At 43.2% G+C, this 142,892-nt stretch overlaps 5 protein-coding genes across 10 annotated transcripts in view; 2 read left to right on the top strand and 3 right to left on the bottom strand.

The window, feature by feature from the left end:
- The window catches only part of KHSRP (KH-type splicing regulatory protein), a 29,646-nt gene extending 11,408 nt beyond the window's left edge, over positions 1-18,238 (top strand). For 3 of the 4 annotated variants that reach the window (XM_087710989.1, XM_087710987.1, XM_087710990.1), the window contains 14 exons: positions 3,527-3,584; positions 4,534-4,705; positions 4,866-4,964; positions 5,544-5,642; positions 6,091-6,193; positions 7,074-7,174; positions 10,019-10,160; positions 10,244-10,404; positions 10,490-10,605; positions 12,624-12,712; positions 12,856-13,053; positions 15,229-15,306; positions 15,967-16,127; positions 17,473-18,238. In XM_087710989.1, coding sequence (XP_087567115.1) covers positions 3,527-3,584; positions 4,534-4,705; positions 4,866-4,964; positions 5,544-5,642; positions 6,091-6,193; positions 7,074-7,174; positions 10,019-10,160; positions 10,244-10,404; positions 10,490-10,605; positions 12,624-12,712; positions 12,856-13,053; positions 15,229-15,306; positions 15,967-16,127; positions 17,473-17,481 — 1,586 coding nt within the window. In that variant the 3' untranslated portion in view covers positions 17,482-18,238. The remainder of the gene's footprint in view (positions 1-3,526; positions 3,585-4,533; positions 4,706-4,865; positions 4,965-5,543; positions 5,643-6,090; positions 6,194-7,073; positions 7,175-10,018; positions 10,161-10,243; positions 10,405-10,489; positions 10,606-12,623; positions 12,713-12,855; positions 13,054-15,228; positions 15,307-15,966; positions 16,128-17,472) is intronic. The other variant, XM_087710988.1, reaches the window with a different exon arrangement.
- A 2,700-nt stretch (positions 18,239-20,938) lies between these two features.
- LOC106542100 (adenylate kinase isoenzyme 1) lies at positions 20,939-28,102 on the bottom strand. The gene is made up of 5 exons (XM_087710997.1): positions 27,690-28,102; positions 26,826-27,025; positions 23,916-24,029; positions 22,605-22,799; positions 20,939-21,108 (listed from the first exon to the last, which is right to left on the bottom strand). Exons 1-5 carry the CDS (start codon positions 27,748-27,750, stop codon positions 21,019-21,021), a joined length of 660 nt encoding a protein of 219 aa, XP_087567123.1. The 5' UTR covers positions 27,751-28,102; the 3' UTR covers positions 20,939-21,018.
- Positions 28,103-30,900: 2,798 nt separating this feature from the next.
- On the top strand, positions 30,901-63,154 carry GTF2F1 (general transcription factor IIF subunit 1). Of its 2 annotated transcripts, none has more exons than XM_087710991.1 (14): positions 30,901-30,976; positions 34,604-34,668; positions 36,702-36,748; positions 37,596-37,668; positions 41,972-42,165; positions 43,138-43,308; positions 45,969-46,150; positions 49,971-50,115; positions 52,313-52,371; positions 54,110-54,229; positions 56,187-56,260; positions 58,015-58,153; positions 60,938-61,058; positions 62,648-63,154. In XM_087710991.1, the coding sequence occupies exons 2-14, from the start codon at positions 34,657-34,659 to the stop codon at positions 62,850-62,852; spliced, it is 1,542 nt and encodes a 513-aa protein (XP_087567117.1). In that variant the 5' UTR covers positions 30,901-30,976; positions 34,604-34,656; the 3' UTR covers positions 62,853-63,154. The 2 variants fall into 2 exon arrangements, with proteins under 2 accessions (XP_087567117.1, XP_087567118.1); XM_087710992.1 differs by lacking the exon at positions 30,901-30,976 and adding an exon at positions 31,013-31,133.
- Positions 63,155-87,784: 24,630 nt separating this feature from the next.
- ALKBH7 (alkB homolog 7, RNA demethylase) lies at positions 87,785-97,023 on the bottom strand. Of its 2 annotated transcripts, XM_087710995.1 has the most exons (5): positions 96,704-97,023; positions 93,913-94,086; positions 92,198-92,322; positions 88,982-89,126; positions 87,785-88,557 (listed from the first exon to the last, which is right to left on the bottom strand). In XM_087710995.1, the coding sequence occupies exons 1-4, from the start codon at positions 97,001-97,003 to the stop codon at positions 88,991-88,993; spliced, it is 735 nt and encodes a 244-aa protein (XP_087567121.1). In that variant the 5' UTR covers positions 97,004-97,023; the 3' UTR covers positions 87,785-88,557; positions 88,982-88,990. The 2 variants fall into 2 exon arrangements, with proteins under 2 accessions (XP_087567121.1, XP_087567120.1); XM_087710994.1 differs by having other exon boundaries at positions 87,785-89,126.
- Positions 97,024-98,698: 1,675 nt separating this feature from the next.
- Positions 98,699-137,965, bottom strand: LOC148048402 (afadin- and alpha-actinin-binding protein-like). Its single transcript, XM_087710993.1, has 13 exons — positions 137,905-137,965; positions 135,249-135,424; positions 129,702-129,917; positions 123,210-123,320; positions 120,017-120,152; positions 119,036-119,111; positions 116,829-116,979; positions 116,089-116,173; positions 112,138-112,277; positions 109,330-109,503; positions 108,213-108,339; positions 102,118-102,292; positions 98,699-99,294 (listed from the first exon to the last, which is right to left on the bottom strand). Exons 1-13 carry the CDS (start codon positions 137,951-137,953, stop codon positions 99,168-99,170), a joined length of 1,743 nt encoding a protein of 580 aa, XP_087567119.1. The 5' UTR covers positions 137,954-137,965; the 3' UTR covers positions 98,699-99,167.
- Positions 137,966-142,892: the final 4,927 nt, after the last annotated feature.

Genomic DNA, 142,892 nt, shown 5'->3' with positions numbered 1-142,892 from the left:
CATCAAGTCTAATGTGGAGCAAAGTAAATCTTCCTCAATACACAGAGCGTTCTAGAATGAAAAACTAGAAGTCCATCAAGACTAGTTTGTGGCAGATGTTAAGCATTGCTATGCACGATCTGGCAACATTCTATATCGTAGCAAGGTTAGTATCTGAGAGAGTATCTGTCAGGAGATAAGAGAATTGTTCTATGAGGAATGGACTTCGATGCCATAACAGAGAGATGAGGCTGTGGAAATATTTTTGTAGAAGTACATTCGGTGTGGAGTTCCAAGCATCGTATTTCTGGATAGAGAATCTTCCTGTATCGGCCTTCATGACAGCTTACGGGTGGGAATGACATCATGCCAGAATAAACACCCTCCAGTGATTAGGTTCTTTAAGATTAGTTAAGTATGTCATAGGGTAGGTAGAGTAGCTCTGGGATTCATTGGCAATAAAGGTTGGAAGCCTGGCTAGATCCAGTTGCTACGTGTTGTTTAATGGCTGCTTTAGCCCGATCATGTCCCATGCGGAGTAGAAGACCTGGAGAGAAGGCCACGGGTGGGATTTTAGTTACCACTATCTTTTTCCATGTGGACTGAAAGTCATCCCTCATTAATGAGACGGGGGGGGGGGGGAGGTGAGCCAATAGTTGAGTATAGTTACCCACACTCTAGCCTCCACTTTCATGAGACCTGTCTCCAGTCTCAGGATAGTGTTAGAGAGACACATTTTTGGATTTGAAGAGTCATCCTTAGACGTTTGAATTAAGCAAGTCGTAATGGTGAAAAATTGGAAAGGGGCCCAGCTGGACACCATAAAAAAGTTGCACTCTTCACTTTGGCTTCGCATATTGCGGGGAGTATAGTGTCCAACTCTTGTCTTGAGGGATTTGAGGATGACAGGTGAGCTTCTCTGCATCTTCAGAAATGTGATGTTCATTGAGCTTTCTTCTGTTGGCAAAATGAAGGAGTACTCTTAGATATTTGAAACACAACACCTGTTTCAATCTTGTGACTATCTGTCTTCCAGGAATGGTTCTTGGGCCTTTTGGCAAATGCCATTGGGTTTTCTAGTTCGTCTTTCTTAAAATACAGTATTAGTACTCTCAGTGCTCATTGAAGACCAGAAACAGCAGCCCTTGCCTGCTATTTAAACTCGTTGTGGGTTTTCTCAGAATTATACAGCTGTTGTGTTATTCTGAGAAAAGATATTGTCGCTTTGAAAAACTGCAGAAATGTGCAATTTTTGTGCATTCTCTCACTATTCCCACTTCAAAGCAATTTTGGGGAATCAAATTGGAAGCATTGCCGTTCTAATAAATAGCAACATAGCTTGTAAAAAACCCACAATGAACCCTTAGTTTGTTCTTGAAGTTTTGAGTAGTAACATTAAGCAGTCATTCTATTGTCTCTTTGATTTTCATGAGAAAATACAATATTTTCATCTGAGTTTTGAGACGTCTCAAAAGCTTGTTTCTTAGCATTTGTCCTTTTTTTTGTTAAACTGCATAGAGAATAAGTCACTATATGGTTAAACATAATGTAACACACTAATACATTTGTTCCTTTCCAAGCCTGTACTTAAAGGTAGATGTAACAAGCGTAGCTGTTGTTTGAGACCATGATGAGCAATCATTCACTGGATTGAGGTCCTTTGGACTGCCAGAGGAGTGTTGGTGTGTAGAGCAATGATCTAATAGCATCTCTGACTGGAACTCAGCCATGAGTTTGGATCAGGAAATAAATATAAACAGTGGGGCCAGATGATGTGGTGGATTTTTGCATCATGGGAGAGCGTCAGATAAGTGGGGAATTACACCTAACTAAACATAACTGGTGCAGTTTCAGGGACCTGCAACAGTGTTCAGAGGCTGTGGGATGTCCTTGTTTGAAAGATTGAGTAAGCGTTGCTATTTGCCAGTCTCGTCTGGGCTGGGAAGCTGGGCAATCCTTCAATGGAAGACAGCAGGGAATTCCAGTGTTAGTAATATAACTGGTACTCTGATATTCTTGATGATTACATGTTTACATACTACCAGGAGCAGGACATCTTTGCATAGAATAGAATAGAATTTTATTATTTGTATGCCGCCCTTCTCCGGGAGGACTCAGAGCGGCGAACAATTCAAGGGGGAAAAAAGGGGAACATAAAAAAACAAAATACAAATAATAAAAGTAAACAACAGTCGCACAACCATACATGTCGAGAGGGAAGGGAACTCATCACCCCCAGGCCTGCCGGCAAAGCCAGGTTTTGACGGCTTTTCGGAAGGCCTGGAGAGAGGTGAGAGTCCGAATCCCTGCGGGGAGTTCATTCCAGAGGGCCGGAGCTGCCACAGAGAAGGCCCTCCCCCGGATAATAGCCAGGTGGCATTGGCTGGTAGATGGCACCCGGAGGAGGCCAACCCTGTGAGATCTAATGGGCCTGTGGGAGGTAATTGGCAGCAGGCGGTCTCTCAAGTACCCAGATCCAATACCATGAAGGGCTTTATAAGTTACGGCTAGCACCTTGAAGCGTATCCGGAGACTGATCGGTAACCAGTGCAGCTCGCGGAGGATAGGTGTAACGTGGGTGTACCGAGGTGCACCCACAATCGCTCGCGCGGCTGCGTTCTGGACGAGTTGAAGTCTCCGAATACTCTTCAAGGGCTGCCCCATGTAGAGTGCATGGCGGAAAGTTGTACTTAAAAGGAACTGAGGTCTCCAAAACAGGAGGAGCCCCATCACAGATGTGGGAATGGGTTTTGGAGGTCATGATTAATTGTGATAAGCCTATTTTTATTTCTCAAGGATCACTTGGGTCTTTGGAGCCATAGAAATTGCCTTGCCTTGTGCTAATTTAGGTTTGCTCAAAACCCAAATTAGCCTAAGCTACGTTGGTTGCCTAAGCTATTTGAAATATTTATGCTGAGTCTTAAACCATGATTTACAAACCATGATAATGAACCATGATAATCTGTTTCCACATCATTGCTAAACCAAAATCAAATCAGTTACATTATGGCTTACCATGCTGTATAAACCCATAGAGAAAAATAAATGGAAACACACTTGCAGTATTCTTACACAGCACAGCTAAAAAGCTTTTTTTTTAAAAGAAGAAGTGAGGATTGACTTAATGCAGCCTTAAATACCGTTCTGTTCTTGTCAAGTTGACTTTTATGTAGGTTGGCTGTCAGGTTGACGCATATGTAAACATAGGAACCACTATGTCTTCTCTTCCTTTCATCCAATCAAATTCACAGAAGTCTGGTCTTGTGTAACCTGTGAACTGCCTGTAATTATGCGGTAGATTTTTCAGCTGTTAAGAATCCTACTTTTTCTCTCTGATTGCTGTTTCCTTTTAATACCAAGCTAGTCAAGTACATCCAGAACCCTGTTTGTAGAGAGTGCAAGCTGTGTTTTGTAGACCCACCCAACTATCCTAGCTCCTTTAGATGTTACATGATTGGTGGAAGGCTCAAATTCTTTGGGAAAATGTCTTGCTGTAGAAAGAAGTTGACAACTGTCTTCTGATGGCTTTCCTTTCCTTTCCTTACAGACAGTGGAGGACTACCAGAACGGAGTGTCTCTCTGACAGGATCGCCAGAATCTGTGCAGTGAGTAGTTTTTAGTCTTTGTCAGTGTTTTCAAGAAGATCAGAGGCATCCAGAGGTGGTATTAAGCACCAGTTCTGAAGAACCAGTAGCGGAAATTTTGAGTACTTCAGAGAACCGGTAAATACCACCTCTGAATGGCCTCGCCCCCATCTATTTGCCTCCTGAGTCCCAGCTGATTGGGAGGAAATGGGGATTTTGCACTAACCTTCCCCTGGAGTGTGGAGGGAATGGAGATTTTTACAGTATCCTTCCCCTGCCACACCCACCAAGCCACGCCCACAGAACGGGTAATAAAATAATTTGAATCCCACCTCTGGAGGCATCGCTTTTATTGCAAAAGTTTGGTTTGTTTCATGCTGTTGGAGGTTGGGGCGGGGAGAGAGAGTTATGCCAACTTCTATTTGAACTGACCAAGTTTTATTTTCCCTTTGCTTTTTTAACAATTCAGGAATTTGTTTTGTAAAGAGATGCTGGGTTTTTAATTAAGATGGTTGCCTTTCAGGACAAAGACACAGTAATAATTTGGGCATGCAATACCTAAAAGGCACAACTGGCTGCTGACTTTGGTCTTGCATATACATAAGCATTTTACTTAACACAAAATGTTTTGCTAGGCTAGCATGGGACTAAAATCTTCATTGAACATTGCAGTTATAGCACATCTGCACTTACGAAAGAAGCACAGATAAAACTGAAATAAATGCAGTATGTAAATTCAAAAATACAAATGATTGCAAAAATAAAGCGATTGGTTTTGCAACTGGAATAAATTCTATTAACCATTATGCAGGAAGCCGTGGAACAAACATGGAACATGCTGATTTGTAGATTTTTTCAGGCTCGAAAGCACTGCTGGGAATTCCATTTCAAATCTTTGTCATCAGAGAGGAAATGTTGAGAATCTTGTAACTTGTCCTCATTCAGAGTTGATTCTTTCTCCTCTTTGTAGGAAGGCAAAGATGATGCTTGATGATATTGTGTCTCGAGGGCGTGGTGGGCCACCCGGTCAGTTCCACGATAATGCCAACGGGCAGAATGGTACAGTCCAGGAAATCATGATCCCAGCCGGGAAAGCGGGCCTGGTGATCGGCAAAGGAGGAGAGACCATTAAACAGTTACAGGTGAGCGTGAAGTATTAACGATCATCCATATCACCATCAAAATCATTTTCTCCTCTGCTTCCCCTTCTACTATTGGCTTGGTTTAAGTTACATACAAGGAGGAAGAACGTACCGGAATTTTTGACAGTTATGCAACCCTTTTCATTTCTTGTTAATGTAGGAGCGGGCTGGAGTGAAAATGATTCTAATTCAGGACGGTTCACAAAACACAAATGTAGACAAGCCTCTTCGAATAATTGGGGACCCATACAAAGTGCAGGTAAGGCCGACTCTTCGTTTTGCTTATTGATTTCATCGTTTTGCATTTGGGTGGGCTCGAGAGCAATTTAATTTTCCCTTTTACTGTGATGGATTTTCAGTAGCTCCCTGTATCACTATCCTTTTTTTATTAAAAGGCCGCAATTCAACCCTGCCAGTTAGAGTTTTCGATTATATTTGATTTAGAAAAGTATGATTATTCCGTTCAGATATACTGGAAAGCTATAGCTCTCTAGCCAGAAAGTGCGCTGAAGAAGGAAGAAGGTATTTGGTTCATAAACATCTTTGTTTTACTTCCTCAATATATGACAACTTGTTTTCTTTTAATTTCATTTCATTAAGATGTAGTTTATTAGCGGGAATGAGAACAATTTACCCTCCAGTTCTGAGCCTTTGAAGAGCAAATCTTCTGCCAGTGTTATCTGCAGCTTTACTCTACCAGTGATCTGGAATTGCTCAGCTTCCTTGATAACACTCAGAGAAAGGCTTTCTTCGTTGGAAATTCTAACATTTCTTAGGTGAAATGTTCTATGGCATGTTTCAAATCATTCCAAAAATTAATGCTGAGTTTTCTTTGCAGCAAGCCTGTGAAATGGTAATGGACATCTTAAGAGAGAGAGACCAGGGAGGCTTCGGTGATCGGAATGAATATGGTTCAAGGATTGGTGGAGGAATAGATGTGAGAACATTTTTGGTACTTTGCTGTGGTAATGGAAAAAACAGCTTCAGTTGGACATTAATCCCCCTATTTCATTTATTTACTGGTTCTTTTATTGTGGTATTTATACTTTGTAACAGCTCTCTTAGAAACCAGTCCTTCCATTAGCTTTCCCCTTGGTCATTGATAGGTTATCGGCTGTGTTTATTGCTTTCATTGGATAATGTTCTGGGTACCTTTTGTATATAAAAAGCATAATTGTAGTTCATTTTATATATATATATATATATATATATATATATATATATATATATATATATATATATATATATATATATATATATATATATATATATATATATATATATATATATATATATATATATATAAACACTGTGTGTATATACACATATGCACACATTTTTAATTGAATTTTATTATAAAATAAGATGTTTATTCATTTGCTTAGGTCCCAGTCCCCCGGCATTCTGTTGGTGTGGTCATTGGGCGGAGTGGAGAGATGATTAAGAAAATACAGAATGATGCTGGAGTTCGAATCCAGTTCAAGCAAGGTGAGAACCCCCAAATCTCTCCTCTCACCTTCAGAGCCTGTATTCATATCGCAGGGTAAAAGGCTTATGCCGACATCTGCTTTTGTTCCTTTGTGTAAAATTATTTTCCCCAGCGCTCTTTTCTGAAATTGGGGTGTGTGTGTGTGTGTGTGTGTGCAGCTTTCTCAGTTGTGGTCTAAGGCAAAATCTCTAAGAAACATTTTAGATAATTGAAAATCTGTAGAACATTTTATTCTTTGTTCAAACTTGGCACAATCCAGGTTTTTCAGGCAGTTGTGACCGAAACTTGGCAAGTTCCCCTATAAAAACCTGGGTCTATCAAGTTTGTTGTAGTTCCACTGCCTTGGAATGGGCCTTCTGAATTTTGGACAGAAGTTTTTCCTCTCCTGGAATTGTATGCATCCCGTATCTACTTTTAGCAATAGCAATAGCATTTAGACTTATATATCACTTCATAGGGCTTTCAGCCCTCTCTAAGCGGTTTACAGAGTCAGCATATTGCCCCCAACAACAATCCGGGTCCTCATTTTACCCACCTCGGAAGGATAGAAGGCTGAGTCAACCCTGAGCCGGTGAGATTTGAACAGCCGAACTGCCGAACTAGCAGTCAGCTGAAGTAGCCTGCAGTACTACACTCTAACCACTGCGCCACCTCGGCTCTTGTGTGTGTTTGTGTGTACACTATACATGTCCTCCCATGAAATCTGAGGGCCTTTTTGCTGCTGAGGAGGAAATCATTAATTGGATGGATGATTGTTGAATGTGAATGCTATTTGGTGTACACAAACACACACACACACACACACACACCAGTTCACAGATAAGGGTCCTAAGTTTTAAACTCCAGTTGACTGTAGAACTTGTTTGGCTGTCATTTCAGATGACGGGACAGGTCCTGAAAAAATTGCCCATATCATGGGCCCTCCTGATAGATGTGAACATGCTGCCAGGATCATCAATGACCTTCTCCAGAGTCTTCGGGTATGACCTTCCTTGGGAGTTTATCTCATCCATCAGAGTGCTGAAATCGCCATTTAGTTGAGTTGATCTAATCTTGGAAACAAAAAAAAATTGCAAAGAATTAATTAATCAACTCTTATAGTTTTTTTGTAGATTGCTATATAAATTGTTTGTTTGTTTGTTTGTTTGTATGTATGTATGTATGTATGTATGTATGTATGTATGTATGAACTACCGTGATTTTCAGAAAATAAGACCAAGTCTTATTTTCTTTTAGACTTGAAAATAAACACTTGGGCTTATTTTCAAGGCAGTCTTACTTTTTTTGAGGTGCAGCAGGCCAGGCTTGGTGACCTGGACAGACCATTGCCTCCATTCCGAACCCTCAGCATTCAGAATGGAAGCTTTCTGGCGAACGGGAGGAAAATGGAGAGGGGGATTTTCCTGCCTGCCATTCTTCCCTCAGTCTGTGGAGCTTGAAGAATATAGCAATAGCAGCTAGACTTATATACCGCTTCATGGGGCTTTCAGCCCTCTCTAAGTGGTTTACAGAGTCAGCATATTGCCCCCACAGTCTGGGTCCTCATTTCACCCACCTCGGAAGGATGGAAGGCTGAGTCAACCTTGAGCCGGTGAGATTTGAGCCGCTGAACTGCAGATAACAGTCAGCTGAAGCGGCCTGCAGTACTGCACCCTAACCACTGCGCCACCTCGGCTCTTCAAGGAATGGATGACAGGCAGAAAAATCCCCCTTCCCATTTTCCTCCCATTCGCCAAAAAGCCTCCATTTCAAACGCTGAAGGTTCAGAATGGAGGCGATGGTGCGTCCGGTTCACCGAGTTCACCAAAAAGCCTCCCGCGAGCCTCCCAAAAAGAGGGGGGGGGGAAGCAGCGGGCTGCGGAGCTGCTGGCTTCGAGGAAGTGGCCCAATGAGCAGAAGCGCTGCGCCCAGAAAGAGCAAAAGCGGTATTTGCGTTGCCCCAAGGGCCTAGCAGGCTGCAGTTGCAGCCAGACAGTTAGCCACCCCCATGCCGCCACTTGTGCTGACCACCCACCCCCGGCTTATTTTTGGGGTAGGGGTAATATTAGGCCCACCCCCAAAAAAATTAGGGTTGGGCTTATTGGAGTGGGTCATGTTTTCAGAGAAACATGGTATATAATGTTTGTATTGTTTAAAATATGTAAGTTATATACAGGTAGTTCTCGACTTGCATCCTTTTGTGTAGTGGCCATCCAAAGTTATAATGGCACTGAAAAAAGTAACTTAAGACCATTTCCCACACTTAACAGCCATGGCAGCATCTCCATTATATCTGATCAAATTTGGGCACTTGACAAACTGGCTCCTATTTATGGTGGTTGCAGTGTCTTTAAGGTCACATCATCTTTTGAAACCTTCTGTCAAGCAAAGTCAGTAGAAAAGCCAGATTCACTTTACAACCTCATTACTAACTTAACAATTGCAATGATTCACTTAGCAGCGGTGATAAGAAAGATCATAAAATGGAGCAAAACTCAATTAACGACTATCTCATTTAGCAACAGAAATTTTGGGCTCTGTTTTGGTCATAAGTAGAGGACTACCTGTATATAATTTAATATTACTGGGGGGGGGGTTGGTTTTAAGTTTTGTGCAGTCAACTCAGTGAAATGGATGACTTTATAAGTTTAAAAAACAATTTTAAGGTATTGTCACTCACGTTTGACGAAAGAGATATTAAAACATCCTAATAAGCATAATCAGAACCTTAATAGTACATTTGATAACCTCTGGAATTTAATTTGAACTTGGTTATTAACATTTCCCCCCCATTATATTTCAATTCTGTCATATATGACTGAGAAAGCTATAATACCTCGTCAGATTTTCAAATATAATCCCTTCAAGGATTTTCATTTTTCGGTGGTTTAGAATTTCTGCCCCGTTGCATTTTCATTTGATTCAGCATAACAAGCAGCTTTTGTTGTCGAACAAACTAACAGTGCACCATAGAACAAGCCTGGGCAATATTTCTTAGTGGAAATGTATTGAATCAGTTTGGAGACCTTGCTGTCAGTGAGGCTTAACTGCAAAGTGGGTGGAGTTGTGTTGTTACAAATATAAATAGAATTATATTCTTTCAAATGGAAGCCCAAGTGAACCTACCGTTATCATTACTGAAATTGCATCAGAAGATGAAATTTATTATTGCCAAGATAATGCAAAGCATACTGATTTAAAACCACTGTTCAAAAAAACAAGGTAGATGTAGATTTGGCTGTGATTTTTGAGAGAAAGCATGTTGATTTTTGCTCTGCTTTTCGAAGACAAGACTTTTGGACATTCTGAGTGTTGCGATTGTTGTGTTGCCAGTTGTAATTGTGTTGTTTTTTAAAGTTTTCAGCTTAAGCAGTACAGCAGTGGGGATCAGGGCAGAGAGCAGAAACAAGGGGATGTCTTGTTCCAAGCTATGTGTGCATACCTGCTTATTTTCATCATTTGGTAGCATTGTTATTTTAAGTGAACCCTACTTTAAATTAAAGGCTGGCACTGCCAGAGTAGTTTAGGAAAGAGCATTGGGGGTTCCACCAAGTTTTTGGTTAACACCACGCAGTCCATGGAACTTGTGTCACGGTCCATCCTTGTCCTAGAATGTGCTCAGGATCCTTTTGCAGAACACACTGCAGGAGAAATATCAAGCTGCCTTTCAGGACAGTCTGAGCACTCTGGTGATCTCATTCAGGGAAATAACATCGTTACTGTAATTCTTAAATGCACCATTTGACAGCATAATGAGAGAGCTCTCCCTTCTGCAAATGTCTGGTACAATATTTTATCCTGCTTTCCCCAATATCGTTCCAGTTAATTGTATTCTTGTCTTGTAGAGTGGCCCACCAGGCCCTCCAGGTTCGGGAATGCCTCCCGGAGGCAGAGGTAGGGGCAGAGGGCAGGGCAACTGGGGGCCTCCAGGAGGAGAGATGACCTTTTCTATACCTACGCACAAATGTGGTCTGGTCATTGGCAGAGGTGAGCATCTCCTGTTTCCTTGAGCCGTCCCAAGCGGGGGTTGCATCAAGCCTTCTGTTGCTACCTTTCCTTCATTTTTTTAGGTGGGGAAAATGTAAAGGCCATAAACCAGCAGACAGGAGCCTTCGTAGAAATATCTCGGCAGCTACCACCCAACGGAGACCCCAATTTTAAATTATTCATTATCCGTGGCTCACCTCAGCAGATTGATCATGCCAAGCAACTGATTGAGGAGAAGATTGAGGTAAACTACCCACCTCTAGTTGCACAAGAAATCTCCAGGTTTGATATGGCAGTTGTCACTCACAGATTACATGTTTCTTTCTTAGGGTCCCCTCTGCCCAGTTGGGCCAGGGCCTGGGCCTGGTGGGCCTCCTGGACCAGCACCCATGGGTCCCTTCAATCCTGGGCCGTTCAATCAAGGACCACCCAGTGCACCCCCTCAGTAAGTACCACTGCCTTCTATCTGGGGAGTCTCTTAGCTGCAGCCAAGATGCTGACCTCAGAAAAGCATCTGCTGAGCTGAACCAGGAAGCCCCTTTTGACAAAACCTTCATGAAAAGGTCTTCCCCCTGTTTGAGGGGTTTTTCAAGGATTAGGTGAATGGAGAAAAAAAGAATTGCATCCAAAGAGTTATGTAATAATGCTGTTGAGGGAAAGAAACATGGTTTATGCTGTGCATCCTAGTTTTATTGCTTTGTTATCTGTACAAACGTTTTCGAAAGGGATTTGGGCTTTTGGCTGATTGTGCCAGCAACCATTCTGGCCATGACCTATTCTAGACAGAAATAGAAAGAACCATTGATATGGAAACATAAAAACAAAGATTCCACCACAAAACCACGGTAGACTAAAGCGCGCTCGACAAAAGCGCGTACGTGACGTCATCACAGCGCGACGAAAACAGCACGCTGTGAGCGGGAAACTTAAAAATAACGCGAAAACCTTACCCTAACCCCCCTAAGCCTAACCCTTAACCTAACTCTAAACCTAACCCTATACCTAACGCTAAACCTAACGCTAACCCTTAACCTAAACCTAACGCTTAACGTAACCCTAAACCTAACCCTAAACCTAACCCTTACCTTTATGTGAATCGGCTTGCTGTAAAAGCGCTTTTTAAAGCGCCCTTTTTTTCTCTGCAGTCGTATTTGTCGCGCTGCTGATGACGTCAGGTACGCGCTTTAATCGGGCACGCTTTAGTGGACCGCGGTTTTGACGGGTCACGAAAAACAAACTGCCATTTCATATGGCTTTTTTTTTTTGTTATGGTCTATTGTTGGTAGCTTGCAAGTTCAAAGTTCTTAAAAAGTAAGTTCCCGGCTTCCTTCTAGAAACTTACTTATCTTTAATGTTTATAAATTGCTAGATTTCTATCCTAACTTTTATTTTGTACAATTCAAGCTGCCATGCACGATGCTTCTACCTATTTTCCTTACAAAAGGAAGGGAAATTGGGCTGAGAGAGAGGGATTTAGCCAGAGTCTCCCCAGTCAGCTTTCATGTCTAAGGGAGGACTAGAACTCTCAGTCTCTAGCCTAGAAGCTTTATCACTACACCAAACTGTCTCTCTTGGCCACTGGCAATTTATTTTAATCCATGATAGCAAATTGGATTAATGACAGTCCAGCCCCCTCTTCAGCAAGGGAAGCTGGCTTGAAATCCTGTGCTATATGGGGCAAGAAGGAGAGCTCTCCAGTTTCTCCAAGCAGTAGTACTAGCAGTTAGCAGTTAGACTTATATACCGCTTCATAGGGCTTTCAGCCCTCTCTAAGCGGTTTACAGAGTCAGCATATCGCCCTCACAGTCTGGGTCCTCATTTCACCCACCTCGGAAGGATGGAAGGCTGAGTCAACCTTGAGCCGGTGAGATTTGAACCGCCGAACTGCAGATAGCAGTCAGCTGAAGTGGCCTGCAGTACTGCACCCTAACCACTGCGCCACCTCGGCTCGTACTATTTCTCTAGAGCAGTGTTTCTCAACCTTGGTCACTTGAAGATGTCTGGACTTCAACTCCCAGAATTCCCCAGCCAGCATTCGAACATAAAGGCCATGTTCCAAGTCAACCCTGACTCTCCACTTACAGTAGTTTTCTTGGCAACAAAAGGGAAGTGGTTTCGTCAAGTGCCGATGCATTCTGGGGCTTTTGCTCCTTCAGCCCCAGCCTACAGCAGTCCTGGCATGGTTGAATGGTCTTGGCATGGTTTAATGGCCTTCTATTCAACCAGTGTTTCTCAACCTTGGCCACTTGAAGATGTCCGGACTTCAACTCCCAGAATTCCCCAGCCAGCGAATGCTGGCTGGGGAATTCTGGGAGTTGAAGTCCAGACATCTTCAAGTGGCCAAGGTTGAGAAACACTGCTCTAGAGTAACATCTTGGGCCATTTGCTACTTAGAAATCCCTATTGTACATCCTTACCTTTGATTATGCCAATTTCTCCCCCCCACCCCCTTTCTTCTTTCAGCCCGGGAGGACCACCACCACCTCAATATCCACCTCAAGGCTGGGGAAATGCCTACCCACAATGGCAACCTCCAGCTCCTCATGATCCAAGTAAGGCCTTGTTAGAATTTGTTGCTTTCTTTTTAAAAAAAAAAAAACAACCCACTGCTAGTCCTCATCAGAGTGGATTACAAATTACAGTCGTGGATTCAGAGATGGCCAGGTTTGTATTCAGACTCTCATCTGATTTCCAGGTAAAGCAGCAGCAGCAGCAGACCCCAACGCTGCCTGGGCAGCTTACTACTCGCACTACTACCAGCAGCCTCCTGGCCCAGTACCAGGGGCACCCCCGGCCCCCACTGCCCCGCCAGTGCAAGGAGAGCCCCCGCAGCCGCCCCCCACCGGACAGTCGGACTACACGAAAGCGTGGGAGGAGTACTACAAAAAGCTAGGTACCTCTACAGGTGGCTCCTTCTCTTTCACTGGAAGAGGGCATTAACGGAATGCTGTGACCAGGGGGGCATTTGCCCAGGTTCGCCTGGTGCGCCAGTTGCGTCCCTACCTGAACCGGGAGGCCCTCACAACAGTCACTCGTGCCCTTGTGACCTCTAGGCTGGAATACTGCAATGTGCTCTACATGGGGCTGCCCTTGAAGAGCATTCGGCGACTTCAGCTAGTCCAGAATGCGGCCGCGCGAGCGATCGTGGGTGCACCTCGCTTCACCCACGTAACACCTATCCTCCGCGAGCTGCACTGGCTGCCTGTCGGTCTCCGGGTGCGCTTCAAGGTGCTACTTATCACCTATAAAGCCCTTCATGGTAGTGGGCCTGGGTACTTGAGAGACCGCCTACTGCCAATTACCTCCACTAGACCGATACGATCGCATAGATTAGGCCTCCTCCGAATCCCATCATCCAGCCAGTGTAGACTGGCAACTACCCGGAGGAGAGCCTTCTCGGTGGCTGCTCCGACCCTCTGGAACGAACTCCCCGTGGAGATTCGGACCCTCACCACCCTCCAGTCCTTCCGCGCCGCCCTTAAAATCTGGCTGTCCCGGCTGGCCTGGGGTTAAGATTCTAACCCCACTCGAATTGTGTGACTGTTGCGTTTTTAATAATGATGTTTTTTCTGTATGCTAGAAATTGTTTGTCCTTCCCCCCCCCTTTTTTTTTTTTGAACTGTGAGCCGCCCTGAGTCCCCCCAGGGAAAAGGGCGGCATACAAATAAAGGGAAATACAAATGATTGCCAGGGTTATTATAGGTGACGGACCTGATTCATAACACTCCAGCACTTTTTTCTCTACCTGTTAATCTTTTCGCTTTCTTTATTGGTATTCTGGATATTGGGTGCTTTGGATTTAAGCTGAAAGAACTGGATTAATTTACATGTTTGCCTTAAACGCCAAGGCCCTGTTTTCAAGCAAGCAAAGTTTCGATCAATAGCAATAGCAATAGCAATAGCAGTAGACTTATATACCGCTTCATAGGCCTTTCAGGCCTCTCTAAGCGGTTTACAGAGAGTCAGCATATTGCCCCCACAATCTGGGTCCTCATTTTACCCACCTCAGAAGGATGGAAGGCTGAGTCAACCCTGAGCCGGTGAGATTTGAACCGCTGACCTGCTGATCTAGCAGTAGCCTGCAGTGCTGCATTTAACCACTGCGCCACCTTGGCTCTTACACATTAGAAAACAAAGCAGAATAATTTGGTCCTAATAACTGGGTATCTTGACCATGTTTTTTTATTTTATTTTAAATGGAGCATCGTAGTTGATTTTGTTCCCAAATGTTTATTATTTATTCCATATTTGTTGGAATATCTTTTCAGGATAATTCTGTCTTGCCTGATGATTTCCCCAATATTTTTTTTGCCTTAAGCTGGGCAGAGGATGATTGCATGCGGAAAACCTCTGCTTATATGAGTTTATAAACGATGAGCATCTCTCCCACAGTTCCAAAACTAGGATAAAATATAGCTGTCTTGCATTATTTTAAAAAAAAAATACTGAACACAAAACAAAATTATTCAAAGTCTTCAGCCTTTACTGTTTGGTTCTTCCACCTATTGTCAGCACTCCTCCATTAGATAATTAGGAAAGGAAAACCACGAGACTCCATTGATAGAAATCAAGTGTACTTTTACTAATTATAAATGATCAGAAGCATAGCAAAGCGAAGTCTGATTATTTAGGCGCGAAAGCGAGTGATATATAGAATAAACCATTCCCCACCCCTTGGCATCCCAGTTACAGTCCAATCATAATTCTCCCAAGTGTCAGGTGTGAGATAACTTCGAAAGGCATCGCCAAGGTGGAATGTCGTTGCCGTTGGCCTTGGCGGGAAACCTCCGCATAAGACAGGCAGCAGAAACTCCAGAATCTTCCTCCAGCACAGTATTCCCCTCCCAAATCCCATGCCTCCCCCTCCCCGTTTCAATGGCAGCCGAAGCAGCAGCAAAGCAGAGGCTGACACCTGTGCTTTTTGGCTGGCTGCTGGTATAATAATGCCGTTGGTAATTGAGACCCCTTCCTTTTAAAGTTCCGGATCCTGTAAGACGATTATGTCTCTTGGGTGGTCGAAATGCTCCTCGGGTGCAACCAAGTCCTCTTGCTCTTTGTTGTCCTACAGGCCAGCAGCCGCAGCAGCCCGGGGCTCCTCCCCAGCAGGACTACACAAAAGCCTGGGAGGAGTATTATAAGAAGCAAGGTGAGCTCAAATACCACTGGGTGGCTTTGGAATGCCAAAGGTGTTTTGTTGCCCTGTGGATTCTTACAGAGGAGTACATTGCCCTGAATCAAGGGGGCGGGGTGTGCACACGGGCATCTGAGTAGGCGTGGATGGGATAGACTAGAGCAGTGTTTCTCAACCTTGGGGACTTTAAGTCCCGTGGACTTCAACTCCCAGAATCCCCCAGCCAGCTATGCTGCCAATTACCTCCCAAAGACCCATTAGATCACACAGATTAGGCCTCCTCCGGGTTCCGTCTACCAGCCAATGTCATCTGGCTACTACCCGGGGGAGGGCCTTCTCTGTGGCGGCTCCGGCCCTTTGGAATGAGCTCCCCGCAGAGATCCGGACCCTCACCTCTCTCCAGGCCTTCCAAAAAGCCGTTAAAACCTTGCTGTGTCGGCAGACCTGGGGTCGATGAGTTCCCTTCCCCTCTCGAATCGTGTGGCTGTTGGTTGTTTTAAATTCCCTTGTACTTTTTGTTGTAGTTCTTGTGTTTCCCTTCCCCTCCTTTGGGTTTGTGCGCCGCCCTGAGTCCCGCCGGGAATAGGGCGGCATATAAATAAAATGAACCTCGAACTTAAAGTCGCCAAGGTTAAGAAACACTGGACTAGAGAGAGACTCTTTTCTGTTTGAAAGCAGCTCAAGTAGCGACCGGTGCAGGGCCCGCAGCGCCACCAGGACCTCAACCCGACTATAGCGCAGCATGGGCAGAATACTACAGACAACAAGCTGCCTATTACGGACAGACACCTGGTGCTGGCGGACCAGTGCCACCCCCCACACAGCAGGGACAGCAGGTGAGTGAAGGAGGGGATTGACTTAGCCACCGATTCCTGTGATGTAATCTCTGCTCTCTGGTGGGTTTGTTATGCATATGCTTTTAAGTTTAGCTTTAAAGCAGTGTTTCTCAACCTTGGCCACTTGAAGATGTCCGGACTTCAACTCCCAGAATTCCCCAGCCAGCGAATGCTGGCTGGGGAATTCTGGGAGTTGAAGTCCGGACATCTTCAAGTGGCCAAGGTTGAGAAACACTGCTTTAAAGTCTTATGTATTTGGGCACTCTTGCTTCATCTGTGATAACAAGACACCCAGTTTTCTATCTGTTAGCACCAGCAACCATCCATTGACAAGAAGGACAGGTATCTAAACTTAAATGAAGGTATCACCGGAGTTCACATTGAGACAGTAGGATGTAAACATTCCTGCCATCGGACTAAGTTGCCAGTGTAGATTGCACCAGAAAAAGAGTGACCGTATGCATCATTTCTAACATTTCCCTCATGGCTGAAATTACTGAGAAGGAGCCAGTTTGGTCGAATGTTTAAGGCTCCAGGCTAGAAACCACTTGATTTCCAAGCACACCTTAGGAATGAAAGCCTGCTGTGTTGGACGGGTGATGAACAGGAAGTTCTGTCGGACACCAGTTTCATTTTGTTCCCATGCTATTGAACTGCTTGCTAAATGGAATGCTGGTGACATGAGGGGTGAGACCAAACGATGAGCAAGAAGTAGGCTAGAAGGACAGAATCCCATGTATATTACGTGACCCGTCAAAACCGCGGTCCACAAAAGCGCGATCGACGAAAGCGCGCATTTGACGTCATCACAGCGCGACGAAAAAAATTAAAAATTGAAATAAAATTAAAATTAAAGCAAGCCGATTCACATAAAGGTAAGGGTTAGGGTTAGGTTAGGGTTAGGTTTAGAGCGTTAGGGTTACGTTTAGCGTTAGGTTAAGGGTTACGTTTAGGGTTAGATTTAGGCTTAGGTTAAGGGTTAGGTTTAGGGTTAGGTTTAGGGTTAGGTTTGGGGGGGTTAGGGTAAGGTTTTCGCTTTATTTTTACATTTTTCGATCACAGCGCGATGTTTTCGTCGCGCTGTGATGACGTCAAATGCGCGCTTTCGTCGAGCGCGATTTTGTCCTCCGCGGTTTTGTGGTGGAGCCGTATATTAAGCATATATTGCCTGTTTTATTGTCTGTTTTTATTTCTCTTTCGTATTACTGTGCCTGGAAAAACAGTCGCGTTCAAGGGTGCTCTGAGCTTTAGCAAATGAGCTTCCCTTCCTAAAACCACGGGGTGAACACCTTCTCTTGTTTCCCTTCTCAATGACGGACTCCTTCGTGTTTTCTCCTTTCCACAGGCTCAGTGAGCTGAATGGGACCCTCCCCATCTCCGAGAACCTTTTGTTTTGGAGAGAGAGGCGGCTGCTGCTGCCACTGGAGGAAGTGGCAGAGTGGGAAGGGAGCCGGCCCGTTGCTCTGATTGCTGGGTTTCTTCTGGGAATCTTGGCCATGCCCACCTTCGCATCTCTCTCGAAATAAATCCAGATCTCCAAACCTAATGTTGAGCCAGCAGCCGTAGAAGATAGCCGACTAAAAACCGCCTCCAGACCCCCATCCTGCCTGACACGCACCTCAGTTTTCAGGGTAACACTTCTTCTTTTTTCTTTTCTGTTTTGTTTTACAAATAAACTCTACAAGGAAAAGTCGCTCTGCTTTTTAGTTAGAGTTGGAACATTCCTCGGACAAAGGTGTTGGTGTTTCAGACAACCCCATCCCTGCCCTCTTCCATTTTCTCCACTGCTGGGACTGATCGTGTTTTTGTCTGTTCAAGAGGAAATTGGAACAAACAATTATATGCTCAAAATTTTTACTTTTTACCGCTCGTTTTTAACTTCACAAATAAATGATAACAAAACATCCCCCCGTGTCTGCTGGGTGGTGTCTGTCTTTCTCTCTCTCTCTCTCTCTCTCTGTCTATAGGGTTTTTTGAAGCTGATGTTTGTTCACAATATAGCTGTTGTAAAAGCCTGGTAAAACGGTCATGAATTAAGAGCTTCCTGTGTTTTTATAGTTTGAGCAGGCATTTGTGCATTTTTGTTGAATAAAATGCTTTTTTGTTTTAAAGTCTCTGATGCAAATGTGTATGTTTCCAAAACAAAACAGGTCTCAGAAGGTTTGAATATTGCCCGGAGAGCGGGAACAGATACTTGATGTGAGCCAGGGGGCAGGTTGTTTCTCAGCGATGTCCCATAGACTGAATTGTGCTTTAGCTTGTGATGATCTTGAAATTCCATGTATGTAAAGTTTTAAAACAGCTTCATTCCTCAGTATCCGCATATGGGAAGGGTACATTATGAGCCGAGGTGGCGCAGTGGTTAAATGCAGCACTGCAGGCTACTTCAGCTGACTGCAGTTCTGCAGTTCGGCGGTTCAAATCTCACCGGCTCAAGGTTGACTCAGCCTTCCATCCTTCCGAGGTGGGTGAAATGAGGACCCGAATTGTTGTTGGGGGCGATATGCTGACTCTGTAAACCGCTTAGAGAGGGGCTGAAAGCCCTATGAAGCGGTATATAAGTCTAACTGCTATTGCTATTACATTATAAAAGTGGACTTTCCAGCTTCTTGCACCAAAGGCTGGAACCCTCTACCAGATTATTCATCATTAAATCTACTTAGATTTCCAATTTAATAAAATTTGTATGCCGCCCACTCCCTTGGGACTGTGGGCGGCTTACAGGCAAGATAAAAGAAGCATTTAAAATTTAAAATAAAGATACAATTATTAAAATTACACCATCCATTCTGTCTAAGTGGGGCTGGATATTGATCAACAGCCCCAGGCCTGCCGGAACAGGTGGCTTTACGGAAGGCCGGGAGAGTGGTAAGGGTCGGGATCTCTATGGGTAGATCGTTCCACAGGGCCAGCGCAGTTACAGAGAAGGCTCTCCCCCTGGGAGTCGCCAGCCGGCATTGTCCGGTCGACGGCACCCGGAGGAGGCCCAACCTGTGAGATCTTGTTGGTCGTTGGGAGGTAAGTGGCAGGAGGCAGTCTCTCAGGTAGCCAGGTCCTAAACCATGTAGGGCTTTAAAAGTAACGACTAGCACCTTGGAGCGCGTTCGGAGACCAATAGGGAGCCAGTGCAGCTCGCGGAGGATGGGTGTAACATGGGTGTATCTAGGTACACCCAGTATCGCTCGCGCGGCTGCGTTCTGGACCAACTGCAGTCTCCGAACACTCTTCAGGGGCAGCCTGATAATTTGGTCTAAAATGCTTTGCAGGATCTGAGAAGGTACTTGGAATGAGGGGACTCATTCCACTAAAGAATAATTTTCTTCAGCGTTTGGCCTCCTTCCCTGCTCCCCATCTCCCCATCCTGTCATGATGGGCTGGGATAAATTAAATAAAGTCTCCGTTGGTATTACAGAGGGATTTTAAAACAAACCAAGGACTGTATATGACTAAAGACTGAGGTTTTTTTTATTTTGATTTGAAAGGGAAAGAAGTGTGACGTGTCCTCTAACGCAAGGCATTCACATACCTCCTGACGTGGGCAATACAGGTAGCCCCCCACAATTGGGTCCAGAATTTCAGTCACTGAGAGAGGCAGTCATTAAAACGAACCATCACGTGACCCGACTTGATTTTACAACTATTTTTACTGCTGTCTTTAAGCAAATCCATTTTCCCCAGTTGAGGTTGTTTGCTGGAAACCTATCAAACTGGCTTGAAAGGTCACGAATAGCAATCGCATGACCCGTGACCCGTCAAAAGCGCGGAGGACAAAATCACGCTCGACGAAAGCGCGCATGTGACGTCATCACAGCGCAACGAAAAAAATTAAAAATTGAAATAAAATTAAAATTAAAGCAAGCCGATTCACATAAAGGTAAGGGTTAGGTTTAGGGTTAGGTTAAGGGTTAGGGTTAGGTTTAGAGCGTTAGCGTTAGGTTTAGCGTTAGGTTAAGGGTTAGCGTTAGGTTTAGCGTTACGTTAACGGTTAGGTTTAGGGTTAGGTTTAGGGTTAGGTTTAGGGTTAGGTTTGGGGGGGTTAGGGTAAGGTTTTAGCTTTATTTTTACATTTTTCGATCACAGCGCGATGTTTCCGTCGCGCTGTGATGACGTCAAATGCGCGCTTTCATCGAGTGCGATTTTGTCCTCCGCGATTTTGTGGTGGAACCGCATGACCCCCCCCCCAGGATGTTGCAACAGGTAAATGTGAGCCATTTCCTAAGTGCCTGATTTGCGATCAGGTGACTTGGGGGCGGGGGCAATCGGAACTTTGAGGACATGTCACAAGTCACTCTTGAGACTGTCGTAGCTTTGAACCATTTTAACTGAACAGTTTCTAATCAAGGACTACCTGTAGTCATAACTTAAATGGAAATAATGGGTTACTATGCAGTTGTTTTTCAAATGTCGCTGGCTGGGGAATTCTGGGAGTTGAAGTCCAGACATCTTCAAGTGACCAAGGTTGAGAAACACTGTTCTAGATATAAATTAAACAAGGGGAGATGTACCCTTGATTAAAGAATTCCAGAAAGAGCATCCCAGATAAGGGAATGAACTAAAACTACTGTTGCAGCATACATTCCCCCTTTATTCTGTGATTATTTTTTCCACTCGGAAAGTGATCTTTCACTCTTACGTTTTGGCCAGCAGTAAATTTTGCTCACAGAGAGAACCATTTGCAATCGTGGCTTCCCTTGGGGGATTGCAGGATGTAGTTTAACCTAGATTTCTGAATACATCGTCATAGACTACGCTTCAGATTATTAGGTGAGGTTGATGCAGTTGTGAACTAAAATGGAGTTTTTTTTAATTTAAAAAAAAGAGTTCTGAGGAAGGCATGGTAATAGACCAGAGCTTAATTTTTTTATTATTATTTTTCTGTAGAACTAAATAGCTATACCACAGAGGTAGCTGCTTTTATCACATCATCAACAACACTGCAGCACTTGGCAAAGACTATTTCTGGGGGTTCCTCTCCAAGGATCTGCAAATATAAAAACAGGGATGGGGTTCTTAGATGCCTCTTCTAGAATGCTCCAGCCTCTCTAAGCTCTATTGAATAACACCCAGGTTTAGAAACAGGATTGCCTTAGCTCCTAGAGTTATAGTTACGGGGATATGTCTAAACAAGTCTAAATACAGCAAAATGTTCTTAAATAAACTACTGCTATCTATTCAGATGCTGCTGGGAAGGATTGAAATAAGCCCTTTCCCATTATGGGAGAACTGACAAATATGTTCCTCTGAATACTGAAATTTTCCCAAGATGTTATAGCCAAACTTTAAAAAAAAAAAACCTAAATATGTAGTCTTTTTTTCATCTTATGACAGTTAATTTACTATGCAAAATGTGATTTCAGTGAAGAAATGTGTTATGCACTTTATTTATTGTGAAGTTATTTTCTGTCAATTTTGTTGGGTGACAGAGGAATAAAAAAACATAATATGAAAATTGTAAGAGCTAGTTAGCCTGCAATATCAATGCATTCTTCCATATTTCATTTCATGCTAAAATAGCCTTGTAGGGTGTACTGTGATAATTTTTTGTTTAAGAAATGATGAAATTAACTGATTTGGGGATATATTCATGTGGAATGCTATGCTCTCAAGACAGCAACATTATGAGACTGGATAGATTATTTTAGCTATTCTAAGGGAAAAAAATAAACACTCTTTTCATACTTTTAAGAATTCTACATAGCTCTTTTCCTTTATTGGATCAAAAGCAACGTGCTTAAAAAAAACAGAACGTGATTTGAACATTTAGGATTCATGCTGCCGGTGAATAGAGGGAGCCAAAATACAAGTTAAATATTTGCAACACTACCACAAATTTACTCTATATACACAGTATTAGGAAAAGTAAATTAGGCATTGCTTCTAATACAATATCCTTAATGAAGCAAATTTAAATTTTCCCTTAGGAGGGATTTTTTTTTGTGTGCACTTTATCCAAACCAAATATAAATTTGTGCACCTTAATGTGAGTATAAGAGTAACTTGTATATGGATGTGATAGCAACCATTGTCTTGGTATACGTTCTACTTTTTAACTATGTCACATACTCCTCCCCCCCCCTTACCACTATCATTATATATCATTTATATTTATCATTGCTTCATAAGTGAAGCTTAATGGGAAAGAGTTGGAAATTTTAGTTGGAAGTTGGAATCTTAGTTGGAAAGATTGGAAATCTTTCCAATCTTAGTTGGAAAGTGTTGCTTTTGTCCAGTGGTTCCCAAACTTGGCAACTTTAAGACTTGTGGACTTCAACTCCCAGAATTCAGCTCTGATGGCTCTGATGGCTGGAGAATTCTGGGAGTTGAAGTCCACAAGTCTTAAAGTTGCCAAGTTTCGGAACCACTGCTTTAGTCCAAAACAGAATCAAACTGGACATAGTTCCCCCATCCCAAGCAGCTATGATTTCTTTGCCCAGGATGGAGAGTGGGGGGGGGGAGGGCAAACGATAAGAGACCTACATTCCGGAGTATGCTTTTCTGCAGGTAGTAGGTGAGGACAGGGTCACACAGTGTATAGTAAGTGTCAAGCTGCTGCCGTATCATTCTCTCGTGGTCATTCACACTCTGGCCCAGCTGGCTTCTGATCATCAGCCGCTGGATCATAGTCTCTGTAGAACAGTCAAACACGATAACGATGTTGGGCAAACGTCCCACCTGCAATGGGAATGGCATAAGTTGGTCAGTTCATTGCTTGGCCTGAAAGTTGTCTAGTTGGGAATGGAGAAGCTCAGAGGTCAATGCTTAAAAATATCAGAGCATACTTATATTTCAGGAGGAAGTTACTAAGTGTGGCAAAAGGGTATTGAAAAGCAAGCCACTTGAAGAAAAGCTAACTCAAAACTCTGCAAAAAGACTGTTGGTATTGGGGAAAACTCGCCTAATGGGAATATCGTGTTTAAAAATGCAGATCTGGGCAGTATGAAGAAAACGGACCACCTTTAGCTCATACATAGCTTAATAACTGAAAAATTGCGTTAAATATCCAGATGTTTGTGAACAAACCAAAATATTACTGTAAGTAAAAGTTTTCAGAAGATTTGTGTCTCACAGTTTAAAAATTGAGATGGTATTCTCTTTCTAACCTAGAAATGGCAATACGGAAAGAAGATATTAGTAAGGGAGAGGAATGCGATAATTAATTGAACTGAACAGAACTACATCTCTTACTCTATAGCAGTGTTTCTCAACCTTGGCAACTTGAAGATGTCCGGATTTCAACTCCCAGAATTCCCCTCTGGGAGTTGAAGTCCGGACATCTTCAAGTGGCCAAGGTTGAGAAACACTGCTTTATAGACTTTCACACATCTGGGAGTTGAAGTCCAGACATCTTCAAGTTGCCAAGGTTGAGAAACACTGATCTGTAGACTTTCACACATCTTCTGAAGCAGGATCAGCATCTCTTAACATCCTTGCTTCACCCTTAGCTTTTCATTAATATCTAATATAGGTTTAATTTGGTCTAAACTAGCCATTTCTAGTTCTGTCCTCGAGTTAAAACAGAACAGTCCTATGTTTAGCCAACCGATATACCTCCCAGTATTTACTTCCATATTCTTCAATGTCTCCTGTTCCAATTCAACAACACCCTATGGCGAGTATAGGCAAGACAGTGTCAATTTCTCAATCTACAAACTTTGACTAACAGCTAGGAATGATGCAGACTGACGTCTGAACATTGAAAAGCAAAGGCTACAGATTGCCTGCATCTTCTGTAAGCTAAACCATCCTTACACACACAAACACACACACACACATACGGAGTATACTTACAACTTCCTCAAACAGCCTGGCTTGATTGATTTCTCGGGGGAAGCCTTCAATAAAGAATCCTTTGAAATTTTCAGCTTTTAACATCTTGTCGGTCAGCAGTTCCAAGATGTAACCCTAGAGAGAAAAGTGCAATGAATCTCTTTAAGACCCTAATTTTGCAAGTCATCCTGCTCCGTCTTTCCATTTCAGGATATGGGCGGCTGTTTTAACCATCTTGATATCCAAAATGTTTATGGTAGCAAAGTCAAGAGAAAAAGTTCATCCCCTTTATTCAAAATGATAAAAACAGAGTTCAGCTTTCTTGGACTTTGAGAAACAGCGAAAGGGGATTGAAAAGAAAAGCTGAGAAATGGCTGTCATTGCCTCTAAAGGCTGCTATTGCCTCAAAAATGCAACGTTCATATCATTTCCCCCCCCCCCAGCAGTCCTAGAAAACCAGAATCAGAAAGTGGCTGTACAGGATCACAGAAACAGATCCTTATCTTAGAGGGTGCCTACTTGCATGATACCCCATCCCCCAAAAGCCCTAGAACTGGCTTATACATCTCTGTTCTGTCCCCCCCTTCCTCGCTCGTTAACAGACGACAGGCAGACAAACTTAAAAGGAACTCACTTTATCAGTTCTCGGCTCAGACTGGCTGCGAGCCCCAAAATAAACATAAACAAAGTCTCTGAGGAGAAGATACAGAATACAAAACAAAACTCTTACAAAACAATTCACTTCTCCAAGTGTCTCCTCAAATCAGGGTTACAGAAAGCAAATCACTTCTCCAAGTGTCTCTCACAAACAAACCAGGACCGATGAATGCTGAACGAATGAATGAACGTTGACTCCTGCAACCAGGGCGTGGCATCACCCGTCCTTTTATCACCAGAAGACACCACTAACGAGCCCCAGCTGCACTGTTAAACTTGCATCCCGAAAAGAGTCACAGGGGACGTCTGCTGAGTCACAACACATCTCTAGTTAGCCTTTTGGAAAAGTAGAAATTTAATGGGAAAATTGAAAGTTTTAAACTTTTATTTTCAGCAATATTCCCATTGTAAGCAGCCAAATCTTTCCAGGAAATTCACAATCTGGGTATGCAAAGTATTTCCAGTATTGCTCCTTAATGGCTCTATGCTCAGCCATGTATTTTTGATTCTAGAAGTTCCATTTGCCTATCGTCTTTCTGAAAAGCTGTGAGAGATGGAACTATTTCTTAAAACCTGTTTTGATTTTTGACTGAAGTCAACGAGATCTCAAATACATCATGATTGTGTTGTGTTTTGCACTTCTAGTTTGGTGATTATTACAGCAAGAATGGGCAGTGCTGGGTTCACATCTCCCTTTTTGTACCATTCCTCCAATGTTCGCAACCTCTTAAATCCGGTAAAGAGGTAGCCGATCACAGAGCACAATTTTTTAAAAGCCTTTAAAAACCCCTCTGGTGTTATAACCCATTTGCCACTGTGTGACATCATTGTCTCTGTCCCAGTCACGGTCTTTATTTAAGCCTGGAATGTTAAATGCTTCCATTTAATAACAAAACTTCTGCTATATCCTAATTAAGAAAAGAGAGCACATGACTGCAAAGAAATTTATTATTGACAACTATTGCTGGGCTGATAAAAAAAAATAAAGAAAATTATAATCGGCCATCCTTTGCTAACCCAAATTCTGCCACGGAATATGCTGAATTATTTCAAAGGTTTTATCTAATTCAAAATCTGACAGGTCAAACATGGTAAATGATTCTAAATAATCTCAGTTAACATCCAAATAAAAAGTAAATTCTCAATGGCAACAACTGAATTTAAAATAGTAGAAAAAGTAAACTCAATGGCAATAATAGAACTGAAGAAGCTTCTTGGGTGAGAAACAAAATTGACTTCAAAGAAAAACAAAGTCCAATTGCCTTTTGGGAAAAAAAAAAGCATCTTTGGGACAACCAAATTGATTGAATGAGAATCTCCAGACTCTCAATGGCGATAAGCATGTTGACTGACAGTGAAATGAACACATGTGGATAGCTTCACTGAACACATCAAAACACCCCTCCATCTTCAGGATGAGAATGAAAGGGATGAACTGAATATTAGCTCAGATATATTGCTTATGTAATTATAATCATGCTGTCATTTACTATTTCAGAAATCCTTTTCTTCCTCTGAAAATAGGTTCCACCACAAATGCACGAACGACAAAAGCGCGCCTGACTAAACCGCGGTGACAAAACCGCGGTGACGAATGAGCGCTGAAGCACGCCGACAACAGCGCGCTGACAGAAGCGCGCTGTAACCCTAACCCTAAACCAAACCCTAAACCTAATCCTAAACCTTACCTTAACTTAAATCGCGCTTCTGTCGGCGCGCTTTTGTCGGCGCGCTGTTGTCGGCACGCTTTTGACATCGCGGTTTTAGCGCCGCGGTTTTGTCGGCGCGCTTTTGACGTTCGCGCATTTGTCGGGTCACGTGAAAATAAGGAACTGCTTTAAAATGCAACTAACAGAGTGGATTAAACCCACGTTATACCAGTCTCATTAAAATAAATAGTCCTTAATTTAATAATAAGTAATTTGTATTCATTTCCGTAGGAAGAAAGCGCGGCCTTCATCTAGTCCAGGGTTTTAAAATATTCTTAATACCCTGAAAATAAGATCTCTCTGGATAATAAGCCCAATTGGGATTTTGAGCGCATGCGCTAAAATAAACCCTCCCCCCAAAATAAGCCCTCCCCAAAAATATTGCAACACAGCAGCAGCCGTGAGGTGACCACGCTTGCCACCTCCTGCACCTCAAAAATAATAAGACCTCACCAAAAAATAAGGCCACGTGCTTATTTAGGGGGATCAAAACAAAATAAGACCCGGTCTTGTTTTCAGGGAAACACAGTAAAAAATAGATTCTGCCCAGAATAGATCTACTTACCGAGGGCACCAGAGCCCCTTTCAGCAGGATCTCCCTAATGGCTTTGCCTTTGCTAGTATTTTTACTGGCTTCTTCCCGCAGCATCTCTCCAATAGCCACGTGGGAGAAATCGTATTTACTAGCTAGCCGGATACTCTGCACGTCTTTCCCGGAGCCGGGGCCTCCTATCATAAAGATGATGACCGAGTCTTTCAACTTTTCTGCAGCAAAAGAAGAGACAGTCACATGGAAGGATGTGTTCCTCAGGCAGTTATTATTAAACTTTACACTTTATAAAGTGGGACCCTTAATAGCTTGCAAAGGACAGAGTCTTACAGATTTTCAGTACAATTAAATGTAGATAACAGCTGCTAAGCTGAGTGAGCAATCAGATGGAATGCCCTTTTTTTTGCACATAAAGCTACCTTAAAGTGAGGCAATCTGTCAATCACTCTCATCCAGTAATTTATATTCCCACAATACCAATTCTTCAAGGTTTGGGGTGTAGCTGCTGATACTGGGGGGGGTGCAAGCCATGTGTTACACCACGAATGTCCTGAGCAAGAGCCGAGGTGGTGCAGTTTACAGAGTCAGCATATCGCCCCCACAGTCTAGGTCCTCATTTCACCCACCTCGGAAGGATGGAAGGCTGAGTCAACCTTGAGCCGGTGAGATTAGAACCGCCGAACTGCAGATAGCAGTCAGCTGAAGTGGCCTGCAGTACTGCACCCTAACCACTGCGCCACCTCGGGGAAGGTTTCAAGCTAACAGCCGTCCCCATCCCGAAACCAGGAGATGGAATCAAAGGGAGCCCGATGACTAAGAAGTTTTCTGAGATACGAATCTAAATATTACGGCGTCTGCAGAAAGGAAGAAAGTGGGTACCTTTTAGTTCATGCTTCAAGGGCTTGGTGGATTTTGGAAGGCTGCCCTGGCAAATCCCCATTCTGAAGACTCATCCCAGGATCACAAGGCCCAAGACTGCGAACCGATGTACAAAACTATTTTGGCCATTTCAGCTTAGCTGACAGGTGACTCCCCTGGGATCTCTTTCTGATGTCACAGACATCTGATGTCATGGCTAAGCAAAGCTTTCCTGGTTGATAATCTGTTGCAACTAAACCTCTCTCCTTGGCTCAACTCTCAAGAAAACAAAGGATGCGAACTACGGTCGTTCAATTTTCTATTTGCCGGTCTTTTGTTATTTTGTGATTTTCGCCATTTCCTTCTCTTCTGCTGTCTCCAGGTAGTGCCACACCAACTAGGCCAGTGTTTCTCAACCTTGGCCACTTGAAGATGTCCGGACTTCAACTCCCAGAATTCCCCAGCCAGCATTCGCTGGCTGGGGAATTCTGGGAGTTGAAGTCCGGACATCTTCAAGTGGCCAAGGTTGAGAAATACTGTACTAGCCACTTTTTTTTTTGCTTTAAACAGTTAAGTGTGTGAGATATTATGTGTGTGCTTGTCTGTTTGAAGCCACAGAGCCCTTCAGTTTCGTTTTCGATTGCTTTGTCTATTTTTCCCAGTTCCACCAGCTCTTATATGAGAACTGTTTTGTATAGGTCTGTAAATGATTAGGAGATCTACCTAGAAACCTGCATAGTTAAAATATAAGTCCTGAGTTCCAATTCTCTACTGCAGAGGTCTCCAAACCTGGCAACTTTTAAGACTTGTGGACTTCAACTCCCAGAATTCCTCAGCCAGCAGTCTCCAACCTTGGCGACTTTAAGACTTGTGGACTTCAACTCCCAGAATTCCTCAGCCAGCAGTCTCCAACCTTGGCAATTTTAAGACTTGTGGACTTCAACTCCCAGAATCCCTCAGCCAGCAGTCTCCAACCTTGGCAATTTTAAGACTTGTGGACTTCAACTCCCAGAGTTCCTCAGCCAGCAGTCTCCAACCTTGGCAACTTTATGATTTGTGGACTTCAACTCCCAGAATTCCTCAGCCAGCAGTCTCTAATCTTGCAACTTTAAGACTTATGGACTTCATCTCCCAGAATCCCTCAGCCAGCAGTCTCCAACCTTGGCAACTTTAAGACTTGTGGACTTCAACTCCCAGAATTCCTCAGCCAGCAGTCTCCAACCTTGGCAACTTTAAGACTTGTGGACTTCAACTCCCAGAATTCCTCAGCCAGCAGTCTCTAATCTTGCAACTTTAAGACTTATGGACTTCATCTCCCAGAATCCCTCAGCCAGCAGTCTCCAACCTTGGCAACTTTAAGACTTGTGGACTTCAACTCCCAGAATTCCTCAGCCAGCAGTCTCCAACCTTGGCAACTTTAAGACTTGTGGACTTCAACTCCCAGAATTCCTCAGCCAGCAGTCTCTAACCTTGGCAACTTTAAGACTTGTGGACTTCAACTCCCAGAATTCCTCAGCCAGCAAAGCTGGCTGAGGAATTCTGGGAGTTGGAGTCCACAAGTCTTAAAGTTGCCAAGGTTGGAGACCCCTGCTTTACTGGCTAGGGGATTACACTCAGCGGAGTCTAAAAATGTCCTTTGAAAGGAAGCTATTCTTGACCTATATATATAGCATGAATAAGTTGTTCCCATCTCCCCATCTTGCTTGCCACCCGAGCCTACCGCCCGCTAACTCAAAAAGCGCTCCTAAGACCCACCCCGCAACTTCCGCTGAGAGGGTCAGGCGCTTCCGGGCTCGTCCTCCCGACCATAGGTGGAAACCAAAGAGGCTTTCCGGTTCAAACGGGAGAAAACCGCAACTTCAGGCTGCAAAACCTCCACGGAAGAAGAGCAAGAGTTGATGCACGAATCAATCAGAAGGAAGGGCGCGTTTGCGCGGAACGGGCAAAACTGCCGCTTCTCGTTCTCTTAAAGCGAGCCGTACATACCCCGTGTGGCTGATCGGAAAACCGTTGTGTCCTCGGAGATACGACCGGCAGCTGCGGCAAGACCGGGGCTTCTCCCTGACCTTGTCGGTCGTATCTCCGAGGACGACCGGCAGCTGCAGCAAGATCAAGGCTTCTCCCTGACCTTGCCGGTCGTATCTCCGAGGACGACCGGCAGCTGCGGCAAGATCAGGGCTTCTCCCTGATCTTGCCGGTCGTATCTCCGAGGACGACCGGTAGCTGCAGCAAGATCAGGGCTTCTCCCTGATCTTGCCGGTCGTATCTCCGAGGACGACCGGCAGCTGCAGCAAGATCAAGGCTTCTCCCTGATCTTGCCGGTCGTATCTCTGAGGACATCCGGCAGCTGCGGCAAGATCAGGGCTTCTCCCTGATCTTGCCGGTCGTATCTCCGAGGACGACCGGCAGCTGCAGCAAGATCAAGGCTTCTCCCTGATCTTGCCGGTCGTATCTCCGAGGACATCCGGCAGCTGCAGCAAGATCAAGGCTTCTCCCTGATCTTGCCGGTCGTATCTCCGAGGACATAACACGTTGCCTAGAATCTCGATTAGGCTTGCAAGAAAAAGACCAGGTTAACCTTGTGTTATAAAGCAAGGGTTGAACTCCACCCCGCCAAGGGGTATTTATTTATCTATTTGTTTAAGCCCACCACCACCACCACCTCTTACACCGAGTTGTAAAAGAAGCCGTGAGTGATGCTTTGGGCATAAAGCTAAACTGGGCGGCTCCTGGGAGAGTCACACTCAGCTTTAGGAAGAAGGCAAAGGCAGAAACCAGTGCGAACTGGGAAGATTGTCTCCGGGAATCAACACTGAAGCCCCTTAAACCCAGATTGCATTCCTGGGGAGGCTGTATAGCGTCCATCTGACATGAAAGTGTTTTTTTTTTTAGGAAGTTCTGAAGGCTCAACTCAGTATTTATTTATTTTGAAATATTTTTTTATTAGTTTTATTACAGAAAAAGCACCCCAAAAAAAAAGAACCATCTTTCATTACATCTTGTAGAAAGCGTACCCATTGGTCACAAGTACATTTCGTGCGTTCCGTCCACAATCACATATATATTCCATTCGGTTCGAGTTGTATATGTTAAAAATTTATATATTTTAGCTGATGAAAGAAATGTTTCAAAACGAAAGCAAACACTCAGCGCAGCCTGCTGGGCTCCTTATAGGGAGGTTTGCCCCGCAACCGCGATGCGATGCGATGCCGGAAGTTTGTTTCGCAACCAAAGCGCCTACTTCCCCCTCTTAGCCGCTGCCAGGGTTTGCGCATGCGGGTTTTGAGGATCTGCCGGACGCTGCTTAGGTAAGAACCGGGGCTCCGCGGAGAAGGGAAGGGAGCGGGGGGAACCCGGTCGATCCCGCTCTCGCCTGCGGTCGATGGAGACCTTCTGAATCCTGGATCTCTTTTCCTCTCCGCGATGGATCCCGACATCCTTCCAGCGCCTGCTTTCTGTCTCTAGGCGCTCCGGGCCAGGAAGGAGGAGGGTCCCCGAGCTGGGTTTGGCTCGTATAGACCAACCTTGGCAACTTTAAGACCTGTGGACTTCAACTCCCAGAGTTCCTCAGCCAGCTTTGCTGTGTGCTCTGGTGCTTTGCTGGCTGAGGAACTCTGGGAGTTGAAGTCCACAGGTCTTAAAGTTCCCAAGGTTGGAGACCATTGGTATTAGACCTATTTTAAGTTATCTGCTTCTTAAGGGAAATGCTCCCTAAAGAGCGAAGGAGAAGGAGAGGAGGGTGGAAGGGAGAGAAAGAGAAGGAGAGAAGGCAGGAAGGGGAAGAGAGAGGGTAGGAGTAGGGGAGATGTGGTTAACAGATCTGCCTAAGATGCAATACAGCACAGGTTCGAATCCCAGTAAGGGTATGGCTAGCTGATGAGAGCTAAATAGCTTGAAATAGATCTATACTAGTCTCCCTTTATTTATTCATCAGCACAAATGCAACACAAATGTAACAAAGGCAACAGTAAAAATATTGGCTTTCTGCCTGGATGGTCTCTTGTGATGAGCCGATAGACAGAGATAGGAAGTAGTAAGCTTCCTCCCATATTTGGGCATACCAGAGGTTGTGACACTAAATACATACATATATATGTATGTATGTATATATATAACGGTCAAAGACCAGCGATACCCATTAGTTTCTACGCTATATTAAAAAAAATACTAACCATTAAAATATAATTTAAAAGTATTGACATTAAAAGTGGATAATAACTCTTGTTAGGTATAATCATAGAACTCTGGGAGTTGAAGTCCATAGGTCTTAAAGTTGCCAAGGTTGGAGACCACTGGTATTAGACCTATTTTTAAGTTATTTGCTTCTTAACGAAAATGCTCCCTAAAGAGAGAAAGAGAAGGAGAGGAGGGTGGAAGGGAGAGAAAGAGAAGGAGAGAAGGCAGGAAGGGGAAGAGAGAGGGTAGGAGTAGGGGAGATGTGGTTAACAGATCTGCCTAAGATGTAATACAGCCCAGGTTCGAATCCCAGTAAGGGTATGGCTAGCTGATGAGAGCTAAATAGCTTGAAATAGATCTATACTAGTCTCCCTTTATTTATTCATCAGCACAAATGCAACACAAATGTAACAAAGGCAACAGTAAAAATATTGGGTTTCTGTCTGGAGCATCTCTTGTGACAAGCCCATAAGCTTCCTCCCATATTTGGACATACCAGAGGTTGTGACACTAAATACATATATATATAAAGAAAATGCTCCCTAAAGTAAGTAAAATCTTCATTACGGTCAAAGACCAGCAATACCCATTAGTTTTTACACTATATTAAAAAATACTAATATTAAAATATAATTAAAAAGTATCGACATTAAAAGTGGATAATAACTCTTGTTAGGTAAGTAAGTAAGTAACTAAAATCTTTATTACAGTCAAAGACCAGCAATACCCATTAGTTTCTACGCTATATTAAAAAAACTACTAATACTAACCATTAAAATATAATTTAAAAGTATTGACATTAAAAGTGGATAATAACTCTTGTTGGGTATAATCGTAGAACTCTGGGAGTTGAAGTCCACAAGTCTTAAAGTTGCCAAGGTTGGAGACCACTGGTATTAGACCTATTTTAAGTTATTTGCTTCTTAACGGAAATGCTCCTTAAAGAGAGAAAGAGAAGGAGAGGAGGGTGGAAGGGAGAGAAAGAGAAGGAAAGAGGGCAGGAAGGGGAAGAGAGAGGGTAGGAGTAGGGGAGAGGTAAGGGAAGAAAGAAGGGGAAGGAGAGGAGGAAGGAAGGAAGGAGAGAAGGAAGGGAGGGAGAAAAGAAAAAGGGAAAATAAGGTGGTGTTACAACAGGCGCTAAGGATGGTAAACAAAGCAACCCAAACTGTATATTATAACCTTTTAAATGGAATAACAAAAGTATAAGAATGGCAAAGAAAAAGAATAACTATGTGAATGTATACCTATAATTGTATGTAAGAGAATAAATGAGAGTAAGAATATAAAACACAATATAGGTAGACAATATTTTGTTATAAATAGCTAAGTATAAATAAATATAGAATTGTACATAAAAATGGATAACGAATAAGGAGACCATGAATGCAAGATAGAAAGGTATAGAAGGGAAAACATTAACTGCAAAGAAACTGATACGGAACTGCTATATGATATACGATGGAACTTCTTGTTCCTATGTTGTTTTAAGTCATGTGTTTGTTTTTGTTGATGTGTTTATGTGTTTAAAATAAAAAAAATTATATATGTATATGTATATATATACATATATATCTATTAGATTTCTTTTACAACCCCCGGTATGCCCAAATATGGGAGGAAGGTCACACTTCCACTCTCTGTCCTTCGGCTCGTCACAAGAGACCATCCAGGCAGAAACCCAATATTTTTACTGTTGCCTTTTTGTTACATTTTGTTGTATTGGTGCTGATAAATAAATAAAGGGAGACTAGTATAGATCTATTTCAAGCTATTTAGCTCTCATCAGCTAGCCATACCCTTACTGGGATTTGAACCTGGGCTATATTGCATACTAGGCAAACTTCTTAGCCATTAGGCCACAGGCTCTTATCCGTTATCAGCGAAGCCAGGGTGAAAGGTATCTATTAGATTTCTCGCCTAATATGTGTATATGCATATATATACATATATATACATATATACATATATACATATATACATATACATATACATATATATACATACACACACACACACACACATATACATATACACATGCACATACACATATATATAAATGCTCCCTAAAGTAAGTAAAATCTTCATTACGGTCAAAGACCAGCGATACCCATTAGTTTCTACACTATATAAAAAAAATACTAACCATTAAAATATAATTAAAAAGTATTGACATTAAAAGTGGATAATAACATAATGGTCCAAAGATTGTTAGAGGTGTGTCCAGATAATTGGTACAAGATGACAACTATACTTCTGTAGCCAATTTTTTTCTTATGGACATTGCAGCCGCACAGAACTTTGCCACTGCAAACGTGGTAACCGGGTTAGTGTCCTGGAGGAGGAAGCCTAGATAAAAATGGCCTCCCCTCCCTGGCAATCTCTCTAATAAGGGGAGAATATGTGCAGACCCACAAGCTTTGTATAGCTCGCAGTGTTTTCTTTTCCCTAAAAGGAAAAATGGAAATCTTACCTTTCGGTGCAAGAAGCTTCCTACACACCATCACCGTCCATCTGCGGTGTGTAACCTTAGAGGAAAAGAGAAAAGAAAAACCAGAAGCTCTCTGCTGCTTTGCTGCTTTTTCAGAATTTTTTTCTGATCGCACCCAGCCTCTATTTAAAGGCAATTTAGAGGCAATCCCAGCTAAAGCCTCCCTCTGCTTTTCTCTGCTCACTTGGCATTTGAGACTTTTTCTGCTACTGCAGCTAACTTGTTCTCCCAGGCTTTTCATAAAACTGACTGTTGCCTCTTTCTTCTATAGAATCCGCCGTTGAAAAAGAAACTCTGGTTGAATAACCAGTCCCAACATCAGAAATGACTTCTTTGGTAAGTTCTTATTATCAAGAGCCAGATATGGCTAGAAAAAGAAAGGGAGGGAAGAAGGAAGGAGAGAGGAGAGGAGGAAGGAAGTAGAGAAAGGAGGGAAGAGGGAAGGGAAAGGAGAGGAGGATGGGAGAGAAAGAGAAGGAGAGATAGTAGGAAAGGAAGAGGAAGAGTGGAGGAGAGGTAAGAAGAAAGAGATTAGGAAAGGTGGGTGGAAGGGAGAAAGAGAAGGAGAGGAGGGAGGAAGGGAGAAAAAGAGAAGGAGAGAGGGTAGGAAGGGGAAGAGAGAGAGTAAGAGTAGGGGAGAGGTAAGGGAAGAAAAAAGGGGAAGGAAGGAAGGAAGTAGAGGAGGAAGGGAGAGAGAAAAGAAAAAGGGAAAATAAGGTGGTGTTACAACAGGCGCTAAGGATGGTAAACAAAGCAACTCAAACTGTATATTATAACCTTTTAAATGGAATAACAAAAGTAGAAGAATGGCAAAGAAAAAGAATAACTATGTGAATGTATACCTATAATTGTATGTCAGAGAATAAATGATAGTAAGAATGTAAAGCACAATATAGGTAGACAATATTTGGTTATAAATAGATTAAGTATAAATAAATATAGAATAGTACATAAAAATGGGTAACGAATAAGGAGACCATGAATGCAAGATAGAAATGTATAGAAGGGAAAACACTAACTGCAAAGAAACCGATTCGGAACTGCTGTATGATATACGATGGAACTTCTTGTTCCTATGTTGTTTTAAGTCATGTGTTTGTTTTGGTTGATGTATTTATGTGTGTAAAATAAAAACTTTTTAAAAAAGAGTCAGATATGGCTAAACTATATTTGAGGCTAGGACTATCTTGATTCCTTCTTACCTTATTTTTGAGTAAGCCTTGGATGGGAAGGAGGTTGGAATCCTTGAATGGATTCCTGAATACTGTAAAGCCACGAAGGCTATTTCATAATTAGAATTTCGCTCTCCGAAATCCCACTCGGAACTTCATCTGGTTTAGCCTTCCCAACCAGGTGTTTTACTGCAGTGCCATGATCCGCAGCCCTTGGCCATTTCATTGAAAAAGTATGGGGGGAACATTGCTCAAAGTATCTGGAGGATACTAGGTCAGGGAAACTGAACAAATCTTTTGCTCGCCTCTCTGATGTGTCCTGGCCAGGTAACTCAAGGTAAGAAGTAGCTGTATTTGTTATTTGTTGTTTTGATTTCTTGATTTGATGCCAGCCTTTTACATTGTTGATGTGGGGAAAATGGAAAGATGTGTTGGATATGTTCACCACTTTGAGTTATTTGTAAAAATAATAAAGGGATACAAATAAATAAATGATATTTCATGGTGAATCCATATCTGTTTGTCTATGGGCCACCGACCTTCCTCGGCACAAATCTGTTTCTCTTTCCATGCATTTCTGAGATTGTTAAAAACAGCCATCAGGTCAATCTTAGTCTTTGATAAGTGGGTGGGCTTCAGGGGTGGGTTTCAACTGGTTCGCGGTGGTCCCCGCGATCCAGTTGGTCGCCGAACCCGGAAGTAAGTAACTTCCGGGAATGGCGAAGGCCCGCCCGCGCCCGCTCCTTACCCGGTTTTGCCGAATTCTGCGCTTCCACGCATGCGCAGGACGCATACAGCGCCTGCGCGATCCTCCAGGAGCAGCTGGAGCATCGCACAGACGCTAGTACGCATGCGCTGCGCGCATGCGCGAGGACGCCACCGGCCTCGTTCCAACCGAACCGGTTGGAACGGGGCGAGAAACCCACCCCTGGTGGACTTGTTGTTGGGATGGGAATATATTGTCTTAATCCTTGGACATTTTATATTATTTTTGAATTGTGTGACCTTCCATACTGCTGTTTACTTTCTATAGGACGGAATATATTGGGTAAATAACCACATATTTTGTATTCACAATGCTAAACTCTGTGCCTTTAATACCCAGGTATCAGTCCTACGGACATTCATTGACGTAACTTGGCCTCTTTTCTCTACTCCCTCTTGTATTTATGTAGTTTCTTTTCTTTCTCTTTCCAGGGAACCAGTAACCAGGGAGTAACTGAATATGTTGTCCGAGTTCCCAAGTCAGTACACATTTTTATCTCTCAGCATTTCATTTCATTTCTATTCTTTTAACTTTTTAAATATAATTTTAATGTTTTGTAATAATCCAGTCAGGTGTAACTTAACATTAAACAAGACTGTAAGTAATAGAAAGGTTGCTTGGTACTTTCGCCATTTCAAGTATAAATGTGTTGTCCACACTGGCCAATTAATTAAGCAACCTTGAACAAAATGCTACTTACAGCTCTGGTTTTGAAATGATGAGGGGTTGGGGCAGTGGTGGGTTTCAAAAATTGTTGGAACCTACTCTGTGGGTGTGGCCTCCTTTGTGGGAGTGGCTTGCCGCCCATGTGACCGGATGGGAGTGGCTTGCCGCCCATGTGACCGGATATGAAATTATGGCTTATCGCCATATTATGGCCACGGCTTATCTGTGCCGGTTTGCTGCCAAGGACCTGTCTGTCTGTTAATAAATTCCGTAAAGTATCTTTGGCTCGGCGTGCTTTGGTGTGGGACGAGTGGGTTCAGAATATATAACTATCAAAACTAACCATAGCCCTTAGTAGTCTCATTGTTTATTGATTTAAATCTTGGCTCATTACTCAACCCCTACAACCTGTTGGAGGAAACATATCAATTCTATGCTCTGTATTTAAACTGAAAGAGTTTCTTCCTTGCAAAAGGTCAGGGAAAATTACGTAGCATTTCCTTCTACGGTTTCTGTCCCCGTAACAATTTTGTTAGATGGGCTGAGCTAAAAAGATGATTATTGGCCCAATGTCATCATCACGGGAATTCATGTGGCTGAATGAAGGAGTTGCCACCAATCTTAAATCTAACCTTCATTTCCCTTTTCTGTTTCCAAAGAACCACCTCTAAGAAATATAATATTATGGCCTTCAATGCTGCCGACAAGGTCAACTTCGCCACCTGGCACCAGGTAGGAACCTGTATTCAGTGCATAAAGTTTTTACAGTAAGAAATGACATCTTGTATGCTATAAATCCAGCATTAAGGTTTTGGCCACAATGACCTGTCTTTAGTATCTCCTGCATGCTTCTACATCATTATGGCTTGCAGCCTCAGAAACTTTGCTGGTTGAAAAGATCAGACGCTACTATAGAAGACACTCTTTCAATAGTGGCTCTCTCTTCCTGTGATCATTTTAATAGAATAGAATAGAATAGAATTTTATTATTTGTATGCCGCCCTTCTCCGGGAGGACTCAGGGCGGCGAACAATTCAAGGGGGAAAAATAGGGGAACATAAAAAACAAAATACAAATAATAAAAGTAAACAACAGTCGCACAACCATACATGTCGAGAGGGAAGGGAACTCATCACCCCCAGGCCTGCCGGCAAAGCCAGGTTTTGACGGCTTTTCGGAAGGCCTGAAGAGAGGTGAGGGTCCGAATCCCTGCGGGGAGTTCATTCCAGAGGGCCGGAGCTGCCACAGAGAAGGCCCTCCCCCGGGTAATAGCCAGGTGGCATTGGCTGGTAGATGGCACCCAGAGGAGGCCAACCCTGTGTGATCTAATGGGTCTGTGGGAGGTAATTGGCAGCAGGCGGTCTCTCAAGTACCCAGATCCAATACCATGAAGGGCTTTATAAGTAACGACTAGCACTTTGAAGTGTATCCGGAGACTGATCGGTAACCAGTGCAGCTCGCGGAGGATAGGTGTAACGTGGGTGTACCGAGGTGCACCCACAATCGCTCGCACGGTATGAAGTGCAGGCTTCATATCAGTGGTGAGTTCCATATCTGGTTGCAACTGGTACGCTGCAACGGAGCCGGGTGCCCAGGCACTGTACGCTCTGGGCGCGTGAGCAAATGCCCCGATTGGCTCAAATAGCAGTAAGGGGAGCAGGCAGGCGGGTGGGCCCTCCGGAGCACCGTACCGGAACAGTACCTAGTGTTCCCAGTAGGCACTGGTATGCCCGTACTGGGGCGTATCCCACCACTGCTTCATATATTTTAATAATTACAAATAATACAGGTGAAACTCGAAAAATTAGAATATCGTGCAAAAGTTCATTTATTTCAGTAATGCAACTTAAAAGATGAAACTAATATATGAGATAAGACTCATTACACGCAAAGCAAGATAGTTCAAGCCGTGATTTGTCATAATTGTGGTGATTGTGGCTTACAGCTCATGAAAACCCCAAATCAACAATCTCAGAAAATTAGAATATTACATACAATCAATGAAACAAGGATTGTACATAGAACAATATCGGACCTCTGAAAAGTATAAGCATGCATAGGTACTCAGTCCTTGGTTTGGGCCCCTTTTGCAGCAATTACTGCCTCAATGCAGCATGGCATGGAAGCTATCAGCCTGTGGCACTGCTGAGGTGTTATGGAAGACCAGGATGCTTCAATGGCGGCTTTCAGCTCTTCTGCATTGTTCGGTCTCATGTCTCTCATCTTTCTCTTGGCAATGCCCCATAGATTCTCTATGGGGTTCAGGTCAGGCGAGTTTGCTGGCCAATCAAGCACAGTAATCCCACGGTCATTGAACCAGGTTTTGGTGCTTTTGGCAGTGTGGGCAGGTGCCAAGTCCTGCTGGAAAATGAAGTCAGCATCCCCATAAAGCTCATCTGCGGAAGGAAGCATGAAGTGCTCCAAAATCTCCTGGTAGACGGCTGTGTTGACCCTGGACTTAATGAAGCACAGTGGACCAACACCAGCAGATGACATGGCTCCCCAAATCAACACAGACTGTGGAAACTTCACACTGGACTTCCAGCATCTTGCAGTGTGTGCCTCTCCATTCTTCCTCCATACTCTGGGTCCTTGGTTTCCAAACGAGATGCAAAAATTGCTCTCATCAGAAAAGAGGACTTTGGACCACTGAGCAACAGACCAGGTCTGTTTTTCTTTAGCCCAGGTAAGACGTTTCTGACGTTGTTTGTTGTTCAGAAGTGGCTTGACAAGAGGAATACGACATTTGAAGCCCATATCCAGGATCCGTCTGTGTGTGGTGGCTCTTGATGCACTGACTCCAGCCTCAGTCCACTCCTTGTGAAAGTCCCCAACACTTTTGATTGGCCTTTTCCTGACAATCCTCTCCAGGCTGCGGTCATCCCTGCTGCTTGTGCACTTTTTTCTTCCACACTTTTCCCTTTCCACATAATTTTCGATTAACGTGCTTTGATACAGCACTTTGGGAACATCCAAGTTCTTTTGCAATTACCTTTTGAGGCTTTCCCTCCTTATGGAGGGTGTCAATGATGGTTTTCTGCACAACTGTCAGGTCAGCAATCTTTCCCATCATTGTGATTCCTACCGAACCAGACTGAGAGACCATTTAAAAGCTCAGGAACCCTTTGCAAATATTATGGCTTCATTAGCTGATTAGAGTGGGACACTTTGAGCCTAGAATATTGCACCTTTTCACAATATTCTAATTTTCTGAGCTGGTGGATTTGGGGTTTTCATGAGCTGTAAGCCATAATCATCACAATTAGGTTTATTAGATTTAGTTTTATTAGATTTAATTATGACAAATCACGGCTTGAACTATCTTGCTTTGCATGTAATGAGTCTTATCTCATATATTACTTTCACCTTTTAAGTTGCACTACTGAAATAAATGAACTTTTGCACGATATTCTAATTTTTCGAGTTTCACCTGTAGATGCATGACAACCTATTATTTGACCTCGAGAGGCAGTTTGGGGTAATGACGCAGTGGTTAAATGCAGCACTGCAGGCTACTGCTAGATCAGCAGGTCAGCGGTTCAAATCTCACCGGCTCAGGGTTGACTCAGCCTTCCATCCTTCCGAGGTGGGTAAAATGAGGACCCAGACTGTTGTTGGGGGCAATATGCTGACTCTCTGTAAACCGCTTAGAGAGGCCTGAAAGGCCTATGAAGCGGTATATAAGTCTACTGCTATTGCTATTAAGGCAGTGCTTCCCAAACCTAGGCAAATTACCCAAAATTAGGAAAAAGTGCTTTTTCTTTGGATAACGACATGCAATCACAACAGACATTTAAATAAGGACTTTCTGATAAGAGCTAAAAAGAACTTTCTGGTGCAGAGTTTTGGGTAATGGAAGAAGAAATTTGGGAAGCACTGAGTTAGGACATCTTGCTAGAAACCAGAAGAGTGGAGAGTTCTGATCCTGCCTAGGGAACAAATCAAATTGGGTGATCTTGAGCCAGCCACTTCCTCTTAACCATAGGAAGAAGGCCCAGGAAAACCACTTCTGAAAATCTTGCCAAGAAAACGGCGCAGACTAATCCGAGCAGCCCCCCAAAACAAAAAAACTTCCATTTGCATATCTTATTTGGCAAGTTTGGCAAGTCTCCTGTGGAAGAATGACAGAGACTTATGAAAGGCTACAATTAAAAAAGAATCTCGTGCTGCTGCATTATGCATTTATTAAATGTGTGCATTTAGGAATCTTTGCTATAATCAAGATTACAGATTGTGATGGATGTGTGTGAAAAAGGCATTTGGAAGCCACATAAGTCTTAAATTGGGGGAACAGGAGAAAACATGTTAGATTTGTTAGCAAACATCTCATTAGCCCAGGTCCTTGGCCTTCATATCGATGGAGATTCCTGTTGCACATACATGTTCCTTCAGTAGAATGCTTTTCATCATTTTTCAGAATTAACTGATCGCAGCCGAATTCTTTAAAGTACATATATATTTCAGGGAACTAGGATTAGGATTAGGATTTATTTCATTTATATGCAGCCCTTTTCCCCGAAGGGGACTCAGGGCGGCTCACAACTCAGTCAGGGAAAGGAGGTACAAACAGGAGATAAAAAGACAAACAACAATACACAATTTAAAAACACACAACAACCATACCATTCGAGAAGGGGGGCAAAAGCTCTTTAGCCCCAGGCCTGTCGGAACAGCCAGGTTTTAAGGGCTTTGCGGAAGGCCTGGAGGGTGGTGAGGGTCCGAATCTCCACGGGGAGTTCGTTCCAGAGGGCCGGAGCAGCCACCGAGAAGGCTCTCCTCCGGGTAGTCGCCAGTCGGCATTGGCCGGCGGATGGAATTCGGAGGAGGCCTAATCTGTGGGATCTGATCGGTCTATTGGAGGTGATTGGCAGCAGGCGGTCTCTCAAGTACCCAGGTCCAATACCATGAAGGGCTAAAAGTTTTTTGGAATCCATACTTCATGGGAAAATGGTATTAATGTGCTGAGAAATAGTTTTATCCTTCCATTTGAGGAAATGCTACTTTCCTGGTCCCTTTACTTCCTGATCTTCCTCAGGCAAAGATGGAGCGAGATCTCAGTAATAAGAAGATCTATCAGGAGGAAGAGATGCCGGAATCTGGAGCCGGCAGCGAATTCAACCGCAAGCTGCGTGAGGAAGCCAGGCGCAAGAAATACGGCATTGTTCTGAAGGAATTCAAACTTGAGGATCAGCCTTGGATCCTGAAAGTCAATGGGAAGGCTGGACGGAAGTGAGTGGTTGATACTACAAAGATTCTGTTAGACTACCATTAACTATAATTTGTGCTGTTTGTTTCTGGTACATTGCCTTAATAGAGTGTGTAAAATACTCTCCAAACTGCATCTTTTGTATTATTTTCATTAGAAATTGCCAATTCACTCGGTCAAATGCTTTCTCCGCATCCAAGAATATAAGCACCAAATCTAGTGCTGCTGCATTATGCAATTTATTAAATGTGTGCATTTAAGAATCTTCGTTGTAATCAAGATTACAGATTGTGATGGATGTGTGTGAAAAAGGCATTTGGAAGCCACCTTTGCTTTAGAATGTGGGCTATTTTTTTCCCCCTCTACTCCTTGCTGGGAAAAGGGTTAGGACCACTCCAGATTATGAATAGGGAAATTACTCAGAGAAGATGGAAGAATGCATGAAGGAGCCAAGGTGGCGCAGTGGTTAGAGTGCAGTACTGCAGGCCACTTCAGCTGACTGCTATCTGCAGTTCAGCGGTTCAAATCTCACCGGCTCAAGGTTGACTCAGCCTTCCATCCTTCCGAGGTGGGTGAAATGAGGACCCAGACTGTGGGGGCGATATGCTGACTCTGTAAATAGCAGTAGACTTATATACCGCTTCATAGGCCTTTCAGGCCTCTCTAAGCGGTTTACAGAGAGTCAGCATATTGCCCCCAACAATCTGGGTCCTCATTTTACCCACCTCAGAAGGATGGAAGGCTGAGTCAACCCTGAGCCGGTGAGATTTGAACCGCTGACCTGCTGATCTAGCAGTAGCCTGCAGTGCTGCTTTTTAACCACTGCGCCACCTTGGCTGAAAGCCCTATGAAGCGGTATAGAAGTCTAACTGCTATTGCTATTGCTAAGTTGTTTGTGCAAAACAATTGTCTGCCCCTCTTCCTGGCCTTCTCATACAGTTTCAGCTTTAGATCCTGAAGTTACCGCGTGTGGATTTTTTTCCCCCCCCACTCAGGTTCAAAGGTGTGAAAAAGGGCGGTGTGACTGAAAACACATCCTACTACATCTTTACTCAGTGTCCAGATGGTGCTTTTGAAGCCTTCCCAGTCAACAATTGGTATAATTTTACACCTGTAGCCAAGCATCGCACCTTGACTGCAGAGGAAGCGGAGGAGGAATGGGAAAGGTGAGAGAGTTGAAAGGTAATATTCCTGCCTAGTTTCTTCCATCAGGAACTAATTCCACAAGGCTAGTACTGCCTTCCTCAACCCGATCCCCACCTGTAAAATAGACCTTCCTGTTTCTAGCAAGGAATTGCAATGAGAAACCTTACTTCAAGGACTGTGATTGTGGCAGGTAAATTTAAATCAGAGCTTTTGCTTTTAGCTGCAATGCAAACACCAGCTCTTTCTAATTCTTCTTTTTGATTTGTAGTCATATTTTTAACTATCATCTTCGTTTTCCCTAGATTTATTTTAAACCCAGATACTTGACCATATTGATTAATTATGTTCATTAAGCCTATAGCTGATTTCCCCGGTTGGGTTAAAGTCATCCGCAAATGCTCGTATTCTGTATTCATAATGCCTAATCTTAATTCCCTGTACATCATCTGAATCACGTATTCTCTTCAGCAATAATTCCAAAGTTAAAATAAACAATAATGGAGACAGGGGACACCCCTGTCTTGTTCCTTTTTCGATTTTAAAAGATTCTGTTAAGGGAAGGAAGGAGGGAGGGAAGCAAGGAGAGAAGGAGAGAAGAAAGGAGGGAAGAAAGGAGCGAAGGAGGGAAGGAAGGAGAGAAGGAAGGGGGGAAGGAAGGAGGGAACGAAGGAGAGAAGAAAGGAGGGAAGGAAGGAGGGAAGTAAGGAGAGAAGAAAGGAGGGAAAGAAGGAGGGAAGGAAGGAGAGAAGAAAGGAGGGAGGGAAGGGGGAAGGAGGGAGGGAAGGAAGGAGGGAAGGAAGGAGAGAAGGAAGGGGGGAAGGAAGGAGGGAAGGAAGAAGAAGTAGGATTGTTGTAAAATAAGATGGGTTTATGGGATGGTAAGAAAGCAATTTCAATTATATTGTCAACTGTAGGGGAGAAAAATTGTTACAAATGCATATTATTAATAACAGTTATGAGATCATATAATTGTGAATGTATATATGAGAAATAAAAAATTTAATATTTTTTTAAAAAAAGATTCTGTTAGACTACCATTAACTATAATTTGCGCTGTTTGTTTCTGGTACATTGCCTTAATAGATTGTGTAAACTACTCTCCAAACTGCATCTTTTGTATTATTTTCATTAGAAATTGCCAATTCACTCGGTCAAATGCTTTCTCCGCATCCAAGAATATAAGCACTGCGGGGACTTGGTTATTCTTCCCCAAATGCTCCACTATATTAACTATTTGTCTTACGTTACTTTTCATTTGTCTCCCATGTATAAAACCAGATTGATCATTGGGAATCATTTGTTGCATAACTGACATCAACCTAGTATTTTAGCAAAAAAATTATAATCTGTATTAAGTAGTGATATAGGCCTATAGTTTTTTGGCTGAAGCTCTTCGCAATGCAGATTCTTTTAGAGAATCACCCTTACTGGCCTGGAATGCTGGGAGTTGCATTTTCAGAATATCTGGAGAGCAGCACGTAGAGAAAGGCTACTTGTAAACAAATCGGTAATATACTCAAAACACCAAGGATAGATAGGACACTTTTGTATAGATTTTATGGTTCATACAGTATTTGTAAACCAATCAGAGTCACTTAAATGGTAAGATGGGAAATGTATACACTTGATTAACAAATTTTTAACACAATAAACGCTACTAAAGATCCTTCTTCTATGGCGTGGAGTAAAATCAAGGTGTTTGAGGATGCCAGTTTCATCCTTCATCTTCTACAAGTTTATTATTCTTATTATTCTTATTATTGTAATGCGCTCTACATGGGGCTGCCCTTGAAGAGTGTTCGAAGACTCCAATTAGTCCAGAATGCAGCCGTGCGAGCGATTGTGGGTGCACCAAGGTACACCCACGTTACACCTATCCCCCGCGAGCTGCACTGGCTTCCTATTAGTCTCTGAATCCGCTTCAAGGTGCTGGTCGCTACCTGTAAAGCCCTACATGGCATCGGACCTGGGTACCTGAGAGACCGCCTCCTGCCGATTACCTCCCAAAGACCCATTAGATCCCACAGGTTGGGTCTCCTCCAGATTCCATCTGCCAGACAATGTCGGTTAGCGACTCCCCGGGGGAGGGCCTTCTCTGTTGCAGCTCCGGCCCTCTGGAACGAGCTCCCCATGGAGATCCGGACCCTTACTACCCTCCCGGCCTTCCGCAAAGCCACCAAGTCCTGGCTGTTCCAGCAGGCCGGGGGGTCTGAGAAACATCTACCTCCACAGAAATTGTGAATGTTGGTCTTGTTTTTAATATGTTGTCTTTGTCTCGTTTCCCCCCTTTCCCTTGTCTTTTGTGAGCCGCCCGGAGCCCAAGACAAATAGATAGATAGATAGATAGATAGATAGATAGATAGATAGATAGATAGATAGATAGATAGATAGATAGATAGATAGATAGATAGATAGATAGATAGATATAGATAGATAGATAGATAGATAGATAGATAGATGATAGATAGATAGATAGATAGATAGATAGATAGATAGATAGATAGATAGATAGATAGATAAATAAATAAAAAAGCCAAAACAGAACCAGTTCCCGCACATCTAGGCCGCCGTATCAGTATGGTAGCTGGAAACAAGTTTTTTTTGCAAGAGCTTTTGCAAGTGGTTCTTCTCTCCCGAGTAGATTTTAACAGACCATCTGGTTGACCCTCCTCCTCTGCAGGAGAAACAAAGTCCTAAACCACTTCAGCATCATGCAGCAACGCCGACTGAAAGATCAGGGGGAGGAAGAAGAGGAGGAGAAAGAGAAGAAAGGCAAAAAGAAAGGCAGCGACCTGAAAATCCATGACCTGGAAGATGAACTGGAGATGAGTTCGGATGACAGCGAGTTCAGCGATACTGATGGTGCGGCATGTGGGAGGGGAGGGGGGGGAGAGATTGGGATCGAAAAAAGTAGTTCCTATAATCCAGATGAGTGGATTATTTCCCTGAATTCATAGACAGTGCAGCCAAAATATATTGGGAAGAGGCGTGGCACGACAAAACCGCGGTCCACTAAAGCGCGCCCGATTAAAGCGCATCGCTGACGTCATCAGCAACGCGACAACAGCGACCGCGGAGAAAAAAGGGCGCTTTAAAAAGCGCTTTGAAAGCAAGCCGATTCACGTTAAGGTAAGGGTTAGGGTTAGGTTAAGGGTTAGGGTTAGGGTTAGGTTAAGCGTTAGGGTTAGGTTTAGGGTTAGGGTTAGGTTAAAGGTTAGCGTTAGGTTTAGCGTTAGGTTAAGGGTTAGGTTTAGGGTTAGGTTTCGGGGGGCTAGGTTTAGGGATTAATTTTAGCTTTAGCGCTCACAGCGTGCTTTTTTCGTCGCGCTGTGATGACGTCAGGTACGCGGTTTCGTCGAGCGCGCTTTAGTCGACCGCGGTTTTGTGGTGGAACCGGGAAGAGGCCCATTCTCGATTGCGGTTGAGATCCAGGAGCTGGTGGTCCTGGTTTGCATAAAGATAGGTTTATCTTTTGTGCCATTTTATTTTATAACAATTTTTTTATTGTTTTTATTACGCACACAAAAAAAGAAAAAAAAATCTTTCGTTACACCTTGTAGAAAGCGTGTCCATTGGTTACGGATACATTTCGTGCGTTTCTTCCACAATCATTACCTATACTTCCTTCAAATTAAGTTGTACATTTAAAAATTTACGTATTCTTGCTCTCACTGTATTTAATTACAGTTACTTAAACTTGTTTTTTTTCCTAAGATCATTTATATTTAAAGACACAACCACCTACTGGCATACTTGCAGAATCTCAATGAGCCTACCATAACTTTACATCTTTATAACATATTATAAAAAAGATTCAATGAGTAGGATATCTAACATTCCCTCCCCTTTCCCCCCCCCAACCAGGGGTGGGTTTCAACCGGTTCGCGGCGGTCCCCGCGATCCGGTTGGTCGCTGAACCTGGAAGTAAGTAACTTCCGGGAACAGCGAAGCCCCCCCCCCCCGCGCTCGAGCGCGCCCGCTCCTTACCCGGTTTTGCCGAATTCTGCGCTTCCACGCATGCGCAGGATGCATACAGCGCCTGCGCGATCCTCCAGGAGCAGCTGGAGCATCGCACAGACGCTAGTACGCATGCGTGCGGGGCAAGAAACCCACCCCTGCCCCCAACTCACAAAATAGCGCTTGTGTCCGAATTACTTTTAGTAGTACAACACACCTGTATATATTATTAAATATTATCCATCAACATTTCCTTATTATTATTATTTTTTTCAGGTTCCTGAAGGAGCAGATTTTTTTTTTAATGAAAATTTTAAAAAACAAACTTTTACAAATATTTACTTCCCTCCCCCCACCCTCCCCCCAACCTCCCCCCCCCCGACTTCCCAGAACCAATACAAGGTATAAATCTTTAACAAAAACATTCTAAAATAAACTTAAAAAGAAAAAAAAGTTAATAACATCTTTCACTTGAGCTTTAACTCCTCCTTGCTAGGCTAGCTTTAAACAATTTATATAATTCCTGGTTTCTTTAGTCATAAGCTATCTGGAATTTCTTAGTCCCGTATTTATTTTGAGTATAATCAATCCATCTTTTCCACTCCAGTTTATATCTCTCGTTTGAATGGTCCTTGAGATAAGCTGATATTTTAGCCATCTCTGCTAGGTTTGTTACTTTCAGTGTCCATTCTTGAACAGTAGGCAAATCTTCCTTCTTCCAGTATTGCGCCACCAACAGTCTAGCTGCGGTTATTAAATGCAAAATCAGAACATTTCCTTATTATTATTGTAGTTAACTAAAAATTGTTTACTATTTATCTCACCTCTCCTCAGGCCCAAAGGAGATTATACCTTTATAACCAGCTCTCAACAGAAATTTATTAATAAGATTTATAGGTCTTTTCCCTAACCCCCAAATTGCAATTTTCATCCAGTTTATTTTACTAATTAAGGTTATCATTTCATTGCTATTATCTTGAATAATTAGATGTTAACAAACTAAACAGTTAGAATTTAGAATTTAGAATTTTATTAGAATTTGTAGGCCGCCCTTTTCCCTGAGGGGACTCAGGGCGGCTCACACAAAAACTGGGAAGGGGGAATACAGACATTAGGACAAAACATGTAATAAAATAGCAAGCAACATACATTCATCATTCGGGAGGGGTAACTATCCTATCCCCAGGCCTGACGGGCGAGCCAGTTCTTCAAGGCTATGCGGAAGGCTTGGACGGTGGAGAGGGTACGAATCTCCACGGGGAGCTCGTTCCAAAGGGTCGGGGCTACTGCTGAGAAGGCCCTCCTCCTTGTAGTTGCCAGCCGACACTGGCTGGCCGATGGAATACGGAGGAGGCCTAATCTATGGGATCTTATCGGTCGCAGGGATGTAATTGGCAGAAGGCGGTCTCTCAAGTATCCAGATCCACTGCCATGTAGGGCTTTATGGGTGATTAATAGCACCTTGAAGCGCATCCGGAGATCAACAGGTAGCCAGCGCAGCTCGCGGAGGATAGGTGTTATGCGGGTGAATCGGGGTGCACCCGCAATCACTCGCGCGGCTGCATTCTGCACTAGCTGAAGTCGCCGGATGCTCCTCAAGGGCAGCCCCATGTAGAGCACATTGCAGTATTCCAGCCTAGAGGTCACAAGGGCCCGAGTGACTGTTGTGAGAGCCTCCCGATTCAGGTAGGGTCGCAACTGGCGCACCAGGCGAACCTGGGCGAATGCCCCCCTGGTCACAGCCGTTAAGTGGTGGTCAAATGACAGCTGTGGATCCAGGAGGACTCCCAAGTTGCGAACCCTCTCTGAGGGGTATAAAATTTGACCCCCCAGCCTGAGTGGTGGAATAGTAGCCAAATCTTTGGGAGGGAAACACAACAGCCACTCGGTCTTTTCTGGGTTGAGCACAAGCTTGTTAACCCTCATCCAGTCCATAACGGCCTCAAGGCCCCGGCTCATCACGTCTACCGCTTCATTGAGTTGGCACGGGGCGGACAGATACAATTGAGTATCGTCCGCATATTGATGGTATCTAATCCCGTGCCTGCGGATGATCTCTCCCAGCGGTTTCATGTAGATGTTGAATAGTAGGGGGGATAAGACCGAGCCCTGAGGCACCCCATAATTTAGGGGCCTAGGGGACGATCTCTGCCCCCCCACTAACACCGACTGTGACCTGTCCGAGAGGTAGGAGGAGAACCACCGTAGCACGGTGCCTCCCACTCCCACCTCCCGCAGTCGTCGCAGAAGGATACCATGGTCGATGGTATCGAAAGCCGCTGAGAGGTCAAGGAGGACCAGGATGGAGGAACGTCCTTCATCTCTGGCTCTCCAGAGATCATCCATCAATGCGACCAAAGCGGTTTCTGTACTCTAGAAGTCTCTAAAAAATGTTAACATTTCTGCTTAATAATCACCAAAAGTATCCATTAACATTTCCTTATTGTTATAGTTGGGAAAAAAATGAATTGTTTACTATTTGTATCACATCTCCTCTCTTCTGACCCAGATTAGTTTACCTTCATAACAAGAACTAGATAAAGGTTTGTTAGTAATAATTATAAGTCTTTTATCTCGTGCCATTTTTGACCACCTCTTCTACAATAGCTTGGAATTTGGGTTTGCTGCCGTTTTCCCCTTGGGCAAAGTGGTTTAATAGATTTTGGCTTTGAAGTGGTTTTTTTTCATAAGAAAATAAATCGGTCCTGTGGGCATCCTTCCCTAGGTGAAAAGCCTGCCAAAACCAAGAAAAAAACACCGCTCACCAAGAAAAAGAAAAAGAAGAAAGGATCGGATGACGAAGCCTTTGAAGACAGTGATGATGGAGATTTTGAGGGCCAGGAAGTGGATTACATGTCGGATGGATCGAGGTATGTTCCCCTAAGAGGGCAGATAATTTCTGCCCAATTGCACGGTTACTCTTAGCAGTAGCAATAGAAATAGCAGTTAGACTTATATACCGCTTCATAGGGCTTTCAGCCCTCTCTAAGCGGTTTACAGAGTCAGCATATCGCCCCCAACAACAATCCGGGTCCTCATTTCACCCACCTCGGAAGGATGGAAGGCTGAGTCAACCTTGAGCCGGTGAGATTAGAACCGCTGAACTGCAGATAACAGTCAGCTGAAGTGGCCTGCAGTACTGCACCCTAACCACTGCGCCACCTCAGCTCGAGATAGATAGATAAATAAGAGATATGGATGGATGGATGGATGGATGGATGGATGGATGGATAGATGATAGATAGATAGATAGATAGATAGATAGATAGATAGATAGATAGATAGATAGATAGATAGATAGATAGACAGACAGACAGACAGACAGACAGACGCATAGAGATATAGAGATATATACACACATGATAGATAGATAGATAGATAGATAGATGGATAGATAGATAGATAGATAGATAGATAGATAGATAGATAGATAGATAGATAGCAATAGCAGTTAGACTTATATACCGCTTCATAGGACTTTCAGCCCTCTCTAAGCGGCTTACAAAGTCAGCATATCGCCCCCAACAATCTGGGTCCTCATTTCACCCATCTCGGAAGGATGGAAGGCTGAGTCAACCTTGAGCCGGTGAGATTAGAACCACTGAACTGCAGATAGCAGTCAGCTGAAGTGGCCTGCAGTACTGCACCCTAACCACTGCGCCACCTCAGCTCGAGATAGATAGATAAATAAGAGATATGGATGGATGGATGGATGGATGGATGGATGGATGGATGGATGGATGGATAGATGATAGATAGATAGATAGATAGATAGATAGATAGATAGATAGATAGATAGATAGATAGACAGACAGACAGACAGACAGACAGACAGACAGACGCATAGAGATATAGAGATATAGAGATATATACACACATGATAGATAGATAGATAGATAGATAGATAGATAGATAGATAGATAGATAGATAGATAGATAGATAGATAGATAGCAATAGCAGTTAGACTTATATACCGCTTCATAGGACTTTCAGCCCTCTCTAAGCAGCTTACAAAGTCAGCATATCGCCCCCAACAATCTGGGTCCTCATTTCACCCACCTCGGAAGGATGGGAGGCTGAGTCAACCTTGAGCCGGTGAGATTAGAACCGCTGAACTGCAGATAGCAGTCAGCTGAAGTGGCCTGCAGTACTGCACTCTAACCGCTGCGCCACCTTGGCTCTTCACGTGGCTTAGCTGCTGCTCCTCCAGCATCTGTTTTTGCGGTGTTGGTCTGGAGGATGCCTTATTACCAGGGGTAGCCAACTGTTTTATACCTACCGCCCACTTTTGTATCTCTTGTTAGTAGTAAGATTTTCTAACCGCCCACCGGTTCCACAGTAACGGTGACTTTATGAAAACCTAATGAAAATGTTTTTAAATAATGCTATGATTTTTTTTTTTAAAAAGTCAATTAAATTTTAAAAAAGGAAAGTGCTTCACAATCGGACAAAACCCCTACCGCCCACCATGAAAGCTGGAAAGCCCGGTTCACCGACAAAAGGGTGAACGACAAAACCATGCCCGACTAAACCGCGGTGACAAAACCGCGTGTTCTAAAGCACTCCGACGAATGAGCGCTGAATCGCGGCGACAACAGCGCGGCGACAGAAGCGCGCTGTAAAACTAAACCTAACCCTTAACCTAACCCCTAACCCTAAAGGTAACGCTAAAGGTAATGCTAAACCTAACCCTAAACCTAGCCCTAAAACTAACCCTAAACCTAACCCTTACCTTAAGTTAAATCGGCTTTCTGTCAACGCGCTGTTGTAATGCGCCCTTCTGTCTCCGCGCTGTTGTCGCCGCGCTGTTGTCGGCGCGTTGATGACGTCACAGTTTTAGCGACGTGGTTTAGTCTGGCGCGGTTTTGTCGTTCGCCCTTTTGTCGGGTCACGGGAACGCCCACTAGTGGGCGGTAGGGACCAGGTTGACTACCACTGCCTTATTCGGTATGCTGCTAATTCATGGTGGTTTTTTTTCTGGGAATAGATTGGGTTCCCTACAGCCAATTTATAGGGTGTATTGTCTTGTTTTGCTTAGAGTTGGATTTTCTTCTGTCATTTTACAGCAGCTCAGCAGAGGAAACCGTCGGCAAGCCAAAAGTCGCCAAAGAAGACACCCCGAAAGGTACGTGGCTGAACCAGACCAGCAGCAGTTATACAAATAGCCGAGGTGGCGCAGTGGTTAGGGTGCAGTACTGCAGGCCAGTTCAGCTGACTGTTATCTGCAGTTCAGCGGTTCAAATCTCACCGGCTCAAGGTTGACTCAGCCTTCCATCCTTCCGAGGTGGGTGAAATGAGGACCCAGACTGTGGGGGGTGATATGCTGACTCTGTAAACCGCTTAGAGAGGGCTGGAAGCCCTATGAAGCGGTATATAAGTCTAACTGCTATTGCTATTGCTAAATGAGCAAAATTATTGACATAGTCTCCTATTTCCAAGGCATTATATCTTGGGAATCATTCTGTGGGTGCGATGTTACATCTGACCTGTTAGCCCTTTGGAGTTATTGTGCAGTTTTGCATATATGTGTCTGTCATACACATTAGGTTAGCTGATGAGTCACTTTTATTTTTTTCTGGGAAAGATCTTGAGGATTGAATAAAATCCTGCCTAGGATCCTTTATTTAAAGATCCTTATATCTCTACTTCTATGCCTTAACTTACGTTTCCCTAGAAAATCTCAGGGAAGTAGCAGCATCCCTATTAGATCGTTGTTGACCTGTAAGGCTTATGTTTAGAGCGAATGTTGGCCAGATGTGTGGTTGAGAGCTACTCTATTGCCAAAAGAAGCCACAGGTCAGTGGTGGGATTCAGCCGGTTTGCACCTATTCGGGAGAACCGGTTGGTAACTTTCTAAGCAGTTCGGAGAACCGACTGTTGGAAGAAATCTCCTTTTGTTTTTCCCCATTTTACAGGGCTAATCCTGTAAGGAAGGCAGGAAGGAAACATTCTGGTGTTGTTTCTAGCCTAATCTTTATTGCCCTGCTTACAGAAACTGCCTCTCCGCTTGACCCTCATTACCATTGTAACAACTCAGGCGAAGCGCCCATTGACCTGAGTGACATTGACTTGGCCACACCCACATGATCACATGACCACCGAGCCCCACCTACCCACCTGGTCATTAGGACAGAGAACCGGTTGTTAAATTATTTGAGACCCACCACTGCCACAGATGCTAATGAATTGTTTTGTTTTTATAAATTTTTATTTTAAGCACATAAGCACATCAACAGAAACAAACACATGACTTAAAAACAACATAGGAACAATAAGTTCCATCGTATATCATACAGCAGTTCCGAATCGGTTTCTTTTCTTTTCTCCCACCCTTCCTTCTCTACTTCCTTCCTTCCTCCTCTCCATCCCCTTCTTCCTTCCCTTACTTCTCCCCTACTCCTACCCTCTTTCTTCTCCTTCCTTCCCTCTCTCCTTCTCTTTCTTTCTCTTCCTCCCTCCTTTCCTTCTTTTTCTCTCCCTTCCGCCCACCTCTCCTTACCTCTTTCTTCTTCCCCTACCTCTCCTCCACACTTCTTCTTCCTCTCCTACTATCTCTCCTTCTCTTTCTCTTCCACCCTCCACTCCTTTCCATTCCTTCGTCCCTCCATTCTCTACTCCCTTCCTCCCCTCCTTTTCCTTCCTTCTTCCCTTCCTTTCTTTTTCTATTGTTATAGGTGTCTCTTTCAAATCCCAATTTATGTTTTCTTGGGGATGGTATTTCCACAAAGAAGCGCATTCTTCATCCTGGGCAAAGGAAACCAATGGAGGGGGGGATGCGCTCTTAAGTTTAATGAAAAGAAATGAAAAGCTGAAGCCAAGAAAAGCCTTGATTCCTCCGTGATCCAAGCCATGCTGTTTTCCAGGTATCGACGAAGCGAGTGATAGCAGTGAAGAGAGTGAGGAGGAGAAGGCTGCAGAGGAGAAAGAAGAAGAGGAGGAGGAGAAGAAGGTCCCTACTCCACAGGACAAAAAGAAAAAGAAAGGTGATGAAGCCTGAAGCTGGATGGGGAAGGAGCTCGGGAAAGGGACGCATAAATCGAGCTCGGGAAAGGGAAAATGCAACCGTCTCTCTCCGGTATGACTTGATGGAAATCCAGAACAAGCAAACAATTCAGCTTTCCAAAAGCCTTACGCTTTGACAAGAAACAGAAGTATTTATTTATTTATTTATTTATTATTTATTTATTTATTTATTATTTATTTATTATATATTTTTATTTATTTATTATTTATTATTTGTTTATTATTTGTTTATTATTTGTTTATTGTTTATTATGTATTTATTATTTGTTTATTATTTATTTATTGTTTGTTTGTTTATTATTTGTTTTGTTTATTATTTGTTTATTATTTATTTATTGTTTGTTTGTTTATTATTTATTTATTATTTATTTGTTTATTATTTATTTATTGTTTGTTTGTTTATTATTTATTTATTATTGTTTATTTATTTATTTACTTATTTATTTACTTACTTATTTATTTACTTACTTATTTATTTACTTACTTATTTATTATTTATTTATTATTTATTATTATTTTATTATTTGTTTGTTTATTTATTATTTATTTATTATTTATTATTATTATTATTTACTTACTTATTTATTTATTTACTTATTTACTTACTTGCTTATTTACTTACTTATTTATTTACTTACTTACTTATTTGTTTACTTATTTACTTATTTATTTATTTGTTTGTTTGCAAAATTTATAGGCCGCCCAATCCCGAAGGACTCTGGGCGGCTTACAAAGAAAAAAGAAAAAAAGAAATAATAAGAAATAAAGGAAAGACAAATTTAAAAGCATCACTCATGCACTCGATCTGATCGGGGCTGGACCTCAACAATGAGGTCAAGAGCCCCAGGCCTGCCGGAATAGCCAGGTTTTAACAGCTTTTCCGAAGGCCGTGAGAGTGGGTGAGGTCCGGATCTCTGGGGGTAGCTCATTCCAAAGGGTAGAGCAAATTGTGGCAGTCAGTTTTTTTTTAATTGCCTGATTTTTATATCAGCTGCCAAATCCTGTTTTTTTTCTTGTGGAATTCAACTCCTCTTACCACACAGGGCCACGGAAATTAATCTCCAGCGACCTTTGATTTGGGAGTTGGGAGCAGAAACTGGATGCTTTCCCTGTTCTTGTGAGCTTGAGGAAAAGTTGGAATATTTTGGAGCACGGCAGTTTTGCAGCCGCTATGAGAGTTTCTTGAGACGGGATTGAAGAGCCACCAGCAGCCCAGCACCCTCATGTCAATGTGGCTGGTGGCCTTGAAGATAGGAGAGAAAGCTCCCGCTGGATTACTGCAACGCGCTCTACATGGGGCTACCCCTGAAAAGCGTTCGGAGACTACAGCTAGTTCAGAACGCGGCCGCGCGAGCGATATTGGGTGTACCGAGGTACACCCACGTTACACCTGTCCTCCGCGAGCTGCACTGGCTACCGATTAGTTTCTGGACGCAATTCAAGGTGTTGGTTATTACCTTTAAAGCCCTTCATGGCTTAGGGCCAGCATACCTGCGAGACCGCCTACTGCCACATACCTCCCAACGGCCGGTAAGATCCCACAGATTGGGCCTCCTTCGGATGCCGTCAACCAGACAAGGTTGGCTGGCGGGCCCCCGGAGGAGAGCCTTCTCTGTGGCTACTCAGACTCTCTGGAATCAGCTACCCCCAGAGATCCGGACCTTACCCACACTCATGGCCTTCAGGAAAGCTGTTAAAACCTGGCTGTTCCGGCAGGCCTGGGGCTGTTGACCTCATTGTTTGAGGTCCAGCCCCGATTAGACTGAATGCATGTGCTCTGTAATTTTTATATTGTCCTTTTATTTTCTTTTTCTCTCTTTTTACTTCTGTAAGCTGTCCGGAGTCCTTCGGGATTGGGTGGCCTATAAATTTTAATAATAAATAAATAAAATAAAATTTCTTGACTCTGCTTTGCAGACAGCAGTGATGAGTCGGAGACATCAGAGGATAGCGACATTGACAGCGAAGCATCTTCAGCTCTCTTCATGACGGTAATTCCAGAGGCAGCTTCTTTCGCCCAGAGAAGAGGAGGTACCGGATTTTTCAGAGTATAAGATGCACCTTCCCCCACTAAAAGAACACGGAAATGTTGGTGCGTCTTATACACAGAATACAGCCATTTTGGGCCTCTCAAAGCCCCGCCCTCACATCCCATTTTTGTGAAAAAGGGGCCATTTTTTTTTTGCAAAAACAGAGGCTTTTTTGCCTTGCCCCAGCCCTGCTGAAGCCTGCAGAGGGCTGCTGGGGGCTGAGGGAAGGCAAAAAATTTTTTTCTTACTTACCTCTTCGAAATCTTGGTGCGTCGTATACACTGGTGTGTCTTAATAGTCCGAAAAATACGGTAGCTAGCATCGAACTTTCCTCCTGCAGGAAGGCTAGCTACTGTCCCTGGCATCTCCAGGAACCCATCCCATCTCTTCTCTGCTTCCCTTACTTGGTTTGTGAACCCCAGAACGCTTCCGGTGTGCTTGTATTTAGAACAGAGCTTTTGTCAAGGGCAAAGGCCGGAGTGAAAGTCCCCTTTCTGTTTCTACCACTGCAGCTCAGCCAGATGGGCAACTATATTTGCATATTGTGAACCAGGAGCCAAGGTGGCGCAGTGGTTAGGGTGCAGTACTGCAGGCCACTTCAGCTGACTGCTATCTGCAGTTCGGCGGTTCTAATCTCACCGGCTCAAGGTTGACTCAGCCTTCCATCCTTCCGAGGTGGGTGAAATGAGGAGCCGGATTGTTGTTGGGGGCGATATGCTGACTCTGTAAACCGCTTAGAGAGGGCTGAAAGCCCTATGAAGCGGTATATAAGTGTAATTGCTACTGCTATTGCTAACCCTAACTTCACGGAATAGTTGGTGACCCTACAAATCGTTTTCCCAGCTCTATACTTCTGCTCGTCTGTTTGGTTTGCTTGACAGCTTTGCAAATCAATGGAGAGAAGCAACTCCTCTATAAAACGTTTTGCCCAGCTTATGTTTTTGGCGTTGAGGTTTTAAAAATGCGTCCTAGTAGAAGCTGTTTGACTAACATAAATTGGCCCTCTGGATTCCACAGCGCAAAGTTATTTTGCTGCTGCTTCCCTCCTTGTCCGAGGTGAAGGTCCTCTCCCAGCATCAGCTTCGTTTGGCTCCTCACAGAGTAGTCCTTGCTGATGTTCTGCCTACTCAAGAGGCTTTTTAGCACAGTATGGGGCTCAGGCTCAGGCATGTTTGTGTAGAACAAGGGGGTTCACCAACAAAAGGGTGAACGACAAAACCGCGCCCGACTAAACCGCGTCGCTGATGTCATCAACAGGGCGACAACAGCAAGGAGACAGAAGCGCGCTGTAAAAGTAACCCTAACCCTAAACCTAACCCTTAACCTAATCCTAACCCTTAACCTAAACCTAAACCTAACCCTTACCTTAACCCTAACCCTAAACCTAACCCTTAACCTAATCCTAATCCTTAACCTAAATCTAAACCTAACCCTTACCTTAACCCTTAACCTAATCCTAATCCTAATCCTAACCCTTAACCTAACCCTAAACCTAACCCTTACCTTAACCCTAACCCTAAACCTAACCCTTACCTTAAGTTAAATCGGCTTTCTTTCGACGCGCTATTGTAAAGCGCCCTTCTTTCTACGCGCTGGCTGTTGTCGCCGCGTTGATGACATCAGCAACATGGTTTAGTCAGGCGTGGTTTTGACCCTTTTGTCGGGTCACGGAACAAGGGAGCATAACTGAGCCCATCCTCCTGACACCTTCACAGAAAAAGAAGACTCCTCCCAAAAAGGAACGAAAGGGCTCAGCCAGCAGCTCACAAGGGAACAGCCGTCCAGGGACCCCCTTGGTGGATGCCAGCAGCACCTCGTCCATGCTGCGGGCTGCAGCCAACAAGCTGGAACAAGGTAGGGCCATGTGTGGGAATCTCACCTTGTCTGTCTCTTTGCTGGTCTCTGTACCCTCTAAACTCAGCGTATTTTTGGGAAGCCTTGGTGAAAACCCCAGGGGGGCTTTTTACCAGGTTCGCCTGATACGTCAGTTGCGTCCCTTTCTGGATCGGGATGCTCTGTGCACAGTCACCCATGTCCTCATCCTTTTTCGCCTGGACTACTGTAACGCTCTCTACATGGGGCTGCCCTTGAAGAGCACCCGGAAGCTTCAACTGGTCCAGAATGCGGCTGCGCGGGTTGCCATGGGGGCACCTAGGTGCTCCCATGTTACACCCCTTTTAGGCGGCCTGCACTGGTTGCCGGTTGTCTTCCGGGTGCGATTCAAGGTACTAATTATGACCTTTGAAGCGCTTAGGCCCAGGGTACCTGCGAGACCATCTACTGCCACCGGTAGCCTCCCACCGTCCAGTGCGATCCCACAGAGTTGGCCTCCTCAGGGTGCCGTCGGCCAGACAGTGTCGGCTAGCCACCCCCAGGGGGGGAGCCTTCTCTGTGGGAGCGCCTTCCCTCTGGAATGAGCTGCCCCCCGGAGCTTCGCATAATCCCCGACCTCCGGTCCTTCCGACACGCCCTAAAAAGTTGGCTTTTCCAGCAAGCCGGCCTGGCCTGAACAAAACAAATCGAAGTATTGATTATTGTTAATTTTAATTTGAATTCTTTTAAAAAAATGTGTCACTGTTAATTTTAATTGGGTTTGGGGATATCCTATTTAATTTCCTCTTAACTTTTGTATTATGTGTTTCTTTTAATGTTGTACGCCGCCCTGAGTCCTTGGGAGAAGGGCGGCATATAAATCCAATAAACCTCAACCTCAAACCTTTTCAAAGCAAGCACTTCGAATGCTTTGCCTACAGAGACACAGTTTGAAAAATGTGGAGGCCATCTACTTCAACCAAGCACTGGTGTTCAGTAGTTAAAGTCTTTAAGCCTGCTTAACTATCTGCCTCTTTTTCTGTGGCTTTTAGTAACACAATCTTTGTATTTCATCCAGCCACTGTTCCACTGTTGACTGGAATTGTGCATTCCCTGAAAATTATTTGGGAGAATGTGCGTTGGAATTCTTGTGAATATTGCACCTTTTGTCTACTCGTGAAAATAGCCTGGACTTTGTTCGGAGTTTGATGTAAGCCTAAAGAGAGTTTTTTAAATTAAATCTCTTCTTAAAAAATATTAAAATTAACGTAACTCTGACAACATCGCCAGCGATTTTTTATTGGGTGGAAGCTTTTTTTTACTTTATTGAATCTCCCAAGATGCTTCACTTGTGTGAGGTCCAAAGTATCCCTTCAGAATGGTTGGACAATTGAACTAAAGTTGAAAGATCTTAATTCTAGTTCAGATACTGGAATAGGAAAAACAAATTTTGTCTCTGGCTGCGAAAGTTCCTTCTGCGGTGATGAGTTTTCAAGATCTCTGGCACTGAACGGAATCATATCTTGAGGCTGAATTAAAGCTAGCAGAAGAATCTAGGTCAGTGTTTCTCAACCTTGGCAACTTGAAGATGTCCGGACTTCAACTCCCAGAATTCCCCAGCCAGCGAATGCTCTGGGAGTTGAAGTCTGGACATCTTCAAGTTGCCAAGGTTGAGAAACACTGATCTAGGCTGTTTGTTCCTTCTTCAGCAACTCTCTCTTCCACTTGTCCTTACATGGGCCAAGGTCCTTGGAATTGTTTGCCAGGAGATTGATTGATTGATTGATTATATTTGTATGCCGCCCTTTTTTGCCCCGAAGGGGACTCAGGGCGGCTCACAATTCAAATCAGGGAAGGGGGTACAGACAAAAAATAAAACAAAACATAACAATGCATAATTTAAATACACACAACAGTCATACCATTCGAGACGGGGGCAACAGCTCTTTAGCCCCAGGCCTGTCTGAACAGCCAGGTTTTAAGGGCTTTGCGGAAGGCCTGGAGGGTGGTGAGGGTTCGAATCTCCACGGGGAGTTCGTTCCAGAGGGTCGGAGCAGCCACAGAGAAGGCTCTTCTCCGGGTAGTCGCCAGTCGACACTAGCCGGCGGATGGAATTCGGAGGAGGCCTAATCTGTGGGATCTAATCGGTCTAGTGGAGGTAATTGGCAGCAGGCGGTCTCTCAAGTACCCAGGTCCAATACCATGAAGGGCTTTATAAGTGACGACTAGCGCCTTGAAGCGTATCTGGAGACCAATAGTCAGCCAGTGCAGCTTGCGGAGGATAGGTGTTACGTGGGTGAACCGAGGTGCACCCACGATCGCTCGCGCGGCTGCATTCTGGACAAGTTGAAGTCTCCGAATGCTCTTCAAGGGCTGCCCCATGTAGAGCACGTTGCAGTAGTCCAGTCTAGAGGTCACAAGGGCACGAGCGACTGTTGTGAGGGCCTCCCGGTTCAGGTAGGGACGCAACTGGTGCACCAGGCGAACCTGGGCAAATGCCCCCCTGGTCACAGCCGACAAGTGGTGTTCAAAAGTCAGCTGTGGGTCCAGGAGGACTCCCAAGTTGCGAACCCTGTCTGAGGGGCGTATAATTTTACCCCCCAGACTGAGAGATGGAATACATGGCCAATTAGTAGGAGGGAAACACACCAGCCACTCGGCCTTATCCGGATTGAGTACAAGCCTTGTTAACCCCCATCCAGTCCCTAACAGCCTCGAGGCACTGGCACTTCACGTCAACCGCTTCACTGAGTTGAGAGAGCAGATCAGAAGGTGCTTCTGAATTGTAGCTCTGAAGTTTATCTGACTTTTGTTTGCCTTGGACAGGGAAACGACAGGCAGGCTCCAGTGAGCTCCCAGCAGCTAAGAGGTTGAAAATGGATGCTGCCACCACATCTGGGAAATCTACCCCACAGCCAGTCTCAGGAAAATCAACGCCCAGTAGTGGGTAAGTATATGAATAAGCTACGAGGGAGCAGAAATAGGAAGTGAGACTACTGTGTGGTGTTGGAATAATAACAAAACAAAAAATATACATCCAATGTGTATGAAATGTTAAAACACCTAAACTTCATCAAATGTACGTTAGGCATTCATAGTAAGTATTTAAATATTGCTAATAATATTATTTAAGAGCCGAGGTGGCGCAGTGGGTAGAGTGCAGTACTGCAGGCCACTTCAGCTGACTGTTATCTGCAGTTCAGCGGTTCTAATCTCACTGGCTCAAGGTTGACTCAGCCTTCCATCCTTCCGAGGTGGGTGAAATGAGGACCCAGACTGTGAGGGCGATATGCTGATTCTGTAAACCGCTTAGAGAGGGCTGAAAGCCCTATGAAGCGGTATATAAGTCTAACTGCTATTGCTTGAAGAGCCAAGGTGGCGCAGTGGTTAGGGTGCAGTACTGCAGGCCACTTCAGCTGACTGCTGTCTGCAGTTTGGCGGTTCTAATCTCACCGGCTCAAGGTTGACTCAGCCTTCCATCCTTCCGAGGTGGGTAAAATGAGGACCCGGATTGTTGGGGGCAATATGCTGACTCTGTAAACCGCTTAGAGAGGGCTGAAAGCCCTATGAAGTGGTATATAAGTCTAACTGCTATTGCTATTGCAATTTGGTGATTTGAAACTATGCATTGTTTTAAAACATGATTAATAAATGGAAGGGGTTATACATAGCACTTTGCTCAAACCAAATAATTCATACTAGGATCAAGTCTAAGAAAAGCAAAGAGAAATCCTTTTGTTTGAATCCTAGCTTAGTGACCGACATAGAGAAGTCACAAGTTCTACTCAACCCCATGGTACTTTCCAGCACAATGATTCGCCTGTTTCCCTGGGATTTGTTTTCATTATAACTTCTAGAGATTTGTTTTCAGATCGTTGCTGAAAATTAGCAGGATGATTTCCTTGTCATACTGAAGCATGAAAGATTAAAAACTGATCTGTAAACTTTCCCAAAAATCCTCTGTAAAACCAATTCTACAACGTTCATTGCCTGGAGTAAAACAAAAATCCTAGCTTTGCCCACTTCTATGATACTGAACTATCTGCTTTATATCAGAATGTGTGGCATCTGGTCATCAATTGCCTATTAATGTTTCTTAACTGAAATAGTATCTGTAGTGAAAAGCTTCATATTGTAAATACGGTATTAAAAACATGAGAGGATATAGAAGGGAAATATTATATACATGTACAGGTATGATGACATAACAATGTTGATGTAATGACTGTAAGGTGTTGTAGGTTAGAGTGCAGTACTGCAGGCCACTTCAGCTGACTGCTATCTGCAGTTCAGCGGTTCTAATCTCACCGGCTCAAGGTTGACTCAGCCTTCTATCCTTCCGAGGTGGGTGAAATGAGGACCCAGACTGTGGGGGCAATATGCTGACTCTGTAAACCGCTTAGAGAGGGCTGAAAGCCCTATGAAGCGGTATATAAGTCGAACTGCTATTGCTATGATCTTTTGTGAATTTATTTCCAGAATTAGAACTATAGCTAGTGTCTGGATCGGTCCATTAACTTGCTTCCTTTTTTGCAGTGATGTACAGCTGACGGAAGATGCTGTGCGCCGGTACCTGACTCGCAAGCCCATGACCACTAAGGATCTCCTAAAGAAATTCCAGACCAAGAAGACTGGATTAAGCAGCGAACAGACAGTCAATGTGCTGGCACAGATTCTTAAGCGCCTGAACCCTGAGCGCAAGAACATCAATGAGAAGATGCACTTCTTCCTTAAGGAATGAACAGGGCCAGGCGTGGGAATTTGCCAGCTGGCTTTGAGCTTCTTGTGGTTCCACAACGGCTCTGGTGGCTGGAAGCCGAAACCATGGGATTGGCATCTGATGACCTTCTGGGGAAAGGGAGAAGCCCCTGCTCTGCTTTCACCTGGAAGCCGTCTGGAAATTGGAAGATGCGGGGGGAAGAGTTTGGCATCACCCGTTACTGGGTATGGAAGATGCCATTTTTCTGAATGAGAGGTAGGGATGTATGGGGAAGAGAATTAACAGACAGTGCCGTTTTTGGAAATAAACCTGTACACCTTTTACACTCTGTCCCCTGTATTTATTTATTTTTTTCTGGAAGACCTAGAAATTACAACCTTACTAATTGTTCACACACAGAACCCGTCTTGAATAGAATAGAATAGAATAGAATTTTATTATTTGTATGCCGCCCTTCTCCGGGAGGACTCAGGGCGGCGAACAATTCAAGGGGGAAAGAGGGGAACATAAAAACGAAATACAAATAATAAAAATAAGCAACAGTCGCACAACCATACATGTCGAGAGGGGATGGGAACTCATCACCCCCAGGCCTGCCGGCAAAGCCAGGTTTTGACGGCTTTCCGGAAGGCCTGGAGAGAGGTGAGGGTCCGAATCCCTGCGGGGAGTTCATTCCAGAGGACCGGAGCTGCCACAGAGAAGGCCCTCCCCCGGGTAATAGCCAGGTGGCATTGGCTGGTAGATGGCACCCGGAGGAGGCCAACCCTGTGAGATCTAATGGGTCTGTGGGAGGTAATTGGCAGCAGGCGGTCTCTCAAGTGAACCTTGGCATGGCATGAAAGCAACCACTTAAAGCTTGCTGAGGATATCTCCTCAGCAAAGAAGCTTCCAGCTAGTAGGAAACCTTTTGCTAAGGTACGCTGAAGCCAGTCCAAGATGTTCCAGCATTATAGTATAGTGGTTTCCCTGGAAAATAGAAGACAATTTCCAACCTGAAAAATGGGAAGAGGCAGTTCTGAAGAGAGCACACACACGAGGGGCGTGGGTGGCTTGCAGTCACTCAAGTTAGAAGCTGCTAAATAATCTGGGGCAATTTTCTTGAGCTGTTTTTCTGATGCCAGGGCAAGTTTTGTGCATTTCCATTGAACTTTTGGTGGAAACGGGAATGATGTATTAGTGTAAGTCAGCATGGAACAGGAGGAGGATTTGCCTTTGTGTCCCCCACCTCTATGTCCAATAATTTATTCTAAAGTTATTCTCTTGTGGTGAAGAGGGAGAGAGGAAGGACTTGTCAGATCTTCTCCATTTATTAATTAGGAAAGGAAAACCATGAGACTCCATTCGTAGAAATCAAATGTACTTTTACTAATTAAAAATGGTTAAAGTGAATGCATAGCGAAGTCTGGTTAATTAGGCGCGAAAGCAGTTGATATATAGAATAGCCCATTCCCCACCCCTTGGCATCACCATCCCAGCCCAATCATAAGTCTTTCAAGTGTCAGGTGGGAGATAACTTCAAAAGGCATCACGAAGATGGAATGTCGGTGCCGTTAGTCCAGGCGGGAAACACCCACGCATGCACAGTCCGAACAGTCGATGAACTCCAGAACTTTCCTCCAGCACAATGAGTAACCCCTCCCAAATACCATGCCCTCCCTCCCCGTTTCATGGCAGCTGAAGCGACAGCAAAGCAGAAGCTGACAGGACTGGTCTACAGGCCAGCAGCATGCAGTGTGCAATCGTGGAAATTAAAAGCTGCTCAGAAGAGTGATGGTGGAGGACAGAGAGTCCATGTCCTCATTCATACTCTAGTATTATCAAGAAATAGTCTTTTAGCCACAGGAACAACTACTTGATATTATTACAGCTGGATCTAAACATTCTTATCAACCCCAACTTTTATTGAGCCATCTCTCTCTGGTTTTCAAGAGCGCAATTCACGGAGATGTAAGATGAAGGAGAAACGGTGGTGGAGAACCAGAAGTGGGTTCCTACCAGTTCGCACCTATTCGGTAGAACCGGTTCGTCAAATCTACCAAACCGGTTAGAAGAGGTTCCACCAGTGGGACCCAGAAAGCAGGCCACACCTACAGAAGAGGTTCCAAAAAATTTTGAAACCCACCATTGACATACACACACAGACTCACACAGAGAGAAAGGGAAAGAGAAAGAAAGGAAAAAAGAAAAAAAGAGAGATGAAAGAAAAAAAGGAAAAGGGAGAGAGAGACAAAAGGAAGGAAAGAAAGAAAGAAAGAAAGAAAGAAAGAAAGAAAGAAAGAAAGAAAGAAAGAAAGAAAGAAAGAAAGAAAGAAAGAAAGAAAGAAAGAAAACAAAACACATGGCCGGCAAGCCACTCCCACAAAGGAGGCCACACCCACAGACTAGGTTCGAACAATTTTTTGAAACCCACAATTGACACACACACACACACACACACACAGACTCACACAGAGAGAGAAAGGGAAAGAGAAAGAAAGGGGGGGAAAAGTGAGAGATGAAAGAAAAAAAGGAAAAAGGGACAGAGAGACAAAAGGAAGGAAAGAGAGAGAGAGAAAGAAAGAAAGAAAGAAAGAAAGAAAGAAAGAAAGAAAGAAAGAAAGAAAGAAAGAAAGAAAGAAAGAAAGAAAGAAAGAAAAAAAGAAAACACATGGCTGGCAAGCCACTCCTACCAGGTCACATGGCCGGCAAGCCACTCCCACAAAGGAGGCCACACCCACAGAGTAGGTTCGAAAATCTTTTGAAACTCACCACTGTGGAGAACCCACTCTTCTTTGCCGTGAAAATTACCACACATGGAACTGTGCGCAGAGAACAGCACTGAACCATCTCAATGCCAAGGTATAATTAGGGTTAGGCTGTAGGGGCGCTTTCTGATATTGGCATGGATGAGCCCCAAGAATCTCCCCTGCTGATCTCCTTGCCTCTTTTAAAAAAGCAAGCGATTTGGAGAGAAAGTCGTTAGGTTAAAAACATGCTTTTCCATTTAGTACTTTTGGCAGGGTCTAAAATTATATATTCAGGCAACTGGAGACAAGACTTTGCACACAACACACCCTGCTGTGTTCAGCTTCCTCCTGCATGATTGTTTTTAGTCTAGCAAAAAAACAACAACTTACATTTCAAAGACTGGAGTAGATGAGAATAATTGCTGCAGATTGCTCACATAAATTCTAAAGTTTCATATTTTAAAGGAATTTATAATTCTGGTTATAATTATTTTTGGAAGGAGGCAAATACAAAAATAAAGAATTCTTAATTAGTGGAGGATTTGGAAAAAGGGGAAATAATTTGTAGAGGCACCTGAAAATGCTTTTTCCACTTTACCTGGCCTTCCCGACTCACACAATTTGACTTGGAACGCTTCACTGCATCCATATCCTTTATACTTTGAAAATTTAACAACCGGTTCTCTGCCCTAATGATCAGCTGGATAGGCGTGGCTCGGTGGTCATGGGACTGGTTGGGCATGGCCAACTCAATGTCACTCAGATTGATGGTTGCTTCGCCTTAGCTGTTACAATGGAATAAGGGTTAACCGGAGAGGCAGTTTCTGTAAACGGGGGAATAAAGATGAGGCTAGAAACATCACCAGAATGTTTCCTTCCTGCCTTCCTTACAGGATTAGCCCTGTAATGTGGGGGAAAAACAAAAGGAGATTTCTTCCAACAACCGGTTCTCCGAACTGCTTAGAAAGTTACCAACCGGTTCTCCCAAATAGGTGCGAACCGGCTGAATCCCACCACTGATCTACACTGAATACATCCAGACCCCATTTGGATTGCAACTACTTCATCGGAAGTGGAAGAGCCAGCAAATATAACCAATACTGCCTCCCAGCCTAGCAATCCATACATTTATGCCCATTAGAACTTCAACACATAATTATGCAGAAGGGGTCCCATCTTCACTGCACCCATATCCTTTATGTGAAGTCTAGCGCAGTATTATTTTTGTGCACCCTTCTAGACTGCACTTTTCAAAGTATAAAGGATATGGATGCTTTTCCCAGTTTTGTGAGAACTTAAACTAAAAGCCATTAGAAACTAAAAGAGACGATTGTGCGCTTGCTGGTGCTGCTACCATATTGATACTCTTGTCTTTTAGTCCATTTACAAATATCATCAGTCCCTGGGCTTTCTAGTGCTTTAGGAAAGTCCTAAAGACCTAAGACCCATTTAGCAATTCAGGCTAAAATTCCATTTATATGTCACCCTGCAGAACCAGAGGACACCAAGTTGGAGAAAGCTATGATAAAATAGTTTATACTGTACTACAACAGCATACTGCAGGAGTAAGAAGTATTATTTATTTTAACCAATATTTACAGAATAAACTACTAAATCAAGCTAGCCCGTGACCCGACGAAAGCGTGAACGTCATAAGCGCGCCAACAACACCGCGGCGCTAAAACCGCGATGTCAAAAGCACACCGACAACAGCGCGCCGACAGAAGCGCGATTTACTTTAAGGTAAGATTTACATTTAGGTTTAGGGTTAGGGTTAGGGTTAGGTTTAGGGTTACTTTACAGCGCGCTTCTGTCGGTGCGCTTTTGTCGGCGCGCTTTAGGGCTAATTAGTCGCTCATTCGTCACGCGGTTTTGTCACCGCGCTTTAGACACCGCGGTTTAGTCAGGCGTGCTTTTGTTGTGCGCGCATTTGTGGTGGAACCAAGCTAGCCAATGTTTATTTTTTTTCATCCTTTTCATGACCTCTTAAACTGTTAATAGCAATAACTTGGTTTGCACAAGCAGAGGGCAGAAAATATATATTCCCTAAAATACCCTTAAAATGCTGCTGCTTAAGAAATTCTGTACTTCAAAAAGTATACTTCTACATCATTATTTGGCAGTTGGTACAGCTACTGCTTAAGAGCAATTATTTTGATTCCTGCAAATTGCTGTTCTATTTCTATACACAATGGGCATTAAGAAGAATCACCCAAGTTAGCAGATTCCCAAATTGACCCTGAAGCCTTTTTGGAACTGTGATTTTTCCTTCCTCTTGTTTGTTTTCCACAATAAACAGCAGTGGTGATTTTCTCTAAAATGGTTTTAGTGCCATTTTAATATCAAGTCTTCATCCATCATCGCTTCAGGAGCATCAAGTGTCCCAAGTTTTGATTTATGTTAGGAAATCACTATCTCCCAGCCTGGAACAGCAGCAGCATTCCTGACATTGTTTCTTACATGCCAATCCCTACTGGCAGTAGAACAACTTTATAGATGTCCAGGCTAAAAATAATTGGCTTGGGATAACACCTGCAGAGAGAGACAAGAGTTTCTAGCTGCTTCAGCCTTACGGATGAGTGGGCCACTGGGCCTGCAAACAGAGCCGTTTTCATGGTCTTTCAGAGACAGAATTTGTACTAAGTCTCCTTCTGTATTAAAGTCAGCAGAATTCAGTTGCATGCAGTCATCTGAGCCTTTTCTAAGACAAATCCAACAAATGCAACTTACCAGCCCTGCAAAGATTCTTTCAAAACTTAAGCTGAACTTCACTATGACTCTGCTGAGTGTAAAGAAATAACCTAAAATTATACAAGTATGTTTGTGGGTCTGAATACTCAGAGCACCTGAATCAGGCTTCTCTTTTTTGTATAAAGTGCAGTTTGTATTGTTAGAATAATCTAAACGTCAAATAAAAAAGATCTAAACATCAGTCAAAAAGAAAATGGGGCTCAATGCATAGTGAGGTCTTAACTGGACAATAATGGTGGTGAGTTATTAAGTAATATTGCTTGTCTTAGTTTCTTACTACACACTATAACTACCTCGATTTATATGTAGATCAGGGGTGGGTTGCTAATCCTGTTCCAACCGGTTCGGTTGGAATGGGGCCGGCGGCGTCCTCGTGCACGCGCGCAGTTCACGCATGCGTCTTAGCGCCTGCGCGATGCTCCAGCTGCTCGCAGAGACTCGCGCAGGCGCTGTATGTGCCATCCAGCTGCTCGCAGAGAATCGCGCAGGCGCTGTATGTGCCATGCTCCTGCGTGGAAGCGCAGAAGCCTTCAAAGACCGGTAAGGAGCGTGGGCGGGCGGGCGGGCCCTTCGCCATTCCCGGAAGTTACTTACTTCCGGGTTCGCCGACCAACCGGTTCGCGGGGACCGCCACGAACCAGTTGAAACTCACCCCTGATGTAGCTCCATACTTAAGTTTTCAGCGATGAAAGTAAGAGCTTCTCAAATTCATAAAAGCACTTTATAAAATATTGCATGCTTCTTAAGATCCATTCATTCATATCAATTCAAAGCATGTAAATTATACTTAAATTCAAAATTAGCTAAACTTAGTTAAATCCATTGGTAATAGGTATAGTTAAATAAAAATGGATAATGATAGTAATGTATACAATGTTGAGTTGATATGATAAGTAATAATTGGATATGAGAAGGGAAGGTTAGAAATATTTTTGGACTATATATAAAGATTATTAATAACAATAATAATTATCATAAACTATATATAGTTAAATTTTAACTAATAGGGGGGAAATGCTATGATATAGGGTATGATTAAATAAAGAAAGAATAATGATAATAAATTATATACATGGAGGATTAGAAATCTTTGGTATTAAATATTATGGATGTTTAGCTAAAACAGGATATGAGGACTTAATGTTAATGGAGGATTTTATAAATATGTAAATGAAATGCCAGCATGTGGTTATGGATTGAATCTTGGTATATTTTATGATGAAGGACGTTTAAATAATCATAGTCAAATAAAAGTGGTCATTGTCCCCCCACAGCATTATGAAAATGTCAAGGAAAAGAACCAAGAATCAAGTCATTTTATTTAGCAATAGCAATAGCAGTTAGACTTCTATACCGCTTCATAGGGCTTTCAGCCCTCTCTAAGCGGTTTACAGAGTCAGCATCTCGCCCCCAACAACAATCCGGGTCCTCATTTCACCCACCTCGGAAGGATGGAAGGCTGAGTCAACCCTGAGCCGGTGAGATTTGAACTGCTGAACTGCAGATAACAGTCAGCTGATGTGGCCTGCAGTATGGCACTCTACCCACTGCGCCACCTCGGCCCCATAATTTAAGATTATGGGGTTCATGCCAATACTTAGAGCCGAGGTGGCGCAGTGGCTAGAGTGCAGTACTGCAGGCCACTTCAGCTGACTGTTATCTGCAGCTCAGCAGTTCAAATCTCGCCGGCTCAAGGTTGACTCAGCCTTCCATCCTTCTGAGGTGGGTAAAATGAGGACCCGGATTGTTGGGGGCGATATGCTGACTCTGTAAACCGCTTAGAGAGGGCTGAAAACCCTATGAAGCGGTATATAAGTCTAACTGCTATTGCTATTGCTATTGCTACTCAGAAACAGCTACTTCCTTATATCCAAGTACCAGGAAGAAGCAATAAAGGAAATTTTCTTGCAAATCTACTTGCTTGCAACTCATTCTTCTGAAAGTTAATAAGCTTCTTACTTTTAGGTTTGAAAATGGGGAGTGGATGGATGGGAAGAAAACCAGGATATGTTGTTCAGAAACGAGAGGATGCCAAGCACATACTCACAATGGAAAAGATTTTTTTTTTTCATTTTTAAAAACAAAGGGCTTTCCTTCTTTCAAGCATTCCTTCATGCACTATTTATGGGTTTCCAAGAAGGCCTCTGCTGGATATAGGTTAGAATTTTTTTATACATGCGCACACGCACACACACGCACACACTTGCCTGGTCTAAAAAAAAGAAGATATTTCTATTATAAAATATTAGAACTTCAGCATGGTACCTTCAGATGTGTTGAATTACACATTCCCAAATTCCTATTGGAGAGCATCAGAAATTTGAATTAGATAAAATTATGCTTTTTATCTATTAGCAGTTATTAACTGAAATAATTAAGAGTAATATATATATCCTTCATACCAAATGGTACAGACAGACAAAAAAAGGCAAAGAATGCCACATAATGAGACACTTGCTTATCCAAAATGTCTGTTTTGGATCAAAAGAAAAAGCACTAAGGTAATTGTTGTAATCTATTACAATACAATAGCAGAGTTGGAAGGGACCTTGGAGGTCTTCTAGTCCAACCCCCTGCCTAGGCAGGAAACCCTATACTGTTCCAGACAAATGGCTATCCAACATCTTCTTAAAGACTTCCAGTGTTGGGGCATTCACAGCTTCTGGAGGCAACTTCTGTTCCACTGATTCATTGTTCTAACTGTAGGGAAATTTCTCCTCAGTTCTAGGTTGCTTCTCTCCTTGATTAGTTTCCACCCTTGGTTGCTTCTTGTTCTACCCTCAGGTGCCTTGGAGAATAGTTTGACTCCCTCTTCTTTGTGGCAACCCCTGAGATATTGGAAGACTGCTATCATGTCTCCCTTAGTTCTTCTTTTCATTAAACTAGACATCCCCAGTTCCTGCAACCGTTCTTCATATGTTTTGGCCTCCAGTCCCCTAATCCTCTTTGTTGCTCTTCTCTGCACTCTTTCTAGAGTCTCCACATCTTTTTTACATCATGGTGACCAAAACTGAATGCAGTATTCCAAGTGTGGCCTTACCAAGGCATTATAAACTGGTATTAACCCTTCACGTGATCTTGATTCTATCCCTTTGTTTATTCAGCCTAGAACTGAATAAACAAAGGGATAAGAGCCAAGGTGGCGCAGTGGTTAAATGCAGCACTGCAGGCTACTGCTAGATCAGCAGTTCGGCTGTTCAAATCTCACCGGCTCAGGGTTGACTCAGCCTTCCATCCTTCCGAGGTGGGTAAAATGAGGGCCCAGATTGTTGGGGGCGATATGCTGACTCTCTGTAAATCGCTTAGAGAGGCCTGAAAGGCCTATGAAGCGGTATATAAGTCTACTACTATTGCTATTGCTATTGCTATAACTATGTTGGATTTCTTGGCAGCTGCTGCACACGGCTGGCTCCTATTTAAATGGTTCTCCACTAGGACTCCAAGATCCCTCTCACAGTTACTACTATTGAGTAAGGTACCACCTATACCGTACCTGTGCATTTCGTTTTTCTTGCCTAAATGTAGAACCTTACTAATCTGATTTAGGTTAATGAGATGCAGGTCAAGTTGTAGTCCACTATTAAAAGGATTAATAAAATTGCAAATCAATGAGATATTGCTTGGGCAAAGTAGCTGCTTATCACAACTCCTTTCTTACACAGATGGCTTTAAAACAAACCCACTCTGGAAGCTGTAGACTGTTCATGCTAGACTTCAACCAGCCTTCAACCAGCAGAGTCAACTGTTGCCCAAGGAAATGGAATTTGTAACACAAAATACAGTATATAGACAACATCTAATTCCAGGTGTCTTGGGAAAACACTCTTCCCTCATTCCCATTTAATCAATCCCCTCCCAAAACAACAGAGTGGCAAAAACTGAAAAAGGTGATTTCTCTCTGTTCATCCTCTGAATATGTACATTAAATGGAAATATAAGAAAAAGCTAGGTACAGCACAAATTTCTATGCTACATAGCATACATACATACATACCAGGGGTGGGTTTCAACCGGTTCGCGGCGGCCCCTGCGAACCGGTTGGTCGCCGAACCCGGAAGTAAGTAACTTCCGGGAACGGCGAAGCCCCCCCCCCCGCGCCCGCGCGCCCGCTCCTTACCCGGTTTTGATGAATTCTGCGCTTCCACGCATGCGCAGGACGCATACAGCGCCTGCGCAATCCTCCAGGAGCAGCTGGAACATCGCACAGATGCTAGTATGCATGCGTGCGCTGCACGCGTGCGCGAGGACGCCGCCGGCCTCGTTCCAACCAAACCGGTTGGAACGGGGCGAGAAACCCGCCCCTGATACATACATACATACATACATACATACATACATACATACATACATACATACATACGAACTTCAAGGACTCGCCTGATTCCAACCAGTATAAAAATCTGATAGTTTGACTGTCATTTCAAGATATCCTTTGGGAAAGTCAGGTTCTGAATCTTATTCTTTTCGTAGACCTAACCAAATCCAAATTTCCCCTTGCAGAAATCCATCTTTCAGGGGTTTTTTTTTAACCCTTTGATTTGTGTGTATGTGTGTGATGTGATGTGCAACCTCTGAGATTGTGGCATAGAATTGGGGGGGGGGAGTCTCTAAATCATTCAGTCCTGACAAGATAATGTGAAGGTTTGCTGGATCTCACGTACAGCCTGTACAAAAACATATAATGTAGAACATAGCCTGCACTTTGAAGAGGATGCTCAGTAAGGTAAGAGGCCTTCATTCCGGAAAAAAAACTATTATTGAGAATAACTTTCAATGTTGTGTCCTTAACAAAAGCCAGAAAAGCCAGGATTTTCTATTTTTTTTTCTTCATTAAATGTTTTTATTTTCCATTTTCGTACAGTCACATATATACTGTGCATAACCGGGGCCATACAACATTAAACAATAATCACAGCAATTCCTCTTGTCAACAATACCCCCAGAAATATAAATAAAATGAAACTCAAACTCAAACTCAAATAGAAGCCCAATATACCTCTTCCACTCTCCATACACCTCTTTCTTCCGCCCCCCCCAACTTACTATCTTCCCTCCATCATCCCCCTCTACCCTACTTCCCCTCCCCCTCTACCACTCCTCTCTCCCGATCCTCTCCCTCCCTTCCTTCTCACCCTCCCTCCCACCCTCTCTACCCCTCTTTCTTCTATCCCACTCCTCCTCCCCTTGGTGTATTTCTACTATATGTCAATGTATTCAGCTTGTCCTATTTTTACAGAAAAATTAAAGAGAAACAGTATACATGTGAAATCGCATTACGTTGAAATCTAACTCATAGTATATGTCCCCTCCTACCCTCCCCTCCCCCACCCCCTAACACCCCACCTCCCTCCCCCACCGACTTCCCAGAGCCCGTACACGGTATAGATTTTTAACAAACACAGTCTAAAATATATTGAGACAAAAGAAATTTTAAAAAAAGAGGTTAATAACATCTCTACATTGATCTTAGCTTCTTCCTGTTACACTAACTTTGAACAGTTTAACTCATTCCTGATCTTAAGCGTAGACTATCTGGAATTTCTTAGTCCCGTATTTGTTTTGTGTATAGTCAATCCATTTTTTCCAGTCTCGTTTATATATCTCATTTGAATGATCTTTAAGATATGCCGATATTTTAGCCATCTCGGCTAAGTTTGTAACTTTCAATGATTTTCTACATACTTTTGAAAACTGTCTTCTAGATCCCGATTTTCCAGTTAAACTGAGGTTGTCCTTTGTTTTCCACATGAAAAGGTGGAATCTGTCTTTCCTTTTCTACACCAAACCAAACAGGTTGGAAAAGGCCACATTTCCTAGCAGCTAACAGGTTTCCACCCCTTCCTTATTTTATATTAATTTGAAAAAATAATGGAGGGGAAGCGAATATCCTGCAAAGCAAAGCACCAGCTGAAGCATATAACCTATATCCAAAACTACATCTGGATCCCATATAGACCCAAGAGGCATCTTTAAGAGGGGGGGATGATAATGGTTTGAACCTGAATGCTTTGCTATAAAGTGTACCCATCTGTCATTTTCTCTAAAGGGAAACAAATGTGCACCCTACGGGTAGGAAGCATTTTGAGGGGATAAAACGGTAGGGTCTTTTGATAAATGTGTTGCTACAATTGGCAATACCCACGATAGCAGGCATTTTGTGGAACATCAAAAAAATATTTTCAAAATCCCAAATGAGCCCGAAAGATTGGGGTCCCTTGGCCTAACCATAAGAATCCACCTAATTTCCAGTCTGTTCTTCCGTTCTTAATGATCCTCCAGACTGTTTCCACTCCTGCTAAGCCTCCATTGGGTCCTGTCGTGGTATGCGCGATGCCAAATGGAAGGAATGCACTGCTCGGAGATGGAAATGCAGACAGCAGAGATCCCACTCGTGTCAGCCCGATGATGATGATTTATTGGCTCTGCCATGCCACATCCAAGCCCTCCTATAGCCTCACTAAGGCTCAAGGAGATGTTCCATACACCACAGAGCTAAGCCGACAACCAGACGACAGCTCGCCTACTCTTCTTCCTTCTTTCTGACCTTTACCTCGGCATCTCAGGAACGCTAGCAGCCATGGGGGCACAGATTCAGAAATGTAAAAGAAGCCCAAAAATATCAAGTACACCAAGGAGAAGCTCTTCAAGATACAGCAGCTACAGAAGCTGAAATACACCAATGAGGAGCCAAGGTGGCGCAGTGGTTAGGGTGCAGTACTGCAGGCCACTTCAGCTGACTGCTATCTGCGGTTCAGCGGTTCTAATCTCACCGGCTCAAGGTTGACTCAGCCTTCCATCCTTCTGAGGTGGGTGAAATGAGGACCCAGACTGTGGGGGCGATATGCTGACTCTGTAAACCGCTTAGAGAGGGCTGAAAGCCCTATGAAGCGGTATATAAGTCTAAGTGCTATTGCTATTGCTATATATTCTTCCACCCCTTACAAAAGTAAATAATTATATGCATATAATTATGATATACACTATAATTTTCAAACTTGTAAACCCACGTTTTTGCACCCCCTGGAGTATCATCTCCCACCCTTGTTTGGGAAACCCTGCAGTAGGAGAACACTACTTTCAACTTGCAAGATTCTGCTAATGTAGCTTTGCAATTATTACCTTATTTGGCCATGTTTCCTGTGTGAATCTATGACAAATGTGACATGCCACAATATTTTGAATGACATGCCAGCGTTCACCAACCCCCTGGCAGCCACATTCTCGCACAATTCTTGGTGACTTCAAGAATGGAGTTTGCTTCTCACCGGCTCTGAACCCTCCAGAGGTTGTGCAAGAGGAATATGCTATCAGGCTTACTCCGAAAATGAATTTGTTTTATATTTGATTTACTTGCATTTCATTTTTATAATTATCTGGTGCTTCTTTATATAATATATAGCACCACATGTGATTATACTGTATTTTTTTTAAAAAAAACGAATATGTAAATAATTGCTTCCCTTTTGTTCAGGGCGTGGAGTATGTGATATGCCAGCAGAGTCAGGTTAAGTATTTTCCGAGTGTTTGACATACTGAGTGTCAGGCCTGCAATTATATTCCTTTTAGAATTTTGGCCTGCCACACTTTCTCTTATTTCAATATGCTGTTTCATTAGTATAGTTGATGGGAGGGGGGAATAGACAGGAGTAGGATTGTGGAATGTATTGTTGTCATTCTTTTCTAGAAGCTCAAGCTCATCTTTTGTCTCCGCACTTTTACACCTGACCGGAAGCAGCTGGGTGTGGATGCCAGCGTGGAAGAAGAAGATTGGATCATGTGATGGATTGTGGGTGTGGGGACAAGATCACGAACTTTTAACTGGGTGGGATTCTGATGTCATTTCCAGAATTGGGATCCATAGCACGATGCCAACATGTCTGTCTTATTAAATTGGAACCTTAATGATAGCTCTGCCTTGGACTCTGATTTAATTCTGCATGATATTTGGAACGCTGACACTGAGGCCAAAAGGTTCACCATCACTGGTGTATCTGGTAATGCTGACATCAGAAATATCCTGGGGGTGCACTAAAAATGTAAATATGAACCTTTGTAAGGCTCCACCAATTTGAAGTCATAAACAGCCCTCAAATGCGCGCCCGACAAAAGCGCGCCGAGAAAACGGCGAGGTCGAAAGCGGTCCCACAAAAGAGCGCCGACAAAACCACGCCCACAAAAGCGCGATAAGGGTTAAGGCTAGGGTTGTTACGTTGTTTTCGTTGTTTTTTGATGCTTTTGTCGGCGCTCTTCTGTGGGCGCGATTTCGACCTCGTGGTTTTCTCGCCGCAGTTTTGTCGGCGCGCTTTTGTCGAGCGCGCATTTGTCGGTGAACCGAGCCCTTCATGTCTTCACCAGATATTCCATTTGCAGTTCAGGTGCTGTCTTTTGCTTCTGGCAGTGAACCATCTTTGCCTAATCCTCCCCACAAATAGTGAATTTCACAGGTTGGAACTCTTGAGTTTGTGTCAAACACACTTTATTCTGAAACAGTTAAATCTTTTTTTTAAAAAAAAACCTGAATCCTTGAATGGAAATTCCTGGAGTTGATTACGCCCAGGCCTGCTGTGATGAAATGCCTTTGAAAGGAGTTGGGGTGTGTGTGGAGCAAAGAAAGACTACTCCATAAATTATGCCTAGATGGAACATGCTGAACTGACTTTCTTGGCCCTGGCGTTAGAGAGACAGTTTTTGTGAGACATCCTGAAAGAGGGATTCCCTTTTCAGGTACAGATGGTTGGTAAAGAAATGGATATAGGCCTTCCTCTTGAGAGAATTTGAAGATACCACTATCAAGTTTTTGCTCTGATTGGAAAGCATTGTTACCCTTCCTTGTGTGCACATGACAGGTTATTGAACTGAAGGGACAATGAAGGGAAGCCACAAGATTTGAGAGGAAAATGTATCCAGCTGTTAAGTAAGTTGCAGAGCAGTTGTGATGTTCCTTGATTCTTTGTAGAGCTTGAGGACCATTGAAAAATATAACTTTCCTTATGCCTTCAATTGAAACAAAAACTTATGTTCTGATGCACCATATCTTAGTACTAGATACCAAGAACATAGAAGAAGGAAATATGGGTGACTTTTGGGTTAAAAATATATTGGTCTGATGTGGTCCAACAGAAATCATCCTATACACTTCTGCAATGATTAAATTAGATAACCTAATATAATAAACACTTTCTTTGTAAAGTTTCAGATCTCTTCCGAATAATCTTTAAAATGCATTCCAAGACATTATTTTTCAAATTTAATTTTCTCCCATGTTTGCATTTTTAGTTTCCTCCCAATATCTTCTCCCAAATATTTTTTTCCCCTTTTACTTCCAGTCACATCTCATTTTTTTTTGTTTCATGGTTGAAGCTGGTTGGACTTCAGTGTTGTCTGGTTGTATCAAGTCTCTGTTCTCTCACCATCAACATAAAAAAGCAGGATGTGGAAAGAAAAATTCAAGGTAGAATAGAAACTGTCTAGAACTTACCTAGATTTAGGTGGTGAATAAATTTCATAAGTAGAATAAAATGTACTTAGAGCTATGAGGTTCCCTTTAATGAGAAGTGCATAATATAAAGAATGTTTCAAATAAATAAAGCAAATGCTATCCTCTCCACCTCTGATCGGCTTTTAGAATCTGATAGCAATAGCAATAGCAGTTAGACTTATATACCGCTTCATAGGGCTTTCAGCCCTCTCTAAGCGGTTTACAGAGTCAGCATATCGCCCCCACAGTCTGGGTCCTCATTTCACCCACCTCGGAAGGATGGGAGGCTGAGTCAACCTTGAGCCAGTGAGATTAGAACCGCAGATAACAGTCAGCTGAAGTGGCCTGCAGTACTGCACCCTAACCACTGCGCCACCTCGGCTCTATCAGAAGCGTTCTACGGGTGCGGGGTATAGAAAAGGTCCTATTGCCACCTTTACAGCCTGATAATTTAGGGAGCATCCCCCCTGAGCCTCTTGCTCTTCATCCTCCCTCTTTATCTGACCATACCCTAGACAGCATCTCTTTGGTGGGGATATCATTAGGTCTGCTGCCGCTTCAGGTGACCACATGGGTTTTTGCACATTGTTGAGGCTGGCTCAATCTTTTTCTTGGCAAGGACGCTGTAGTGGATGTCTGCCATGTTCAAGCGTGGCTATCAATTGTTTCTTGGTTGAGAGACTCTCACAGTGATCTAGAGGAAAGGTTAACAGGCTGTTGGAAAGCCCGTCCTGCATACAGATCTCATCGAATCCATTATGATTTATGTATTGAACCTCTGATCCTGCTGCGGAGGAACCCTGTCTGGCATGATCTATAACGGTTTAAAGGTGCAAGGGTTAATACTTCTGTTCCAAGCATTCTACGGACAATTCCTCCTCCCACCCACTCTTTCAAAGAAGGTATAAAGGAAGGGGAAGATTTATCTTTCCTATAGAGCTCTTGGCCTTGCTCACTGGGGAAGGGATGGGCACACCTCAGCTTGTCTACGGCCTGTCTCTCATCCTGTTGATCCAAACAACTCCTTCCCAACTCACTGACGGCAACATGATGCAAAAGTCAGGCACCTGGATCAGAGACGTATTACAGAGACAACTAGGTATGACGAGAATTGCTCGGAAACTGGTTAAAAGACTCCCTACTCTTGCTGATTTGATTGGCCAAGACATGGGTTTGCCATGCAGTAGGGCACCAGGGTTCCACCACAAAACCGCGGTAGGCTAAAGCGCGCTCAACGAAAGGGCGTACCTGATGTCATCACAGCGCGACGAAAACATCACGCTGTGAGCGGTAAAGTTAAAATTAACGCGAAAACCTTACCCTAACCCCCCCAAACCTAACCCTAAACCTAACCCTTAACCTAACCCTAACCCTTACGTGAATCGGCTTGCTTTAAAAGCGCTTTTTAAAGCGCCCTTTTTTCTCGGCGGTCGTATTTCTCGCGCTGCTGATGACGTCAGGTACGCGCTTTAATCGGGCGCGCTTTAGTGGACCGCGGTTTTGTCGTGCCACGGGGCACCAGCAGTGGTGATAAAAGGCTATTCATTTGACAGACTATATAGCTCACTAATCCTATATTTAAGCAGCCTAGGTTTAACTACCTACTCTTCTCAAACTTCCAGGCTGGGTTGGAACATCGTGTTAAATCAGGTCAAAAGACGACCAAGAGGCTGCATTTCCCTAATTTACAGTTTGCTAATTTTTTTTTTAATCGTCATTATAGTTTTCTGTAATATAATGCATTCAGCAAATTCAGCTTACAGTGTATTCAGTCTATTGCATGTAGGTGGAAATGGGTTGATTTAGTAACCAAGTAAGTACATCGCGTAAACTCAATTCCTATCATGTTCTAGAACATTAGGTTAATGTTCTGAGTTTTACAGAAGTCTATCTCCATTAGCAGTTCCAGAGAAGGTTTTTGAAATCCTAAATACAAGAGTATACAATCCAAAAGGCGCACTCTTATTTGTAAGACACCAGAAGATGCTGAGAGGTTCCCGGAAAAAGAGGGTGGCATTTGGAGGTCAACAGTGGGCATAAATATCTAAGTGCTGCATTGAATGAAAAGCAGAAGGACGTTTCATAAGAGGCAGGTGAAGGAGGAAGGAAGACTAAGTAAGAATGGAATAGAGTCAAGGAATTTGAGGACACCATGAGTGGCTAGGTGTGGGGGGGGGGCATAACGTAAATGGAACAAAAATAGCATCAATGAAAGGTTATCAATTGCCAAATAAACTTTCAGCATCAGGATATCAGTAACTAGCATTTTACAAAACATTATTGAATTGTCTTAGGCATCTAACACCTAAGATATACTTGTGTCTTAGGTCAATCCTACACCAAGATTTCTATCTATTTTATCGTGATATTTAGAAGATGGTGGGGGGAGAGAGATATCTGTCTTTTTTTCCTTCTTGTTAAACAATCTTACACTAGTCTTCCTCTCGGGAACAGAAAGATATTTGAAATTTCTCAGCAACTTTTATGAGCAAAGTATTACAATGAAGATCACATATAGCAGGGATATAAAGAATGCACAAACACAAACACAAACACACATACACACACCAAGCATTGCTGAGTTACAATTAGAATTAGCTGTCAGAGCATAGCCAAAAGTAAGTAATGATGGGAACTATAATTTAATATCCGAGGGACCAGAGAATTTCTCAAGATGTGACAATGGGAAGTCCATTTGTCTTTTTCATTAGTGCTTTGGGTTTGGATAGACCAGAGACAAAGTTGAAGGAAATGTTTGGCATACAGGGAAAAGCATGCATTGTGCGATATTCTCTGTGTTAGGTAAGATGTGTATTGATATCCATTATTCACAGTTCAGAGTACAGGACACGCATTTTATAAGGTGTGATGTGTATTATTAGAGGGACGTGGTGGCTCAGTGGCTAAGTCGCTCAGCTTGTCGCTCAGAAAGGTTCGCATCCCTAGCGCCGCGTAACAGAGGGAGCTCCTGTTACTTGTCCCAGCTACTTAGCAGTTCGAAAGCATGTAAAAATGCAAGTAGAAAAATAGGAACCACCTTTGGTGGGAAGGGAACAGCGTTCAATGCGCCTTCGCCGTTTAGTCATACCGGCCACATGGCCACGGAGACGTCTTCGGACAGCGCTGGCTCTTCGGCTTTGAAATGGAGATGAGCACCGCCCCCTAGAGTCAGGAATGACTAGCACATATGTGCAAGGGGAACCTTTACCTTTTATGTATTATTAACAGGATAACTGGCAGTTTTTGATAGATAAGTGGACTATTGCTAAAGTGATAGAAATGTAGACCAGTCCAATCACATAAAAACTTAGACGGTGTGGATTTTCAAAGCAAACAAAAGCTCGCTGTCCATCACCATCCTTTTCTTCCAGGCAGTCTTCTTTTAGACTCTTGTCTACTGGAAAAAAGGCTGAAAAGGCTACCCGGGGGAGGGCCTTCTCTGTGGCTGCTCCGGCCCTCTGGAACGATCTCCCCGTGGAGATTCGGACCCTCACCACCCTTCGGGCTTTCCGCAAAGCTGTTAAAACCTGGCTGTTCCGGCAGGCCTGGGGCCGATGAGTTCCCAGCCCCACTCGAGTTGTTGCGGCTGTTGTGAAGTTTTCTTTTAATCTGTTTTTTGGATTTTGTTTTTGTCTTATTTGTTTTCTTTGTATCTTTGCCCCTATTCCCTATTGGTTTGTTAGCCGCCCTGAGTCCCTTTGGGAATAGGGCGGCATACAAGTTTAATAAACTGAACTGAACTGAACTAACTATGGCTTTACTTTTTACAAAACGTGATCCACTCATGTCCCTTGTTTTATTTATCTGAGTAGCTTCCTTTTTAAATACCTGAAACTACTGTTGATATACCAGCCTTGGTTCTAGCAGTATGAGGTTTATATTCCTTGTTTCAATCTTCTTCGCCATGAAAGAGAGCCAGGAGCTGAGCTATGGACTGAGATAAGATGATGACATATCCCACTCCCTCCATTCAGAGCTGACAGCCCTCTTTTAACAGAGGAGGAGGGATACTCACATTTATCTCTAGTCTACAACCCAGTTCCAAGGAGGTTCCACAGCCATTTGCACCACTCAGGTGACCCTGAGGACAGAGATAAACCTCCAAGTGGCCTCAACCACCCTCTAAAAGGATGCAAATGACCAGCTGCCTGCGAGGAATATAAATCCTTCCATTCCCCACCATCCTGTCAGAGCTGAAGAAACGTCTTAAAAACAAAACAAAACAAAACAATGACAAGAAAGTCCAGTTACCTCTTGGGAGAACCATAACCTGGATGACTGAGACTCTCCATAGACATCTTCATTAGCAATTCTAAACCAGTGTGTGCATGTGGATTAATCCACTGAATATTTCTACTTTGGGGCATGTCAACTGCATTACCCTAGGTGAGATCGTGACCCGACAAATGCGCGCACGACAAAAGCGCGCCGATGAAACCGCAGTGCGAAAACCGCAACTTCATCAATGCGCCCACAACGGCGCGCCGACCGAAGCGCGATTTAAGTTAAGGTAAGGGTTAGGTTCAGGGTTAGGTTCAGGGTTAGGTTCAGGGTTAGGTTTAGGGTTAGGTTCAGGGTTAGGTTCAAGGTTAGGTTTAGGGTTAGGTTCAGGGTTAGGTTCAGGGTTAGGTTTAGGGTTAGGTTCAGGGTTAGGTTCAGGGTTAGGTTTAGGGTTAGGTTCAGGGTTAGGTTCAGGGTTAGGTTCAGGGTTAGGTTTAGGGTTAGGTTCAGGGTTAGGTTCAAGGTTAGGTTTAGGGTTAGGTTTAGGGTTAGGTTTAGGGTTAGGTTCAGGGTTAGGTTTAGGGTTAGGTTTAGGGTTAGGGTTAGGTTTAGAGTTAGGTTCAGGGTTAGGTTCAGGGTTAGGTTTAGGGTTAGGTTTAGGGTTAGGTTTAGGGTTAGGTTCAGGGTTAGGTTTAGGGTTAGGTTTAGGTTTAGGGTTAGGTTTAGGGTTAGGTTTAGGGTTAGGTTCAGGGTTAGGTTTAGGGTTAGGTTTAGGTTTAGGGTTAGGTTCAGGGTTAGGTTTAGGGTTAGGTTTAGGGTTAGGTTCAGGGTTAGGTTTAGGGTTAGGTTCAGGGTTAGGTTCAGGGTTAGGTTTAGGGTTAGGTTTAGGGTTAGATTCAGGGTTAGGTTCAGGGTTAGGTTTAGGGTTAGGTTCAGGGTTAGGTTTAGGGTTAGGTTCAGGGTTAGGTTTAGGGTTAGGTTTAGGGTTAGGTTTAGGTTTAGGGTTAGGGTTAGGTTTAGGGTTAGATTCAGGGTTAGGTTCAGGGTTAGGTTCAGGGTTAGGTTTAGGGTTAGGTTTAGGGTTAGGTTCAGGGTTAGGTTCAGGGTTAGGTTTAGGGTTAGGTTTAGGGTTAGGTTTAGGGTTAGGTTTAGGTTTAGGGTTAGGTTTAGAGTTAGGTTCAGGGTTAGGTTCAGGGTTAGGTTTAGGGTTAGGTTCAGGGTTAGGTTTAGGGTTAGGTTCAGGGTTAGGTTCAGGGTTAGGTTTAGGGTTAGGTTTAGGGTTAGGTTCAGGGTTAGGTTCAGGGTTAGGTTCAGGGTTAGGTTTAGGGTTAGGTTTAGGGTTAGGTTTAGGGTTAGGGTTAGGTTTAGGGTTAGATTCAGGGTTAGGTTTAGGGTTAGGTTCAGGGTTAGGTTTAGGGTTAGGTTTAGGGTTAGGTTTAGGGTTAGGTTCAGGGTTAGGTTTAGGGTTAGGTTTAGGGTTAGGGTTAGGTTTAGAGTTAGGTTCAGGGTTAGGTTCAGGGTTAGGTTTAGGGTTAGGTTTAGGGTTAGGTTTAGGGTTAGGTTCAGGGTTAGGTTTAGGGTTAGGTTTAGGTTTAGGGTTAGGTTTAGGGTTAGGTTCAGGGTTAGGTTTAGGGTTAGGTTTAGGTTTAGGGTTAGGTTCAGGGTTAGGTTTAGGGTTAGGTTTAGGGTTAGGTTCAGGGTTAGGTTTAGGGTTAGGTTCAGGGTTAGGTTCAGGGTTAGGTTTAGGGTTAGGTTTAGGGTTAGATTCAGGGTTAGGTTCAGGGTTAGGTTCAGGGTTAGGTTTAGGGTTAGGTTCAGGGTTAGGTTTAGGGTTAGGTTCAGGGTTAGGTTCAGGGTTAGGTTTAGGGTTAGGTTTAGGGTTAGATTCAGGGTTAGGTTTAGGGTTAGGTTCAGGGTTAGGTTTAGGGTTAGGTTTAGGGTTAGGTTCAGGGTTAGGTTTAGGGTTAGGTTTAGGGTTAGGTTTAGGGTTAGGTTCAGGGTTAGGTTCAGGGTTAGGTTTAGGGTTAGGTTTAGGGTTAGATTCAGGGTTAGGTTCAGGGTTAGGTTTAGGGTTAGGTTCAGGGTTAGGTTTAGGGTTAGGTTTAGGGTTAGGTTCAGGGTTAGGTTTAGGGTTAGGTTTAGGTTTAGGGTTAGGTTTAGGGTTAGGGTTAGGGTTAGGTTCAGGGTTAGGTTTAGGGTTAGGTTTAGGTTTAGGGTTAGGTTCAGGGTTAGGTTTAGGGTTAGGTTTAGGGTTAGGTTCAGGGTTAGGTTCAGGGTTAGGTTCAGGGTTAGGTTCAGGGTTAGGTTTAGGGTTAGGTTTAGGGTTAGATTCAGGGTTAGGTTCAGGGTTAGGTTTAGGGTTAGGTTCAGGGTTAGGTTTAGGGTTAGGTTCAGGGTTAGGTTTAGGGTTAGGGTTAGGTTTAGAGTTAGGTTCAGGGTTAGGGTTAGGGTTAGGTTCAGGGTTAGGTTTAGGTTTCGGGTTAGGTTCAGGGTTAGGTTTAGGGTTAGGTTTAGAGCGTGCTTCTGTTGGCGTGCTGTTGTCGGTGCGCTTCTGCGCTCATTCGTCGGCACGATTTAGAACTCGCAGTTTTGTCGGGCGCGCTTTTGTCGAGCGTGCATTTATCAGGGAACCAGGTGAGATAACTGGACCACACAGACTACTACTGGGCCTTGGCTCTTCATAATCTTTTTCTGCTACTCCGTTGTTTCCTATTTTATTTAAGGATACCAGGAATTAACATTAATTCATCACAGATTGAGAAAGCACTAACTATATTAAGGTATAACTACATTAATATTAATAGGAGAATTTCTGAAGGTGTTGTCCGATGTTATTTATTATACAATCACACTGCTTTATGCTGCTCCTGACTACATGTTCTATTTGTAACGTTCTTTTTCCCCCCTAACTTTTTTCTAGTTTTCTTTTCCACCAAATAGACAATAACAAAAAAGTAAAACAGATACACAATACTTAGCAATGGTAACTTTAGGAGCGCATGATAAAAGAGCACCCTCTGTGTCTTATTCCATTTTTTTTATTCCTATTTAATGCGCAAAGGGAAGAGAAGTTGGATTTTGTATTGCAAGCATCAAAATAATGTTTTTAAGTCTATCCACCAACCTGAAATAGATTTCTTTGGTTATTCTAATCTAACCAAGCAAGGGCTAAACACTGATTTATTATATACAAGCAAGATGGATTATTTATTTCCAACTCTCAAACTTACACACGCTCAGAACAATACACATACAATCATGTCCTGGACCAGTGGTGGGTTTCAAAAATTGTTCGAACCTACTCTGTGGGTGTGGCCTCCTTTGTGGGAGTGGCTTGCCGCCCATATGACCGGATGGGAGTGGCTTGCCGCCCATGTGACGGGATATGAAGATGCCGATGACACTTGTCAGAACCACCTTAAATGACCTCACACACAGCACTGGCATGCATAAGAATAGGATGTAAACTTGTTTTTTAAAAGGCATCTTTGGTTTGCGTTAAAACAACTTCAACACACGCAATGTTCTGATTGCACCACAAACGCAGTAGTCATCCTTGCCTTTCACAGAGGCCCTGAGTTTTATAAATAGGAGCCTGATAGTGTAGAATAATCATATCCAAGGACTAGTGGTGGGTTTCAAAAAAGTTTTGGAACCTCTTTTGTAGGTGTGGCCTGCTTTCCGGGTCCACTGGTGGAACCTCTTCTAACCGGTCCGGTAGATTTGACCAACCGGTTCTACCGAATAGGTGCGAACTGGTAGGAACCTACCTCTGTCCTGGACAGAATATAAGGCCTAAGCATTCCAAATGCTTAAATCTACTAATGGCTAGTGCTCCTAATCAAAGTAGATCCAACACGGGATTATGTAAGATAAGGCCTATTCTTCCTTTGACTCTACTTCTTCTTCTCATTACAGAACCAAAGTTCTTTAAAGGAACACTCACCAGTGCCACAACTCTCCAGAACAAGCCTTCAAATAGCCCAGTCCCATTGTTCTCCGGCCCAACCAGGATCCGCCCGAAGAGACACACATGGGAGAGACCCGAGGAACAAGAATGTCAATTGCGAAGTCTGCTGGTTCGTATCAAAGATCTAAGTTTGGGCTACAACTCCGAAGAGACCATCCTTTTCAAGTATTGCAGTGGGACCTGTCCCAAGGCACACAGCAATCACGACTTGACCCTCTCAATACTGTTGCAGAAAAGCGAGATTGCAGCGCTGGGGAACCCCTGCTGCCGTCCTATCCACTATGAGAATGTAGCTTTTCTGGATGACAGCCACCAGTGGCATGAAGTGGAGAAACTCTCAGCCTCTGCCTGCAGTTGTATGGGCTGATGGTTACGGAGGGGGGGGGAGAACGGATGCAGATTTATAAGGTAGCAGCGAAGCATGATTGTATATTTAGCTATAGAACAAAGCATCCGTCTCGTCCTCAGCACTTACACAAGCTTTTCAAGGAAGAATTGCAAGAAACCCCACCATGTGATGTTTACATCCTTCTCTTCAAGCATTCTACAGAATGATCCCTACTTAGCAGGAAAGAACTGGGCATATAATCTATCAGTCCTTTCACACTCTTCCCAGATACACGTCACTTAAACACATTGGTGGCTCGACGGAATCCTGTCTAAATTAGATCTGAAAGGCTCAGGCAACCTATTTGAAATATTTATGGGTTATTTCTAATTTCTTTCTTTGAATTCAGGAACATGTCACTTGCCACGTTCCTTCCCAATTAGAGCTCCCCCTTGTTATTGTTTTTTTAATTTATTTGTCTATTTCTTCTCTTGGAAGGCTGAAGTTATTAGTTCCAAAATTACATTATGAATGATTGATTGATATGTAAATACTGGTGTCAATTAAATAAAAAGTAAAGCAAAGAGAAAAACAGCGTCTTTGTTTCTGGGGTCCGGATCATTCATTGGGATATATGTTCTGTCCCCCCTCCTTCTCTCGTTAACAGATGACAGGCAAACAAACTTAAAAGGAACTCTCTTTATCAGTCCTCGGCTCTTAACTGGCTACGAGCCCAAAATAAACCTAATTAAAGTCTCTGCCTGAAGATAACGGAATGCAAAACAAATCTCTCTTACGGCAACACAAGGTGAACAAAAGGAAAGCAAAGCACTTCTTCAAATGTCTCTACGAATCAGGGTTACAGAAATCAAATCACTTCTCCAAGTGTCCATCCAAGAAACCACGACCGAGGATCAATGAACGTTGAACGAATGAACGTTGACTCCTGCAACCAGGGCGTGGCACCATCCTCCTTTCATCACCAGAAGACCCACTAACGAGCCCCAGCTGCATTGTTAATCTTGCCTCCCGAAAAGACTCACAGAAGCCTGCTGCTGAGTCACAACAGATATATATAGATAGATAGATAGATAGATAGATAGATAGATAGATAGATAGATAGATAGATAGATAGATATAGATATATAGATAGATAGATAGATAGATAGATAGATAGATAGATAGATAGATAGATATAGATATAGATATAGATATATAGATAGATAGTATTATTTGCATTACTGAAGCCCCAAACATCTTAATGTTGATTACTTAAAGTCATTCAAAACTTCATGAAAATAAGCAGTCAAGATCATACTAAAGCCACATGCCTATATTTTTAGCAAAAGACACGTAGTACTTATTTTTAAAAAGAAAATATTGCTCATTAATCCCAACAAAGCTATCTCAGTCATTCCTTTTGTTTAACAACATAAGGGTGCACCACAGAGATGGTCAAAAATACTGCAGAGATATAACTTAGGGTTTCAAGAGGTTTATTTTTTTAGGAAATGGGGAGAGGAATAATTTTAAAAAACCACAGAGAAGAGATAGGGCCATACAGAATCAGGTGTTGTGTGTTGTAAATAGAACTGGATTCTAGTCCTGAGCAATAAGAGATCACGGATTCATATTTCATATTTCGCCCCATCCTAAATTATTCAAAGGTAAGTACTACCTATTTTCACATTCCTCAATACTTCCTTTTTTTTTAATAATCAAGATTGTTCACTTGTCTTCCACTTCTTCGTTTTACCTCTTTTCTCTTCAGCATTTTGATGCTGCAAGTCAAAATGTGGAAATTTCTCCTATTCCCACTCCCTGAACACCCACCACAGTGAAATTCTCATTTAGAGAGACCCAATTTGGCTTTTTTAAATTTATGTTTAGGTACATAATGTTAAAGCTAATCTTGTGCTTATGACACCTATCAGAATCATTCTGAAATTATTTAATTCACAGAAATGACAAAACATATTCAGTTTCAGCATCGTTTGCGAGACAATTAAAAATTCAAGTACTTTCTTTACTCTTTGAAAAATTGGCAATACATTTAATAAGGAAATAATGGGGCAATTAGCTTAGGCCCCGCTCTCATCTACCTATGTAATGGTTACAAGCATCAAAGGTGTAATTTTCTTTTTCAGTCAATCTCTTTTTATAGAAAGAATTCATAGCGCTGGAGAACACCTGTCTATCTGCTTCACCAAGTTCACTATTTTGAGTCTCAGCGCATGTGATACATTTGAATACTAAACAGAAAAGAGAACAATGTTCAAGGGTTCAATAACTAGAAAAACAATTAAAGGATAATTTAAAAATTGCAATATACCGAGAATCCCCCCTGTACATTTCAGTTCTTAATTTCATCTCTACCTCTGTTCGCAACAACACACATGACAGAAAAATGTTATCCCCTGAGATTAATAGTGTTGGGGTTCATTTTAGCCGGATCTGCTTGCCAAATTGTTGCAGATTTCCTTCTTCCTACCTGTTAAGTGCAAGAAGCAGAACACTTTTCTTAGAGTATGTATTCTTTTAGGCTCCCTTCACTGCATGGAGGAAAGGTTCCATCACTTACTTACTTGGACAGAAAACCAAAACTCTGTGGAACCACGTCAATTAGGCAAAAGAGTAAATTCCACTGGCAGCAACAGTTAGCCTTCATAGTATCACCTGTCAGTTCTAGGATGGTTCTGGTGGTAAGGGCAGGTTTCGACAGATGACAGAGATCCTTCGTTCCCTCTCGACCTTCCTTCCATCGAAAAAGGACTCCTCATCTCTAAGAATTTCATGAGTGAATTCATAACGAGCAGGCCCTCTTTATTTGGAGAAGACAATTAGAGAAGACATCGGTTAAGTTACAACAACTTGGGAAACGGTTTTGTCCAAATTGACGCCATACGGAATTAAGAATCTGAAAAGAAGACTCATCCTTCAGAGACAGAATGATTAAAAGAATCTCTAATTCTGTTCTCAGTGAATACCCAGACTATTTCTTTTTTTTTAATTGAAAAGTTTTAATAAATTTTACAAATATTTCCCCTTCCCTCCCCCCACCCCAACCGTCTCCCCCTCCAACCCTCCCTCCCCCCAACTTCCCAGAGCAAAATACCGTGATCCGACAAAAGCGCGAATGTCATAAGCGGGCTCACAACACCGCGGCGCTAAAACCGCGATGTCAAAAGCGTGCTGACAACAGCGCGCCGACAGAAGCGCGATTTAATTTAAGGTAAGGTTTACAGTTAGGTTTAAGGTTAGGTTTAGGGTTAGGTTTAGGGTTCCATTACAGCGCGCTTCTGTCGGTGCGCTTTTGTCGGCGCGCTTTAGGGCTAATTAGTCGCTCATTCATCGCGCGGTTTTGTCACCGTGCTTTAGTCACCGCGGTTTACTCAGGCACGCTTTTGTTGTGCGCGCATTTGTGGTGGAACCCAAAATACAGGGTATAAACATTTAACAATCATACACTAACATAAGCTAACTAACTATAGCATCCTACCTCCCTCTTGTACTTTAACTCCCCCTTTTTAAAGCTAAATTTAGATAAATTGTAACATTCCTTATTCATTCATAAGCTAATTGAAATTTCTTAGTACGATATTTATTTTGAATGTAATCAATCCATCTTCTCCATTCCAACTTATATTTCTCATCTCAATACCCAGACTATTTCATGCACATGAAGAAGCTATAGCTGCTCATTAATTTCGGTAAGCTATAATCAAATTAGATATTTCCTACTTCATGGGCATGTCTTAACTACCAAGCACCTGCAAGGAAACCATACAAACTCCTTCCTATTAAACAAAGCAGATTTCCGTTCATTCCAAAGTTAGGGAACTGCAATCTGACAGGACAATCCCAAATGTGAAGCTACAACTTGATTTTGTTTTATTCTAACAAACCAATGTTCCTTGTCTTTTGATGTAACAGGACACCATGGTTTATTGGTTCACCGACAAATGCGCGATAGACATATGCGCGCCGACAAAACCGTGACGACAAAACCGGGACGTCAAAATCGCTAATTGATTTTCGACAATAGTGCGGCGACAAAATTTTAGGATTAGGGTTATAACGTACGTATGCACGATTCTGTCATCGCGCATACGTAACGTTATAACCCTAATCCTAAATTTTTTTCGATTTTATTGTCATCGCGCTTTTGCCGTCGCGATTTTGACGTTGCAAATTTGTGGGCGTGATTTTGACGTCGCGGTTTTGTTGTCGCGCATGTCTATCGCGCATTTGTCGGGTCACGGATTTATTAACAACAGAAATAGACATTTCCAATCTTCTCTGAGCCACAGAGGTAGGAAATATGAAGTGTACAAACTCAAGACTCATGAAGCTGACATAACTCCTAATTAAACATAACTAATATGGTGTTATCAGGGCCGATAGAAGTTGCAGTCTAAAATATTAGAAGAATGCCAGGTTTAATTAGATATTTTATAACTATGGCAATGGCAGAAACTACCGTATTTTTCAAACTATAAGACGCACCAGTGTATAAGACGCACCAGTGTATAAGACGCACCAAATTTCGAAGAGGTAAGTAAGAAAAAAAAAGTTTTGTCCTCCCTGGCCCCCAGGAGCACTGTGCAGGCTTCAGCAGGGCTGGGGGAAGGGAAAAATGCCCATTTTTCACCAAAACGGGGGCATTTTTCTCTTCCCCCAGCCCTGCTGAAGCCTGCACAGTGCTCCTGAGGGGTGTTTTCATAAAAGTAGGATGCGGGGACGGGGCTTCGGGAGGCTAAAAATGGATGCATTCGGTGTATAAGACGCACCTACATTTCCATGCTCTTTTGGGGGAGGGGAGTGCATCTTATACTCTGAAAAATACAGTATGTCACATATTTATGGAGAAAAATCAGTACATTTGACTCATTATTCTTAAGTGAAATCTCTACTTAATGTCAGTGTGTCTCAAAAAGATGGACAAACAGGCATTGCGTAATAAATTTCTTTGCGCCAATAAGAGATACTTAGTAGTTGCAGCATAGAATATCTATTGAGCCCAGGAGTGATCCTGGGAACAGAATACATTCCAAAAAGTGATGGAGAAGGATTTAATGGAAGAATTGGTCTATCAAAGGCTTCTAAGTACAATAATTACACAGGACTCCATGTATAGAAACAGTGGTAACTCTGAAAACCACTACCACAGAAGCATTTACTTCGTACCACAGAAGCATTTACTTCGGTGCCCTTACCACCGAAATGAAACAAGATGCTAGACTAAATAGCAATAGCAATAGCAGTTAGACTTATATACCGCTTCATAGGGCTTTCAGCCCTCTCTAAGCGGTTTACAGAGTCAGCATATCGCCCCCAATAATCTGGGTCCTCATTTTACCCACCTCAGAAGGATGGAAGGCTGAGTCAACCTTGAGCCGGTGAGATTAGAACCGCTGAACAGTCAGCCGAAGTGGCCTGCAGTACTGCACTCTAACCACTGCGCTACCTCTGCTCTAGATAGATAGATAAGAGAGATAGATAGATAGATAGATAGATAGATAGATAGATAGATAGATAGATAGATAGATAGATAGACAGAGATAGATAGATAGATAGATAGATAGATAGATAGATAGATAGATAGATAGATAGCAATAGCAATAGCAGTTAGACTTATATACCGCTTCATAGGGCTTTCAGCCCTCTCTAAGCGGTTTACAGAGTCAGCATATCGCCCCCACAGTCTGGGTCCTCATTTCACCCACCTCGGAAGGATGGAAGGCTGAGTCAACCTTGAGCCGGTGAGATTAGAACCGCTGAACTGCAGATAACAGTCAGCTGAAGTGACCTGCAGTACTGCACCCTAACCACTGCGCCACCTCGGCTCTATGGCCACTTAACCTGATTATTTAACAAAGCAATTTTTATTACCGAAGAACGTAGAGAGATCGGCGCTCCAGCAGAAGATCCAGCCAGTCCTGCGGATTCTTCTGACTAACCAAGCGCATTACACTTGCCGACAGAAGGGACAGGCCTGCAATGGTGCAGCCACAGAACTAAGCAAAAGGAAATATAAACATTACGGGATTAGAATAATACAAATTATCACTCATTAACTAATATTGGGACGTCAAGTCTCATGTTGCAACGGGACATTCTTTTCTACCACCTAGGAAAAAAAAACAATATTAGGGCATTGTGTACTAGATTTGCCATTAGATTCATGATATTAATTCCTAGAGCAAGATACTAAATTTAAACAGGTTTTTTTTCCAGTGACTGAATCACATTGTCATGCTGTCAAAGATGGGGCTTACTATTGTGTAGGCATGTAAAGGACTGCACAGTTGATTTATTATGGAAGAAGACTTGACAATCTCCTAATCAATACAATCACCTCCTTGCGACCAATTAGATCACATAGATTAGGCCTCCTCCGAGTTCCATCCGCCAGTCAGTGCCGACTGGCAACTACACGGAGGAGAGCCTTTTCAGTAGTAGCTCCGACCCTCTGGAACAATCTCCCCGTGGAGATTCGTACCCTCACCACCCTCCAGACCTTCCGCGCAGCCCTCAAGACCTGGCTATCCCGTCAGGCCTGGGGATAAAGATCGTAATCCGTCCCCACCTGAATGATGAATGTTGTGTACTATTTTTACTTATGTATTGTTTTATGTCTTACTGTCTTGTACTCCCCTCCCTATATATTGTAAGCCGCCCTGAGTCCCCTCAGGGAAAAGGGCGGCCAATAAATAATAAAACCATAAAACCATAAATCAATCTTCTTTGGGGTGTTAGGGGGGAGGGGGGATATATAGTATGTGTTAGATTTTAAAGTAATGCGACTGCACTTGTATACTGTTGCTCTTTAATTTCACTGTAAAAATAGGACAAGCTGAATATATTAATAGATAGTAGAAATACACCGAAGGGAAGAGTAGAGGGATAGAAGAAAGAGGGGTAGCGAGGGTGGGAGAGGGGACTGGAGGGAGGGGGAGAAGGAAGGGAGGGAGTGTATCAGGAGAGAGGAGTGGTAGAAGGGGAGGGGAAGTAGGGTAGAGGGGAATGTTGGAGGGAAGATGGAAAGTTGGAGGGGGGCGAAAGAAAGAGGTGTATGGAGGGTTGAAGAGGTATAGTGGGTTTCTATTTTGGGGGGTATTGTTGACAAGAGGAATGGCTGTGTTTATTGTTTAATGTTATATGGCCCCGGTTATGCACAGTATATATGTGACTGTACGAAATGAAAATGGAAAATAAAAACACATTTACAATCAATCTTCTGATAGGAGCCAATAAGTCCACAGAGGAATAGATGAGTCTAATTGTCAATGAGATTTTAAGCTTATAAAGTTGCATATGGAAGTTCACCTTACCAAATTCTGTAGAGATAGATACACAGACAGATATGCAATATAAGGAAGACTACGAGCTTGAACCTTTCTTGCTTACAGAGATAATACTGCATTTCAGGGAACTCTTTTACATAGATGTACTACTTTAGGTGCAAAGATCTTCTTGTTCGGACTTGCTCATAAAGACTTTTGGAGAACTTGACCCACGAATGGCAACAGGATTAAGGAGGTTTTGTTATTGGAGAGACACAGGCTGATAGATGGAAGAATACAATTCAAAATTGGCTATCTTACCTTGACACTGTCCACGTGAGGCTTTATGTGGCCACTTTTATCCAAATCCAGAACATGGACTTGAGCGAGCTGTGGTATTCCTGGGGGGAAAGCAGCATTCCGGACGCGTTGTAAGATCTCCTGACATTCTCTGCTCCAGTGTGATTTTTCTGTTTCCCGATACTTATGAATCGCCTACATGAATGAAAAGAGGTGACATGAATATCTAGGTTTAGGTTTATTAGATTTATATGCCGCCCTTCTCCCAAGGACTCAGGGCGGCGTACAACATTAAAAGAAACACATAATACAAAAGTTAAAAAATAAATAAATAGAATATCCCAAACAATTAGAATTGACAATGTTTTTTTTAAAAAAATCAAATTAAAATTAACAATGATCAATAATTTATTTTGTTTTGTTCAGGCCAGGCTGGCTTGCTGGAAAAGCCAACTTTTTAGGGCACGTCGGAAGGACCGGAGGTCAGGGATTATACGAAGCTCCGGGGGCAGATCATTCCAGAGGGAAGGCGCTCCCACAGAGAAGGCTCTCCCCCTGGGGGTCGCTAGCCGACACTGTCTGGCCGACGGCACCCTGAGGAGGCCAACTCTGTGGGATCGCACTGGACGGTGGGAGGCTACCGGTGGCAGTAGGTGGTTTCGCAGGTACCCTGGGCCTAAGCCATGGAGCGCTTTAAAGGTCATAATTAGTACCTTGAATCGCACCCGGAAGACAACCGGCAACCAGTGCAGGCCGCCTAAAAGGGGTGTAACATGGGAGCACCTAGATGCCCCCATGATAACCCGCGCAGCCGCATTCTTTGGTGCAGTTTATTTCTATAGCAAGCAATATTCCTTTCTTTATTCTCCAAACTACTGGCTAAAGATAAAATAAAACTTGATTCATGGAAAAGCAGCCGCATTCTAGAAAGAAAATGTGATAACCATCCGCAAGTTTGATCACCCAGATATATGCACTCCTGTGATGACTACAGAACCTCATGCTAATCACTGTGATCAAACACCAAATGCCATGGATAATCTTTTTACGTTGCCTCCCATACGTGTTTCAGTTGAAAACAGCTCATAATCAAATACGAAATAATCAGTTTGAGAACACGGTACTGTTTTATTCTAAAGACAGATATGGAATGTGGGCAATTTGATAAGTTTTCCTCTGTACAGGACACAATAAACTACAAACTAGCTAGCATTATGTTAACCTAATGCATTGGGCAAAGTAGTCCAAAAGGCTTGTTTGTGGTTTATTATAGTATGTGGTGTAAATCCACAACGTGTGGTGAGTTTGGGAACCCATATGCATGTTTAAGAAGACCCATTTAGTCTAATTGGTCTCTCCAAATATCTTCTAAACTAGGAAGCCTGAAACACCTTATATGCTTAGGTTCACTCTGATTAACTGGTTTGTTGAACAAGCCACTCCAATCCTAAACGGCACGAAGGCCAGTAAGACCCATTTAGTCTAACTGGTTTTTACTTAATTGGTTTTTGCTTAATTGGTTTTTACTTAATTGGTTTTTGCTTATTTGCTTAGGTTCACTCCGATTAACCGGTTTGTTGAACAAGCCACTCCAATCCTAAATGGCACGAAGCCCAGTAAGACCCATTTAGTCTAACTGGTTTTTACTTAATTGTTTTTTGCTTAATTGGTTTTTACTTATTTGCTTAGATTCACTCCGATTAACTGGTTTGTTGAATAAACCACCCCAATCCTAAACGGCGCAAAGGCCAGTAAGACCCATTTAGTCTAACTGGTTTTTACTTAATTGGTTTTTACTAATTGGTTTTTGCTTATTTGCTTAGATTCACTCCGATTAACCGGTTTGTTGAACAAGCCACTCCAATCCTAAACAGCGCAAAGGCCAGTAAGACCCATTTAGTCTAACTGGTTTTTACTTAATTGTTTTTTGCTTAATTGGTTTTTACTTATTTGCTTAGATTCACTCCGATTAACCGGTTTGTTGAACAAGCCACTCCAATCCTAAACAGCGCAAAGGCCAGTAAGACCCATTTAGTCTAACTGGTTTTTACTTAACTGGTTTTTGCTTAATTGGCTTTTACTAATTGGTTTTTGCTTATTTGCTTAGGTTCACTCCGATTAACCGGTTTGTTGAACAAGCCACTCCAATCCTAAATGGCACGAAGCCCAGTAAGACCCATTTAGTCTAACTGGTTTTTACTTAATTGTTTTTTGCTTAATTGGTTTTTACTTATTTGCTTAGATTCACTCCGATTAACTGGTTTGTTGAATAAACCACCCCAATCCTAAACGGCGCAAAGGCCAGTAAGACCCATTTAGTCTAACTGGTTTTTACTTAATTGGTTTTTACTAATTGGTTTTTGCTTATTTGCTTAGATTCACTCCGATTAACCGGTTTGTTGAACAAGCCACTCCAATCCTAAACAGCGCAAAGGCCAGTAAGACCCATTTAGTCTAACTGGTTTTTACTTAACTGGTTTTTGCTTAATTGGCTTTTACTAATTGGTTTTTGCTTATTTGCTTAGGTTCACTCCGATTAACCGGTTTGTTGAACAAGCCACTCCAATCCTAAACGGCACAAAGGCCAGTAAGACCCATTTAGTCTAACTGGTTTTTACTTAACTGGTTTCTGCTTAATTGCTTAGGTTCACTCCGATTAACCGGTTTGTTGAATAAGCCGCTCCAATCCTAAACGGCGCAACGGCCAGTAAGGAGGCTCCCGCGCAACCCGAAGGCGATCCTAGGCAAGCCAACTACCCTTCAGAGCCCCCCACCGAGTTTCCCTGGAAGCCGCGCAGCAGCAGCCACCCACCCCGTCCCAATGCTCGTCCTGGTAGCGGTGCCGGCGCAGCTGCGGCTCCAGCTCCCGGGCCAGCAACGCCTCCTCTTCCCCGCTGATGAAGTCCGGCGTCACCCAAGCGCCGCCGGCCCGCAGCCTTCGCCAGAGAGCCTCGCTCGAGGCACGGACCTCGGGCGGCCGCGGCCGCAGCTTCGCCTCCGGCTCCTCCTCCTCCGCCGCCGCGCAGAAAGCCCGAAGCGACGGCGCGGGTCGGCACAGGAGCCGCAGCAAGCGGCGCCCGGCGAACGGACCGCGGGGCAGCGGCGGCGGCATCGCGGGGGCAGGGCGTTGGGAAACGAAAGCGGCCGCGTTGCACGATGGGCCGGCTGACGTTCTTGCTTTGGCACGCAAGCCAAGGATCCCGCGTGGTGCAAAACGTCCTTCCAGGTGCCTTTTCCACCTGGGCTCAGAACTTACCTGGGATTGTGTTCACCTGCGAGGTTAAAGCCGATACTATTAAAGCCTATTCAACCTGGCACTTGGAACAATTAAGAGGCCTAAAGGTTATTAATAACAATAACAATTAAAAAAGAAGAAAATTAGACACAGCTAAGTTTTAACTAATAGGGGTAAAGCAGACATAAAGTGAGATTTGGACATTAAGTGTGAAACCTACTGGGTCAGGCTGGACAGCCTCTTAGAGCCCCTTTACTTCTATATTAAAGCCACATAGGCAGTTTCAACTTGCAAAAGAACAGGAAGCCAGTGCCTAACCACAAGATGTCCCTTTGTCAAAATCTATCTTTATATCTTTATAACATATTCTTTAAAAAAGTAAATTAATAGGACATTAACATTTCCTCTCCCTAACATATCTTTATTATTATTATTATTATAGTTAACTAGAGGTTATTTACTATTTTTCTCACCTCTCCTCTCCACAGGCACAAAAAAGCAACAATCTCTAAACAACAATCTATTAATATGTGTTAACAAAGTGACCATTTAAAATCTAAAACAATCTAAAAAACTCGGCATTTATTTGATTCCAACCCTTATGGTTTACACATTCTCCCACTAAAGCAGACGTAAAATAAGATTTGGACATTAATTGTGAAACCTACTGGGTCAGGCTGGACAGCCTCTTAGAGCCCCTTTACTTCTATATTAAAAGCCACATAGACAGAGTTGGAACTTGCAAAAGAAACAGGAAGCCAGTGCCTAACCACAAGATGTCTCTATGTCAAAAGCCTATGTCGAAAGCCTATGTCAAAAGTCCAAGGTTCAATTAAAGTTCGTTAATGACACGTACTCCATAAACAAAAGGAGAAGTAAGACCCCCATCTCCTTATAAGGCTTTCTCCTCAAGGTAACCACTAAGAAATGTGTTAAGTATTTCCGTGTTGCAATGCTTTTGAGAATGTATAAGAATGTGTGCTTCGATAATGAAGGCTGTTCAGAACTTGCAATGCTAAGCCACCGTCTCGCTTTCTGAACCTGGCTGCCAAATAAACTTTTCCTGTATCTTGAGAAGTCTAAAGCCTGTCATTTTCTGCAACAGGGGGGGAAATGTTATGATATAGGATATAGTTAAATAAAGGATAATGATAATAAATTATATACACGGAGGATTAGAAAATTTTGGTATTAAATATTATGGATGTTTAGCCAGAACAGGATAGGAGGATTTCATGTTAATGGAGGATTTTATAAATAAGTAAATGAAATGCCAGTAGGTGGTTATGTATTAAATCTTGGTATATTTTAGGATGAAGGATGTTTAAATAATCATAGTCAAATAAAAGTGGTCATTGTCCCCCGCCCCCCCCCCCACAGCATTATGAAAATAGAAACATGCCATTGACTTAGAAGACTCTGCTCAGTTTTATAATCAAGTTTATTGTTTTTAAAACTTCATCGGTATGGAAATCACAGTTTTTAAAGGAATAGAGATGTGATATCACTCCAGATAATTGAACCACTGCAAATATTTTTTTGTACAGATCATAGAAAAGGCACTTGGAATTCTGTTCTCCTCAAGGTGCTGACATAAAAGACTTGTAAGAATACAACAGTCATTAAAACAGAACTAAATTAGAATCGAAATCACACGTTCTTAAAACATACATTTATTAACAGAATAGGAACACCCAAAAGAAACCAATTTTGGTCCCTGTGTCCACGTGTATACAAAGGTACAAATGTTAACAAGTACAGTCTAATAATAAATTTAACCCAGCATGTTCATTAAAACTATTTTAACTTGTACATTCTATGCTGTAATAAAATTCAGTTGCATGTCAAACCACAATTCCCAGTGTAGGCATTTATTTCTGTTGGCTTTTCTTAAGTAGAAGCAATATGTTACATCTAGAATACAACTAAAAGAAAGAAATATGTTTCTCATCTTCAGTTGAATAGAACATAAATTTTGATACTGCCTTCATGACAACATGCAATGAAACTAAATTAATAGGAGCATGGGGGGGAAAAATCCCTACAAGAAGCTGTTAAGGAAGTGATCCAAACTATCATTCTGAAGATCATCCTTCACGGCTATTTCTGTTTGGCAAGCTGCGTGCTGGTAGGTTTCCCTTCTTTTGAGCTGCTGTGGAGAATTTGGCCTAAAAAAAGGGTAAAAAGACAAATAAATGTGCTTCTACTCTTCCTTATGGATACCCCCAAATCCAGAGAGGCGATAAAATTTTAATTATTCCATAATATATATTTTTGAAACCCTAAATCAGTCTCTGTCAGTGCAATTAACTGATAGATTATTACATATTATGTATCGTGCTCTAATGTAAATATTTGGTTTCAGTTTAATGTGAATCTGAACCCAATCTTAATTTATTCAAAATGCCATGGTTAAAACAATCCTACTTAATACAGTCTATGAACATTATTACTGTCATTCCGTGGCACGACATAACCGCGAACGTCAAAAGCGCGCCGACAACACCGTGGCGCTAAAACCGCGATGTCAAAAGCGCGCCGACAACAGCGCGCCGACAGAAGCGCGATTTAACTTAAGGTAAGGTTTAGGGTTAGGTTTAGGGTTAGGTTTAGGGTTATGTTACAGCACGCTTCTGTCGGCGCACTGTTGTCGCGCGGTTTTGACGGTGCGGTTTTGTCACCGCGCTTTAGTCACACGCGCTTTAGTCTACCGCGGTTTTGTGGTGGAACCCTGTCATTCTCTCTTCCCATTGCCAGAAAGTCTTTCATATGCAGTGGGAATACACCCCGAATTAACTGAACTTAAGAGAGAGAAAATAGACAAATTCCAAGCTATTATTATTATTATTTATTTATCAGCACAAATAAAAAAACACAAATATAACAAAGGCAACAGTAAAAATATTGGGTTTCTGTCGTGATGGACTCTTGTGACAAGCCGATTGACAGATGATGGAAGATGATGGAAGCAGTTAGCTTCCTCCCATAATTGGGGCTTACCAGGGGTTGTGACTCTAAATATATACCTTCTTCCCTGGCTTCAGCTGATAAGGAGGAGAACTTGTGGCTTAATGGCTAAGACGTTTGCCTAAGATGCAATACAGCACAGGTTCGAATCCCAGTAAGGGTATGGCTAGCTGATGAGAGCTAAATAGCTTGAAATAGATCTATACTAGTCTGCCTTTATTTATTTATCAGCACAAATAAAAAAACACAAATATAACAAAGGCAACAGTAAAAAACATTGGGTTTCTGTCGTGATGGACTCTTGTGACGAGCCGATTGACAGATGATGGAAGCAGTTAGCTTCCTCCCATAATTGGGGCTTACCAGGGGTTGTGACTCTAAATATATTCCAAGCTACTGTATATACTTATTAGAGTTGCTATTAAGAACTTTTTAAGAATCAAATATTTTTTTTAAATGCCACAGCAAATTTGAAACATGGACACAACCAACCAAGATCAGGTACAGATATATTATAATTTGATGCTCTATCTGGATATAGTCACAGGAGCTACAAGGGGTTCCTAAATAGGAAAAGGTCATTATCTTAAAGCTACAGGTAGTCCTTGACTTACAACCATTTTTTTTTTTAGTGACTGTTCAAAGTTATAATACTGAAAAAAAGTGACGTATGACCATTTTTTCACATAACCACTGCAGCATTCCCATGGTCATGTGATCAAAGTTCAGATGCATTGGAACTGATTTATAGCAGTTAGACTTATATACCGCTTCACAGGGCTTTCAGCCCTCTCTAAGCGGTTTACAGAGTCAGCATATCGCCCCCAACAACAATCCGGGTCCTCATTTTACCCACCTCGGAAGGATGGAAGGCTGAGTCAACCCTGAGCCGGTGAGATTAGAACCGCTGAACTGCAGAACTAGCAGTCAGCTGAAGTGGCCTGCAGTACTGCACCCTAACCACTGTGCCACCTCGGCTCTAGATAGATAGATAAGAGTATTGGATAGATGATAGATAGATAGATAGATAGATAGATAGATAGATAGATAGATAGATAGATAGATAGATAGATAGATAGATAGATAGATGATAGATAGATAGACAGACAGACAGACAGAGATAGATAGATAGATAGATAGATAGATAGATAGATAGATAGATAGATAGATAGATAGATAGATAGATAGATAGATTAGATAGATGATAGATAGATAGATAGACAGACAGACAGACAGACAGACAGACAGACAGACAGACAGAGATAGATAGATAGATAGATAGACAGACAGACAGACAGACAGACAGACAGACAGAGAGAGAGAGAGAGATAGATAGATAGATAGATTAGATAGATGATAGATAGATAGATAGATAGATAGATAGATAGATAGATAGATAGATAGATAGATAGATAGATAGATAGATAGGCAGGCAGGCAGGCAGACAGACAGACAGGCAGGCAGACAGACAGACAGAGATAGATTAGATAGATGATAGATAGATAGATAGATAGATATAGCAGTTAGACTTATATACCACTTCATAGTGCTTTTACAGCCCTCTCTAAGCGGTTTACAGAGTCAGCATATCGCCCCCAACAATCCGGGTCCTCATTTTGCCCACCTCGGAAGGATGGAAGGATGAGTCAACCTTGAGCCGGTGAGATTTGAACAGCCGAACTGCAGATAGCAGTCAGCTGAAGTGGCCTGCAGTACTGCACTCTACCCACTGCGCCATCTCGGCTCAGGATTTATATTTATGATGGGGGTCATATGATCACCTTTGACAAGCAAAGTCAATGGGGAAGCCAGGTTCCCCTTAACAACTGTGTTATTAACTTAACCAATTGCAGGGATTCACTTAACGACCGTGGCAAGAAGAGTCGTAAAATGGGCCAAACCTCACAAAAGTGTCTCGCTTAGCCACATAAATTTTTGGGCTCAGTTATGGTCCATAACCCGAGGGACTTTCTGTACTTTAAATGTGTCGTTCCACAAAACCAGGAGAAATATAAAATATTTACCAGTTGTCTGAAAGAATTTGCTCCTTGCCTATTACAGGACTGCTGGTTTTACAGGAATTCTGCTTTCTTCTAAAAAGGCCTGTTGAGGTGCAGCATGATGGTGTGATAAAAAACTTGGGGTGTGGTGTACAGATGGGTCTGGCCCACTTCTTTACTCTGGGTGATTCTTCACAGTCTGCAGCCAAAGAAGGAAAAAGCAGAAATTCTGCTGCGTAAGATCAAATATTTATTTTGTGTAGCATCTTGTCGCCACTAGCAGTTTGTAAGTTAAGTTTGTAAGTTTAATAACATTTATAGGCCGCCCAATCCCGTAGGACTCCGGGCGGCTTACAATACAGAAATAATTTTTAAAAAAAAGTAAAATACAGAGAAGAAAGATAGATTTAAAATACAACACATCATGCACTCCATTCTGAATGGGGCTGGACCGTATTTTAGGGTCAACAGCCCCAGGCCTGCCGGAACAGCCAGGTTTTAATGGCTTTCCGGAAGGCCGAGAGAGTGGGAAGGGTCCGGATCTCTGCGGGTAGATCATTCCACAGGGCCGGGGCAGCTACAGAGAAAGACCTCCCACGAGTAGTCGCCAACCGGCATTGTCCGGTCGATGGTACCTGGAGGAGGCCAAGCCTGTGCGATCTTATGGGTCGTTGGGAGGTATGTGGCAGGAGGCGGTCCTGCAGATATCCGGGTCCCAAGCCATGTAGGGCTTTAAAGGTAACGACCAGCACCTTGAAGTGCGTTCGGAGACCGATGGGAAGCCAGTGCAGCTCGCGGAGGATAGGTGTAACATGGGTTTACCTAGGTACACCCGATATCGCTCGCGCGGCCGCATTCTGGACCAATTGTAGTCTCCGAACACTCTTCAGGGGCAGCCCCAAGTAAAGCGTTGAGCAGCAGATAGATTTCTCAGGTAATCTACAAGCAGAACTTTATCCCCCCACCACACACACACACACACACACACACACACACACACACACACACAACCCCCTGACTCCCCACAGTTGGCATTTCAATAGTGGTAAGCTGCTACCATAACGAACATTAAGCTTAGTTGATGTTCTTTGGGCCAATAGCTGCATTCCGTAACGTTGCAGATGTAAGTTAGCATGAAAAAAAAGGAAAGGAGAAACATCATAAAAGAGGGCATGGTATAAATAAACAGTTATGTATCTTGATAAAAATGATTAAGTGGAAACTTCCAAAAGCTGTAGAAACTCAAAAACAATTCAGAGAGATAGCATACTTTTTAGACAGTAATATATTTACCACCATCCCCATACATACACACCCGTCAAGTGACTACACCAATCAAAAATATTTCTGAAGCACAGATAGATGTAAAAATTATCTATGTCTTAAAAGATCCTATTCAAAATATTTGAAAATCAAAATATTTGACTTCGCAAATTTCCATATTTTTTTTTGAATTTCTGATCCTTTGCTATGACAAGGCATTTTATCCAAGCTGCTAAGAATCAGTGGCAAATTAGAAGGCATTTGACAGCCTGGGAGTTTCCCACCTTAGCTGTAAACCGCCTTTAGACCGATCTCCAAGAATTGGTCCATTAAAAAAAAAACGGCCACCTAAACCTGTGGCTATAACTCCTTATGGAAGTGCGTTTCAGAAAGTAAGCTAGGTTCTATATAAAGCAAATTCCATTATATTGCTGCCTATGACCAATAAATAATTTTGAACATCCAAGTTCTAGCGTTACATACTAAAAAAAAGTATATTGTCTGCATTAGGTTATTTGAAGGACTGTCTTTTCCCAATCTGACCTACCCAGGCCACCAAAGTGTGGAGGCAGGGAACACTACCGGTCCCCTCTCTAAAGAGATCTGTTGTGGCCCAGCAGGAGCCGTTGGAGCTGCCACCAGACTCCGACAGCGAGGGGCCCTCTGAGTCAGCTCTGGAGGATGTGGAGGACCCTGGACAGGGTTCCGACTCCGAGCAGGGCGCAGAGAGGCTGGTTGGCCACCAGGAGGCACCTGAGCCTTGGACCAGTGGGGAGGAGACAAGGGAGTGTGATCATGACGTCATGCATTGGAGCAGTGGGGAGGAGACAAGGGAGTAGAGCCAAGGTGGCGCAGTGGTTAAATGCAGCACTGCAGGCTACTGCTAGATCAGCAGGTCAGCGGTTCAAATCTCACCGGCTCAGGGTTGACTCAGCCTTCCATCCTTCCGAGGTGGGTAAAATGAGGACCCAGATTGTTGGGGGCAATATGCTGACTCTCTGTAAACCGCTTAGAGAGGCCTGAAAGGCCTATGAAGCGGTATATAAGTCTACTGCTATTGCTATTGCTATTGAGTTGTTCCTGGATGCCCAGCAACGGAGAGCTAATAGGCATAAGGAACAGTTACGCAGTTACAGGAGATAATTGCACTCAGCTGGTGATAATTAGGCTCCTCTCAAGACTATAAAAGGAATGATTGTGCACACGCTTGTTGCAGGAGTCAACGTATTCACTAGAGCTGGAGAACTCTCGTGGCTAGCTTGGCAGGCTGGATTGCTGCCAAGGTTAGTCTGTGCTGGATTGCTGCCAAGGTTAGTCTGTGCTGGCTTGCTGCCAAGGTCCTGTCTGTGTGTTAATAAATCCTTGAAGTATCTTTGTCTCGGCGTGCTTTGGTGTAGGACGAGGGGGGTCAGAACAGAGACCTATCTGCCAAAATCAAAAAGAAGGGCCTTCTCCTAGGTGGCTCCCTCCCTATACCTCCCTCTGCATCATCCCTGCAGAGATAAGATTGGCCCCCACTTTGACATTCTTCGCAAGGCTGAGAAGACATGGATCTGCCAGTGACCATAGGAACCCCAGAGTGATAGGGAGGCCATCAATCATATATTGCTGTCACTAGTGGTTATTGCTTTTTATATTGCTTTTTTCATTGGGATTTTATTCTTGTGAGCCACCCGAAGTCACTGGGAATGAGTTGGGCAGCCCTATAAATTCAAATTATAAACAAACAAATACATCAATAAATGTAGCTTCATGAATTTACATTGTAGCCACACTCAATTATTTTTATAATCAATTAACAAGTCAACGATCTTTTTAGTTTCTTCTTTTAAGGAATATGGATCCTTGTTAGATAGGCGCGAATGCAGCAGGCGAGAGTCGCTAGTGATCTCAGCACTTTTTATTTCCAGCAAAATGTGACTGCGCTCTGCCGACTGGGCTGCCCGGAGTTCACCTTTTAAGGAGCTCCAGGCAGACCAGTCAGCCAATGACAGCAGTTTAAATTCCCCGCGGTTGGGACAGCCAATCCGCGGCGAGCATGACAACTTATGTAGATTTCTGACATATATCTGTTCTGTCCCCCCTTCTCCGCTCGTTAACAGACGACAGACAGACAAACTTAAAAGGAACTCACTTTATCAGTTCTCGGCTCAGACTGGCTGCGAGCCCAAACATAAACATAAACAAAGTCTCTGACAAGAATATAACAGAATGCAAAACAAAACTCTTACAAAGCAATTCACTTCTCCAAGTGTCTCCTTGAATCAGGGTTACAGAAAGCCAATCACTTCTCCAAGTGTCACAAACAAACCACGACCGATGAATGATGAACGTTGACTCCTGCAACCAGGGCGTGGCACCATCCGTCCTTTTATCACCAGAAGACGCCACTAACGAGCCCCAGCTGCATTGTTAATCTTGCATCCCGACTCAACTCACAGCAAACTTCTGCTGAGTCACAACATATATCCATACGTAACAATCCTAGCCCTTGATCATTGTCCCTTTCTGTTGAAACGAATGAGTATGTTAACTGAAAAACGTGGGACATTACAAAATAAACCATCTTATCCCCTGGGAGACCTGAGATGAAATTAGAATGGAGAAGGCACAACAACAGCTTCAGAAAACGAGACCAGCTTCTAGAGTAGAAAAGAAGACAAGACAAGAACAAGGAGAAAGAAGAGGGAATAAGACAGGTACTATGCACAGTATAAAATAAGGAAGAACAGATTTTTCTTTTATTCTCCAAAGCAAACAAAAATTATATTATCAAGAGGGAAATGCTTGTGGAAATTCCAGAATTGAAGTGTGGAAACAATTTGTGGAGATGGATTAGAGATACATTAATCATTTGCAGCTCCAAATTGTTGGAATCCTGGAGATTCATCAGTATAATCTCATTGTCACCACTTGTCACATATCAACATTCCCCAAAGTGCTGTTTTCCAAATCTGTTTTTTTATACGCCTTATGCCATACTAAGCTTAAGCAACTGCCGTCTAGCACATTTTGATAGACGGCTGGGAAAGACTCCATCAAATGCTTTCTCCCAAAATTCTCCAGAAATGTCAATATCGAGATGGAAGAGTTTTTGTTTTTCTTTATACTGGATTTGCAGACGACAGGGGCAGTACAAAAGGTTTGCTCTTCTGCAAGGGACGCTTTACTCAAATGAAATGCTTCTTTTCACAGATACTAAGTAAACCCCACATAGGCCAAAGATGCCCTTGTCCCTATTTACAAGTTGTACAGGAGTTGGAGGGGAAGGCAAAGTTTCATTCGTAGCATCAATGCCTGTTCTGACCCACACCTTGTCCGTTCAGAAACGAAAGGCCAAACAGAACATTCAAAAGAATGATTTTATCAGTCCCGGCTCTTGCTGGCTGCGAGCCCAAAATAAACACAGATAAATGCTCTGGCAAAAGTCCTCACTCATAAACTGCTACAAAACAGGATTATATAAATCAAGTCACTTATCCAAGTGCTTTTCTCGATGATTGCACACGAACGGAGGACGTTGACTAGAACAGAAACGGAACGTTGACTTCTGCAACCAGGGCGTGGCACCATCAGTCTTTGATCCACAGGAGGAGATCCTAACGAGCAACAGCTGCTCGTTATCATCTCCTGTGAGTCCTCAATTGTTCCTTACGGTCGTCGGTCAGCCCTTCTCCTGCGTGCATCCCGAAACAACTCACAGGAGGTTTCTGTGTCAGCCTCTCTCACTGATCCAAGGCTCAGTCATTACCTGGGGACCAACTAGTCTCTCTGAGCCCTGCTCAGAGTCAGAACCCTGTCCAGGGCCCTCCGCCTCCTCCAGGCCTGACTCATAGGGCCCCTCGCTGTCAGAGTCTGATAGCAGCTCCCAAAAATCCTGCCGAGCCACAACAAATGCCTATATACAGTATGTATATATATGACCCGGTGATGGAATAGGGGAAAGGTAAATGCAACCTGTATGGATCTCAGACTACTAATCCAGGGTCCATGTTTTGGAATTCATAGATCTTGAATAGTCCAAGAAATGTGAGTTTCTTTCAGCAAAGCACTACAGCGGCAGTCCCCAACCTTCCCATCTTGGCAGCCGCAGAGGGAGGGAGGGAGGGAGGGAGGGAGAGGGGATGGTTCTGTGTGAGTGGCAGGCCTGCGCACGAATGCATGCAGCTCCGTTTACGCAAACATAAGGTGCACCCGCCACTCGCACAAATGGAACTTTGGCACGCGCATGCAAGGACCTGCCGCTCACTCAAGAGGAGCCGCACACGTTAGAGAACACGCAAACAGGCTGTGCCCCTGGGACCCCTGCTCTACAGGAGATTACTTGACAACATGGAAGAACCAGTTCTTTTAAGAACCACCCTGATGTTTTCCAAAAGTGTTAGGCTACAATATCTATCATCCTCAGCCAGCATCCGGAAGTTGCAAAAGGCTTCAATCAGTGGGAGTCAACCTGGTCCCTACCGCCCACTAGTGGGCGTTCCAGCTTTCATGGTGGGCGGTAGGGATTTGCTATAACTCTGCTTTATAAATTTTATAAAGTAAAGTTACTTCCCTACTTTATAAACCACCGTTACTGTGGAACCAATGGGCGGTTAGAAAAGTTTACTACTAGCAGAGATACAAAAGTGGGCGGTAAATGAGGACCCAGATTGTTGGGGGGCGGGGCAATATGTTGACTCTGTAAACCTCTTAGAGAGGGCTGTAAAGCGGTATATAAGTCTAAGTGCTGTAGGTGGCACATAAAGGAGGCAACTATTTTAAAATATTATCCTTCAGGAACTCAAAAAGTGGTGAAATAGCATTCCCTCCTCCCATTTTTCCCACAACAACCCTGTGAAGGACAAGATAGTTACCTCGCTCTTCTCGAAGAGGAAGTGGTGCAGAAAGTCGCCACTTCGTATTTCTCCTGTCTGGTTTTGGAAACGTCTTCAAAAATTGTTGCTTCAGGAACTGAGCCTCCTGTTCTTTGAACTGTTTCCTCTATCAAGAAACAAACAGGGAATATATTTATTAGGATTGTGCAGAGTTCTGATTCAGTCCCCAAAAATTGCTTTGGGAGTATTCAGATAGCGTTTGCCCAGAATAATTTAAATCACGCCTGTCTTTTCCTAGGCTAGTGCAGTAGCTTTAAAAGGTGCTCCAAATATATGTTCTGGATGCATGCCAAAGAATCACGTGAAGCAGCCATAATCTGTTCAAATCAGTAAGAAGGCAAACTAAGTGATACCTAGAATGACGGGTTCCACCACAAAACCGCGGTCGACTAAAGCGTGCTCGACGAAACCACGGACCTGACATCATCACAGCGCGACGAAAAAAGCACGCTGTAAGCGGTAAAGCTGAAATTAACGCGTAAACCTAAACCTAACCCCCCCAAACCTAACCCTTAACCTAACCCTAAACCTAACCCTAACGCTTAACCTAACCCTAAACCTAACCCTAAACCTAACCCTAACCCTAAACCTAACCCTAAACCTAACCCTTAACCTAACCCTTAACCTAACCCTAACGCTTAACCTAACCCTAAACCTAAACCTAACCCTAAACCTAACCCTAACCCTAAACCTAACCCTAAACCTAACCCTAAACCTAACCCTTAACCTAACCCTAAACCTAACCCTGAACCTAACCCTGAACCTAACCCTGAACCTAACCTTAAACCTAACCCTAACCCTAACCCTTAACCTAATCCTAACCCTAACCCTAACCCTAACCCTTACCTTTACGTGAATCGGCTTGCTTTAAAAGCGCTTTTTAAAGCGCCCTTTTTTCTCCGCGGTCGTATTTGTCGCGCTGCTGATGACGTCAGCGACGCGCTTTAATCGGGCGCGCTTTAGTGGACCGTGGTTTTGTCGTGCCACGGAATGACGTACTGAGTGACATCCAAACACTCACTTATTACTGTATCGTTCCCTGTTCTGACCCCCCCCCCCTCGTCCCACACGACAGCAGATGATGACAGCTGCCTACCTCCCATCCTAGTCGAATGGCTGCTTCCGTAAAATTCTTCCGTTCCACTTCAAACGTCTGTTTCTGCTCCTCAAACAGGTCTCGCTCCTCCTGTAGCCGCTGTTGTTCCTCCAAGAAGTAAGAGCCCTTCAGGTGGGCAGGCATCTCTGAATTGGCAGCAGACATCAGTTGCTCCTGGAAGTAATTTTTTTCCTTTTGAATTAAATTTACAGACAGATCCATAGAGTTCAAAAACATGAATTGTTCTTTACAGGCAGGCCAAAAGTCTTTGTTGCACACCTACAGTTAAGCTATTGCTTTACAACAGCTTAACTCTTACAACTTTCCTCAGCAAATCCGGACGTATATACTTTTGACAAGATGATTAGAATTCTGCCCTGAAGAGTGAAGTGGGTCTCTCGCAGAACTACAGCTTCCAGCATTCTTGGGAAGAACACAAGAAAGCTTATTAACTAGATGAACAAGAGTGTGTTTTGTTGCATGAACCAATAGAGGGAACTAGAAGGCTAACAAAAGGAAAGACTTAACGAGACTGGAAAAAGTGGATTGACTGTATACAAAATAAATACGGGACCAAGAAATTCCAGTTAGCCTATGCTTAAGATCAGGAATGATTCAAATTGTTTAAAGTTAGCTTAGCAAGAAGAAGCTAAGGTCAGTGTAGAGATGTCATTAATTTCTTAATTTCTTTTTTCTCAATAGATTTTAGACTGTGTTTGTTAAAAATCTATACCGTGTACGGGCTCTGGGAAGTCGGGGGGGGGGGGAAGGAGGAGGGGGGTCGGGGGAAAGGGTGGAGGGAGGGAGGGATATACATTAGGCTAGACACGATGTGTTAGTTCTCAATGCAATGTGACTTCACATGTATACTGTTTCTCTTTAATTTTTCTGTAAAAATAGGACAAGCTGAATACATTGACATATAGTAGAAATACACCAAGGGGGGGAGGAGTGGGATAGAAGAAAGAGGGGTAGAGAGGGTGGGAGGGAGGATTGGAGGGAGGGTGAGAAGGAAGGGAGGGAGTGGACTGGGAGAGAGGAGTGGTAGAGGGCGAGGGGAAGTAGGGTAGAGGGGGATGATGGAGAGAAGATAGAAAGTTGGAGGGTGGTGGAAGAAAGAGGTGTATGGAGAATGGAAGAGGTATATTGGGCTTTTATTTTGGGGGGTATTGTTGACAAGAGGAATTGATGCAATTACTGTTTAATACTGTATGGGGTATACATGTGAGTGTATTAAAATGAAAATAAAATATACTAAAAGGCACAAAAAAAAAAGGAAAGAGAATGTGACTTTCTTTGAAACGCCATACCTGTGAGAATGAAAGGCATTTTCAGTGTTTAACTAAGCTTCATAGCAGCAGTTTACTTACCGTGCTGCTAAATCGATTTTTTTAAAAAATAAATGCATTCTTGGACTCATTCAAAAAGGCGGTTTATATGCAAGTATATATTCTGTGTTTGTTAATTCAGTGACTGAATGTGTAATTAGGATTGTAACCCGTCAAAACCGCGCTCGACTAAGCCGCGCCCGATTAAACCACGTCGCTAACGTCATCAACAGGGCAACAACAGCCAGTGCGGAGAAAGAAGGGCGCTTTAAATAGCGCTTTGAAAGCAAGCCGATTCAACTTAAGGTAAGGGTTAGGTTTAGGGTTAGCTTTAGGGTTAGGTTTAGGTTTAGGTTAAGGGTTAGGTTTAAGGTTAGGTTAAGGGTTAGGTTAAGGGTTAGGTTTAGGATTAGGTTTAGGGGGTTAGGTTTAGGGGTTAATTTTAGGTTTAGCGTTTACAGCGTGCTTCTGTCTCCGCGCTGTTGTCGCCCTGTTGATGACGTCAGCTACGCGGTTTAGTCAAGCGCGGTTTATTCGAGCGTGGTTTTGTGGTGGAACCAATTAGGATATATCAAACTAATACAGAGTAGAACACAGAACACAGAATAATAGGGTTGGAAAGGACCTTGGAGTCTTCTAGTTCAACCCTCTGTCCAAGCAAGAAACCCTATACCATTCTGGCCAAATTGTCTCTTCTTAAAAGTCTCTAGTGATGGAGCACACACAACCTCTGGAAGCAAGCCATTCCACTGATTAATTGTTCTCATTGTCAGGAAATTTCTTCTTCATTCTAGACTGGATCCCTCCTTGATAATTTTCCATCTGTTACTTCTTGTCCTGTCCTCAGGGGATTTGGAGAATAGGTTGACCCACTCTTATCTAAATTCAAAACATCAGCATTAACCCATCGGGTCATTTTTTGGAACTGCCGACCTTTCTGATTTCTCCTTTCTCTGAATTAGGGGGTAAATGACAAATACAAGTAGTTCTCCTTACAGCTACCAGCTGTCAGGCCTGCAATTATATTCCTTTTAGAATTTTGGCCTGCCACACTTTCTCTTACTTCATTATGCTGTTTCTTTAAGTATAGTCAATGGGAGGGGGGAATAGACAGGAGTAGGATTGTGTAATGTATTGTTATTATTCTTTTCTAGAAGACCATCTTTTGTCTCCGCACTTTTACACCTGACCGGAAGCAGCTGGGTGGAGGCGCCAGCGTGGAAAAAGAAGATTGGACCATGTGATGTGGGTGTGGGGACAAGATCATGAACTTTCAACTGGGTGGAATTCTGATGTCATTTCCAGAATTGGGATTTACACAGATGTGCTAAGATATCTGCTTTATTAAATTGGAACTTTAAGGATCGTTTTGCCTTGGACTCTGATTTAATTCTACATGATACTTGGAACGCTGACAACAGCCTTTGATATCCCAACTGCACGAAAGGAGAGAGCAAAGCACCTGGAATCAGCCCTTTACCTGGAAACATTGCTGCTGCAATGCAATCAGCCCTCGGCATTCTTCAATCTCTTTCTTTAATTTCATTATTTCCTTGTCATGATCTGTCACAATGACCACGGGGTTTGGACCATCTCCCTCAGACATTTGGCAACCAAGAGCTGGGGGAAAAAGATAAAAATGGGGACTGGCTTGATGTACATTTTACCTTCAGGAACCTGGACTAGAAAAAAATGATGGGCCATTTAAGATATGTATCTTTTGTAGCCCATGTTCAGACACACAGAAAGGTAAATACAGGAACCATATTTAAGTGTTTTTTGAAACTAGGATTGCTTGGTTAAAGAGGTGTGGAGGTCTAGTGGTTAGGACACTAGGCTGACATTTTGAGACCCAAGCACTGGGTGATGGAGTGAGCTCCCGTCCTTGCCTCAGCTCTTGCCCACCTAGCAGTTCAAAAGCATGCAAATGGAAGGATAGAACTAGGTACCACTTTGGTGGGAAGGTAACTGTGTTCTGTCAGCCTCAGTGTATAGTCATGCCAGATACTTACACCCCTCAGAGAGGGCACGCAATTTGGGGGTCCTCCTGGATTCACAGCTGACACTGGAACACCATCTGTCGGCTGTGACCAGGGGAGCCTTTGCCCAGCTTCGCCTGGTGCATCAATTGCGGCCCTACTTGGATCGGGAGGCACTCCAGACCATCACTCACGCCCTAGTCACCTCAAGGCTGGATTACTGCAACGCGCTCTACATGGGGCTACCCTTGAAAAGCGTTCGAAGACTGCAACTAGTCCAGAATGCAGCCGCGCGAGCGATATTGGGTATACCTAGGTACACCCATGTTACACCTGTCCTCCGCGAGCTGCACTGGCTACCTATTGGTCTCCGGACACAATTCAAGCCCTTCATGGCTTAGGACCAGGATACCTGCGAGACCGCCTACTGCCACACTCCTCCCAATGGCCGGTAAGATCCCACAGGGTGGGCCTCCTTCAGATGCCGTCAGCCAGACAATGTCGGCTGGCGGCTCCCCGGAGGAGAGCCTTCTCTGTGGCTGCCCCGACCCTTTGGAACGAACTACCCCCAGAGATCCGGACCTCACCCACTCTCATGGCCTTCAGAAAAGCTCTCAAGACTTGGCTATTCTGGCAGGCCTGGGGCTGTTGACCGCATTGTTGAGGTCCAGCCCCAACTGAAATGAATGTATCTGTGTTGTTTTTTAACTTGTCTATTTTATTTTTTATTTTATTTTATTTCCCCTCTCTGTAAGCCGCCCGGAGTCCTCCGGGATTGGGCGGCCTATAAATAAAATTAAACTTCAAACTTCAAACTACATGACCACGGAAGCATTTTCACACAATGCTGCTTTCCCTCAGCTAGGAAGCAGAGATGCGCACTGCCCCATAGAGACCGACAGAAATGGACAGGGGAAATCTTTACCTTTATAACTTAGTTAAAAGAGTTGGGAAGCTGGCTCTATGCCCTTTAACGTTTACCCCTCATCTTTCTTTGTATTGCAAAACAATCAGAGTTCAACCTTATAGTTCTTGTAAACTAGGTCAAATTATAAAACTGTAAATAAGACTCAGAAACGTGCGTTTATCTTATATAGTCTTTTTTTTAAAAGCCAACCTTGGAGAAGACCAACCATTTATGTGATATTAAACCCTTTACAGCAATCTGATGGCTTGTTTTTTTCCACTAGTTGTCTTCCACCCAGTGTCGTCATAACAATTGTTAAGTCACATTGGAGCCTAGCAAGAAGCCCCGGGCTATGTTTGGATTATAAGCAGCTATTTGTTTGCAGTAAATATGGCTAAATGAGAGGCTTGTTCACTCATAAACTTGAGTTTAAGTTGCTTTTGGATTAGATCCAATTAGAAACAAGGCTCACTGAAAGAAAAACAGTAAGTCATATATGCCATGTCAACCTGGCAAAACCTTCCCTTCGCAGCTCCTTTGTGAGCGGAGTACAAGACAAGGAGAGATTTCTCACACCCCACTTTAGTGCCAATTCCAGAACACCATACAATAGCAATAGCAGTTAGACTTATAGACCGCTTCATAGGGCTTTCAGCCCTCTCTAAGCGGTTTACAGAGTCAGCATATCGCCCCCAACAACAATCCGGGTCCTCATTTTACTCACCTTGGAAGGATGGAAGGCTGAGTCAACCTTGAGCCGGTGAGATTAGCAATAGCAATAGCAGTTAGACTTATATACCGCTTCATAGGGCTTTCAGCCATCTCTAAGCGGTTTACAGAGTCAGCATATCGCCCCCACAGTCTGGGTCCTCATTTCACCCACCTCGGAAGGATGGAAGGCTGAGTCAACCTTGAGCCGGTGAGATTTGAACCGCTGAACTGCAGAAAACAGTCAGCTGAAGTGGCCTGCAGTACTGCACCCTAACCACTGCGCCACCTCGGCTCTTTACAGTTGCTCTTAGCTTATATATATATATTGCTGTTAATATTATTTATGGAATACCACAAAATATGACAGTATGAAGCAGTACTTTTCAAGATTCCAGCTACTGTCTGTTGCCATCCCATTCATAGTTTACGTGTGTAATGGAACATACTGTATAGCTCAGATTTTGGGGATTCTCCCCTTTTGGCCTTTCTTCCTTTCCATATATTTATTGTGCTGCTATAAACCTTTGGTACCCTCTGTATTTGTATGTATATTACAGTTTTGATTAACTAAACACCAAGCATACACCGGAAATAGAGGGAAGGAAGAAGATCTGTCTAGGAACCAAATGCCACCCCTGGATGCTCCCAAATAAGCATAACAGGATTTTCTTTGCTCCTTCTCTGTTTGGCTATGTTATACGTTATATACACAAGGAGCTTATTGTTATTATTTATTTTATTGTTATTTTGCAATGTTGTTATTAGATCACTTTAATCCAAGTTCAAGCGCAACAAATCGTGAGTAAGGGTTGGGTCCAAAATGGGTACAAGTCAGTGGTGTGTTCCTACCGGTTCGGACTGGTTCGGCCAAACCGGTAGTGGTTTGGTGGCCTGGTTTTAGCAATAGCAATAGCAGTTAGACTTATATACCGCTTCATAGGGCTTTCAGCCCTCTCTAAGCGGTTTACAGAGTCAGCATATCGCCCCCAACAACAATCCGGGTCCTCATTTTACCCACCTCGGAAGGATGGAAGGCTGAGTCAACCTTGAGCCGGTGAGATTTGAACAGCCGAACTGCTGAACTGCAGTCAGCTGAAGTGGCCTGCAGTGCTGCACTCTAACCACTGCGCCACCTCGGCTCTGCTGGAACTGGCAGCGACTGAGGCTTGCCACGCCCCTGAACGGGTTCTCCTGGCGGCGCCTTTGACGCCGCCATCTTGTTTTTGGCTTTTGCGCATGCGCAGGACAATTGTCATTGTACTGCCGTACATGCACAGCACGCATCAAGCACAACCACGAGTGAACCGGTAGTAGTGGTTGCCGGAACCCACCCCTGGTACAAGTTTATTCCATGCTACCTCTAAACAAGAATCTGAACTACTAGTGGGAAGGCGAATTGGCGGTAGACAAAAGTCAACAGAATTCGAGGAAGGAAGGCTGGACTTAGATGTGCATTTGAAGGGACTCCAAACTAATGACACGCTTGACTCCTCCATCAGGCTTGGTCTGATCACCAGGTTGCCTGTTGATTTAGTATTTTTAACTGTTTTCTGTGGGTTTTTTGTTTTTTTTTAGTTTTGTGCATCAACCAGAGCCTACTTGATCAAGTGGCCAATACATTTAAATAAATTAAATAAATTAAATAAATAAATTAAATAAATAAATAAATAAATAAATCAAAGTGGCAAACAAATAAATTGCAAAAAGTACACCTTCTTATCTCATATCACTTCCATAAATATGTGCCATTGCCTTTAGAATTAGCATCATTTAGAGTCTTAGGATAATAGCCCTTAAATTCTCTTTGAAGGATCTAATGTGGGAGTTACTGTACCTTGGTTATGAAAAGCTTTTATGGTATTTCTGACCCTACACCACTCTTCCTGGAAGGACCTGTACGGACAACGTTGTTCTGGGCCCTTCAGACCAAAAACACCAAAAAAAGATTAGAGGAGGTTAATCAGAAGGTAAAACGATGGATACTCCTTGCTTAACAAACTATTCATCCGTGACTGCTTTAAATTATAAAGGTGCTGGAAAAATGGTGTACAGTACAACTTGTACAACTTGCCCAGGGTCACCTGGTCATGATTCAGGGGCTTGACAATTCTTGCACATCTATGACAGTCACAGCATTCTGCAGTCACATGTTTGCCATTTGCAATAGCAATAGCAGTTAGACTTATATACCGCTTCGTAGGGCTTTCAGCCCTCTCTAAGCGGTTTACAGAGTCAGCATATCGCCCCAACAATCTGGGTCCTCATTTCACCCACCTCGGAAGGATGGAAGGCTGAGTCAACCTTGAGCCGGTGAGATTAGAACCGCCGAACTGCAGATAACAGTCAGCTGAAGTGGCCTGCAGTACTGCACTCTAACTACTGCGCCACCTCGGCTCTTTGCAATCTTCTCAACCAATTTGCAAGAAGCAAAACCAATAGGTAAGCTGGCAGGGAAGGCTGTAAGTCTTGATCACGAAATGCCTTGCTTAACAATAAATATTCTGATCCCTATTGTGAATCATACACAGAGGACTACCAGTATAACTGCTAGAAGTATCCCCATGACACCCTTACTCTGGCACTGCCCCCATCCGTGGGCAGCATCTCTTCCAAGTCTTGGGTCACTTCATTCAGCAACTGCTTGAGTTTGGCGTTCTCCAAAGCCAGGCCCTCTTCCCGTTTCTCCTGCTTGGCCAACTGGATACGGTAGAGCTCTTCCTCCTTTCTACAACGGTAGAAAACAAGAATATGCAGCTGGAATATTACCAGCATAAAGAGAAACGTTCTTTAATCGCTAATTTAATTCCTAAAGCATTCCATTTGCGGTTCTTGTCACATGGTTCAGCTCAGTTACTTGATCGTCTCTTAAATAAAATGTGAGCTCAGTTCCTGGAAATTGATAAAGGTAAAAGGTTCCCCTCGCACACATGTGCTAGTCGTTCCCGACTCTAGGGAGCTGTTCTCATCTCCGTTTCAAAGCCGAAGAGCCAGCGCTGTCTGAAGATGTCTCCATAGTCATGTGGCCGGCATGACTAAATACGGAAGGCACATGAAGGCACATGGAACGCTGTTATCTTCCCTATTTTTCTGTTCTGACCCCCACCTTGCTCGTTCTGAAACAACAGCCACACACAGCTTGCAAAGGAATGTCTTTATCAGTCCCAGCTTTCGCTGGCTGCGAGCCCAAAATAAACATAGATAAATTCTCTGGCAAAAAGTTAAACAGCAAATGCAAAAACAAACTCTTACAGCAAACCAGGTTTATATAAAGCAAATCACTTATCCAAGTGGTTTCTCCGAATCATGAACACGAACTGGGAACCTAGACTAGAACAGGAACGGAACGAACGAATGAACGTTGAATTCTGCAACTAAGGCGTGGCACCATCAGTCTTTTATCCGCAGGAGCCACAGCTGCTTGTTATCTTCTCCTGTGAGCATCCTGAAACCACTCACAGATTTCTGTGTCAGTCTGATAGCAGCTCCAAAGGCTCCTACCGAGCCACAACATTTTTCTACTTGCATTTTTTATATGCTTTCGAATTGCTAGGTTGGCAGAAGCTGGGACGAGTAACGGGAGCTCACTCCGTTACACGGCACTAGGGATTCGAACCCCTGAACTGCCGACCTTTCTGATTGAACAACTTCAGTATCTTCGCCACTGAGCCACCGCATCTCTTCTGGCAGTGGATACGTACATGTTATTTTCTTGGCAACAATATGGGAGCCATTTAGTGTTTCCTTCTTCTGGGATTTTCCCAACTTGCCAGCTTAAGCTACAGCTGTGGGTTTATCTGTTTTTGAATTTCCTATCCAAGTACTAACCAGGTCTGATTCCATTCAGCCTTTTCCAAAACTAATTGCATAACAGCCTGTTGGAGCATTATCATTTACTTTATCATTAGTAATTCACCACCCTAGGTGTTGTGACTCAGCAGAAGTTTGCTGTGAGTTGAGTCGGGATGCAGGAATAACAATGCAGCTGGAGCTCGTTAAAGTCGTCTTCTGGAGATAAAAGGACTGATGGTTGCAGAAGTCAACGTTCACTCGTTCGTTCATCGTTCATCGGTCGTGGTTTGTTTGTGAGAGGCACTTGGATAAGTGATTTGCTTTCTGTAACCCTGATTCAAAGAGACACTTGGAGAAGTGCTTTACTTTCTTTCTGTAAACCTGTTGCTGTAATAGCTCTTTGTTTTTGCATTCTGCTGCGTAACCTTTTTGCCAGAGACTTTGTTTATGTTTATTTTGGGCTCGCAGCCAGCGTGAGCCAGGACTGATAAAGTTATTTCCTTTTAAGTCTGTCTGACCGTCGTCCGTGAACGAGCGAAGAAGGGGGGTCAGAACACATAGGAATAGCCAGGGTTGTGCATACACAGTAGTTTCTTGCCACTCCTTTGGAATCACCATTCCTAGATTTGAATGTTATAAAAGTATAGTTGAAAATGCATGATGGATGAAAGCTAGCGAAATCTCAAATATATACAGTGCTGTCCATTTCTTTGTAAATTTCAGACGTTATTTCTGTTCTATAAAATGCTTCTCATGCTGAGAGCCACAAAAGTTTTTTTTGGGGGGGGGGGGCATAATCTAGTTTTATACCTATTCCATAATCTCAATATGGCACATCTCCCATAATGATTTTCTACTCTGTTGTATCAGAGATGTCCATGCCACCTAAATATCAGGTTTTGTCCTCTTCTTGGTAGGCCAAATTCTCCCAGAGGGTTTTGCCCAGCTACATCTTTCTGAACAGGAAGTGGAGATTAATGCCAGCAACTTACCTGCCCAGAGATCTCCCAGTTTTCCAAGTGGCCCTCTTGCCATCCATCCGAGGAAGGGCATTGAGAATTTCAATTGCTAGGAAATAGTAAGCCACATGCCTAAGTAGTGAATCCACTCACCAACCACCACCACCCTTCTTCCCCAGATTTGACATCCAAAATCAGAGGTGAACATATGCATAAGCTCATCTTAGAATATGAGTGAAATAAGATCAGTGTCCCATGATCCAAGAGTCGTATCCAGATGGTTCTGGTACAATTGTAACAGCAAATCATAAAAGATCCTGCCATTTTTTACACACACACACCCACTTCACACACACCCAGTGGTGGGTTTCAAATTTTTTTTAGAACCTCTTCTGTAAGTGTGGCCTGTTTTGTGGGAGTGGCTTGCTGGCCATGTGACCGAGTGGGAGTGGTTTGGCAGTCATGTGACTGGGTGGGCGTGGCCAACTTGTGAAATGTGGTGAAACTCACTTAACAACGCTCTTGCTTAGCAACCAAAATGTTGGCTCAGGAACTCGGGCATTTGAAGGACGCAAGTCTTAAAGCTGTCAAGTTACAAGACCCTGGCACCCCTAACCCTTTAGAAAAAAAAACCCCAGGGGTGTTCAAACTTGACAGCTTTAAGACTTGTGGACTTCAACTCCCAGAATTCCTCCTCCAGTCATGTTGGCTCAGGAACTCTGGCATTTGAAGCACGCAAGTCTTAAAGCTGTCAAGTTACAAGATCCTTGCACCCCTAACCCTTTAGAAAAAAAAACCCCAGGGGTGTTCAAACTTGACAGCTTTAAGACCTGTGGACTTCAACTCCCAGAATTCCTCCTCTCTCTTCATCTTGATGATGTGTGGACGGGCGGGGGGAGGGAGGGAGCTGGAACCGGTTCTAAACGGCACTGTAGATTTGTGGAACTTCTTCTATAGAAGAGGTCAGAACTGGCAGGAACCCATCCCCTGCCCCACTTGTAAATGCTCACTTACTTCCTCTCTTGTCTGTCTTGTTAGCTAAAATCTGGCTCATCTTGTCTCTCAGTCGAAGCAGTTCTTGTTCCTTCCTCTTCATCTCATGTCCATGCTGGTTCTTCTGGTTAGCCAGAGAACTGAGGAGCTTGGTGATCTGCTGGGAGAACCACACTTACATTCAAAGCTAGGAGAGCAGATAGGGGTCTTTCGGCAGCTCCCTGGATGGGCTACATTCAAGTTTTCCAGGAAATCCCAGAACCCAAGCGGTCTTTTCCTTTAATAGGCCCACTATCAATTTTCTTTCTCTCTCATACACAAGCTGTTGACTCCCCCCGAGAATGTCGAACCTCGGCACACAAGCACAAGGCATAATCTGCTCCAGGGGCAGCAAATTTCAGGCCATACTGATATATGAAACAAACAAATGAAAAAAGCATTGTATGGGGATATGGGGGAGCTGTGGGTAAAGGAGGAAGAAAAAGCACGTTGCCAAGGTTGAGAAACTATAGTGCTATATATATATATATATATATTAGATTTTTACAACCCCTGGTAAGCCCCAATTATGGTTCAAATCCCAGTAAGGGTATGGCTAGCTGATGAGAGCTAAATAGCTTGAAATAGATCTATACTAGTCTCCCTTTATTTATTTATCAGCACAAATAAACACACACACACACACACACATATATATGTGTGTGACTTTAAATATATACCTCTCACCCTGGCTGGCTGATAAGGAGTCGAGCTCTGTAGCTCAATGGTTAACACATCTGCCTAAGAGGCAATAGAGCACAGGTTCTAATCCCAGTAAGGGTATGGCTAGCTGATGAGAGCTAAATAGCTTGAAATAGATCTATACCAGTCTCCCTTTATTTATTTATCAGCATAAATATAACAAATGTAACAAAAAGGCAACAGTAAAAAACATTGGGTTTCTGTCTGGATGGTCTCTTGTGACGAGCCGAAGACAGAGAGTGGAAGTGCGACCTTCCTCCCATATTTGGGCATACCAGGGGTTGTGACTTTAAATATATACCTCTCACCCTGGCTGGCTGATAAGGAGTCGAGCTCTGTAGCTCAATGGTTAACACATCTGCCTAAGAGGCAATAGAGCACAGGTTCGATTCCCAGCATGGGTATGGCTAGCTGATGAGAGCTAAATAGCTTGAAATAGATCTATACTAGTCTCCCTTTATTTATTTATCAGCATAAATATAACATACATACATACATACATACATACATACATACATACATACATACATACATACATACATACATATATATATATATATATATATATATATATATATATATATATATATATATATAAAATGCTATAGTGCATTTCAAGTATTTCAAACATTAGCCTGTTTTCTTACACCCATTTTCTTTAACCTGTGCTTTTCAGATATGTTGGGCTAAAAGTCTCAGAAATTCCCATTTTTCTAGGCTCTACACCAGTGTTTCTCAACCTTGGCAACTTGAAGATGTCCAGACTTCAACTCCCAGCATTCCCCAGCCAGCAGTCCGGACATCTTCAAGTTGCCAAGGTTGAGAAACACTGCTCTACACATTTTCATCAGGATCAGGAAGTTTGTCTTATAATGTTCGATAGTAATCATTAATAATATAAAATTTATTAAATAAAAACTAGAAGATGGGATTGTATCGAGGGCTCAAAATGAAGGATTTGCAATACAGGTAGTCCTCGACTTATAACCACAAGTGAGTCCAAAATCTCTGTTGCTAAGTGAGACATTTGTTAAGTGAGTTTTGCCCCATTTTGTTACTTTTCTTGCCTCAACTGTTAAGTGAATCACTGCAGTTGATAAGTTAGTGATATCGTTGTTAAGTGAATCAGGCTTCCCCATTGGCATTGCTTGTCGGAACGTCACAAAAGGTGGTCGCATGATCTTGAGCATAGCAACGGTCATAAATATGAACCTGTTGCCAAGCATCTGAATTTTGATCACATAACATCATGGGGATGTTGCAAAGGTCATAACTGTTGAGAAATGGTCATCGGTCACTTTTTTCAATCCCGTTGTAACTTTGAACAGTCACTAAATGAATTATTGTAAGTTGAAGACTAAATGTAATTTAGCTCCAGATGGATCAAGCGTGATGTGATAAGCAACCTATAGGAGGCTGACCTGCACATCCCTCAAAGATGCTTTCCTGTTGCTTCAGAGGTGGGTTCCTACCGGTTCGCACTGGTTCAATAGAACCGGTTCGTCAAATCTACCGAACCGGTTAGAAGAGGTTCCACCAGTGGACCCGGAAAGCAGGCCACACCTACAGAAGAGGTTCCAAAAATTTTTGAAACCCACCACTGCCACACACACACACACAGACAGACAGACAGACAGACACAGAGAGAGAGAGAAAGAGAAAGGAAGAAATAAGAAAGAAAGAAAGAAAGAAAGAAAGAAAGAAAGAAAGAAAGAAAGAAAGAAAGAAAGAAAGAAAGAAAAAAGAAAAAGAGTGAGAGAGATGAAAGAACAAAAGAAAAAGGGACAGAGAGACAAAAGGAGAGAGAGAGAGAGAGAGAGAGAGAGAGAGAGAGAGAGAGAGAAAACACATGGCCGGCAAGCCACTCCCACCAGGTCACATGGCCGGCAAGCCACTCCCACAAAGGAGGCCACACTCACAGAGTAAGTTCCAAAAAAATTTGAGACCCACCACTGCCACACACACACACACAGAGACAGACAGACAGACAGACTGACTGACACAGAGAGAGAGAGAGAAAGAGAAAGAAAGGAAGAAATAAGAAAGAAAGAAAGAAAGAAAGAAAGAAAGAAAGAAAGAAAGAAAGAAAGAAAGAAAGAAAGAAAGAAAAAAGAAAAAGAGTGAGAGAGATGAAAGAAAAAAAGAAAAAAGGGACAGAGAGACAAAAGGAGAGAGAGAGAGAGAGAGAGAGAGAGAGAGAGAGAAAGAAAACACATGGATGGCAAGCCATTCCCACCAGGTCACATGGCCGGCAAGCCACTCCCACAAAGGAGGCCACACCCACAGAGTAGGTTCCAAAAATTTTTGAAACCCACCACTGTGTTGCTTCTATACTTTTGGGGTGACCCAAGTGCCCAACAGTTCCCAGCAGGTTGTATCATCCATGTTAACTCAAGAGAGAAGACGTTCAATAGACTCATCACCTTCAACATTAGAAGGGCTGATTCAATCATTCTTCCCTTGCTTCACTCACCTCCTCCTTCTCTTCTTTCAGCATATTATTCAAGTGCTTGTTTTTGTTTTGAAGCTGCTGTTCCTTATTCTGCACAATTGCAATTTCTCTTTCAAGTACTTCCACACGGTCCTATGAGGGCAGGATGGGCGGGAGGGGCACACAAGAAAAGGCATCATAGCAAAGAATTAAATCAATTATTATAGTCTCCTGCCTGACCCCCAACTATAAATTACTTCATTAATTGTATTACAGAACTAAGACCAGAGGTGGGTTCCTACCAGTTCGCACCTATTCGGTAGAACCGGTTCATCAAATCTACCGAACCGGTTAGAAGAGGTTCCACCAGTGGACCCAGAAAGCAGGCCACACCTACAGAAGGGGTTCCAAAATTTTTTGAAACCCACCACTGGTCCTTGGATAGGATTATTCTACACTATCATGCTCCTATTTATAAAACTCAGTGCCTCTGTGAAAGGTAAGGATGACTACTGCGTTTGTGGCGCAATCAGAACATTGCGTGTGTTGAAGTTGTTTTAACGCAAACCAAAGATGCCTTTTAAAAAACAAGTTTACATCCTATTCTTATGCATGCCAGTGCTGTGTGTGGTTCAAGGTGGTTCTGACAAGTGTCGTCGGCATCTTCATATCCGGTCACATGGGCGCCAAGCCACTCCCATCCGGTCACATGGGTGGCAAGCCACTCCCACAAAGGAGGCCACACCCACAGAGTATGTTCCAACAATTTTTGAAACCCACGACTGACTTAAGACATTAGTAAACTTATTACTAGGAATGAAATTATCACTGGAGAAAAGGAACTGTATCAGCAGTAATTCCAGGCTTGGAGAAAGGATCTTTTTCTCTAGTCTGGAGTCAGAATATGCAATGGATATATAAAATGTCTATATAGATCTGTTAAAATGCTGGGTTTTTGAGATGCAAAAAACAAATCACACAGGACAGATCACTTCAGAAGTTTTCCCACCTTTAACAGAACGTGTACAATTCGATTGCAACACAAACTGAAATATTTTAGGGGAGGAAATAACAACAAAAAAGTACAACAATGTGGTTGCACAAGTGTGCATTGTAAGTGGATACTTAAGATGTTTTATAGATGGCATTTAGATCCTAAAAAGCTGGCTTCTACATATCCGAATGTACAGCCTAAATGTTGGAGGTGTGGTTCTCTCAATGCTACATATTTTCATATATGGTGGACTTGTCAAAAGGTTAAGGCATTTTGGATAAAAATGTGGTGGATTATGCAAAATATCTTTAAAAGAAGGATAAAGTTCACTCCTCAGTTATTTTTACTAGGTATATGTACTGACTTTACAGCGGTAGAGACTAATTTGGTTCTACACCTAATAACGGCAGCAAGACTGTTGGTGGCACAATACTGGAAGAAGGAAGACTTGCCTACAATCCAAGAATGGACATTGAAAGTCACAAACTTAGCCGAGATGGCTAAAATATCGGCATATCTTAAAGACCATTCAAATGAGAGATATAAACGAGACTGGAAAAAATGGATTGACTATATACAAAACAAATACGGGACTAAGAAATTACAGATAGCCTATGCTTAAGATCAGGAACGATTTAAACTGCTTAAAGTTAGTGTAACAGGAAGAAGCTGAGTTCAATGCAGAGATGTTATTAACTTCTTTTGTTTTTAATTTCCTTTGTTTTAATATATTTTAGACTGTGTTTGTTAAAAATCTATACCGTGTACGGGCTCTGGGAAGTCGGGGGGGGGAGGGAGGTGGGGTCTTAGGGGGGAGAGGGGGGATATGTAAGTGGATACTTTGGGGGTGGAATTTGGGCTTTAGTGAAGGTAGAGGGAATTATGAACAGCTCCAAATATCAGTCAGTTTTGGCATAAAACCACGAGTGCTCTGGTATCATAAAATGCTGATCATGAAGAAGAATTTCATCTTTCAACACAACAATGATCCAAATCAACAAAAGAATGGTTTCACTGGAAGATCAAAGTTTTGGAATGGCCCTGCCAGAGCCTGGACATGAATCCAATTGAAAACCTATGGAGTACCTGAAGAGGGTTTTGCACAGAAGATGCCCTCACAAGCTGGCAGATTTGGAGCAGATTTACAAGGAAGAAGGGCAAAAATTCATAAGGAAAGATATGCCAAGCTGATTAGGGCTCCTACCCTAATGGCTGGATGCTGTCATAAAATCAAATTTACTGTAACCCGCTCTACATGGGGCTGCCCCTGAAGAGTGTTCGAAGGCTACAGTTGGTCCAGAATGCAGCCGCGCGAGCGATAATGGGTGTACCTAGATACACCCATGTTACACCTATCCTCCGCGAGCTGCACCGGCTCCCCATTGGTCTCCGGACCCGCTTCAAGGTGCTAGTCGTTACTTTTAAAGCCCTACATGGTATTGGACCAGGCTACCTGAGAGACCGCCTCCTGCCATTCACCTCCCAACGACCAATAAGATCGCACAGGTTGGGCCTCCTCCGGGTGCCGTCGACCGGACAATGCCGGCTGGCGACTCCCCGAGGGAGGGCCTTCTCTGTAGCCGCACCGGCCCTGTGGAACGATCTACCCGTAGAGATCCGGACCCTTACCACTCTCAGATCTCGAGTGTCACGTACAGAGATGGACAGACGATGTGCTGAGGGGCTGTGCTTCTACTGTGGGGATCTTGGACACCTGGCGGGGAGTTCCCCCAGGAAGAATAGAAGGGTTGCGCGGACTGGGGCCGTCCCTCAGCAACGAACTATTGGGTCAGACAACTGGCACGTTTGTGCGGCTGTGATACCTTCCGTAAAGTGACCAAGAACTGGCTGTTCCGGCAGGCCTGGGGCTGTTGATTAATATCCAGCCCCACTTGACTGAATGGATGATGTATTAATTTTAAATATTGTATCTTTCTTAAATTTTAAATGCTTTTATTTTGCTGTGAGCCGCCCACAGTTCCAATGGGAGTGGGCGGCATACAAATTTTATTAAAGTTGAAAAAGTATTTGAACTCTGTGTTTATTTCAGGGTGTGCCCATTTATGTAATCAGATTAACAGATGGATGGAACGAAGCGTTGGTACTGCTTTATAATGCCTTGGCAAGGCCACATTTGGAATACTGCATCGGGTTTTGATCACCACAATATAAAAAAGATATTGAGATTCTAGAAAGAGGGCAAAGAAGAGCAACAAAGATGTTGAAGGATCTCGAGGCGAAAACATATGAAGAATAGTTGCAGGAATTAGGTAAGCCTAATCTAATGAAAAGAAGGATTCTAGGAGTGACATGATAGCAGTCATTCCAATATTTGAGGGGCTGCCACAAAGAGGGGGGAGGGGGGCAACCTGTTCTCCAAAGAACCAGAAGGCAGGGCAAAAAAGCAATAGATGGAAACTAATCAAGGAGAGAACCAATTAGAATGAAGGAGAAATTTCTTGACAGTGGGAACAATTAACAAATGGAATGGCTTGTATTCAGATATTGTGGATGCTCCATCACTGGAAATTTTTAGGAAGAGATTGGACAGAATTGAACGGGGTCTCGTGCTTGTGCAATGGGGTTGAATTAGAGGTCCTCCAAGGCCCTCCCAACTCTGTTATTCTAGTTTTTCATTGTTATTTTTTTCCTCCTGAAAGATTTCAGTTTGTTTTTCAATTGAACTGTACAATATGTTATGTTAAAGGTGGAAAATATCTGAAGGGATTTTTCTTTTGATCTGATTTTTTTTTTACATCTAAAAAACCTGGCATTCTAACAGGGATATGTAAACTTTCTATATCTGCCAAAATATCTGCTATATTTATTTATAAATAGCTAAGTATAAATAAATATAGAATTGGTACATAAAAATGGATAACGAATAAGGGGACCATGAATGCAAGATAGAAATGTATAGAAGGGAAAACACTAACTGCAAAGAAACCGATACGGAACTGCTGTATGAGATACGATGGAACTTCTTGTTCCTATGTTGTTTTAAGTCATGTGTCTGTTTCTGTTGATGTGCTTATGTGTTTAAAATAAAAATTTATAAAAAAAATAAAAATTAAAAAAAAATTAAAAACCTGGCATTCTAACAAGAATATGTAAACTTTCTATATCTACTATACCTACACTGTATAAAGGAACAAATGCATATATCAGTACTGCTATATATAGCAATAGCACTTATATACCGCTTTACAGTGCTTTACAGCCTACTCTAAGCGGTTTACAGAGTCAGCATATTGCCCCCAACAACAATCCGGGTCCTCATTTTACCCACCTCGGAAGGATGGAAGGCTGCGTCAACCTTGAGCCGGTGAGATTCGAACTGCCGAACTGCAGGCAGCCAGCAGTCAGCAGAAATAGCCTGCAGTACTGCACTCTAACCACTGCGCCACCATGACCACTATCCCCATATAGGACAACATATTTTTGTACTGATGCATTGCAGGAACAGAATGGAAAAGACTAGTGATATGGCTGGTTATTAATATAATGAAATACTGAAAGATTTTAATAACTTATCTTTGCCAAAATTCAAATAGTTGCCAAAAAACCATGTGTGTTTTGAAATGGAAATCTGGCCACTTTAATCAGTTGAATGACAATAAATTTACAGTATATAAACAGTCAAGGAAATAGTGTATCAAAACTTGCAGCTGCTTCATATCAATGATTTCCAAATATAGTCACAATTCAATGCTGCTACTACTTTGATAATTAATTCAAACGTATCATGAATATTCACTTTTCTGAAGTATTCCCAAGAAATTATCTCATAATATTTTAGAGCAATGAGTAAAATGAAATTGGAGTGGCGAGGGGGGGAAGGCATTCTTGTTGTGATTCCTATGCATATATCATATCTTTACTAGTGTAAACAGGGAACACTAAATTTTTAAAACTTCTGGTTTTGGTAGATGGTGCAAAAATATCTACCATTTTGTAATCACGCAAGTGAAGGAGCTTTTCAGCAAGCTGGGCTTAAATTGAATTCGTGCAACTCTCCACCTCCTTAATTATTCAGGATTACAGTATACCTATCTCTTCACCTGTCCTGTGGTCACAAGTATATCCATAGTTTTACCCAGCATGCTTAGAAAATTACATGGGTTGGGGCTGGTAGGCAGGATCATCATAGCAATATTCAAAGCCTCCACTGCCCCTGTGCCCAGACAAAAGAATCCAATAGATTGCGATAAGATTGAAGCCTTCTAAGAAATATTAAACATTCACATAAAGTGAATATTCATCAGGAAAGATATTACACAACAATCACTATGTATTGGCAATAAGGACAATGATTGACAGTTTCAGAAAAACATACATACTACTTCTATTTATAGATCTAGTTTATGATGAAAAGGACATCTGAGCAATCCACATTTATATTGTATGTTTTTTTTTTTAACTTTTGGTAATTATTAGAACATTGTAAATTGAAATGTACCCTGGTAGAGCTGTTGGGCAGGCAGGCAGACAGGCAAGAAATTGGGGAATACTCCATGATTGTCCCTGTTAGCAGACCTATCTGAAAGGATGAACTCTGCAGCATGAATTCCAAAATAAGTGTACATAAATTTTCTTGGGAGATTTTGCTTCATTGATTGGTTTGGGCTGTTGTTTCTTTCAAAAAATGTTTGAATTCCAAAGCATCTTCTGTTAGTCACTGATATTAGCTAATACACAGGCCACACACCAGTGGTGGGTTTCAAATTTTTTTAGAATCTCTTCTGTAGGTGTGGCCTGCCTTGTGGGAGTGGCTTGCTGGCCATGTGACTGGGTGGGAGTGGCTTGCCAGCCATGTGACTTGGTGGGAGTGGCTTGCCAGCCATGTGTAAAATGTGGTGAAATTCACTTAACAACACTCTTGCTTAGCAACCAAAATGTTGGCTCAGGAACTCTGGCATTTGAAGCACACAAGTCTTAAAGCTGTCAAGTTACAAGACTCTCACACCCCTAACTAACCCTTTAGAAAAAAAAAAACAGGGGTGTTCAAACTTGGCAGCTTTAAGACTTGTGGACTTCAACTCCCAGAATTCCTCCTCCAGTCATGTTGGCTCAGGAACTCTGCCATTGAAGAGTGAAAGTCTTAAAGCTGTCAAGTTATAAGACCCTTGCACCCCTAACCCTTTAGAGAAAAAAACCCCAGGGGTGTTTAAACTTGACAGCTTTAAGACTTGTGGACTTCAACTCCCAGAATTCCTCCTCCAGTCATGTTGGCTCAGGAACTCTGGCATTTGAAGCACGCAAGTCTTAAAGCTGTCAAGTTACAAGACCCTCGCACCCCTAACCCATTAGAAAAAAACCAGGGGTGTTCAAACTTGACAGCTTTAAGACTTGTGGACTTCAACTCCCAGAATTCCTCCTCTCGCTCTTCATCTTGATGATGTGCGGACGGGCGGGAGGGGAGGGAGCTGGAACCGGTTCTAAACGGCACGGTAGATTTGTGGAACCTCTTCTATAGAAGAGGTTAGAACTGGCAGGAACCCACCCCTGCCACACACATGACAGAAACTAGAAGTTCTGACCTTGAATTTACTCTGCTGTTCCCTCAGAGAATCCAGCTCTTCATCCTGCTGCATCTTCTCTGCCTCCATATCACCCAGCTTGGTTGATGCATTTTGGTACAGATTCAGCAGTCTGCAGGCCCCGTTAACCAATTCCAGGAGGTCGAAGCCGTGCTCAATACCATCTCCGGAACCGTCATCCTTATAAAGGGCAGGGAACCCCAGCGCTACCAATTCCTAGGCAAATGTACAGTTGAAATATAGCAGCGGTAATAGCAATAGCAATAGCACTTAAGACTTACATGGGCTCTACATGGGGCTGCCCCTGAAGAGTGTTCGAAGACTGCAGTTGGTCCAGAATGCAGCCGCGCGAGCGATACTGGGTGTACCTAGATACACCCATCCTCCGCGAGCTGCACTGGCTCCCTATTGGTCTCCGGACGCGCTTCAAGGTGTTAGTCGTTACTTTTAAAGCCCTACATGGTTTAGGACCTGGCTACTTGAGACACCGCCTCCTGCCACATACCTCCCAACGACCAATAAGATCTCACAGGCTGGGCCTCCTCCGGGTGCCGTCGACCGGACAATGCCGGCTGGCGGCCCCCCGAGGGAGGGCCTTCTCTGTAGCTGCGCTGGCCCTGTGGAACGATCTACCCGTAGAGATCCGGACCCTTCCCACTCTCCCGGCCTTCCGTAAAGCCACTAAGACCTGGCTGTTCCAGCAGGCCTGGGGCTGTTGACTAATGTCCAGCCCCACTTAGACAGAATGGATGATGATTTAACAATTGTATTTTTTACCTTTAAATTTTTAAAGGAGAGGAGAAAGGAGAGGAATAGGAGAAAGGGAAAGGCAGAGGAAGAATGGGAGGGAATGTAAAAGTAGGAAAGAGGGGAGGAATGGGAAGAAGAGGGGAAGGGTAAAGGGGAGGAAGGGGAAGGAGAAAAGGGAAAGGAGAGGAGGAAGGAAGGAAGGAGAGAAGAAAGAGGGGTAGGAAGGAGGGAGGGAAGGAGGGAAGCAAGGAGGGAAGGAAGGAGGGAAGGAAGGAGAGGAGAGAAGAAAGGAGGGAAGGAAGGAGAGAAGAAAGGAGGGAAGGAAGGAGGGAATGTAGGAGAGAAGGAAGGGGGGAAGGATGGAGGAAAAGAAGGGGGAAAGGAAGAAGAGAAGGAGAAAAGAAAGGAGAGAAGGAAGGAAGGAAGGAGGGAAGGGGAAGGAGGGAGGGAAGGAAGGAGGGAAGGAAGGGGAGTAGGAGAGAAGAAACGAGGGAAGGAAAGAGGGAGGGAGGGAAGAAGAAGTAGGACCGTTGTAAGATAAGATGGATCTATGGGATGTTAAAAAAGCAATCTTCAGGTATATTGTCAACTGTAGGGAAAAAATTGTTATAAATACATATTAATAATAACAGTTATGAGATCATATAATTGTGAATGTATATATGAAATTGATAAAAAAAAATTAAATGCTTTTTTGTCTTGTCCCAAGGGAGTGGGCGGCATACAAATTTTATTAAATTTAAATTGAATTGAAATTATATATTGCCTCATAGTGCTTCCCAGCCTTCTCTAAGCGGTTTACAGAGTCAGCCTATTGGCGCCAGCAATCTGGGTCCTCATTTTACCAACCCATGGAAGGTTAGAAGGCTGAGTCAACCTTGAGCCAGTGAGAATCGAACTCCAGGCTGTGGGCAGAGTGAGCCTGCGAAACGTCTAACCACTGCGCCACCAGGACGCCTAAAAAATTTCAAGGCATGCTTTGTCATTCTTAATAAACAAGCATAAGAACGCACAGGAGAAGCAGGATGGTATCTTTATGACAGGGCCGTCAAACTCCCAGCCCGCGGGCCGGATGCGTCACACACTGGCCACGCCTACGCCCAGTTTAGCGAAAGGGGGGGGGGAAGTCCCGATATGTCACGTGGCATTGCCGTGACGATGTGAGCTTGACAACCCTACTTTATATGATACACAAGTGTGTTATAAGAATTTAATTAGGCACAGCAGCCTCAATGTTTTAAGGCCTCAATATATAGGCTAAACAAGAGAGAGAGGAGAGAGAGAAACAGAGAGAGAGAGAGAGAGGTGTGGTAGTTTGTATTTTACATGTAAAAATGTCACTTTTAAGGTCTTACTAGAAATTGATTTTCTTCTCCTTATAAATTATAATTGCAGGACACCCGTTTTCTGCTTCCAAGTTCATGAACTGGAATGTATGAGGCCACCCAGGCCAAGTCGAGGTGGGGCAGTGGTTAGGGTGCAGTACTGCAGGCCACTTCAGCTGACTGTTATCTGCAGTTCGGCGGTTCTAATCTCACCGGCTCAAGGTTGACTCAGCCTTCCAGCCTTCCGAGGTGGGTGAAATGAGGACCCAGACTGGGGGGGCGATATGCTGACTCTGTAAACCGCTTAGAGAGGGCTGAAAGCCCTATGAAGCGGTATATAAGTCTAACTGCTATTGCTATAAGTCCACCAATTACATTTGTTTTTCTCACATCATAAAAAAGCCCAATTCAGCCCAGAGAACCTCAGAGTTCCTAAAGAGTTAATAAAGACACAAAAGGCCCACTCAGCAGCTGCATTCATTCCCTTCTCCTTATTTTTCAGCTGGGCTGCTCAGTTTTTGTAGCTGCTCCTTGATCAAGTTACTAATTGTTTTTAAGCAATCCTTTTCCAAGCACCAGTACAATTCTAAAGGATCAGCTTACTATGAGACTTTAAAAGATTGAACCAGATCTGGATTTCTTCTCAGCATTATCAAAATACCAAAATTACAAATACTTAAAGAGTGCAGTTGAGTGAAATTACTCACCTGTAGATCTGTTTACAGGTAGATTGATTTAGTGCAGCTTTTCGGTTAGCAAGCTGATACAATCACTTAGAAATTAACTTTCTGCCAAAAGTTACATTAAAAAGACTCTTGAATATTTTAAAATATCTCAGCAAATGACTAGAAGGCACATGGCAGTTGTACACTTTAAATTATTAGGGCTACGTAGCACTTCCAATTCAGATACTCTGGAGTTCCTGGAGATACAAATTTAGAACCTGCCTACAATTGCAAAACATAAATGCATTTTCCCCAGAATGAGGTTATACAACAGAGATCAAGAGGCTAATGCTAGACTAACACATGGTTTTAATGACACTTCATAGCAGCTGTTTACAATTCCAAAACATAAATGCATTTTCCCCAGAATGAGGTTATACAACAGAGATCAAGAGGCTAATGCTAGACTAACACATGGCTTTAATGACACTTCATAGCAGCTCACCTTCATGGAAAATGTGTAGCTTTTTTTGGTAGGGGAAGGAAAACTTTGGGGAGAGAAATAGTGGACTGAAGACAGCTCAGTGAAAAAGAGTTATGATTTATGGGGCAATGAAGAGCTGGTGACTGGTGAGCTGGCTCTTGATAATTAATGCAGCCGCGCGAGCGATCGTGGGTGCGCCTCGTTTCACCCACGTAACACCTATCCTCCGCGAGCTGCACTGGCTGCCTGTTGATCTCTGGATTCGCTTCAAGGTGCTAGTTGTCACCTACAAAGCCCTTCATGGTATTGGATCTGGGTACTTGAGAGACCGCCTGCTGCCAATTACCTCCACTAGACCGATTAGATCCCACAGACTAGGCCTCCTCCGAATTCCATCAGCCGCCCAGTGTCGACTGGCGACTACCCGGAGGAGGGCCTTCTCTGTGGCTGCTCCGACCCTCTGGAACGAGCTCCCCATGGAGATTCGAACCCTCACCACCCTCCATGCCATCCGCAAAGCCCTTAAAACCTGGCTGTTCCGACAGGCCTGGGGCTAAAGACTTACAGCCCCACTCCGAATGGTATGATTGTTGTGTTTTTTAGCTGTGTATGATCTTTATGTTCTGTAACTTTGTTTGTTTTTCCCCCCTCCCTTGAATTGTGAGCCGCCCTGAGTCCCCTCAGGGAAAAGGGCGGCATACAAATAAAGTAAATTGAAATTGAAATTGAAATTGAAATTCCACTCCAGAAAATGAGAGTCCGTAAGTGCTTGCAAGGATACCACAAAATAGTAGTTTGGTTGATTTAGCACTCTGGGAGATGGGGAAATAGACATCTTGTTCAACTATGGTTAGTGTCTTTGAAAGGACATTAAGCTTGCATATTTTCTTTCTAATCACTTTCAGAAATTCTTTGTTAATTGCTTTTCAGCTATTGGGAATCTTTGTTTTACAGTACCAGGTGAGTTTCTTTCAATCTTTTGAGAAAGAAGTTTTAACTACAAGTTTAACATTTTTTAAAAAAAATAAACAGCAGAAGGGTGATTGGAATTATGATGTTGGAAAGCCACAAATAGACTAAGGGTCCAGATCAGTGGTGGGATTCAAATAATTTAACAACCGGTTTCTCTGCCCTAATGACCATCTGGGTAGGCGGGGCTTGGTGGTCATGTGACTGGGTGGGCGTGGCCAACTCAAGGTCACTCACGTTGATGGGCGCTTCACCTTAGCTGTTAGAATCTAATAAGGGTTAACCGGAGAGGCAGTTTCTGTAAGCAGGGCAATAAAGATGAGGCTAGAAACAACACCAGAATGTTTCCTTCCTGCCTTCCTTACAGGATTAGCCCTGTAAAGTGGGAAAAAACCAAAATGAGATTTCTTCCAACAACCGGTTCTCTGAACTGCTTAGAAAGTTACCAACCGGTTCTCCCCGAATAGGTGCGAACCGGCTGAATCCCACCACTGGTCCTAATAAATTTGAAATAACATTTTAAATGATAAAGAATCCTTCCCATAGGAAAATGCTTTTGCTTTTTTTTAAACCTCTTCATCTTTTCTGTACCTTTTACCTTTTCTTTATATTCTTTCAGTTTTTTTCAAGCTTGTATTAATTTTTACCGTTGTTATTCAAATTTGCCCTCAACGAAAACTGTAACTAGCAAAATGTTGGAAGTATCTAAAAATTCTCTGAACACATATAACATATGAACAGATGAGCTTGGCCTGTTGCTATTTATTTATTTATTTGTCTTGTATGCCGCCCACTCCCGGAGGACTCCGGGCGGCTCACAAAAGACAAGGGAAAAGGGGGAACGAGACAAAGACAACATATTAAAAACAAAACCAACATTCACAATTTCTGTGGAGGTAGATGCTTCTCAGCTCCCCCCAGCCTGCTGGAACAGCCAGGACTTGGTGGCTTTGCGGAAGGCCGGGAGGGTAGTAAGGGTCCGGATCTCCACAGGGAGCTCGTTCCAGAGGGCCGGAGCTGCAGCAGAGAAGGCTCTCCCCCGGGGAGTCGCCAGCCGACATTGGCTGGCAGATGGAATCCGGAGGAGACCTAACCTGTGAGATCTGATCGGTCTGAGGGAGGTAATCGGCAGGAGGCGGTCTCTCAGGTACCCAGGTCCGATGCCATGTAGGGCTTTATAGGTAGCGACCAGCACCTTGAAGCGGATTCGGAGACTAATAGGTAGCCAGTGCAGCTATTTGCGGAACCCGACATAATCAAATGAACAGTGGAAAAGGCAGCGGAAGGACACATCGACATTCAGAAGACCTGATGCCTTTTCATACATACTCTTCTCTGGCCAGAAGATGCCTACCTTACTGAGGTAGGAAATACAGTGATCCACATTATCACTCCAGCAGACAAAATGATCTAACTCATGAAAGCTTCCCTGTAGCTCCAAGGCGTCAGTGAAGTGGACTGGACTGAATGCAGACTCAGCGGACGAAAAACCCAGCTCGGATATATACTTGCTTATGAAGCACTCTTCATCTACAAGGAAAAGGAGAAATAAAAAATACAAAAGAATTGAACGGGGCTTATGACCATTAAGAAGAAAGAGGAGCCCAAGGATATTGAACGCCAGTTATCATAGTTGGGGAACCAATAATAAAACTTTGTGAGTCCAAAGAAAGGAAATATGGCGCAGTGGTTAAATGCAGCACTGCAGGCTACTTCAGCTGACTGCAGTTCTGCAGTTCGGCTGTTCAAATCTCACCGGCTCAGGGTTGACTCAGCCTTCCATCCTTCCGAGGTGGGTAAAATGGGGACCCAGATTGTTGTTGCGGGTGATATGCTGAATCTGTAAACCGCTTAGAGAGGGCTGAAAGCCCTATGAAGCGGTATATAAGTCTAACTGCTATTGCTATTGCTAATCACTCAAAGTAGGGAACAGCAATGTCCAGGCACCTTTGCTCCTACCAAGAATCTCTAATTTTGTTCCACACATTTGTGTTCCACCGCAACCAAGGGCAGGTCTGAATGCAAGCCATCCACTCATGCCTACAGCACAGCAGATGGCAGCACTATCAAATGTTAGGGATTCCCCATTCAAAAACTCTAGGCATTTAATTAGCTGTTGGATGGGAGTCCATTAAAAAACTTACAGTAGCTAAAAAATTAAGATGGGCAGTTGAAAAATATCCTATAAAAAGGTGTTGTGGCCCAGCAGGAGCCGTTGGAGCTGCCACCAGACTCCGACAGCGAGGGGCCCTATGAGTCGGCTCTGGAGGATGTGGAGGACCCTGGACAGGGTTCCGACTCCGAGCAGGGAGCAGAGAGGCTGGTTGGCCACCAGGAGGCACCTGAGCCTTGGACCAGTGGGGAGGAGACAAGGGAGAGTGATCCTGACGTCAACAGTGAGTTGTTCCTGGATGCCTGGCACCGAAGAGCTAATAGGCGTCAGGAACAGTTGCGCAGTTACAGGAGGTAATTGCACTCAGCTGGTGGTCATTAGGCTCCTCTCCAGACTATAAAAAGGACTGCTTGTGCACACGCCCCTTTTGCAGAAGTCAATGCAGGAACTAATGTTGGAGAACATTATTGTGAGCTTGGCAGGCTGGATTGCTGCCACGGCTTATCTGTGCTGAATTGCTGCCAAGGACCTGTCTGTCTGTTAATTAAATGCCGTAACTTATCTTTGGCTCAGAGTGTGTGTTGGTGTGGGACAAGGGAGGTCAGAACAAAAGGGTAACAACAAATCACTTCTGTATTGCTGTTAGGAAAATTATATAGGTGTATCTATGAAATTAATCAAGTGCTGAGTGCAAATCGAGGGCATGTGGAATGAACAACTGCATTCTGCAAACCGTAACCCCACGATTTCCAGTAATCAGACTTGGCTTACTTCCCAACTATGGTCTAATAATATAGACACTTCAATGACACTCCTTTTTCTTGTCAGAAGAGGAGGAAGAGTTGGTAGCCATAAAGCAACAAGCACAAGAATAGCAGATGTCAGACAAAGATTATAGATAAACTCAAATCTCCATTCAGGCAATGAGTCTTACAAAGTTTGTGTTTGGGGTGTTTTAACAACTGGATTCATACACCACATTCAGCCTTGACTTATCAAATAAACCAAAATATATTTGGGTTCATACAACATGCTCATCTAAACCATTGCTTACTAACCTCAACGGCTGGTTTTAATAACATACTGTACCAGTGGTGGGTTTCAAAAATTGTTCGAACCTACTCTGTGGGTGTGGCCTCCTTTGTGGGAGTGGCTTGCCGCCCATGTGACCGGATGGGAGTGGCTTGCTGCCCATGTGACCGGATATGAAGATGCCGACGACACTTGTCAGAACCACCCTAAATGACCTCACACACAGCACTGGCATGCATAAGAATAGGATGTAAACTTGTTTTTTAAAAGGCATCTTTGGTTTGCGTTAAAACAACTTCAACACACGCAATGTTCCGATTGCACCACAAACGCAGGAGTCATCCTTACCTTTCACAGAGGCACTGAGTTTTATAAATATGAGCGTATGATAGTGTAGAATAATCATATCCAAGGACCAGTGGTGGGTTTCAAAAAAATTTGGGAACCTCTTCTGTAGGAGTGGCCTGCTTTCTGGGTCCACTGGTGGAACCTCTTCTAACCGGTTCGGTAGATTTGACGAACCGGTTCTACCAAATAGGTGTGAACCGGTAGGAACCCACCTCTGTACTGTACTCAGTCAAACGCCCATGAATGGAATGATTATATTAGGTGTGAAACTTGTGCACATATTTCTGCAACAACAGATTAATAGGACTACCCCTGTGGAAGTTCAGCATACTACAAATAATCGCATTATTCTAAGAACAGAGCAGTCGGCATACATACGCAGCTCTTGACTTCCCAAAGGAAGGTTGAAATGAAATTGACCAAACATTGGTCAATGTCAGGCAAACATTGATAGAGAACTAAACATTAACAAATATTTGCTCCTAAAATGCCTTTCCAATTAGGATTAGACAGTTACCTGCTAACAACTCCGCTCTCGGTGTGGCTGGGAGGCTTAAAGGTTCCATTTTCTCCTTAGCATTTATTCAGACACCTTCAAAAAAAACCCAAGATATTATGCATTCCTTTGCAGCATGCTTAGATCAGCAAACAATCAATTTTGAAACCTCTTCAACCCCATAGCAACTTGAATATATCCTATTTTTGTAATTAATATTAAATTGCTGGCTTTACTGGGTCTCATTGCATTGTTCCATTGTACTCTGCCATGATCACAACCTTTTGACATGCTGGCCCATATTTAAACAACGATAGTGACGAATGGAAACCAGTGAATACTGCCACACCTGGCCTTGGCTGATACTGAAAGGTTGAATAAGGTTAAGTTGCGTGAGTAATTGATTGGGAGACCACAAGAAATTCCAGAGCTCCGAGCCAAAAAATATGGGTAAAATGGTGAATTACTTCCTAATGTTGCTTTTTTTTAAAAAAAAAACCCGCTTTGGAATACTCATGAAGTTCCCAGACATGAAGTCACCCTCCAAGAGGACTTGATTTTAGTCTGCAAGAAGATACAAGATGACTGGTAACTCCAAACAAGGAGGCTTAGTGCCTTAAATAAGTATTATTTACCGTTTATTTATTTGTGTTAATAGCAATAGCAATAGCAATAGCAGTTAGACTTATATACCGCTTCATAGGGCTTTCAGCCCTCTCTAAGCGGTTTACAGAGTCAGCATATTGCCCCCAACAACAATCCGGGTCCTCATTTCACCCACCTCGGAAGGATGGAAGGCTGAGTCAACCTTGAGCCGGTGAGATTTGAACAGCCGAACTGCAGAACTGCAGTCAGCTGAAGTAGCCTGCAGTGCTGCATTTAACCACTGCGCCACCTTGGCTCCAATTTCTTACAGCCCAATTTCTTTAGAAGTTGGGCTGTGTAAGCACATTAAATAACAGCACCAAAGTTTAGGCAATAATGCAGATTACAGTCAAAGGAGACTCATCTTCACTGAACAGGTATGTCATATAGCAAGCATATCGGTTACGTTTATAGCTTATATGGTTTACATTACTGTATTTAGTGAATGGTCTCCTTTGAAGGTATAGTATACACTGCTATATGGCAGCATGCATATTGATCAAACTATTATGTTGATGTTATTTAATTATTTACATCTCAACTCTTAAAATTTTACAAAGCAAATATATGAGCAAATAGGAAAGGGCTTATATCCAAATCTTCCTCAAGAGTCCTTATCTGAGCATTCTCTCTGCATCAGATCGAAACATGACTGCCACCTTTTCCAACAATTTTATTAATTTGGGGAAACAAATATTAAAGGATCCAAATATGATTGATGAGTTTTTGAAACTTCTATTTTTTCTTTCTCTCTTTTGGGCATTTCTTCTAATCTGTGCATGAAAAAGGCTTAACTAGAAAAAAAAAATCAAGGTCAAAAATTTGAGGGAGAAACCATTCCCTTCTTATATATCATTCACCCTGAACCTTAAGTTGTTGACATGATATTAAGCCAATTTTAACCATAGTTTATAAAAACACAATTGGCTGGGTTTACCACGACTGTAACAAGCTAGCTATATTTTAGCAGTCACAATCCACACTTGTGGTAGCAGTCACAATCATTCAATGAGTTAAAGCAATCTTCAGTCCTCTCCTCCCCACTTCTCTCTCTCTCACACACACATACACAAAGATAAATACAACAAAAAGCTGAAGACCCATCCCTCCTAAGCCTAGTTCTCCAAACAGCCTAGTTGTTTATAAATCGTCCAAAGAAAACTATAATTAAAACAATAAATCCGTAGAAATGGCTATAGAAATGATCAGTAGAATTTCGCCGATTTAAAGGGCGAAGTGTGATAATTTAGCCCAATGTAACTCTATAGAGTAGGGGTCTCCAACTTTGGCAACTTTAAGCCTGGTGGACTTCAACTCCCAGAATTCCCCAGCCAGCAAAGCTTAAAGTTGCCAAGGTTGGAGACCCCTGCTTTAGAGAGTCCGCCCAATGCCGGTTGGTGAAAAAGCCCACCGCGCCGTCCCCAAGCCGAGATTCGCCCACTGCAGTAATTGATGAATTCCCTTCGAACGCCTTTTTTAAAATCCCCGCCCTTCGGCCGCGCTCTTCGCTATTGGATAAAATCCAATCTTTAAAGTCTCCGCCCTTCCGCCGCGCTCTTCGCTATTGGATAAAATCCAATCTTTAAAGTCTCCGCCCTTCGGCCGCGCTCTTCGCTATTGGATAAAATCCAATCTTCAAAGTCCCCGCCCTTCGGCCGCGCTCTTCGCTATTGGATAAAATCCGGATTCGGGAGGTCTTCTGCTCTGAAGGCATGCTGGGACGTGTAGTTCCACAGCATCGATTTGCCAGATATCTGTGATTCCACTTACATAAACCGTGAAAATACATGGCTTTAATTTTCAACGACCAAATAATTGCCATTTATTTTAAAGAACGCCTTTTATCTTTTAACAGGGAAAGAATAAACCACTTGGCAGAAATAAAGGTCATAAAGTACTGAAAAACAATTACAGGCCTTCTTTTTGGTCTTTTTTTAATTTATTCTTTATCATCCCTTTTCGACACTATATTTTGCAGTTACCTTTTTTATATTCTTTGCACAATACTGGTCAAAAAGATTATATATTTTTCTAATCCACAGCTTCTTTCACTTCACCAAACATCTTTTTTTTCACGCCTACCATATTGTAACTGCATCCAGTCCTATGGCTCTCTATAATACAGCTTCTTGCAAGTAGTTGCAACTACTATTCTTTTCATTGGGAAATGAAACCTGTCTACTAATGCTTTTCATACAGTACTTGTACTTTCTCTTCCTGTAGTAGTCATTTCTTTCCTTGCAAGTTGCAACTACTATTCTTTTCATTGGGAAATGAAACCCGTCTACTAACGCTTTTCATACAGTACTTGTACTTTCTCTTCCTGTAGTCATTTTTTTTTTCATTCTTTCCTTTCCTTTATCTTTTCTCCAATGTCCTATTTTTCTCTCAATCCACCCTTGACTGTATTAAAACCTGGTGTTCCCCAGGCCAAAAGTTTTCATATGTTTTCCTTACCGTTACATGTTTCTCTAACTGTATTAACACGGCATATTGAACAATAAAAATCAAAATCAAAAATGCTTTTATATTTATTATAAATTATATATATATAAATTTAGACTTATATACCGCTTCAGAGGGCTTTCAGCCCCCTCTAAGCAGTTTACAGAGTCAGCATATCGCCCCCCACAGTCTGGGTCCTCATTTCACCCACCTCGGAAGGATGGAAGGCTGAGTCAACCTTGAGCCGGTGAGATTAGAACCGCCGAACTGCAGATAACAGTCAGCTGAAGTGGCCTGCAGTATTGCACCCTAACCACTGCGCCACCTCGGCTCTTGCTCGGCTCTTGCAATATTCCTTTGGCTATTTAAGTTTATACTTAAATTGTATGCAGTCCTTGAGTTTTTAACAGTTCGTTTAATGCCATTCAGTTACAATGACCCTGAAATAAAGTGACCTTTGGCCATTTTTCACACTTACAACAGTTGCAGTATCCCCATAGTCTTGTGATCAAAATTCAGATGCTTGGCAGCTGATTCATATTTATGAAGGTTGCAGCATCTGTGCCCTGGGGTCATGTATTACCTTTTGTGACTTCTTACAAGCAAATCAACGGAGAAGCCAAACTCACTAAACAACCCTGTTACTAATTTAACAGTGATTCCCTTAGCAACCGTGGAACATACGGCCATAAAACGAGGCAAAATTAGCTTGACAAATGCTTCACTTAGCAACAAAAAAAAATCGGGCTCAATTGTGGTTGTAAGTCAAGGACCACCTGTAAGCAAAAAGCAGAACACGCAGGGGATAAGACTAGGAAGGCCCAGGTTCTCAGGATGAGCTGAATATTTATCTCACCGGGTTGTGGTAGGGAAAAATAAAAAGAGGAAATGTTGTGTTGAGTGTCTTGATGTTCTAAATCAGAAGTTCCCAAACTTGGCAACTTTAAGACTTGTGGACTTCAACTCCCAGAATTCTCCAGCCAGCAGAGCAGAGCTGGCTGGAGAATTCTGGGAGTTGAAGTCCACAAGTCTTAAAGTTGCCAAGTTTGGGAACCTCTGTTCTAAATGAAAGACGAGATAGCGTAGTGGTTAACCAGTTGGAAACAAAGCAACTCCAAGTTCTAGTCCTGCCTTAGGCATGAAAGCCAGCTGGGTGACTTTGGGACAGTAGTTCTCTCTAAATAACAAAGGTGGGGTATAAATAAACCTCAGATATGCCTGCTGGAGGCGGAACAGGCACTCGCGCAACCTCCTTCTCCAGCCGGGCACAGCTCCATGCACTGATCTAGCGGGTATCCCAAATGTGCCAGGCCGCAGGAGCTGGGGAGCGGGCAGAGCGCCTCGTGGCTTGGCGCCTTAGTGATACCCCCTAGGTCAGTGAATGGCGCTCTGCCCGGCTGGAGAGGAGGGTTGCCGGGCGGTTGCTCGTGAGCTTGGTCACCTCATGGCTGCTTTGCCCCTGAGATTGTGCCCGGCTCTTCGGGAGCCAGTTCGCAAGGGAGCAGACGCCTGGCAACCCCAAAACAATAAGCCCTCCCCTATTATAAGCCCATGGCCATATTTTGTAAGTAAAAAGAAAATAAGACCCTGTCGTATTTTGTGGGGAAACACGGTACTAAAATCCACAAAATAAGAACTTAAAACTTCCCAATTTGCAGTATGAATTGTTGAGATCCAGCTTTTTGAATCTGGTATCAATGGATTAAAAACACTGGGCATGCTCCAAGAACATTCATGAGCCCAAGATTGGGAAGGCTTGAAACTTCCCTTGGACAACCCTCCAGAGCAGGGGTGGGTTTCAACTGGTTCAGGGCGGTCCCCGCGAACCGGTTGGTCGGCGAACCCAGAAGTAACTTCCGGGAACGGCGAAGGGCCCACCCACCCACCCGCGTTCCTTACCCGGTTTTGACGAGTTCTGC

Source organism: Thamnophis sirtalis, unplaced genomic scaffold (assembly GCF_051295495.1).
Source record: "Thamnophis sirtalis isolate CommonGarterSnake01/CBP01778 unplaced genomic scaffold, rThaSir2_p1.2 scaffold_3, whole genome shotgun sequence".
Taxonomy (NCBI): domain Eukaryota; kingdom Metazoa; phylum Chordata; class Lepidosauria; order Squamata; family Natricidae; genus Thamnophis; species Thamnophis sirtalis.
This window is presented reverse-complemented; position numbering and strand designations above follow the sequence as displayed.

What these genes read in the sequence shown, in the direction of transcription:
- LOC106542100 (XM_087710997.1), bottom strand. Translation starts at nt 27,750, where the DNA reads ATGGGGATTTGCCAGGGCAGCCTTCCAAAATCCACCAAGCCCTTGAAG. An exon ending in CTTGAAGCATGAACTAAAAG is followed by an intron (nt 27,026 to 27,689) that starts GTACCCACTTTC and finishes CTTTTGCTGCAG; the next exon opens with AAAAGTTGAAAGACTCGGTC. An exon ending in CCAGGCTGTTTGAGGAAGTT is followed by an intron (nt 22,800 to 23,915) that starts GTAAGTATACTC and finishes TTCCCATTGCAG; the next exon opens with GTGGGACGTTTGCCCAACAT.
- GTF2F1 (XM_087710991.1), top strand. An exon ending in TATGTTGTCCGAGTTCCCAA is followed by an intron (nt 36,749 to 37,595) that starts GTCAGTACACAT and finishes CTGTTTCCAAAG; the next exon opens with AACCACCTCTAAGAAATATA. An exon ending in ACTTCGCCACCTGGCACCAG is followed by an intron (nt 37,669 to 41,971) that starts GTAGGAACCTGT and finishes GATCTTCCTCAG; the next exon opens with GCAAAGATGGAGCGAGATCT.
- ALKBH7 (XM_087710994.1), bottom strand. Translation starts at nt 97,003, where the DNA reads ATGCCGCCGCCGCTGCCCCGCGGTCCGTTCGCCGGGCGCCGCTTGCTG. An exon ending in CTCACGTGGACAGTGTCAAG is followed by an intron (nt 92,323 to 93,912) that starts GTAAGATAGCCA and finishes CCTTTTGCTTAG; the next exon opens with TTCTGTGGCTGCACCATTGC. An exon ending in CGATCTCTCTACGTTCTTCG is followed by an intron (nt 89,127 to 92,197) that starts GTAATAAAAATT and finishes CTCCAAATAAAG; the next exon opens with AGGGCCTGCTCGTTATGAAT.
- LOC148048402 (XM_087710993.1), bottom strand. Translation starts at nt 137,953, where the DNA reads ATGGAACCTTTAAGCCTCCCAGCCACACCGAGAGCGGAGTTGTTAGCA. An exon ending in ACTGGGAGATCTCTGGGCAG is followed by an intron (nt 116,980 to 119,035) that starts GTAAGTTGCTGG and finishes CTACCGTTGTAG; the next exon opens with AAAGGAGGAAGAGCTCTACC. An exon ending in TCCTCTTCGAGAAGAGCGAG is followed by an intron (nt 102,293 to 108,212) that starts GTAACTATCTTG and finishes CTTTGGCTGCAG; the next exon opens with ACTGTGAAGAATCACCCAGA.